The 144,179-nt window shown below is 42.1% G+C and overlaps 5 protein-coding genes across 10 annotated transcripts; 1 reads left to right on the top strand and 4 right to left on the bottom strand.

Annotated features, from left to right (window-relative positions):
• Nucleotides 1–4,210: 4,210 nt before the first annotated feature.
• Nucleotides 4,211–10,518, top strand: arpc4 (actin related protein 2/3 complex, subunit 4). Its single transcript, XM_014167110.2, has 6 exons — nucleotides 4,211–4,387; nucleotides 7,200–7,318; nucleotides 7,389–7,500; nucleotides 9,487–9,582; nucleotides 9,762–9,932; nucleotides 10,012–10,518. Exons 1-6 carry the CDS (start codon nucleotides 4,385–4,387, stop codon nucleotides 10,015–10,017), a joined length of 507 nt encoding a protein of 168 aa, XP_014022585.1. The 5' UTR covers nucleotides 4,211–4,384; the 3' UTR covers nucleotides 10,018–10,518.
• Nucleotides 10,519–16,790: 6,272 nt separating this feature from the next.
• On the bottom strand, nucleotides 16,791–74,669 carry LOC106583201 (6-phosphofructo-2-kinase/fructose-2,6-bisphosphatase 4). 4 transcript variants are annotated; one of them, XM_014167109.2, is made up of 14 exons: nucleotides 74,517–74,669; nucleotides 29,042–29,158; nucleotides 28,849–28,945; nucleotides 28,485–28,551; nucleotides 25,482–25,556; nucleotides 25,291–25,347; nucleotides 24,737–24,858; nucleotides 24,242–24,449; nucleotides 24,005–24,151; nucleotides 23,719–23,823; nucleotides 23,512–23,641; nucleotides 20,090–20,152; nucleotides 18,148–18,212; nucleotides 16,791–18,022 (listed from the first exon to the last, which is right to left on the bottom strand). In XM_014167109.2, the coding sequence occupies exons 1-14, from the start codon at nucleotides 74,557–74,559 to the stop codon at nucleotides 17,963–17,965; spliced, it is 1,356 nt and encodes a 451-aa protein (XP_014022584.1). In that variant the 5' UTR covers nucleotides 74,560–74,669; the 3' UTR covers nucleotides 16,791–17,962. The 4 variants fall into 4 exon arrangements, with proteins under 4 accessions (XP_014022584.1, XP_045561389.1, XP_014022583.1 ...); XM_045705433.1 differs by having other exon boundaries at nucleotides 25,460–25,556; XM_014167108.2 differs by lacking the exon at nucleotides 74,517–74,669 and adding an exon at nucleotides 34,695–34,974.
• Nucleotides 74,670–75,033: 364 nt separating this feature from the next.
• Nucleotides 75,034–92,324, bottom strand: LOC106583152 (wiskott-Aldrich syndrome protein homolog). Of its 3 annotated transcripts, XM_014167008.2 has the most exons (10): nucleotides 92,081–92,324; nucleotides 90,053–90,190; nucleotides 81,268–81,354; nucleotides 77,014–77,101; nucleotides 76,686–76,800; nucleotides 76,509–76,551; nucleotides 76,026–76,179; nucleotides 75,625–75,857; nucleotides 75,420–75,510; nucleotides 75,034–75,297 (listed from the first exon to the last, which is right to left on the bottom strand). In XM_014167008.2, exons 1-10 carry the CDS (start codon nucleotides 92,177–92,179, stop codon nucleotides 75,245–75,247), a joined length of 1,101 nt encoding a protein of 366 aa, XP_014022483.1. In that variant the 5' UTR covers nucleotides 92,180–92,324; the 3' UTR covers nucleotides 75,034–75,244. The 3 variants fall into 3 exon arrangements, with proteins under 3 accessions (XP_014022483.1, XP_014022482.1, XP_014022481.1); XM_014167007.2 differs by having other exon boundaries at nucleotides 75,034–75,510; nucleotides 76,539–76,551; XM_014167006.2 differs by having other exon boundaries at nucleotides 75,034–75,510.
• A 25,807-nt stretch (nucleotides 92,325–118,131) lies between these two features.
• On the bottom strand, nucleotides 118,132–128,743 carry uroc1 (urocanate hydratase 1). The gene is made up of 19 exons (XM_014167107.2): nucleotides 128,450–128,743; nucleotides 123,261–123,391; nucleotides 122,929–123,022; nucleotides 122,741–122,800; nucleotides 122,473–122,601; nucleotides 122,023–122,084; nucleotides 121,865–121,931; nucleotides 121,618–121,761; nucleotides 121,372–121,460; nucleotides 121,186–121,248; nucleotides 120,885–121,064; nucleotides 120,534–120,631; nucleotides 120,204–120,276; nucleotides 119,935–120,124; nucleotides 119,717–119,815; nucleotides 119,282–119,381; nucleotides 118,997–119,078; nucleotides 118,627–118,726; nucleotides 118,132–118,423 (listed from the first exon to the last, which is right to left on the bottom strand). Exons 1-19 carry the CDS (start codon nucleotides 128,573–128,575, stop codon nucleotides 118,283–118,285), a joined length of 2,028 nt encoding a protein of 675 aa, XP_014022582.1. The 5' UTR covers nucleotides 128,576–128,743; the 3' UTR covers nucleotides 118,132–118,282.
• Nucleotides 128,744–135,668: 6,925 nt separating this feature from the next.
• On the bottom strand, nucleotides 135,669–142,337 carry LOC106583199 (protein transport protein Sec61 subunit alpha). Its single transcript, XM_014167106.2, has 12 exons — nucleotides 142,081–142,337; nucleotides 141,166–141,233; nucleotides 140,986–141,051; nucleotides 140,810–140,888; nucleotides 140,432–140,563; nucleotides 140,212–140,321; nucleotides 139,775–139,928; nucleotides 138,608–138,768; nucleotides 138,222–138,419; nucleotides 137,463–137,654; nucleotides 137,223–137,299; nucleotides 135,669–137,049 (listed from the first exon to the last, which is right to left on the bottom strand). Exons 1-12 carry the CDS (start codon nucleotides 142,085–142,087, stop codon nucleotides 136,863–136,865), a joined length of 1,431 nt encoding a protein of 476 aa, XP_014022581.1. The 5' UTR covers nucleotides 142,088–142,337; the 3' UTR covers nucleotides 135,669–136,862.
• Between the last annotated feature and the right edge of the window lie 1,842 nt (nucleotides 142,338–144,179).

The following is a 144,179-nucleotide window of genomic DNA, read 5'->3' on the forward strand; positions in this document are numbered from 1 at the left end:
AACGAACATTTACTGTGGAACTGGGATTCCTGGGAGTGCATTCCGATGAAGATCAAAGGTAAGTGTATATTTATAACGTTTTTTCTGGCTTCTGTTGACTGCACAACACGGCGGGTATCTGTATAGCTTCTTTTGGTGTCTGAGCGCTGTACTCAGATTATTGCAAAGTGTGCTTTTGCCGTGAAGCTTTTTTGAAATCTGACACAGCGGTTGCATTAAGGAGAAGTGTATCTTTAATTCTGTGCATAACACTTGTATATTTTATCAAAGTTTATGATAAGTATTTCTGTAAATTGATGTGGCTCTCTGCAAAGTCACCAGAGGTTTTGGAGGCAAAACATTACTGAACATAACACGCCAATGTAAACTGAGATTTTTGGATATAAATATGAACTTTATCGAACAAAACATACATGTATTGTGTAACATGAAGTCCTATGAGTCCTATCTGATGAAGATCATCAAAGGTTAGTTATTAATTTTAGCTGTATTTCTGGTTTTTGTGACGCCTCTCCTTGCTTGGAAAATGGCTGTGTGGTTTTTCTTGTCTAGGTGCTGTCCTAACATAATCTAATGCTATGCTTTCGCCGTAAAGCCTTTTTGAAATCGGACACTGTGGTTGGATTAATGTGAATCTTACCTTTAAAATGGTGTATAATACTTGTATGTTTGAGGAATTTTAATTATGAGATGTTTGCTGTTTTGAATTTGGTGCCCTGCACTTGCACTGGTTGTTGTCAAATCGATCCCGCTAAAGGGATTTCATCCAACACCATCTCCGGATGAAGCAAATCTACAGAGTCCCATTTGAAAGGAATTCCCAAGGAGTGAAGGATAAATATGAATATGTGCAAGTAAGTAATGTACTAGTATTACACTCTTGAAACATTAGAGACTCATTGATGTTGCCAGTGAACTTTACTACACAGAAATTACAGTATTTACCCTCATTTCAGAGAATCATGGATTTGGATGCAAGTCCCATGCCCCAGGAAATCATATTCATAGATGAGGCTGGATTCAATTTAGCAAAGACGAGGAGGAGACGAAGGAACATCATTGGTCAACGTGTCATCATTGAGGTACCTGGCCAGTGCAGGGAAATGTCACCATATGTGCAGCTATGAGCCACAATAGGGTCCTCCACCGACATGCCACCCTTGGACCATACAACACTGCCCATCTCTTTAACTTCCTGAACACTTTACAAGACAATCTTTTTCAGCCAGAGCAGAGAGGGCCAGGTGATCCTGAGCAGCAAATGTATGTTCTAATTTGGGACAATGTGAGTTTCAATTGGGCTGCTCAGGTCCTCAATGACCATCCCAGGTTTACAATTCTCTATCTCCCACCATATTCCCCATTTCTCAACCCCATTGAGGAGTTGATTTCAGGATGGCGGTGGAAGGTGTATGATCGCAAACCCCATAAACGTATGGCCCTTCTCCAGGTAATGGTGGAAGCCTGTGGTGACATTCCAGCAGAGTCCTGTCAGGGGTGGATGCGTCATTCCAGAAGATATTTCCCTAGCTGTCTGTGATGTTAATGACAATCTGTGACTGGGCTAAAACAACAGACATGACTGATTTTGTTTTTTCAATGGAGTATTTGTTTCTTGAATTATGATTTAGATTTGACAGTCTCTTTATCCATTCCATACAATTGATCTAACATAGAGTACAGTAGTACAAATATAACTATTTTCTTCCTTTGCATATGCAAAATATATTTACTGCATGTTTGCATTTTTACTGTATGTGTGCTTACAGTATGCTGTTTGACATGTATTGGGTCATGTTGAAATGTTAAACATACACTTTTGCATTTCTGTTCCTTTCTTGTTTGAGTACACACAAACAATATACATTATAACAACAAAATCTTAGTCTTTACACTGAAATAAGTTTTGATAGTAGTGTTTTGAATAAGTCACATTAGTGTGATCTTGGTTGTCACTGATTTATTTGATGTGTTTGTGTCTCATTTGTGTGCAGTTTCATTTTGAGTGGTGTGATCTTTTTGGGTGGATAAAATTAATTATGTGAGAAAGGCAGTGGAAACGCCTTTATGCGCAAATATTGATATAACAACCATCATATCCAAGTAAACTTGGAGTCACACCATGATATGGTGTGTGGTACTCCCGCTAGGACTTGGAAAACCATGTAGTTCATTAGGCTAAATATTAAATAATTTATTTTGAACTTCACTGGTTGGTGAAAGCGCACTGGGATCTTGATGAGCCTTTCCAATAAATATCGAGGGTCTTATTCTGGTGACATGAACTGCTTTACCCCGTCTAAGCCAGCCAATACCTCCATGAAAACCGCAAAAGCATTGACTACAAGAAGGCAACCGTAGCCCAGACAAAGGCCAAGAGCTGCCCAAAGAAGGGGCCAGCTGCAAAGAAGCCCTAAGAAGCTGGGTGCCAAGAAGGTGAACGCTGCACCGATGAACAAATAGCCAAAGAAGGCCAGCAAAGCCACCAGCCAAGTCACGAGGATGAAGAAGCCTAGTCGCTATCGCATACATAACTTTATTTGATATTTTTAAACATCTTGTAAACATTTCATTGAAATACATGCATCATCAATGGCTTATTATAGTCTACATGTTTGTTTTCTGTGTGTATACTCTGCAAGGCAGTGATTGGCTCAGTGGCGTATTGTCAGAGGGACCATAACATCAGATTCAGATTGAGAGTGTTTAATAGTCACATGTATAGGGTTGCAGTTGTGATTGCAGGGTACAGTGAACATCTTAGGCTCCGAGCTTCAACATACAGAACTAAGTGAAATAAAATAATGAAATGGTAATAAAAAAACAACAATGTAAATAGAATATCACTATATACATCAGAGCAACTGTAGCTGTGATGAATAAATACATCTCCATTGGGGTGGAGGCAGGTAAAAGACTGTTGAGGGGGCGGGGGGAAATTACCACAGGGGGAGCTGCATGACCATTGACGTTGTTGGGGGCCAAGTGAAATAAAAACAAAAATGATTATAAAAAAATCTACAGTATATACACTACCGGTCAAAAGTTGTAGAACACCTACTCATTCAAGGTTTTTATTTTATTTTTTACTATTTTCTATATTGTAGAATAAAGTGAAGACAAACTATGAAATAACACATATGGAATCATTTAGAAACCCAACAAGTGTAAACAAATAGACATACTCCAATTCGCATTCTGCCCCAACAGATCCACAGATGACGCAATCTCAATAGCACTCCACACTGCCCTTATTAACCGTGGTTGCTATGTGTATGTTTATTTACATTTATTTACATTTATGCACAAAATTAACACCTATGTGAGAATACTGTTCATTGACTACAGCTCAGCGTTCAAGACCATAGTGCCCACAAAGCTCATCACTAAGGTAAGGACCCTGGGACAAAATAACTCACTCTGCAACTGGATCCTGGACTTCCTGACAGGCCGCCCCCAGGTGGTAAGGGCAGGCAACAACACATCTGCGGCGCTGATCCTCAACACGGGGCCCCTCAGTCGTGAGTGCTTAGTCGCCTCCTGTACTTCCTGTTCACCCATGACTGCGTGACCAAGCACACCTCCAACACCATCATTGTGTTTGTTTGCTGATGACACAACAGTGGTTGGCCTGATCAATGATGAGTGTGAAGAGGGTAAGACAATGCATTTTCCCCCTCAGGAGAATGAAAAGAAAAAAATATATCTATGTTTTTTTTATTGCAACAATAATAACGATATTACACATCAGAATAATTGAGGACATCATTAATATGTGACATGGCATTGAGATATTAACAGACATTCAGAGACATCACTTCTAATAATTTTTCAACTTTTTAAGTTTCACAAGTTTGAGGGATTTATAAGACCTATGTACCTCGATCCCCAGTTTATCTTATAAGGAAGAGCTCCCTTTACCTTATAAGGAAGAAATCACCAGCCACACACATTTTGCATTAATACGAATAATGAGACAAAATCACTATCAATCAGTTTAACATTTTCTAGATTCGTGACGTTTCTCATATGAAGAATGAAAAAGCCCCAAAAATTGTCAGAATGTACTTTTACATAAACATTTTGAAACTGTAAAGGATATCATCAACATGTTCTCATCCTTGTAAATTGGGAAATTATGTAACCAAATAATGAAAACCCCCTATTTACCAATATGACACTTTTAAATAAATAAAAATAATGTATTCAATGTTCGTGTCTGCTAGATACAATCCATTACTTGTATAGAAACATCTTTGTCCAACTGATATAGGCTCCCCTATAAAGTCTTGTACATGGTGTGTTCTGGATAGTGCATAGGGTCATGGAAAAGCCATGACAAGTGTACTACTTCCGTCTTCTCCCCCTCAGCGGATATAGAGAAATGGTAAGATAATTTATGTGGTTTACTATGAAATAAAGACATTTCGACATCAGTCATGCGATGAGCAGTATATTGAATATGACATTATTCGTGGTTTACGCGAGGTCTGCGTTAATGCGTATGTTTATCGCTAGATTTGGTTTGGTAGCTAGTAAGCTAGTTAATTAGCATCCCCACCCAAAATGTGAAATCATCTGTTTTTAGCTAGTGATGTAGCTCTAAGGTAAGTTTGGAAGCTAGTCCCAAATACTGTAATCTAAAGTATCCTTTCAAATGTATTCATAAATATAAACATAACTTAGCTAGTTACCCGAAAATGTATCTGTAGTAGTGCATCAGGGAGGTCACATCTGTTCTTGGATGTCACTATCAAGCGTGTACATTTAAAAATGAATACCATGAGTAAATATCCCCATGCCCCATTGAAATATATACCGAACACTAGCTGGTAGAAGAGGGTAACAAGCAAACTATCTCGCAAGTAAGGCAGCCAGCCTAGGTATTTAAGACAGCAAATGTTGTCTCACATTTGCTGTCATTTGTTCTCACCAGCTAGCTGGATCATTCCCACAATGCGGTGCATTTTCTGGCCCCAGGAAATATCCGTTCTAATTTAGTGTAAAATGTGGATTCCAAAAGGCTTTAAATATCCTTTTCCTTTAACACCAAAAAATGGATTCTGAAGGGAACTTTATGCATTTTAAAACGTTGTCAGTGTATGTAGGCGTTTCTGCGATGTCCCCAGGTGTTATTTATCAAGTTCCACGACATATAAACCATAATGTTTAATCTATCTTTTATAGTCCTAGTTAGTCTCTTTATATTAAAGTTTTTTTCATGGTTATTTTATTGACGATTTCCTGTGTCCCTGATCACTTTCCACCCTGTTAGTTTGTAAGTCTCCATCTTAAGAAAACAACCCCTTCCTACAATGACACCACATTCAGGAAGTGTCATTTCTTTATATAAACACAGTTGTATCTATTTGTTCATGTTAGTCTGTCACATACATTTCCACCCTGTTAGGCTAAATGTATTTTTTTTATTTTAATGCTAAAATATGTTTTATAGAGAAGTTAAAATCCTGTTCAAGTTTTCACAATTATGCTAGCTCAATCTTGCTCACGCAGCGCTATGGCTGATTTAGGCTCAACACTTCCACCCTGTTAGGATTATGCACCTAACAAACTGGAAAATGCACCCAAAAATGTTGTAAGTACCTGAGCTTGACTAATTTAGTTTTTCTGAAAGTCAAACATGTCCCTTTTCTGATAGAAAAAAAAAAACGGTGTGTGTGTGTATATATATATATATTTCTCCAAGTTGAGGTGCAAATGGCACCGCATAGTAGGAATGACCCAGCTAACTATGCACTAGCCACTGATCATGACTCTAGGTTCCATTACAGTCCACATAAGTCATCTTCTGTATGGGGGTGTTTTGGTTAGAGCTAGCTTTGTCTGAACTAGCCCAAAGGTTGGCAGATGGCAATATTGATCTGGTATTGAGGGTTTCATCTTACCATCGAAACGCATTGTATGCAGCTGGCAATACACTTGTATCCCCGTGGACTGGTTCGTACCAAAAACATTCTCCATCCAGGCTGTAAAGGCATCAATTTCATCCTTAACTAGATGTATTAATGGGGGGGGGGTTATATTGTTACACAGCTGCTGAAGTGCGTGTTTATGAAAAAGACGAAGACAGCCGACTACCTGTGCTAATTAGCTATCTGCGTCTCCTAACACGTGTGTAAATGGGAGATAGACGCCATAAATGTGATGTCACTGAAAAATACTGTCGACTGCAAATGTTAAAACAGTTTACAGTAAGTGTGTGTTTTGCATTTGTGAAGTTATTTTGATATAAGAATTGATTCATGTTCCAGAGCTAATTTGCCTGTAAACAGAACATATAAGGTCCTTGGACTATATGAAGTAACATTAGGCTCCTTTAGTCCATTGTAGGACTAGCTATGCACCTGCATCTTGCCTGAATTATTTTTGCTTTGCAGTAAGTAGGTCCAGAGTCTAGATTTCCCTTCCTTAAACTCCACACATATAGGGTTGCTATAACATACTTGTCCACTGAAATATTTTCTCGGCCCAAATCGGATGCAGGCTGGATTGAAGTAGCTAGATATTTTCATCCTGAAAATGCATGTAGTGGCAGTGCATTCTACAGCTGTAAGGCCTTAGGCCTGAGCCAATGTGTGCCCACTGTCCTTATCTATTATAGTCATTAGTCAATGTGAAACGGTGGTGCACTTTTAAAGTCACAGTTCACCATACGACTGTAATGGTGCAATTGTTCAGACCATGAAAGGCTTCAGCGTGACTAGGCTGTATTCTAGGGGTTTCAGTATGTACTCATGCGGTCAATATACCTCCTCTTTACATTTGAGGGACGCAGGGCGTATCATATTAATGGTGACTTCACTAATGTTCAGCAGTCAAAGATTTTGTGTATATATTTTTTTTGAATGGGGTTGATAGGCCTTTTCGAACTTTTGCTGACTAATGTGTTGGTGAGTTTCTGTGATAGTGAAATCAGTGTAAAATCTGCACTGCAGCCCAAGCCCAGCCATGAGCCATTGCTATGGAATAAACATTATGCCAGGAATTCTAGCTACAAGCCTAGGTCTGCATGCTTGACCGTACTTTTGCCTTCAGTTCGTAAGGAGGTGTCGGGATAAGGGCCATTTAGCTAGTAGTTTGAGGATAGTAGGGTGGCGTGAGGCGGTATTTGGTCGGCAGGGGTAGAGGCTTCCCTCATCTAACGTTTCTTTCTCCACTCCCTTTCCTCTCTCCCTCAGACAGCGACTCTGCGCCCGTACCTCAACGCTGTGCGTGCCACGCTGCAGGCCGCCCTCTGTCTGGAAAACTTCTCCTCTCAGGTGGTGGAGCGCCACAACAAGCCAGAGGTGGAGGTCCGGTGAGTGTCTTTGTTCGTGTGTGTGTGTGTGAGAGTGTGTTTGACCTTGGTGTATGCTATCCCCCCTCAGGAGCAGCAAAGAGTTGCTGCTGCAGCCAGTCATCATCAGTCGTAATGACAAGGAGAAGGTTCTTATCGAGGGCTCCATCAACTCAGTCCGAGTCAGCATCGCTGTCAAGCAGGTCAGGGATATTATTTATTCCAGTGTGTATAGTCTATAACCTGTCCTTTACAGGTGCAGTTGACGGGCTTGATTTTGGTGACTTTCATACTTTATTTAAACAATAAGGCCCGATGGGGTGTATATGGCCATTATACCACGGCTAAGGGCTGTTCTTACGCAACGCGGAGTGCCTGGATACAGCCCTTAGCTGTGGTATGTAGGCCATATACCACAAACCCCTGAGGTACTTTATTGCTATTATAAAAGGGTTACTAATGTAATTACAACAGTAAACAATACGTTTTGTGTTATACCTGTGGTATATTGTCTGATATACCACAGCTTTAAACCAAACTACCTGCTTTATAATTAAGCAATAAGGCACGAGGGGGTGTGGTACATGGCCAATATACCACGGCTAAGGACTGTTCTTAATCTAAAATCGATTTAAATAAATACAATTCCACAGCAATCTACACACCATACCCCATAATGAAAAGGCAAAAACAGGTTTTTACAATGTTTAGAAATGTATTATAAACAGAAATGCCTTATTTACATAAGTATTCGGACCCTTTGCGATAAGACTTGAAACTGAGCTCTGGTGCATCCTGTTTCCATTGCTCATCCCTGAGATGTTTCTACAACTTGATTGGAGGCCAGCTGTGGTAAATTCAATTGATTGGACATGATTTGGAAAGGCACACACATGTCTACATAAGGTCAACTGTGGGACAGTGCATGTCAGAGCAAAAACCAAGCCATGAGGTTGAAGGAATTGTCCGTTGAGGCCCACTTGGAATTTGCCATAATGCACCTAAAGACTCAGACCATGAGAAACAAGACTCTGGTCTGATGAAACCAAGATTGAACTCTTTAGCCAGAATTCCAAGTGTTACGTCTATAGGAAACCTGCCACCATCCATATGGTGAAGCATGGTGGTGGCAGGATTATGCTGTGGGGATGTTTTTCAGCGGCAGGGACTTGGAGACTAGTCAGGATCGCGGCAAAGATGAACGGAGCAAAGTACAGAGAACCTTAATGAAAACCTGCTCCAGAGCACTCTGGAATTCAGCCTGGGGTAAAGGTTCACCTTCTAACCCTAAGCACACAGCAAGACAACGCAGGAGTGGCTTTGGGACAAGTCTCTGAAAGTCCTTGAGTGGCCCGGACTTGAACCCAATCAAACATCTCAGGAGAGACCTGAAAAATAGCTGTGCAGCAACGCTCCCTATCCAACCTGACAGAGCTTGAGAGGATCTGCAGAGAAGAATGGAAGAAACTCCAAGTACAGGTGTGCCAAGCTTGTAGCGTCACACCCTTGTAGACTCAAGGCTGTAATCACTGCCAATGGTGCTTCAACAAAGTACTGAGTAAAGGGTCTGCATACTTATATAAATGTGATATTTCAGTTTTTGTATTTTATTAGGAAAAATGCCTAAACCTGTTTTTGCTTTGTCATTATGGGGTGTTGTGTGTGTGAGATTGACGGGGGGGATTTAATCAATTGTAGAATGAGGCTGTAACCTAACAAAATGTGGAATAGGTCAAGGGGTCTGAATACTTTCTGAAGGTACGTTGGCCATATACTGCAAACCCCTGAGGTGCCTTATTGCTATTATAAATGGGTTACCAATGTAATTAGGAGTAAAAATACATGTAATGTCATACCCATGGTATACGGTCTGATATACCACGGCTGTCAGCCAATCAGCATTCATGGCTCGACCCACCCAGTTCACAATAATATTTGGAAACGCCTATCTTTTTGTAGTGTCGTTACCCAAACAGAAGTGCAGCTGTACTTTTTTAAAAATGTTTCTCTATTCTTTCTCTCGGTTCTGTGAGGCTGTGTTGGTTTATCAAAGACATGAAATGTACTACTGTGATTTTTTTTTTTTTTTTTTTTTTACAACCTGGTGACAATTGGTGGCTATTAGAGCTGCTGTCATGTGATTGGTGGGTGCGGAGTCTGACTGCTGTGTGATTGGTGTGTCACTGCAGGCGGATGAGATTGAGAAGATCCTTTGCCATAAATTCATGCGCTTCATGATGATGAGAGCTGAGAACTTCTTCATCCTGAGGAGGAAACCGGTGGAGGTGAGAGGCGATGACTGGTGGTACAACCAACATCTCAAACTTATCACATTATCGAATGACTTGGAAGTCTGTTTTCTTAGAACACAAATTGTTGGCTTTTTTTTTTTTTTTCACTCAGACAAAATTCTGTAAGAATTGGGATTTATTACCCCTCCCTTTTCTCCTTCATTTGTCTGCAGGGTTATGACATCAGTTTCCTCATCACCAACTTCCACACGGAGCAGATGTACAAGCACAAGCTGGTGGACTTCGTCATCCACTTCATGGAGGAGATCGACAAGGAGATCAGCGAAATGAAGTTGTCTGTCAATGCCAGGGCCCGTATCGTTGCAGAGGAGTTCCTAAAAAATGTGAGTGTCTTCATATCTGTCAGTCTTCTCACCTAGAAGTTGAAGTTTTATCTGACATCCATGTTTTTGACATGCGCAGTTCTAAGAAAATTCCCAAACATTCCTCACGCTGATCACGACCGTCATCATGGTTTCTGAGGGGTCCGCATCACAGGACGGAGAGGGGGAGGGGCAAACATTGTGACCAGTCATTCGCAATGGAAAAAAGTAAAGATGCATCAGACCAATGGGGTGTTGCCCTACATCATTGAGGTATCCCTGTGCTCAGAAATATTTATGTTTGTACAGAATTAATATTCACAGCCTCATTTAATTTCTGCCTTTTAGAACAAAGCATTAAATCAGGGCGGGTCCTTAAAATAAAATCCTAATCAATATTAATGAGCACAGGGAAATGCATGGAGATTTCTGATAATTGAAACTTATATTTTTTTTTTATATATATAAATATTATATTCACAGAATGTTTTGCTAAGTTTGTTACGACACCTGTTTCTTGTCTTAATACACACAGAGCAGACCCTATCATTGATGGAAATGATTGTGATAATAGTGCTGGCAGTGATGAATAAATCCCTTTATTGTTTGTTTGTATTTTGCTGTGTTATTATACCATAATAGTATATTGCACTGTGTATTGCTTGGACCTGTTTATCTTTATGAAGAGAAATTTGACATTGATTAATGAATGCAAACTATTTACATGCTATAGAAATGTTGGTAAATTTGTGGACAAAATGCCAGCTAGCTTGTTGGGACCTGTCAAATGTAATGTTTGTTTCTACGTAACATGCCATAGTAGATATAGTACAACTGTATGATGCATAAGAATGGCACCTTGTTAGCTACTACATCATAAATATCCTCAACTATCTAGTAGGCTTTGGTTTGAATTCATATCGTTATTTTATATGGCTGTTGGTAGACCATGGCATTTGCAAGGCCAGGATAGGGTGACCCTGGGTATCAAACCCACTATGTAAAATTTATGCACGCATAACTTTAGGTCGCTACTTACTAGCAGTAAATCATTGGACAGTAAGGTAACACTATTTGGATAGTCAATCTGTAGATGCTCTACAGAGTAACATTTTCAACTATCTCTAACCATAATTCTAAACCTAGCCCTGAAGGTAACCTTGGCAAGCAGTTTATCAACAGTGTTGATAGTCCAGATTTTCCATCTGTCATACTATCCAAATAAAGTGTGACTGAAATTAATAATTAGGCTACCAACATTCTCAACAACTGCGTGGCCATGCACGCCTCCAACTCAATCAAGTTTGCAGATGAGAGAACAGTAGTGGGCTTGATCACCAACGACGACGAGACAGCCTACAGGGAGGTGGTGAGAGCACTGAGTGTGGTGTCAGGAAAACGACGTCAACGAAGCAGATGATCGTGGACTTCAGGAAACCGCAGAGGGAGCACCAGTGGAGAAGGTGGAAAGCTTCAGGTTCCTTGGCGTACACATCACAGACAAACTGAAATGGTACACTCACACAGACAGTGTGGCAACAGCGCCTCTTCAACCTTAGGAGGCTGAAGAAATTTGTCTTGTCACCCAAAACCCTGACAAACTTTTACAGATGCGCAATCGAGAGCATCCTGTCGGGCTGTATCACCGCCTGGTACAGCAACTGTACAGCCCTCAACCGCAGGGCTCTCCAGAGGGTGGTGCGGTCTGCACAACACATCACTGGTCTCAAACTACCTGCCCTCCATGACACATACCGCACCCGATGTCACAAAGGCCAAAAGCTCAAGGACATCAACCACCTGAGCCACTGCCTGTTCACCCCGCTAGCATCCAGAAGGTGAGGTCAGTACAGGTGCAACAAAGCTGGAACCGAGAGACAAAAACAGCTTCTATCTCAATGCCATCAGACTGTTAAATCACTAGCACATTAGAGGCTGCTGCCCTATATACAGACTTGGAATCACTGGCCACTTTAATGTTTACATACGTTTCATTACTCATCTCACATGTATATAGTGTATTCTACTGTATCTTAGTCTATGCCGCTCTGACATTGCTCGTCCATATATTCTTAATTCCTTTACTTTATATTTGTCTATTGCTGTGAAATTGTTAGATATTACTGCACTGTTAGAGCTAAAAACACAAGCATCTGCTAAATGTGTATGTGACAGAGAAAATGTGATTTTATTTGAAGTAAGACAGATCCTGCTGCTGTTGCCTGTTTGAGTGTTTAATAGCCTACTGATTCCGGGAGCAACAAGCTTCATGCAACGGCATAATGTCGGATAAAGCAATTTCACAGATTCAGCTGTTTTTAATCTTTGCTATGCTTGTAATTAAGGCTTTACTTTTTTCTCTCGTTAGAACAGACTGTTATTACTCATTTATTTACTGTTGTTTACACTGTTCCAAACAGGCGAAAAATAATATTAATCTAACAGCACCTGTTTGTGACAGACAATATACACGCAGCTCTCACTCCTATACCCTCCTTTTTCTTGATCTCCTTCTTGTAATTATTACAATTATTATTATAATCATTATAATAAGTAATTTCATTATCATTAGTAGACTTTGTACAGTAAGTAGCCTTGTATAACTACCATCGAGCTGTAGGCCTAAAAGCGCATCCTGTTTAGTCTTACCATAACTTACTTAGGCCTATATTTCAACATATACGCTACTGTATAAATCATTCATCCATTTGTTCATGCTATCACACAGAATAAAATACATTCATGCTTTGAAATGCAATTAAGCATTTTAGTTTTGAAATTAAATAACAAAGGGAACTTTGAATAATTAGCCTAAACAATAAATAAACCGCAATTCACGAATGCATGCAACTGTTTTTAGTCTGCTTTAATAAAGGCTTTATATATTCCACGTATTTATTTACTGTTTACACTGTTCTAAATGGTCTGAAAAAATTATATTGCAATCTATCAGCAACTGTTAAGCACACATAATCACACAACGCTTGATCCTATACCCTCCTTTTTATTGATCTCCAGTAGCTCCCACAACTAAGTCAAATGTCTTTCCCTTTCGCCCGTTTCAAGTTTATTTTTCACGTCCTCCGCATCCATTTGCTGTTGACATTACTGTGTCGAGTTTGTTTTAACCAATTTATTGATGTGGTTATGATAGGCTATAGATCAGGCCCAATTAGTCACATCCATGCAATGCTAACATCCTTTTAACACATTGTGACCATTGAGCTCTTTCTTGAGTCATTTGTGTGTCTTATTTATTTAAAAAATGAGCTTAAAGCATCAGACGAGGTCAGTGCATATGTAGTTGATTTAATTCAAACACATAGGGTGTCTGTCTATATATGGAAAAATACATTTAAACATTTCGACCAACCAATTGGTCGAATGAACAGGACGACCAACAGATTTTTCAGCTTGGTGATTAAGAAATGCTGCACCATGACTGAAGCAAGCGTTTGTACATTCACTCTGCCAAAACAGTACACAGTTAGTCACTCACCCTTCTACATAACTTGAGGGCCCGGTTTCAAAAGCATCTTAACTCTAAATTCATCATTAGAACTTAGCCTAACGATGAACTTAGCCTTAAGATGCTTTTGGAAAACCGGCCCAGGTCTTGAAGTTGCCTAGGCTAGGTAGTGCTAGCCAACTTCTTTCACCAATTAGCTTCAGCTGACTGGTGTGTGACCATGACAAAACTGGTTTTACATTGGATAGTCTATCTCTGGGGCTAGTTAGAGACCATCAATAAATTACACAATGTAAATGGGACAATATTTTAATGTTGAACATCGTTTAGTTGTCTCATTAAATGCTTTCAATATTTGTAAACTCCCCTTTTTCAGGACCCTGTCTTTCAAAGATAATTCGTAAAAATCTAAATAATTTCACAGATCGTCATTGTAAAGGGTTTAAACACTGTTTCCCATGCTTGTTCAATTAACCATAAACAATTAATGAACATGCACCTGTGGAACGGTCGTTAAGACACTAACAGCTTACAGACGGTAGGAAATTAAGGTCACAGTTATGAAAACTTAGGACACTAAAGAGGCCTTTCTACTGACTCTGAAAAACACCAAAAGAAAGATGCCCAGCTCATCTGCGTGAACGTGCATTAGGCATGCTGCAATGAGGCATGAGGACTGCAGATGTGGCCATGGCAATAAATTGCAATGTCCGTACTGTGAGACACCTAAGACAGTGCTACAGGGAGACAGGATGGACAGCTGATCATCCTTGCAGTGGCAGAGCACATGTAACAACACCTGCACACGATCGGTACATCCAAACATCACACCTGTGGGCACAAACCCACCGTCGCTGGACCAGACAGGACTGGCAAAAAGTGCTCTTCACTGACGAGTCACGGTTTTGTCTCACCAGGGGTGATGGTCGGATTCGCGTTTATCGTTGAAGGAATGAGCATTACACTGAGGCCTGTACTCTGGAGCAGGATCTATTTGGAGGTGGAGGGTCTGTCATGGTCTGGGGCGGTGTGTCACAGCATCATCGGACTGAGCTTGTTGTCATTGCAGGCAATCTCAACGCTGTGCGTTACAGGGAAGACATCCTCCTCCCTCATGTGGTACCCTTCCTGCAGGCTCATTCTGACATGACCCTCCAGCATGACAATGCCACAAGCCATACTGCTCGTTCTGTGCGTGATTTCCTGCAAGACAGGAATGTCAGTGTTCTGCCATGGCCAGCGAAGAGCCTGCATCTCAATCCCATTGAGCACGTCTGGGACCTGTTGGATCGGAGGGTGAGGGCTAGGGCCATTCCCCCCAGAAATGTCCGGGAACTTGCAGGTGCCTTGATGGAAGAGTGGGGTAACATCTCACAGCAAGAACTGGCAAATCTGGTGCAGTCCATGAGGAGGAGATGCACTGCAGTACTTAATGCAGCTGGTGGCCACACCAGATACTGACTGTTACTTTTGATTTTGACCCCACCTTTGTTCAGGGACATTATTCCATTTATGTTAGTCACATGTCTGTGGAACTTGTTCAGTTTATGTCTCAGTTATTGAATCTTATGTTCATACAAATATTTACACGTTAAGTTTGCTGAAAATAAACGCAGTAGACATTGACAGGACAATTATTTTTTTCCTGAGTTTATATTCATTTCTAAAATGTATAGCTGGTTTGAGGTTAAGTCATTGAAGTTCAGAGCTATTGACCATTTAAATATTGTCCTTGCGCAGACCAACCTTCAAGTGTCTTCACTGACATTTTCAACCTTTCCCTGACCGAGTGTAATACAGTCGAAGTAGGAAGTTTACATACACTTAGGTTGGAGTCATTAAAACTCATTTTCAACCACTCCATACATTTCTTGTTAACAAACTATAGTTTTTGCAAGTCGGTTAGGACACCTACTTTGTGCATGACACAAGTAATTTTTCCAACAATTGTTTACAGACAGATTATTTCACTTATAATTCACTGTATCACAATTCCAGTGGGTCAGAAGTTTACTGTGCCTTTAAACAGCTTGGAAAATTCCAGAAAATTATGTCATGGGTTTAGAAGCTTCTGATAGGCTAATTGACATCATTTGAGTCAACTGGAGGTGTACCTGTGGATGTATTTCAAGGCCTACCTTCAAACTCAGTGCCTCTTTGCTGATTTCTTTTGATTTACCCATGATGTCAAGCAAAGATCCCAGAAAAAAAATGGTATACCTCCACAAGTCTGGTTCATCCTTGGGAGTAATTTCCAAACGCCTGAAGGTACCACGTTCATCTGTACAAGCAATAGTACTTAAGTATAAACACCATGGGACGACGCAGCCGTCATACCGCTCAGGAAGGAGACGCGTCCTGTCGCCTAGAGATGAACGTACTTGGTGCGAAAAGTACAAATCAATCCCTGAACAACAAAGGACCTTGTGAAGATGCTGGAGGAAACAGGTAGAATGTATCTATATCCACAGTAAAATGAGTCCTATATCAACATAACCTGAAAGGCTGCTCAGCAAGGAAGAAGCCACTGCTCCAAAATCGCCATAAAAAAGCCAGACTACGGTTTGCAACTGCACATGGGGACAAAGATCGTACTGATGAAACAAAAATAGAACTGTTTGGCCATAATAGCCATTATGTTCAGAGGAAAAAGGGGGAGGCTTGCAAGCCTTAGAACACCATCCCATTCGTGAAGCATGGGGGTGGCAGCATCGTGTTGTGGGGGTGCTTTGCTGCAGGAGGGACTGGTGCACTTCACAAAATAGATGGCATCAAGAGGAAGGAAAATTATGTGGATATATTGAAGCAACATCAGCCAGGAAGTTAAAGCTAGGTCGCAAATGGGTCTTCCAAATGGACAATGACCCCAAGCATACTTCCAAAGTTTTGGCAAAATGGCTTAAGGACAACAAACCCAAGGTATTGGAGTGGCCATCACAAAGCGCTGACTTCAATCCTATAGACAATTTGTGGGCAGAACTGAAAAAGCGTGTGAGCAAGGAGGCCTACAAACCTGACTCAGTTACACAAGCTCTGTCAGGAGGAATGGGCCAAATTAAATGGCAATGCTACCAAATTCTAATTGAGTACATGTAAACTTCTGACCCACTGAGAATGTGATGAAAGAAATAAAAGCTGAAATAAATCATTCTCTCTACTATTATTATGACATTTCACATTCTTAAAATAAAGTGGTGATCCTAACTGACCTAAGACAGGGCATTTTTACTAGGATTAAATGTCAGGAATTGTGAAAAACTGAGTTTAAATGTATTTGACTAAGGTGTATGTAAACTTCCGACTTCAACTGTACATTGTGTAATTTACTAATGGTCCTTAACTAAGGCAGCAAAATGTGAAGACTACACAAAACAGTTCAATACTTTGAGCAGAAGACTACAGCAAGAGACTTAACTCAAAATATTTATTACATTTGGATGATGTAGATATTTACATTGAAAGAATCATTCTTGACATGTTGACAAACAAGTCAAAATGAACAAACAAGACATGGTGAACATGCTGAAAACGATAAAATCAGTGAGCGATTTAATGACATTACGGACAACTGATTATGGTGGTCATTACATACACAGGCATCATTTCAATTGATTTGTTATGATACCACAGATGCCAACAACTATTCCTGTGCTACTGAACTACAGCAGCATTTTAGATAAAGAATCCTTCACTAGTAGACATTGAACAATAGATCCAAACACATTCTAGATATAGCAGATCACTGATGCAACATGGAAACAAACTTGTCAATCTTTTTAGATTTTAACTAGATGAAGATTCATTTAATTGAAAATGATAGATACGCAAAACTGCCTTTATAGGAACAGCCTGATTTTATACCAGACATAAAAATGACTAGCTACAATTCGTGTCCCCGCTTTAGAGTCTGCATATCACAGCCTCTGAAACTTGTAATGCAAAAGTTAGTTGAATAGGAAATTCAACAAATACATTTTTTAATTATTATTTTTTTAAATGGGGTGGACAAACACTAAAATACTAAGAACAAGAAATATACAATGTCACCATATATGGTTCTTAGACTGTTTGCACAGGCAGCCCAATTCTGATCTTTTGACAAATTATTGTAAAAAAAAAGAGTTGATCTGATTGGTCAAAAGACCAATTAGTAGAAAAAGATCAGAATTGGGCTGCCTGTGACAGACACGATTTCAGAAAAGCTCAGCTCTACAATTTGATGAAAAGCCATATGTCCTGTATTTAAAATAGGTTTCAAATCAGATTGTCCTTATCTTGATCATATACACTCACACACATACAAAACACACTCACATGCACACACTCTCACACATACCCCGATAGTGGGGCGAATCACCATTGAACTGGATTCCAGTTGTCTAGACTTTCATTGCTCAGAAGGAAAGAGAAAGATCAGGTGAACCTGAACGAGGAATATGTCCAATGAAAGATCCGGATGCGTTTTTTTCCAATCCCACTGCAAGGAAAAAATGTAAAGAGGAATTTGGAGTGATTGCTGATTGAGTAGAGGAAGTGGCCATGGTGAGTGATGTCACTCTGTAGTCTTGGGCACTGTCACTAATCACTGGTGGGCGGGGACTGTGAACAGGGCTTCCTCCGGCATCCGTGAAGTGTCTACATTCTGTACAATGAAAAGAGATCAGTCAGCATGAGGACACAGATAAGGTTAGTCCAATTGAACCTGAACCTCTTCTCACTCTGTTTTAGAGTGCAAGCCCAGTGAGGGCACTTGTCTGGGGTACCTACCTCTGGCCTGTCCCTGTGGGTGTTCACAGCTTCCACATTCAAAAAGACAGGCTCTACTTTACAGCCTACAAGGACAGGAAGAGAAGAAAACAAAACAATAGAGACAGAAATAGAAAGGGAAGAGATTGAGGACAAATGTGTTTTTATGTTACTTTGTCCGAAAACTAGTGGGCAGCAGCAGTATACTGTTTAATACATAGACTAAGGCCAGGGATCAATTAGATCAGTGTTACCCCACAGTAACCAACAATTGCAGGTTTAACAGCGCTGGAGATGTCAAATTAGTGAGCAACTGTTCTTGTGTTCTTTACATTTACGTCATTTAGCAGACGCTCTTATCCAGAGCGACTTACAAATGGGTGCATTCACCTTATGATATCCAGTGGAACAACCACTTTACAATAGTACATCTATATCTTTTTGGGGGGGAGGGGGAAGCCACACCCATCCCACCCACGTTAGAAGTTAAGAATGAGAAAATGTAGGCTATATACAGTGCCTTCGAAAAGTATTCAGACCCCTTGAGTTTTTCCACATTTTGTTACAGACTTATTTTAAAACTGATTAAATTGGTTAAGTATTCAGAACTTTTACTCAGTACTTTCTTGAAGCCCCTTTGGCATTGATTACAGCATCAAGTCTTTTTGGGTATGACGCTACAAGCTTGGCACACCTGTATTTGAGGAGTTTCTCCCAATATTCTCTGCAGATCCTCTCAAGTTTTGTCAGGGTGGATGGGGAGCGTTGCTGCACAGCTATTTTCAGGTCTCTTCAGAGATGTTCGATCGGGATCAAGTCGGGGCTCTGGCTGGACCACTCAAGGACATTCAGAGACTTGTCTCGAAGCCACTCCTGTGTTGTCTTGGCTGTGTGCTTAGGGTTGTTGTCCTAATGGAAGGTGAACCTTCACCCCAGTCTGAGGTCCTGAGCGCTCTGAGCAGGTTTTCATCAAGGATCTCTCTGCACTTTGCTCCGTTCATCTTTTTTGTGGGACCTTTTATAGACAGGTGTGTTTCTTTCCAAATCATGTCCAATAAACTGAATCTACCACAGCTGGACTCCAATCAAGTTGTAGAAACATCTCAAGGATGATCAATAGAAACAGGATGCACCTGAGCTCAATTTAGAGTCTCATAGCAAAGGCTCTGAATACTTATGTAAATAAGGTATCCGTTTTTTATTTTCTGTACATTTGCTAAAATGGCTAAAAAACAGTTTCGCTTTGTCATTATGGGGTATTGAGTGTAGATTGATGAGGATTGTTATTTATTTAATCCATTTTAGAATAAGGCTGTAACGTAACAAAATGTGGAAAAAGTCAAGGGGTCTGAACACTTTCTGAAGGCTCTGTAGAAGTAATTACACTCAAATTGAATATCATTAAATAATAAGGATTTACATCAGCCTAATGGAGGAGTAGATAACATCACACATTCCAGTGTTTCAACTTGTAACACGGCTACTTGGGATTTCTACTAATGTGACTACTCATGTGACTACTCATGTGACTACTCATGTGACTACTCATGTGACTACTCATGTGACTACTCATGTGACTACTCATGTGACTACTCATGTGACTACTCATGTGACTACTCATGTGACTACTAATGTGCAGCCAATGGAAATGTTCGCAATAGGTATAATGCCAGGAGCCGTTTGTGGATTTGACAGATCCTACATTGCCTAAACAAAAACAATGACATGCTATGTGATTGCCAGTTACTGCGGGTTAAAGCTGATCTGAATCCTGGCATAACACTACTACGGTACATTTAAACAGTGGTACTGGACTTTACTGAACTGGATTAAAAGTATCCAGGCGATCCGAATCCAAGGGATGAATACATGTAAATATGCATGGAATAAAGCATGTCATTGAAACCCTTATGCTGTGTTACTAATACACTTTTAATGCAGTTATTGATAATAGCGTACTCACCATAAGCCACAGGTGTCAGCTTCAGTACAGTGTGCAAAGGGCACTTCAGGTAAGGCAGCTCCTCTGAAGAACAAAAACAGAACGTAGACGATGCCTAAATAGATTCCATTGAGTTGTATTAGAGCTAATGCAATCCTATATCAATGCTTATCTGATCATGACAGGTGAACAGGACATGCAGAACACTCACTCTGAAAAATGCTCAGTTTGTTTTATAGTATAAATGAAGCTGTAATACTGTGGCGTATTACCTGGCCTGATGACCCCTGGCTGTCCCCAGTCCACCTGGTCACTGGGGCATATTACCTGGCCTGATGACCCCTGGCTGTCCCCAGTCCACCTGGTTACTGGGGCTTATTACCTGGCCTGATGACCCCTGGCTGTCCCCAGTCCACCTGGTCACTGGGGCACATTACCTGGCCTGATGACCCCTGGCTGTCCCCAGTCCACCTGGTCACTGGGGCATATTACCTGGCCTGATGACCCCTGGCTGTCCCCAGTCCACCTGGTCACTGGGGCATATTACCTGGCCTGATGACCCCTGGCTGTCCCCAGTCCACCTGGTCACTGGGGCATATTACCTGGCCTGATGACCCCTGGCTGTCCCCAGTCCACCTGGTTACTGGGGCGTATTACCTGGCCTGATGACCCCTGGCTGTCCCCAGTCCACCTGGTTACTGGGGCATATTACCTGGCCTGATGACCCCTGGCTGTCCCCAGTCCACCTGGTTACTGGGGCATATTACCTGGCCTGATGACCCCTGGCTGTCCCCAGTCCACCTGGTTACTGGGGCTTATTACCTGGCCTGATGACCCCTGGCTGTCCCCAGTCCACCTGGTTACTGGGGCATATTACCTGGCCTGATGACCCCTGGCTGTCCCCAGTCCACCTGGTCACTGGGGCATATTACCTGGCCTGATGACCCCTGGCTGTCCCCAGTCCACCTGGTCACTGGGGCATATTACCTGGCCTGATGACCCCTGGCTGTCCCCAGTCCACCTGGTCACTGGGGCATATTACCTGGCCTGATGACCCCTGGCTGTCCCCAGTGCACCTGGTCACTGGGGCATATTACCTGGCCTGATGACCCCTGGCTGTCCCCAGTCCACCTGGTCACTGGGGCATATTACCTGGCCTGATGACCCCTGGCTGTCCCCAGTCCACCTGGTTACTGGGGCTTATTACCTGGCCTGATGACCCCTGGCTGTCCCCAGTCCACCTGGTTACTGGGGCATATTACCTGGCCTGATGACCCCTGGCTGTCCCCAGTCCACCTGGTCACTGGGGCATATTACCTGGCCTGATGACCCCTGGCTGTCCCCAGTCCACCTGGTCACTGGGGCATATTACCTGGCCTGATGACCCCTGGCTGTCCCCAGTCCACCTGGTCACTGGGGCATATTACCTGGCCTGATGACCCCTGGCTGTCCCCAGTCCACCTGGTCACTGGGGCATATTACCTGGCCTGATGACCCCTGGCTGTCCCCAGTCCACCTGGTTACTGGGGCATATTACCTGGCCTGATGACCCCTGGCTGTCCCCAGTCCACCTGGTTACTGGGGCATATTACCTGGCCTGATGACCCCTGGCTGTCCCCAGTCCACCTGGTCACTGGGGCATATTACCTGGCCTGATGACCCCTGGCTGTCCCCAGTCCACCTGGTCACTGGGGCACATTACCTGGCCTGATGACCCCTGGCTGTCCCCAGTCCACCTAGTCATGCTGCTGCAGCTTCAACTGTTCTGCCTGCGGCTACGCAACCCTGACCTGTTCACCAGACGAGCTACTCGCCGTCTCTCACTCTGGGTGTGTCTCTCTCTCGCTGTGTGTGTGTGTGTGTGTCTGTCTCTCGCTGTGTGTGTGTGTGTGTCTCTCGCTGTGTGTTTGTGTGTCTCTCTCGCTGTGTGTTTGTGTGTCTCTCTCGCTGTGTGTGTGTGTGTCTCTCTCGCTGTGTGTGTGTGTGTGTCTCTCTCGCTGTGTGTGTGTGTGTCTCTCTCGCTGTGTGTTTGTGTGTCTCTCTCGCTGTGTGTTTGTGTGTCTCTCTCGCTGTGTGTTTGTGTGTCTCTCTCGCTGTGTGTGTGTGTGTCTCTCTCTCGCTGTGTGTGTGTGTGTGTCTCTCTCGCTGTGTGTGTGTGTGTGTCTCTCTCGCTGTGTGTGTGTGTGTCTCTCTCGCTGTGTGTGTGTGTCTCTCTCGCTGTGTGTGTGTGTGTGTGTGTGTGTGTGTCTATATGTATGTGTGTGTGTGTGTATATATATATATATCTCTGTGTGTGAATCTGTGTGTGTGTCTCTCTCTCTCTCTGTGCATGTGTGTGTCTCTGTGTGTGTCTCTGTGTGTGTGTGCGTGTATGTCTGTGTTCGTGTGTGTCTCTGTGTGCGTGTGTGTCTGTGTGCGTGTGTCTCTGTGTGCATGTGTGTGTGTCTCTGTGTATCTCTGTGTGTGTGTCTCTGTGTGTTTGTGTGCGTGTCTCTGTGTGTTTGTGTGTCTTTCTGTGTCTCTCTCTGTGTGTGTGTCTCTGTGTGTATCTCTGTGTGTGTGTCTCTCTCTCTCTGTGCATCTGTGTGTGAGTGTGTCTCTCTCTCTGTACGCTCCCCCTCGATCGACCTCGCTCCCCCTCGATCGACCTCGCTCCCCCTCGATCGACCTCGCTCCCCCTCGATCGAAGCGCTCCCCCCTCGACCTCGCTCCCCCCCTCGATCGAAGCGCTCGACCTCGCTCCCCCCCTCGATCGAAGCGCTCGACCTCGCTCCCCCTCGACCGAAGCGCTCTCCCTCGACCTCGCTCCCCCCTCGACCGAAGCGCTCTCCCTCGACCTCGCTCCCCCCTCGACCGAGCGCTCTCCCTCGACCTCGCTCCCCCCTCTCGCTCCCCCCTCGATCAAGCGCTCCCCCTCTCGCTCCCCCCTCGATCGGCGCTCCCCCTCTCGCTCCCCCTCGATTGAAGCGCTCCCCCTCTCGCTCCCCCTCGATCGAAGCGCCCCCCCTCCCCCTCGATCGAAGCGCTCCCCACCCGCTCCCCCTCGATCGAACCTCTCTCGACTATGAAAAGCCAACTGACATTTACTCCTGAGGTACTGACCTGTTGTATGCACTACAACCACTGATTATTATTTGACCATGCTGGTCATCTATGAACATTTGAACATCTTGAAGAACAATCTGGCCTTAATGGCCATGTACTCTTATAATCTCCACCCAGCACAGCCAGAAGAGGTCTGCCCCCCCCCGATCCTGGTTCCTCTCTAGGTTTCTTCCTAGGTTCCTGCCTTTCTAGGGAGTTTTTCCTAGCCACCGTGCTGCTACATGTGCATTGCTTGCTGTTTGGGGTTTTAGGCTTAGTTTCTCTGTAAGCACTCTGTGACATTTGCAAATGTAAAAAGGACTTTATCAATAAAATTGATTTGAAGAGATATTCGCTACCTGCACTCTTATCCAGAAAGTAAGCGAGCAGACAGCGCATGACAGCCTGGTGACAGATGACCAGGACATTCTCCTGCCTTTCCAGCTCCATGATGACTGGCTCCAGACGCTGCACCAGGTCCTCATAGGACTGAGGGAACAAGCAGAGGCCTGTTAACACACACAAAAAGCACGAGAGAGAGAGAATTTGTGCTGTGATGGACTCACCTCTCCTTTAGGATAGCGATAGCGGTATTTGTCCTGGTCTCTCAGTGCAAACTCCTGAGGGAAATGTCCCTGGATCTCCTCATACATCATCTCCTCACACACACCCTGAAAGAGGGAGGGAAAACAAAACAAGCCTGTTTAACAGCAAGTTTAGGAGACATGGTAACCGTCAATCACATTGACTGACGCAGAGCATAATCTTAGATCTATAATCTATTAAAGAATAAATACAAACAAAATATAATACCAATAGCCAAAATAAAAACAAACGTTTGCACACACATACAGCATCTATCTCGTTGAGAGCCTTCCACTGCTCGTAGGGCACAGCCACAGCCTCAGCTGTCTGGATGGTCCTCTTCATCTGGCTGGTCCACACCTTCAGATCCTTAATGTTCTGCTCTTGGATGAACTTCTCCAGACACTTTGCAAACTGACCAACAGGCAGGGAGAGAAATAATGACGTTACATGCAGTATATATTTCTATTACGAATAGATGGACAGACACATACAAACAAACACCTCCTTTCCCCTGCCAGACAGGCCAGAGTCTCCTCCGATGCGTCCCTTGACGTTGTGGTCACTCTCTCCATGGCGACACAGGTAGATGGAGCGTGGTGTGATGTGGATGTTCATCAGGTAGTAGACGATGCGACTCTGGATGTGGTCCTGGACCTGGTTCACCAGGTACCTCCGGCCCACATCCATTATCTTGATGTAGGACAGATCCCTGGGGGGGGTGGTGAGTGACTATCAGTATGAGTGACTAGCAGATTTATTAGCAGTGTGAGGCTGTTAAATGACTGCGGACCTTGTCCATGTGTATTCTATGTGTGTGTGTTCTCACCTGTCCAGTATATTGTCAGAGCGTATTCTGAAACCACTAGTGTGTGTGTACTCACCTGTCCAGTATTTTGTCAGAGCGTATTCTGAAACCACTAGTGTGTGTGTGTGACTCACCTGTCCAGTATTTTGTCAGAGCGTATTCTGAAACCACTAGTGTGTGTGTGTACTCACCTGTCTAGAACCTCATCCAGTGGCTGGTAAGAGTTCTCATAGCACTTGATCCTCTTCATGAAATCCTCAACGACCTCTTCTGTATTACAGTCTATGTAGTCAGGACTACCCAGCTTCACTTGCTGCACAGACAGACAGGAAATCAAAACAGGAAGAGGAAATGAGTCAAGAGAAATAGAGAAAGCACATGCTAGGAGAGCATTTTAGCTAACCTTAACCCTTTTCCTAACGTTAACCCAAGTCTTCTTACCTGCCACGTTAATTATTCTAACCTGCTGCGTAAATTCTTCTAACATGCTATGGAAAAGTAGCTTCCGGTCGTAGCTGTACACCCTCTAGTCAGAACTGAAAAACAGCTATCTCGCTTCATTTCTGAAAGTTAGCCAGGGCATATCAACACAAAGATGGTAGAAATTATTAAATCAGGAGGCCTGTCTTACAGGAATATAAAATATCAAAGCAGAAGTCTTGAATTTCCTGCGCAATCATGTCTGATCTTTTACATAACTAGTGGCCTACATACAATGCTGAAAGATAGCAGAGATATCACACACCACTATGTTCTCCGCAATGACATCAGGGTCTTCACACACAGACTCCACAAAGAACACCTGGGAGGTTGAAAATGAAGATTCAGTATAAAAAAACAATACAGTGAAATATTCTGTACACTATAAGAAAAGTAGTGAATCCCACGAATAGACAATAACTACAGATACTTACGTCTGACTCTGGGGTTCCATACCTTAAAGCCGTTCTGCTCTGCAAACCTGGTGATGGTCCCTCTCCTCTGCCGTGTGGTGTTAGTGGCATCAAACACCTGAGGCAATGAAGGCCAAACTCCAGTCAGTCACAACATCCTCATTACATTCAGGTTAAGAGTCCTGGGAGCACCAAGCAAAACATGAACATCTATATGAGTTGTGGTGCAAACTCAAACAAGTACTGTAGACTGAAGATCAATAGTGGGAAAAGGGTACACATGGTTATTTCTCGCAAAGTAGCCTACATGAACTAAAGGAGGAAGTACCAGTGACTCGCTCAATACGGAAGTGGTCAGATGACGCGGATGCTACACTACAGAACTGTTTTGCTAGCACAGACTGGAATATGTTCCGGGATTCATCCAATGGCATTGAGGAGTATACCACCTCAGTCGCCGGCTTCATCAATAAGTGCATCGATGAATTCTTCCCCACAGTGACCATAAGTACATATCCAAACCAGAAGCCATTGATTACATGGACATCCGCACCGAGCTAAAGGCTAGAACTGCCGCTTTCAAGGAGCGGGACTCTAATCCGGACGCATATAACAAATCCCGCTACGCCCTCAGACGAACCATCAAACAGGCAAAGCGTCAATACAGGAAAAAGATTGATGTCATGGCTTTAGAAGCTTCTGATAGGCTAATGTGGGAGAAAGGTAGACGTGCTGAAGGAAGGAAAAATAGAAATACATTAGCTAGCGAAAGAGGAGACTGGCAGCTGGCCCTGAGTGGAGATAACAGGTGGCCATACATCCCCAAGTAGGAACCACGCAACGGCCAGGCAAGCTGAATGTATGGCCATGACTAAATATATGCCAAGCGTAAGCATGCAATGCATGCATTATTTTCATATCCACATGAGGAGAGTTTAGCCACCATTATGTTAGAGCTAAAAGCAGATGTGGGCGTTATCCTCAGATATGGGCGTTATCCATTGGGTTGAAAGATAATGGTGACAGAACGCATAGGGGGTTTTACTTCATTTACATAAAGGGTGGACCTATGTATTGTATGTGCATAAAAGCAGAGCCGGGGCCTAAGGAAGGCAGTTGTTCCGCGGACCGGCTCGGCTTTACTACTCTGTATTAAAGTCTATATTGAATTGACAAGTTCTTGTAAGAAGTGTTATTCTTAAGACAATTTTCCACAACACTAATTGACTTCATTTGAGTCAATTGGAGGTGTACCTGTGGATGTATTTCAAGGCCTACCTTCAAACTCAGTGCCTCTTCGCGTGACATCATCGGAAAATCAAAAGTAAATCAGCCAAGACCTCAGAAAAAAAATTGCAGACCTCCACAAGTCTGGTTCATCATTGGGAGCAATTTCCAAATGCCTGAAGGTACCACGTTCATCTGTACAAACAACAGTACACAAGTATAGACACCATGGGGCCACGCAGCCGTCATACCGCTCAGGAAGGAGACGCGTTCTGTCTCCTAGAGATAAACGTACTTTGGTGCGAAAAGTGCAAATCAATCCCAGAACAACAGCAAAAGGACCTTGTGAAGATGCTGGAGGAAACAGGTACAAAAGTATCTATATCCACAGTAAAACAAGTCCTATATCGACATAACCTGAAAGGCCGATCAGCAAGAAAAGAAGCCACTGCTCCAAAACCGCCATAAAAAAGACAGACTACGGTTTGCAACTGCACATGGGGACAAATATCGTAGTTTTTGGAGAAATGTCCTCTGGTCTGATGAAACACAAATAGAACTGTTTGGCCATAATGACCATCGTTATGTTTGGAGGAAAAAGGGGGAGGCTTGCAAGCCAAAGAACACCATCCCAACCGTGACGCACGGGGGTGGCAGCATCATGTTGTGGAGGTGCTTTGCTGCAGGAGGGACTGGTACACTTCACAAAATAGATGGCATCATGAGGGAGGAAAATTATGTGGATATATTGAAGCAACATCTCAAGACATCAGTCAGGAAGTTAAAGCTTGGTCGCAAATGGGTCTTCCAAGCATACTGCCAAAGTTGTGGCAAAATGGCTTAAGGATAACAAAGTCAAGATATTGGAGTGGCCATCACAAAGCCCTGACCTCAATCCCATATAATATTTGTGGGCAGAACTGAAAAAGCGTGTGCGAGCAAGGAGGCTTACAAACCTGACTCAGTTACACCAGCTCTGTCAGGAGGAATGGGCCAAAATTCACCCAACTTATCGTGGGAAGCTTGTGGAAGGCTACCCGAAACGTTTGACCCAAGTTAAACAATTTAAAGGCAATTCAACCAAATACTAATTGAGTGTATGTAAACGTCTGACCCACTGGGAATGTGATGAAAGAAATAAAAACTGAAATAAATCACTCTACTATTATTCTAATATTTCACATTCTTAAAATAAAGTGGTGATCCTAACTGACCTAAGACAGGGAATTTTTACTTGGATTAAATGTCAGGAATTGTGAAAAACTGAGTTTAAATGTATTTGGCTAAGGTGTATGTAAACTTCATACCTGTTTCAAGCAGACCACCATAATCCCTGTGCCAGAGGAAGCAAAAGTAACCTGCCTAAATGATTACTAACCCGTAGCACTCACATCGGTAGCCATGAAGTGCTTTGAAAGGCTGGTCATGGCTCACAACACCATCATCCCGGAAACCTTAGACCCACTCCAATTTGCATACCGCCTCAACAGATCCACAATCTCAATCTTTCTTGAACTGCATTGTTGGTTAACGGCTTGTAAGTAAGCATTTCACGGTATTCGGAGCATGTGACAAATAAAATGTGATTTGAATTACATTTACTGTGCACCCTTTCCCCCCATTCATCAACATCCTCATTCACAAACTGATCATGAGCCACACTTAAGTCACTGTGGATCTAACCTGGGTCCAGTCTGTTTATCTAACATTCCACTCCAAGTACTCTGTGTCTTATGTTTATCAGGACAAGGTGTGCCAAGAAGTGAAATGATAGCTAAACAGACCTGTAGCCATACTAGGTGAGATCTACTCTACTCACCGCCACCTGGCCCCCCTCCACACTCAGGTACTGGCGCACATCATTCAGCGCTGTCAGTGCACACTGCCTATGGGTGGACACATACACAACAGAATCAAAAAGATGACCAGAAAGTGACACTGTAGGTAAAGATCTACAAAAATTAACTGAATTCAAACTTCGCTAATATAAAGCAACTGGTCAAAACGTAGATATTCATGTAAATACAACTCTTTGTTCTTTCAACGGTCTCTGCCTATTAAAAAGCCCAATAAAGAGTGCATTCCTTGCAACTTTGGTCTGTAATGAGATAAGTGAATAGAGTGGTGGGTTAGGCCTAACTTGACCCGTTCAGCTCATTCCAAAACCCCTCCTCCAGCCTCACCTCCTGATCTTCAGCCCCTCTTCATTGTCTGGACGGAAAAACTCAAAGGACTTGTAGATCTTCACACACTCTCTCCTGTACTGACCCACGTTGAACTCTAAACAACACAGACATAGTATCAGTCAACCCTATTTCCTGTGTGTGTGAGAGAGACCTCAAAAGAGACAGCTAATGAGAGAGCTTGAGCTGGTACCTTTGGTTGGCACACCAATCCAGTTGAGATAGCGGGTCAGCTTCTTGGAGATGTAGGTCTTACCTCTGGCTGGGAGGCCAACCGTCACAATAAGGGTGGGACAGTTGGTCATACATACTGAGAGAAAGAGAGAGGAGATACAGAAAAATAGGTGGAAAGAAATAGGACGAGAGAAAGTTTATTGAATATTGTACACAGACACAGTGAATGTCAGTGGATGGTACAGTCTGTCATTGAATCAAATGGGACCGTGACCCATTAATGCAAAATGTAATCAACAACTCAGACCATAATTAAAAGGTGTAGACTGGATGGAGAAGTTTTGTTGGATGATTTGAGAAAAGGTGAAGGAGATGCAAACAGATACTTGTATACACTAGGGTGATTTGTTGATGAAACAAAAACACAGCAAAAAAAGAAACGTCCTCTCACTGTAAACTGCGTTTCTCATACCTCCTTGCAGCATGCCTAAGGCATGTTCACGCAGATGAGCAGGGACCCTGGGCATCTTTCTTTGTGTTTTTCGGAGTCAGTAGAAAGGCCTCTTTAGTGTCCTAAGTTTTCATAACTGTGACCTTAATTGCCTACCGTCTGTAAGCTGTTAGTGTCTTAACGACCGTTCCACAGATGCATGTTCATTAATGTTTATGGTTAATTGAACAAGCATGGGAAACAGTGTTTAACCTGTTTGGGATAGGGGGCAGTATTTTCACGGCCAGATAAAAAACGTACCCGATTTAATCTGGTTATTACTCCTGCCCAGAAACTAGAATATGCATATAATTAGTAGATTTGGATAGAAAATACCCTAAAGTTTCTAAAACTGTTTGAATGGTGTCTGTGAGTATAACAGAACTCATATGGCAGGCCAAAACCTGAGAAGATTCTATACGGGAAGTGCCCTGTCTGACTATTTCTTGTCCTTCTTTAGCCTCTTTATCAAAAATACAGGATCTCTGCTGTAACGTGACATTTTCTAAGGCTTTCATTGGCTCTAGCAAGGCGCCAGAACGTGGAATGATAGCTCTGCAGTCTCTGGGCGAAAAACAGCAGGGGTTTTGGAGAGTGGTCCTTCTGAGAACAATGACACTGGCTTGCATGTGACGACTCCATGTTTTCCTTCTCTCTTTGAACGAATATGTCGTCGCCCAGTTGGAATATTATCGCTATTTTACGAGAAAAATCGCATAAAAATTTATTTTAAACAGCGTTTGACATGCTTCGAAATACGGTAATGGAATATTTTGACGGTTTTTGTCACGAAACGCGCCGACGCGTCACCCTTCGGATAGTTACCTGAACGCATGAACAAAACAGAGCTATTTGGATATAACTATGGATTATTTCGAACCAAAACAACATTTGTTGTTGAAGTAGAAGTCCTGGGAGTGCATTCTGACGAAGAACAGCAAAGGTAATCCAATTTTTCTTATAGTAAATCTGAGTTTGGTGAGTGCCAAACTTGGTGGGTGTCAAAATAGCTAGCCGTGATGGCTGGGTTATCTACTCAGAATATTGCAAAATGTGCTTTCACTGAAAAGCTATTTTAAAATCAGACACCGCGATTGCATAAAGGAGTTCTGTATCTATAATTGTTATGTTTTTTGTCAACGTTTATCGTGAGTAATTTAGTAAATTCACCGGACGTTTTCGGTGGGTATGCTAGTTCTGAACAAAACATGCTAATGTAAAAAGCTGTTTTTTGATATAAATATGAACTTGATTGAACAAAACATGCATGTATTGTATAACAATGTCCTAGGAGTGTCATCTGATGAAGATCATCAAAGGTTAGTGCTTCATTTAGCTGTGGTTTTGGTTTTTGTGACATATATGCTTGCTTGAAAAATGAGTGTGTGATTATTTCTGGCTGGGTACTCTCCTGACATAATCTGTTTTGCTTTCACTGTAAAGCCTTTTTGAAATCGGACAATGTGGTTAGATAAAGGAGAGTCTTATCTTTCAAATGGTGTAAAATAGTCATATGTTTGAGAAATTGAAATTATAGCATTTTTAAGGTTTTTCGTATTTCGCGCCAGGCGCTACCATTGGATATTGGCGAGGCGTTCCACATAAGAGGTTAAACCCTTTACAATGAAGATCTGTGAAATTAGATTTTTATGAATTATCTTTGAAAGACAGGGTCCTGAAAAGGGGAGGGTTTTTTTGCTGAGTTTAGCATGATTTTTGGGGATGATTTCCACAAAATTGTATCCATAGAAGGGTCCTTTGGAGGAAATATTCTTGACATATATTTGACATTTGTATCTTAAAGCATAATTGAGAAATAATGAATTGAAGTTGGAACATTTGTGACATTTTGGCCTCCTAAAGCTCAAGTTTATGTCAAATGAAGCTTTACCGCTTGCTCTGTAATATGAGTAGCATTTTCTTACATTAATTCATGAATATTGAAAATATAAAGATTAATGCAAAAAATCTTTAATGATTTGGCATTTTTTTTTTAATATATTTGTTGAACATATACTCTACAGCATTTCAAAGTTCTATAGTGGGTTCTCAGCTACTTTTAGAGTTAAGAGCCAATTTGTAAGCGTTACCAACAGAGTGAATGTGAAAATGGATTCAAAATGGTCACCCTCCGCTGGTGATTTGCAGGATGTGCAATGATGCAAGTTAAAAGGAGAGCAATTGGTTACATTGCCTACTATGCCAATTTATCTGTATGAAGTGGTCCATAACTTTAAAAAGAAGCTTCCTTTAAAAAGCAACTAATCACTTTGAAAACAGTCTGTGAAATAGACATGAGTCAAAATTGACTACAAAGTGTAAAAGGATAATTTTGGTTATAATGTCAGACGAGTCTAAAACTGAGTTTGGAACATCCGTCCGTCACAATGGGTTAATAAAGGTTGGGTTTTGATTTGATAATGTACATTTGCCCACTAACTTGGGGGTGAACAGCTGAGGTAATTGCTCTCTATCCAATAGCATATACAGTGAGACAGACCTGCCCAGCAGCCCGACTTTGTTTACATAAGACAACACATTGAGCATTCTTTTACTTGCGAAATACTGCACCAAACACCTTAGATGTAAAATTGCACAACTAAAACATCCTCTGCAAAAACGTCAAAATTAATTACAGATTTCTTGAGTTATCTTGGATTCATTCTGGGGATTTTGAGGAAGTGAAATAGGCTTCCACATCTACAGTGTCTCATGGGAGACAAACATCGGGATTTGGGCATTTAGCAGCTACCCATAGACTTCCAGTCACTGCGCTAATGCTAGTTAGCATTGACTTGCGAAACTACCTTTAACTTCTTTCATACTGGACACAGAGACATATAAATGGTATCCACAAGTTCATCTGACTATGGGGAAGTAGATAAAGTCTTGGAAGTATCCAAAATCTAGAAGTATCCCTTTAAGATACTAATGTCCCCCCCACCACCACAAATGTCCCCCCCACAACCACAACAAAAGGACCCTCCTATGGATTACATTTTGTGAAAATCCCCAAAAATCATTAGAGATGCTATGTCATGAACATTGCCAAAACCTTAAGGATTGACTTGAAATCAGCCACTTCATAACAGCCATGACCTGGTAGATACCAGAGTCTGGAGAAGCAGGTGGAAAGAAGAACGAATTGGCCAAATGAGGAACGAGGAGAAAGTAGAGCGGAGAGAGGAGCAGTAGGCATGATTAAGCCTTTTGTGTTGTTGACAGAGGGATTCTTGGAGAGAAAAAAATAAAATAAAAATAAAATCGCTCACATATCTAAGAGCAAGTCAAGCAGACAAAGTCTTTGGAAGAGCTTGTGAAGCTGTGACACACACACACACACACACACACACACACACACACACACGTTTCCAGATTTAATTAAAGCTGTAATATGTCACTTTTTGGGCAACCTGACCAAATTCACATAGAAATGTGAGTTTTCGAGCTGTCATTCTCATTGAAAGAAACTCTAAAAAGAGGTAGATATGTTCAGTGTGTGCTATTTCCCATTCCTAAGTTTAGTTTTTGTGTCTTTTACTTAAATTTCTTTACACCAGCTTCAAAAAGCTGAAAATACAATATTTTTGGCTACTGAAAATATATTTCACAGCGGTTTAGATGGTACAATGATTCTCTTGCTTGTTTTGTCACATAAATTGAAATGAGGTGAACTATTAGAATTTTAGCAACCAGGAAATTGCAGAGTGACTTCTGCAAAGAGACTTGATGCTCCTCAGTGTGATCCAGACTGCACACAGGCATACTATCTGGTGATCTCAGAATAACCAAGTTTCAGTGGTCAACTGGTTAGGCTTAAGTGAAACAGTCAACCAAAGTGCAAATAGAGTGACACAGCATAAAACACTGACCAACTGCGCCACTACTAACCTAGTTTGGTAAAAGTAATTATGTGGCCCCCTTCAAAACAGAGGGAGAAGTACTCTACTGTACTATAAAATCTGGCTGCTAACTGGCTATCCCTCCTCCTTAACCATTGTAAGCCCCTCCAGTGGCCCTATTGGCTAGGATTGGGGGGCTGGATTAGTGAAATCACACAAAGCCTGGCATGGTTCTTTGTTCTCCTTTCTCATTACTGTGCCAAATATACAAGCCAAAGGGGGAGAAAACCACCTCTGAAATCTGCAGTGTCTGCACCTGAAAGAGGAAGAGTCTCGAGCTCAGCACAAGGAAGCATCTGGAATAGTTCAGTGGGAGACAGTGTAGTTGTTTAGGGTGAGGACCACTAATCTATAATAAGAACAGGGAACAAATCAACCCTAAAAAACTACAGATCCCAAGCATGGTTGACTGAGCACTTAGCTGACTCAGCGAAAAGTAATCAGAATTGGGGAGCAAGGGAGACGAACCAAGTCTGCAGAGTACTCATCCCCCCCAACACTCAATTTCTCTCTCTTCTGCAAAACTTAAGTTATTTTCTTCATAAAATCCGCTGGGCCAATCACGGTTGGCACAGGAGTGAATCTGTATGTTTTCCCCCAGTATGTGTGTTAGACTTTAGTAGTTGGCTGCCTGTTATTTTGCGGCGCAACAAAACAGCAGTGTATATTGATAGTTTACCAGTCCCTTCTAAATGCTGCTGGGCCATGGACAGGTGGGGGTCCAAACAAACAAATAATTATACACAATCAGGCGCTCCTGTGCTATGTCAGTTCCATCAGTTCAATGCCGCCTTCACTGTGAACATTAGCTCAAATGATGTTTAACAATCCATAGTTAAACAATACAATAACCTTGTTGTATTGTACATGGTTGGGTAGTGCGGTCACCGGCAAATGGGCGCATTGTCATGTTTGTCATCTTCCTAGTCAAATTCAACACCGCGCTTCCTTACCAGTTTGATACCGTAGTAGGCCATGCGTAATTGCATAATGGCATTAATAAACAACGTTGGACAATTGTAACACCAAGAAAAACATCTTAAAAAGCCTCACCATTAGAGGCGAAATCGAAATGCTGCAACGTTGCACCCTTGGAGAAAATGTTGAGCGCACAGAACCTGGTCAGGTTTCGCAACGCCGCAGTGTGTGTATTAAAATATGAATATCTAAGTTCCATGAGGTAACGTTAGGCCAACAAAATATGAACATTTCTTAAAATAATCTGTATCTGCAATACGCCCATTGTGCGCTGTTGGCACAAGCCAGCCAAGGCAACTTACCCCTTCTCTGTGAAATGTGCTTTTCAGGCAGCCCGTTTTTACATGGCATCCATATTTTCTTCAGCGGGTTCTGAGTAAGCTCGCGGGGTGATGTTGCCATCATAACATCTTCGTTGGAAGTCATTTTGGTTGCTGCACCATGCCCCGTTTCTAAGCGACAGAAGTGGTACGTGATGCGGGCTGGTCTGCGCTACAGAGCTGAGAGGGAATGGATGTCATATCGGCTGACGAACATCAAACCTATACTATTACCGTAATGTCACTATGCTGAGCGCATCAAATGGTGTGAACTATTCATACATTCCGGACACCACGGTGTTTAGTGCATGCAGCACTGACTACACCTTTAGATGATCAGATTTCAAGAGTTATCTACATTTATAGCCCGAGTGCCAGTCTGTTTGTGCGATCATGCCAACTCACTGTGACTCATTGTCATGCCAAACATGTTTTTCTTAACAAGGTCAGCAATGGAATAGGCAAGAGCACAAATAGATCTGGGACCAGGCTAGTAGGCTACATTTATGACCATTCAATAAAGGTAAACAAAACGCTGTCATTTATTTTCTCTTTATTAACATTCCTATGAAAATGATCTGCAATTAACAGAGCATCTAAGTGGGTACATGTGTGTGTATTATTTTCTTGTCCAATGCTCACTTGAAAAGGGAATGCCAATGTCAATGTGACTTCCCCGGTTTAGCCTACAGGCCTAGGCTTAAATTATATTCATTAAATCTCAAAAACGAATCTTATTTAGGAAGACTATAAATGCTCCAAATACTGCCAGAGTTTTGCGCAAATATATACAGCACGTTTGTTTTTACATGCTTCTTAATGCTTTGTTCCCTATATAACAATGTAGCTACTGCACGCTACAAAGTAACAGTGAACTGTACCTGTACCGTAATAGAGTAGAACAGAGCACCCAGAAAAGTACAAAAGTAGAAAAGTACGGAAGGGAAAGATAACTCACACGAGTTTTTTTGAAAGACAAGTCTTCTGCTGTTCACATGCAACGCACATGGGACAACACAACACATCATGCATAGCATACTGTAGATTCACTGGTTATTTACAGCATCCGGTCAGCTTTTGATCAACTATGTTTCAATGACAATCAGTGAGTTGGGAAACTCATAATCACCCCAGTTGGCCACAAAGATGGAGGATAAAGTTAATTAAAACACGTTTATTATGCAACTATATAACAGTCGGTCTGTGTTTTGAATTGTAGCAATAGGATAAAACAGCTTTTAAACAGTATTGTTGTTTTATTGGCAAAATCGACATAAAGTTCTACAGAAGGAAGGTTGATGGAATATAGCATCATATTGTATGTAGCTAGTTTCCAAAATTGGGTACTCACTTTCAGAGCAGAGGAATCACAGCGCCCCCTTGTGTCATTTTCTTGCGACAAACTGTACTTTCTAAAAACACTAGGTGGTGCTGTCTACCCTTATTCCCCCAGAGCCACCCAGAAACATTTACTATATGGAAGCGCTTAGCTGCCGAAACCCAATTGGAGATGCAAATGATCAATCAATATCATGTTTGAATTTTCTTTTCCTAAATAGGTATGCATTTTTATGTGACAAAATTCAAACTGAAAGGCAAAAAAAGATATTGCATTATAATTTTCATGATTTAGTATGCTTGTCTGCCAATTAGACAAATACATAGCAAGTGCGTTTGAGATTATTTCCATGGTACTATCCAGTACAACACTGACACGTAAAAAAATTTAAACGCTTAAATGACAAATCATTTTTTCATGTTTGTCATTTCATTTCCTTGTTGTGGTAGCATGAATTGTGACTACCCCAAAATAAAATGAATTCTCAATTGGCAATGCTTTTCTATACTCTGTGTGGTTTAAGACTGTCAAAATTCAAATGCTTCATTTCGCTATTTAGTTTCCTCATTTGCATTATCGTTTTCGACATGTATTGATTGTCAATCAAACACTATGGTCGGGGTTTCGATAACGTGAGGCGTAAGAGGTTGCCTTTGCTTGCTGGCAATAGTCACACTCGCTTTGTGTACCCCTCATTATCTTTATTTGTAAATCATTCTACCTGTGAAGGGATCAACAAGACCTTTCTTTACTTCATCTGGAAAAGTAAGTCTCACAAACAAACAAAAAGTCCGTTCTCTCTAATAAAGGAGGTCTGGACCCAGCTAGCACAGTGGATCTGGGCCGATTCCGGCTGAGTCGTGTCACTCGGCCGACGTCATGTGGCCCGGCCCGAGTCTTAGGTACATATGTGAAAGCTATAAACCAAATCCATCTATAGAAGTAAGAAAATATTCTTGCAGGTTATAAAAAAGATTGACGAAGTATGGTTGGGAATAGCATTGTGTGAATGTGATATGAGAGATGTGTGAATGTGGAAATGAATCTGAAGTTTGGATAGTAACATAGAAATATGTATAATAAAATGATTGAGATTTGAATAATAAGCTTTGACATAACGTTATCTTGGGGGTTCATTCCTTCACTGGCAATCATAGAATATCAAGAGCGAGGTCATTGTCCCGGATTTTTTTTTTTTATATCTATCTTTTTTTAGCTGGGAGTATGTTTGGAGAGCTGCTTCGTAGCTGTGGAGAGTCTTTGAAAACGCACATGGAATGGTTGATGTGAGTACATAAGAATTTCTAACGTTATATATGGATTCTGTGATTATATGGAAATGAGACAAATTGTAAATGTGTATAATCGATTACTAGAGATTTGATGAAGTAATGACGGAAATAAACAAATAATATACTAACTTGCGCACCCAGACGTAGTAGTACGTCAGGTGAGAAAATAATAAATACACATTTTCAGAGTTGGTCCCCTTTATGGATCATTTGATAACAGATAAAGTTAAAGCATTATATGACAGTCTAAATGCTTATGGGATTATTTTCTGTCCAAGTAATACATTTAGAGAAACTGCCTTTAAGGCCTGAAAAATGTATTTTTTGCAGTAAGAGGTGAGTTGCTATATTTATTGAATTGATCCTTTTACAGTTATGGTGAATTAAGATGGAATCTCGATGTAATTTACACCGTCGTACAAAAACAAACTAAGGCTATTTTCTGGGAATTGTGTCGTTATTATGTGCCTGATGTTACGACTAGACAATTGTAAATTGGGTTATTTGCGGGATTTCTTCGTCATTTCAACAGCATTGGGTCTATGGTACTGACTAAAATCTGGGTTTCTGATTGTAATTCAACTATTGGTATGTTTTGCCTGGACAGATACGGCCGCCAGTGTTTGATTAAGACCGAGGTAAAGACAGTTTCAAGTTGGATATTCGCGCTTTCAAACCACTTGAGCCAGACTCCAAATAAGTGTCATTATGTTGGAAGAATTGCATACAGCATTGCACAGGTCTTATTTTCACGATATGGACATTAATTCGATTTCCAAAGCTAATAAACATGTGGAAATGTGAGCAATATTTTGTATTCCTTGTTGAATTAGTTAGGGAGCTTAAACAATGTACAAACTGTTTTTACATTTGATTTTCAACAGCTCATTGGTCATGTGACCTACTTGACTCAAACAAGGTCCAGAATGTCCACTGACTACCCTTCTATATTGCACACCCTTTAGTTTGTCCATTTATCTCACAAGATTTTACATGAATTTTTCCAAATTTAGAATTTCAATAGCTCCTTGGTCATGTGACCTAGTGACTTCAAACAAGGTTCAGAGTGTCCACTGACCTTCATATCGCACACTCTGTTTGTCTACTTTCATATCATGCTATTAGACTTAAATCTGTAAGCTTTGCAGGCCTTCATTTCACATGGGTATTAAAAAATGTTTTTGAAGTTATCAAATGTTCCAGCCTCGGAATAACTATCTTTCACATGGACACTGAAAAGATCCACAAATGGCTGTATGTGGTATGGATCAAGGACAGGAGAGATGTTTGAACAGAGGTGCTTAAAGGAAGGCACACAGGTACGCCTCGAAAAATACTGTTTCATACGCTCTTTTAAAATCACAGTAACAGGCAGTGATTTGTCAGTCAGAGTGAGCTTGATAAGATGAAAGAATCCTTTTCATAGCATCACTTTCATACACTGTACATTAAGACAAATCCTTACATTTACATTACATTTACATTTAAGACATTTAGCAGACGCTCTTATACAGAGCGACTTATATGTTTAGTATTAGAACACAGTTTACATAACCTGATAATGACTTGATATTTGAGTGCATTCACAACAAGCCACCTGCAGGCAACTTAGAAAATACAATAGTGCATTTGAGGGTTTGTTTTTCCTGATGAAAATAGTTATTTGATGCATGGCCTACTATTTCTAACTGGAAAAATAAATTCCTATTTCTTTTGTGAGTAAAATCCTTTTTCCAAAATTGATTTAGGTACATTTTTGTGAAGAGGTATGAGGGTTGTGATATGGGTCATTTAATAGTAAAATCATTTAAGGGATCAATACATTTCTATATTGCTTCCCCAGTATCTGCATGAACCATCAGGCCAAGTGTTTTTGGTTGACCCTGCTGGACAGAAAGAGAAGGAGGAATCGGAACACACTGCATTCAAATTCAGGTCTTAGTTATTCCATTGTACTGGATCTAATACATATTAGCATTTTACATACACTTAATGAATGTAAGAATTTTTTTATGGCATACTGTGAAAAACTCTCTTGGCTGCTGGCTCTGTCACTTTCAGACATGCGCAGAGAAGACTGAAAGGGGAAGGGAAGCTCTTGACTTGAAGCACAGGAGTTCTCTGTAAAGAGAGAGTAATCCAAAAGGCACAGACACACCCCTTGACTTTTAATTGGCACCATTGACCTGTATGTATTCTCTCCTGATTGGCTCTGTGGTGCACAATCTGACTAAAGAGCCAGGGGTATGAGGAGAGACATCCTCCTTTGTATTTATGGGAACAAATATTTCCTAACACTTTGGATCCTATTCTTGGACAGTTAGAAGACACAATGCGTCCATGCAAAAAAAAAACCAAAAAACGAATTACTGTCCATGAGTAACCTCAACCTTGAGGGTCTGTGGGTGTTTGGGCCAATAAAGTGCCAACTCAATTGTACCAGTGACGAGTCTCTCATGCCCCTATGAACGGGGACAAAGGGCAATAGTTTTTAATCTAAACCAGCCCTTTTTTACTGGAGTACACTAACCCCTAATTGGGGCTCTTTTCTTGACACATAGTAGCAGTTTACCAGCTAAGAAGTCAAGAAGATCAAAAAGTAGATTGTTGTAAGGGTGTATTACGTCCTGTGCTGGCCCCATTGTCATATCCATTCTGGATTCTGAGTGGTAAAATCACAGCTGAAAAATGCCTCTATGTATGTGTATACATTTTCCCCCAAGACAGAACTGCCAAAGGGGGTGGAGTTGCAATCTACTGCAGAGACAGCCTGCAGAGTTCTGTCATGCTATCCAGGTCTGTGACCAAACAGTTCGAGCTTCTACTTTTAAAAATCCACCTTTCCAGAAATAAGTCTCTCATTGTTGCCCCTTGTTAAACAGACCCCCCTCAGCCCCCAGCTGCACCCTGGACACCATATGTGAATTAATTGCCCCCCATTTATCTTCAGAGTTTGTACTGTTAGGTGACCTAAACTGGGATATGCTTAACACCCCGGCCGTCCTACAATTTAAGCTAGATGCCCTCAATCTCACCCAAATTATCATGGAACCTACCAGGTACAACCCCAAATCCGTAAACTCGAGCACCCTCATAGATATCATCCTGACCAACCTGTCCTCTAAATATACCTCTGCTGTCTTCAACCAGGATCTCAGTGATCACTGCCTCATTGCCTGCGTCCGTAATGGGTCCGCAGTCAAACGACCACCCCTCATCACAGTCAAACACTCCCTAAAAACACTTCAGCAAGCAGGCCTTTCTAATCGACCTGGCCTGGGTATCCTGGAAAGATATTGACCTCATTCCGTCAGTAGAGGATGCCTGGTTATTCTTTAAAAGTGCTTTCCTCACCATCTTAAATAAGCATTCCCCATTCAAGAAATGTAGAACCAGGAACAGACATAGCCCTTGGTTCACTCCAGACCGGACTGCCCTTGACCAGCACAAAAAACATCCTGTGGCGTACTGCATTAGCATCGAATAGCCCCTGCGATATGCAACTTTTCAAGGAAGTTAGGAACTTATCGGCAGACTCAGTAGCCTTGGTTTCTCAAATGACTGCCTCGCCTGGTTCACCAACTACTCAGTTGAGTGTGTCAAATCGGAGGGCCTGTTGTCCGGACCTCTGGCACAGTCTCTGTGATATTTAATTCAGGTGTGAGGCTGGTGGCCAGAGAGATGGATGAGTGGGGGGTGTTGGTAGCCCCCCTCGAAACACTAACACACTCAGCCCTGGGCCCTTTATCTCTTTCTCACACTCCCTGTGAGATGGGCAGGGTGTACAGTGGCCAGGTTGAGGACTGGGAAATATAGGACAAATAGTAACGGGTGGGCAAGGCTGCTAACAACTGCTGTAGGTATTTCTGTACCGGCTTCCAAACAAGTCAATTAGACTGTATAGTAGGTGTGTTGTCACTAGATTATTGTTATGTTGTTATCAGCCTGCACACAAACACAAAGGGCTGTGCACAGACCTTTCAGGGGGCAGGTGTGCAAAATTAAAAAACTATGGGGGTGCCTCTCTATGGGGGTGCCACAGGGTTCAATTCTCGGGTCGACACTTTTCTCTGTATACATTAACCTCTATGGGCTAGGTGGGACGCTTGCGTACCACCTACTCAACAGCCAGTGTAATCCCATGGCGTGATATTCAAATACCTCAAAAATGCAAAAACTTCAATTTTTCAAACATATGACTATTTTACACCATTTTGAAGACAAGACTCTCGCTAATCTAACCACACTGTCCGATTTCAAAAAGGCTTTACAACGAAAGCAAAACATTTGATTATGTCAGCAGAGTACCCAGCCAGAAATAATCAGACACCCATTTTTCAAGCTAGCATATAATGTCACATAAACCCAAACCACAGCTAAATGCAGCACTAACCTTTGATGATTTCATCAGATGACAACCCTAGGACATTAAGTTATACAATACATGCATGTTTTGTTCAATCAAGTTCATATTTATATCAAAAACCAGCTTTTTACATTAGCATGTGACTAGCATGTGACTAGCATTCCGACCGAACACTGCCGGTGAATTTACTAAATTACTCACGATAAACGTTCACAAAAAAACATAAATTATTTAAAGAATTATAGATACAGAACTCCTCTATGCACTCGATATGTCCGATTTTAAAATAGCTTTTCGGTGAAAGCACATTTTGCAATATTCTAAGTAGATAGCCCGGCATCACAGGGCTAGCTATTTAGACACCCAGGAAGTTTAGCACTCACCAAAGTCAGATTTACTATAAGAAAAATGTTATTACCTTTGCTGTTCTTCGTCAGAATGCACTCCCAGGACTTCTACTTCAATAACAAATGTTGGTTTGGTCCCAAATAATCCATAGTTATATCCAAACAGCGGCGTTTTGTTCGTGCGTTCAAGACACTATCCGAAAGGGTAAATAAGGGTGACGAGCATGGCGCATTTCGTGACAAAAAATGTCTAAATATTCCATTACCGTACTTCGAAGCATGTCAACCGCTGTTTAAAATCAATTTTTATGCAATTTTTCTCGTAAAAAAGCGATAATATTCCGACCGGGAAAGCGTGTATACGTACAAAGAGAGAGAAAATAAAAACATCTCGTGCCCTCGTGCACGAGCCTGAGTCTCAGAGTACTCTGACCAGCCACTATCCAAACGCGATAATGTGTTTCAGCCTGGGGCTGCCTCGATATCATTCAGCTTTTTCCCGGGCTCTGAGAGCCTATGGGAGCCGTAGGAAGTGTCACGTTACAGCAAAGATCCTCAGTCTTCAATAAAAAGAGCCAAGATGAACAACAACTTGTCAGACAGGCCACTTCCTGTTCAGAATCTTCTCAGGTTTTTGCCTGCCTAATGAGTTCTGTTATACTCACAGACACCATTCAAACAGTTTTAGAAACTTTAGGGTGTTTTCTATCCAAAGCCAATAATTATATGCATATTCTAGTTACTGGGCAGGAGTAGTAACCAGATTAAATCGGGTACGTTTTTTATCCGGCCGTGTCAATACTGCCCCCTAGCCCTAACAGGTTAATGATGTCGCTCTTGCGGCTGGTGATTCCCTGATCCACTTCGCAGACGACACCATTCTGTATACTACTAGGCCCTTCTTTGGACACGGTGTAAACTAACCATACAACTCTCCTTCCGTGGCCTCTAACTGCTCTTAAATGCAAGTAAAACTAAACGCATGCTCTTCCACCGATCGCTGCCTGCACCTGCCCACCAACCTAGCATCACTACTCTGGACAGTTCTGACTTAGAATATGTGGACAACTATAAATACCTAGGTGTCTGGTTAGACTGTAAACTCTCCTTCCAGACTCATATTAAGCATCTCCAATCCAAAATTAAATCTAGAATCTGCTTCCTATTTAGCAACAAAGCATCCTTCACTCATGCTGCCAAACATACCCTCGTAAAACTGACTATCCTACCGATCCTTGACTTCAACGATGTAATTTACAAAATAGCCTCCAACACTCTACTCAGCAAATTGGATGCAGTCTATCAGTGCCATCCATTTTGTCACCAAAGCCCCATATACTAGCCACCACTGCGACTTGTATGCTCTCGTTGGCTTACCCTCACTTCATATTCATCGCCAAACCCACTGGCTCCAGGTCATCTACAAGTCCCTGCTAGGTAAAGCCCCACCTTATCTCAGCTCACTGGTCACCATAGCAGCACCCACCCGTAGCACGCGCTCCATCAGGTATATTTCACTAGTCACCCCCAAAGCCAATTCCTCCTTTGGTTGCCTTTCCTTCCAGTTCTCTGCTGCCAATGACTGGAGCGAATTGCAAAAATCACTGAAGCTGGAGACTCATATCTCCCTCACTATTTTAAGCATCAGCTATCAGAGCAGCTTACAGATCATTGCACCTGTACATAGCCCATCTGTAAATAGCCCATCCAACTACCTCATCCCCATATTTTTATTTATATTTTTTTGCTCCTTTGCACCCCAGTATCTCTACTTGCACATTCATCTTCTGCACATCTATCACTCCAGTGTTTATTTGCGAAATTGTAATTATTTCGCCACTACACCCTATTTATTGCCTTTACCTCCCTAATCTTACTTAATTTGCACACACTGTATATAGACTTTTCTATTGTGTTATTGACTTTACGTTTGTTAATTCCATGTGTAACTCTGTGTTGTTTGTGTCACACTGCTTTGCCAGGTCGCAGTTGTAAATGAGAACTTGTTCTTTGTGATATGACTTTCTTTAAGCATGTACTGATGAAACTGTCACTTAATATTTTTTTTTCTTAGTCTACAAACGCTCTACATTTATTCACTCTGTGATAGGGTTGTGTAACGGCCGTCGTCAGAATTAGACCAAGGTGCAGCAGAGGATGTGTTCATCATTAGAATTTTAATAAAAAAAAGAGAACACTTTACAAAAACTAAACAAAAACGACCAGAAACAGTCCTGGCGGGCGGCTCCGGGACAGGCGGGCGGCTCTGGTGGCTCCGGGACAGGCGGGCGGCTCTGGCGGCTCCGGGGCAGGCGGGCGGCTCTGGCGGCTCCGGACAGGCGGGCGGCTCTGGCGGCTACTGACTGGCGGGTGGCTCTGGCGGCTCCTGACTGGCAGGCGGCTCTGGCGGCTCCGGACTGGCGGGCGGCTCTGGCGGCAGAGCCGCCCGCCAGCCCGGTGAGTCCTGTGCCTGCGCCTAGGGCCAGGTCTCTTACATGTCTCCTCAGCCTTGTGAATCCTGGGTCAGTGCCGCCGGAGCCACCAGGGACGCCCGCCAGCCGGGCGCAGCCATCGCCGCCCGCCAGCCGGGCGCAACCAGGGTCGCCCGCCAGCCGGGCGCAACCATCACTGCCCGCCAGCCGGGCGCAACCATCGCCGCCCGCCAGCCGGGCGCAACCAGGGTCGCCCGCCAGCTGGGCACAGCCATCGCCGCCCGCCAGCCAGGCGCAGTCAGGGTCGCCCACCAGACCTTCGGCACGGCCAGGTGCGCCACCTAAGAGGGCGACGCGGAGGGTGGAGCAGAGGCCACGTCCCGCACCTGAGCCGCCGCCGTAAGAAGGCCCACCCGGACCCTCCCCTTCAGAGTCAGATTTTGCGGTCGGAGTCCGCACCTTGGGGGGGGGTACTGTAACGCCCTGGCCATAGAGAGGGGTTTTTGTTCTTTATTTTGGTTAGGCCAGGGTGTTACATTGGGTGGGCGTTCTATGTTCCTTTTTCTATGTTTTTGTATTTCTTTGTTTTGGGCCGTGTGTAGCTCCCAATCAGGCACAGCTGAAGTTCGTTGTTGCTGATTGGGAGTCACACATAAGGAGCATGTTTTTCCTTTGGGTTTTGTGGGTAATTGTTTCTGTTAAGTGTGTTTCCTGATAGGACTGTTTCTGGTCGTTTTTGTTTCGTTTTTTGTAAAGTGTTCTCTTTTTTGAATTAAAATTCTAATGATGAACACATCCTCTGCTGCACCTTGGTCTAATTCTGACGACGGCTGTTACAGGTTGGATCCTATATGCTACTTTTATTGTTGTCCTGTAAATGTTTCAGTGCCTATAATTTAGGCTGTGTGTAGAATGGGGCATAAAGGAAATTACCCCACTACTAAATTACTACTAGATTATAGTGATAAGAACACAGCATACACATTTGGCTTGTGTATTCATTTGCCTATAACTAATCAGTATTCCATTATGTTTACATAAAAAAGAGAGTTCTTCAAAATGAGAAGATCCTGCCATGGAAAAGACGACTGGGTGGACATAAAGTGGAAAGGAGGGGAAATAACTCACACCATGCAGCAGGACACCCTCAGCTGCGGGGTCTTTGTAATGCAGGTTTGATAGTTATATTTTCAATAATGAATGGTTAGCTGTTATGTGACAATTAGGTCAAAAACTCTTCTTTTTTGGTGTAGATGGCCAAGGAAGTTGCACAGAACTTCCCCTCCCAAATTGATATGGAACCTTCAAAAACACATGGATCAACTGCGAAAAGAAATGGCTGAGGATATACTAAAAATGTCTGGTATGTAATGACATTAAATTCAAAGTAAATGTAAATTCTTTATTTTTATGTAGTTGTGTGGGACAGCCATATGTTCAGTTCATGCCTATGATTTCAGAGTTCAACAAAGTCAACAACTGCTTCATGTGTGCCACTGATAAAGAACCTGGATGTGGCCAAAAGACTGACTGGGTTAATAACTTTATTTAACATGTTTATAATCTTTTGACAACAGTGACAGCATGTAAGACAATTTATGATATAACACAATGGATGGCTAATTCGTCATACTGCATTGATATTATTTATAACGTGTTACGCTTTGTTTTGTTTGAATGTTTTGCATGCCAACGGTGGTTCCATGTGCTGTAACTAGGAATGAAGACAAAATTGTTAAACAGAGTAAAGAACACAAACTGGAAGTGCAGTCTTTGTTGTTGAACATGTATGCTATACCCCATCCACACTGAAGAGGCTCTGAAATGTACATCAACCAAGGATAAATAGAAAGTTAACTGTGAAATATTTCATACTTATTTGAAGTTAAGTGTTGTTGACATGTTGGAAAATATTAAAGGTCTACAATTTCTGTTTAATTTGTCAATATTCAATTTTTATTCATTGATTTACTGATTATATTCATTGATTTTCAGTATATGTATTGACCAGCAAACCCATTGCAGCCTACCTCACTAGCTGACTCTCCATCCCTGCTTTGGACAATTAATAGCATGACTCTCGTAATTTGCCCTTTTCCTTTATGGTTGATATTAACGACAAAAGGAGATATTATCTCCTATTGTGTACCGCTGTTAAATACTGTGGGGGGAAAATAAGTACTTAGAACAACCATTTATTATAGATAAATATTAAAGAAAAGGGTAAGTCCCAACACTGGACTGAACCCCCTAATTGTCAAACTAATATTAATGTACAACAATATAGAAGATACATGACTAGAGGTTATGCAATATGGGTGTATATCCACTGCACACTTATTAGGTGTGTAATTGACATGACAAAGGAGCTATTGAAATCTAAAACTATGAAAAATGTACGTTACACCGCGTGATTTTACAGTACACAAACAAGAGTGTGCAATATAGAAGGGTACATGCTGCACCATGTTTGAAGTAAGTAGGTCACATGACCAAGGAGCTGTTGACATTTTAAATTTTTTTAAATTCATGTAAAATCTTGTGAGATAAATGGACTAACTAAAGGGTGTGCAATATAGAAGGGTAATCAGTGGACATACTGAACCTTGTTTGAAGTCATTAAGTCACATGACCAAGGAGCTATTGACATTTAAAATTTAGAAAAACGTGTGTAAAAACGTGAGATGAAAATGGACAAACTAAAGGGTGTGCAATATAGAAGGGTAGTCAGTGGACATTCTGAACCTTGTTTGAGTCCAGTAGGTCATATGACCAATGAGCTATTGAAATAAAAAAATGTAAATTAATAATTTAAAATCGTGCGAGATGTAAATCGACAAAAAATAAATGTGTGCAATGTGTGTCTATGCCATCAGGTTAGCTAGAACCAGTTTTGAACGTTTTAGAGTAATGTTTAAATAGCTATTGAAATTTGAAAAATTTGATTTGTCATTATGTTGACGGTCCTAAAACTGCTGTTGGTGGACGTAAGGAAAACTACAGGCGAATATCCAATCTGAAACTGTCTTTACCTCGGTTTGATTAAGATATAAACTGAACTTTTAACAGCTTGCTTAGTTCAAATTGAAAGACTAATTTATTCAACATAAATAGCGAGGCGATTTCGATGTAATACGTCGTCTGTTGCCTAAATGGTCTGCTGGAATAACATATTGAGAATGGAGTTGTATTTATATAACTGAATCAAAGAAGAGACAGTTACCTAAATCAAATGAATTCTAATAATAGCAAATTGCGATTGCGATAGAGTTTTGCCCACCGGAGTAGTTTTTCTTTTATTTTTATGGATTGACTGATGTATTTTATAAATTTGGCGCATTACATGTTATTTTTAAAGTCTTGGACATTTCATAAGTGTGAAGCAGTGGTTAGTAATACAAATATAGTAATATTGATAAGGAAGATTGACGTAAACTTAATGAGTGTTGACAGTATGTGAATGGTAATATGTTAGTGTTTTTTTTTGTATTGCGCTCTAATGATGCGATATTTTTGTAATTTTAAAAGCTGAGGTTTCAATACAAGGTTAAATGATGAGTAGAGGGTTTGAGCCTTGATTTGTAAAAAAGATAAGCTGCGGTTGAAAGCGAGCAGCGAGGGGGACATTTGAAGTAGAGGTATGAGAAACATACTTTGACGGTTGCTGATTACTGTTGCTTGGTTTTATAGTTTATGTAACACCAGTGAATTTGAGCAGGAAGTTAATGTATTCTAACATTTTATAATCAGATTCCATTACGTGAAACAGTGTCCGGTCATTAAAGTGGATTGCAGGTTGAGTTTGAGTGTATTTTTATTTTTACAGGGACAGTGCACATTAGTCACAGTTGTGTGTGTCTGATTGCAGGGTATTCCAGACATGGGAAGTTCTCACAGAGAAAGCAGATTGACTGAAGGTGCTTTTCCTTAAGGGAACTATACAGTCACCTCTCATGGCAGACCTTGTGGATCTGCTCCCATAGGTTTGGGTTTTCTGTTTAACAAAAGTACTGAGTGGAGGGGGAGCCAGGCCATTTAGGATCTTGAATACAAGACATGCGTCAGTGTATAGCACACGATTTTTCCAACTCAGGAGCTCATGCTTTCTGAGAATGTAACAGTGATGATGGCTATTGGGCTTCCTATCAAGCACTTTGACAGCCTGTTTGCAGACAGACTGAATGGGTTTTAACTTCTTTGGGATAGGGGGCAGTATTTTCACGGCCGGATAAAAAACGTACCCAATTTAATCTGGTTACTACTCCTGCCCAGAAACTAGAATATGCATATAATTAGTAGATTTGGATAGAAACTTTAGAGTTTTCTAAAACTGTTTGCATGGTGTCTGTGAGTATAACAGAACTCATATGGCAGGCCAAAACCTGAGAAGATTCCATACAGGAAGTGCCCTGTCTGACAATTTGTTGTCCTTCTGTTGCATCTCTATCGACATTACAGCATCTGTGCTGTAACGTGACACTTTCTAAGGCTTCCATTGGCTCTCTAAAGCCGCCAGAAAGTGGAATGGGGTGTCTGCTGTCTCTGGGCAAAGTACAGCAGTAGAGTTTGTAAGTGGTCAGCCTGGGTACAGTGAGACTGAGATGCGCATTCACGAGACTTCTCAATTTTTTTCTTTCAGCCTTTGAATGAATACAATGTTGCCCGGTTGTAATATTATCGCTATTTTACGAGGAAAAATTGCATAAAAATTGATTTTAAACAGCGTTTGACATGCTTCTAAGTACGGTAATGGAATATTTTGAATTTTTTTGTCACGACATGCGTCCGCGCGTCACCCTTCGGATAGTGACCTGAACGCACAAACAAAACGGAGGTATTTGGATATAACTATAGATTATTTGGAACCAAAACAACATTTGTTGTTGAAGTAGAAGTCCTGGGAGTGCATTCTGACGAAGAACAGCAAAGGTAATCCAATTTTTCTAATAGTAATTCTGAGTTTAGATGACCCCGAAGTTGGCGGATGTCAAAATAGCTAGCCGTGATGGCCGAGCTATGTACTCAGAATATTGCAAAATGTGCTTTCGCCGAAAAGCTATTTTAAAATCGGACATAGCGATTGCATAAAGGAGTTCTGTATCTATAATTCTTAAAATAATTGTTATGTATTTTGTCAACGTTTATCATGAGTAATTTAGTAAATTCACCGGAAGTTTTCAGTGGGTATGCTAGTTCTGAACATCACATGCTAATGTAAAAAGCTGGTTTTTGATATAAATATGAACTTGATTGAACAAAACATGCATGTATTGTATAACATAATGTCCTAGGAGTGTCATCTGATGAAGATCATCAAAGGTTAGTGCTGCATTTAGCTGTGGATTGGGTTTATGTGGCATATATGCTTGCTTGGAAAATGGCTGTGTGATTATTTGTGTCCATGTACTCTCCTAACATAATCTGTTTTGCTTTCGCTGTAAAGCCTTTTTAAAATTGGACAATGTGGTTAGATTAACGAGAGTCTTATCTTTTAAAATGGTGTAAAATAGTTGATTGAGAAAATTGAATTGTGGTATTTTAGTTGGTTTTGTATTTCCCGCCGTGCGATGCCATTGGCTGTTGGCTAGGGGTTCCGCTAGCGGAACGTCTGTCCTCAACAGGTTAATTAGAGGTCGACCGATTAATCGGAATGGCCGATTAATTAGGGCTGATTTGAAGTGTTCATAACAATCGGAAATCGGTATTTTTGGACCTTTATTTAACTAGGCAAGTCAGTTAAGAACACTTTCTTATTTTCAATGACGGCCTAGGAACGTTGGGTTAACGGCCTTGTTCAGGGGCAGAACGACAGATTTTTCCCTTGTCAGCTCGGGGATTCAATCTTGCAACCTTACGGTTAACTAGTCCAACGCTCTAACCACCTGCTTTACATTGCACTCCACGAGGAGCCTGCCTGTTACGCGAATGGAGTAAGAAGCCAAGGTAAGTTGCTAGCTAGCATTCAACTTATCTTATAAAAACAATCCATCATAATCACTAGTTAACTACACATGGTTGATGATATTACTTGTTTATCTAGCCTGTCCTGCATTGCATATAATCACTTAGGTACACGTTGCTCCAACCATAAACATCAATGCCTTTCTTAAAATCAATACACAAGTATATATTTTTAAACCTGCATATTTAGTTAATATTGCCTGCTAACATGAATTTCTTTTAACTAGGGAAAATGTGTCACTTCTCTTGCAAACAGAGTCAGGGTATATGCAGCAGTTTGGGCCGCCTGGCTCATTGCGAACTGTGAAGACTATTTCTTCCTAACAAAGACAGCCGACTTCGCCAAACGGGGGATGATTTAACAAAAGCGCATTTGCAAAAAAAGCACAATCGTTGCACGACTGTACCTAACCATGAACATCAATGCCTTTTTTTAAATCAATACACAGAAGTATATATTTTTAAACCTGCATATTTAGCTAAAAGAAATCCAGGTTCGCAGGCAATATTAACCAGGTGAAATTGTGTCATTTTGCGTTCATTGCACGCAGAGTCAGGGTATATGCAACAGTTTGGGCCGCCTGGCTCGTTGCGAACTAATTTGCCAGAATTTTACGTAATTATGACATAACATTGAAGGTTGTGCAATGTAACAGCAATATTTAGACTTAGGGATGTCACCGTTAGATAAAATATGGAACGGTTCCGTATTTCACTGAAAGGAAAAATGTTTTGTTTTCGAGATGATAGTTTCCGGATTTGACCTTATTAATGACCAAAGGCTCGTATTTCTGTGTGTTATTATGTTATAATTAAGTCTATGATTTGATAGAGCAGTCTGACTGAGAGGTGGTAGGCAGCAGCAGGCTCATAAGCATTCATTCAAACAACATTTTCGTGCGTTTTGCCAGCAGCTCTTCGCAATTCTTCAAGCATTGCGCTGTTTATGACTTCAAGCCTATCAACTCCCAAGATTAGGCTGATGTAACCGATGTGAAATGGCTAGCTAGTTAGCGGGTGTGCGCTAATAGCGTTTCAAACGTCACTCGCTCTGAGACTTGGAGTAGTTGTTCCCCTTGCTCTGCATGGGTAACACTGCTTTGAGGGTAGCTGTTGTCGATGTGTTCCTGGTTCGAGCCCAGGTAGGAGCGAGGAGAAGGACGGAAGCTATACTGAAAAATCATAATCGGTCAACCTCTAGTTTTAATGTTGTACCGCAAGCTTGGGCACAACTAGTCAAGCAGTATGTTAAGTGAGGGAGTATCATAGATTTGAAGTACAGTTGTTCTACCTCTGTCAAACAATTTTGTGTGTATTGGAAATTAGCTAGTTGAATTTGGTTATTTGAGTTACCTTTTTCACTTGCTTTTTAAAAGAGAGGTTGGAATCAAGTATGATGCCAAGGTACTTAAAATCAGATACCACCTGGAGCTTTTCCCCTGACACATAGACATCTGGCTCAGTGGCATCAGTTGTCCTCTTTGTGAGGAACATGCAGCCAATCTTTTTACATTGAGATGCAAACATAAGTCCCTGAGCCACTTTGTAACCTGGACCATTACAGTAGTGAGTTCTTGTGTAGCTTATTGTTTGCTCTTTGCATGCACATATCACTGTATCATCTGCATACATTTGAACTTCAGACCCAGTACAGACTGAAGACAGATCATTAATATACAGGCTGAACAGTATTGACCCTTGGGGCACGCCCACATCATCGCTAAGAGTGGGCGACAGTTTTGACTATTATGCTGATGAGACAGCACTAACTTTTTGAAGGCTCTAGATTTGTTAAACAAAAGGTTAATATCTTTACTAAATTAATGCAACAGGTTGAAATGATTAGATTACTGGAAAGGGGTTACGAGTTTGTTTATTGTTTATTTTAGGTGTCGATTTCACTTAATGAATCACTGTAGTATCTGAGTGTTTTGAGTAGGATTCTTCCTTCCTGGACTGATGGAAGTCCCCTACAGTATGTATGTTCGGGGAGACGTAGGAGATCGCGTCTCAAACAACTTTCTATTAAATGCCTGGGATCAAATATCACTGATTCCTTACGCTGAGAAAGGTACTACATTTGCGACAGAAAAAAAGTATTACATTTAGAGGGGTAGCAGGAACAATCAAAGGGGAAACAGCTATCACATATGTTGTTAGACATTGGTCTAGTAATGATACCAGGATAATTTGACATGGTTATGGAAAAGAGAGACCAGTCATATAATATGGGAGTGAATTGTTGACTTGGTGGCAAAATACATGTTGCAGTGTCCAAGGGTAGCACATGCTAAATTAAGCGCACATAAACCATTGAGGTAGATTAAAACAAACGATTAATGATTTGAGGGAGTACAGTGGACTTATTATTATCAGGTTTTGTTTTTCTTTGAAACTTTTGGGTTGCTGAAACGGTGTAGTATAGTGAAGGCTACCAAAATATTGTTGGGGTTTTTTTCCGGGAAAATGGGGGTTTCAGGTAGAGGTCAACCGATTAATCGGAATGGCTGATTAATTAGGGCCGATTTGCAAATTTTCATAACAATCGGTAATCTGCATTTTTGGAAACCGATTATGGCCGATTACATTGCACTCAATGAGGAGACTACGTGGCAGGCTGACTACCTGTTATGCAAGTGCAGCAAGGAGCCAAGGTAAGTTTCTAGCTAGCATTAAACTTATCTTAGCAACTTATCTTATAAAAAACAATCTTAACATAATCACAAGTTAACTACACATGGTTGATATATTGCTAGTTTATCCTGCGTTGCATATAACCGATGCGGTGCCTGTTCATTTATCATCGAATCACAGCCTACTTCACCAAACGGGTGATGATTTAACAAGCGCATTGGCGAAAAAAGCATTGCAACAATGTGTACCAAATCATAAACATCAATGCCTTTCTTTAAAATCAATACAAGTAGATATTTTTAAACCTACATATTTAGTTAATATTGCCTGCTAACATGAATTTCTTTTAACTTGGGAAATTGTCACTTCTCTTGCGTTCTGTGCAAGCAGAGTCCGGGTATATGCAGCAGTTTGGGCCGCCTGGCTCGTTGCGAACTGTGTGAAGACCATTTCTTCCTAACAAAGACCGTAATTCATTTTCCAGAATTGTACATAATGACGACATAACATTGAAGGTTGTGCAATGTAACAGCAATATTTAGACTTAGGGATGCCACCCGTTAGATCAAATACGGAACGGTTCAGTATTTCACTGAAAGAATAAACGTTTAGTTTTTTTTCGAAAGGATAGTTTCCGGATTTGGCCATATTAATGACCTAAGGCTTGTATATCTGTGTGTTATTATATTATAATTAAGTCTATGATTTGATATTTGATAGAGATGTTTGACTGTTTTTCATTAAATTTGTCTAATATAGTATGACCGTATGGGTACAATTATTTTTTATTTATGGAGTTCTTAAGGGTAGTGATTTTAATTCGATTTTGTTATTTGCAATTATAGAAAATGTTGACCAGTAGTAGTGTTTTTTTTTTTTTTTACACATTACTCACATGGAGTTGTGTCAAAATGGGGGAGGTAACAGTCCTCTGAGGTTTTGGATTGAAGTTTACATGCCTTGAGTGATATATAGGAGTGTATTGAGTGATATGTGAAGAAGTGTGTTTTTGCGTTGTCTGTTCTGTTTTGATACAAATCTCACCCAGATTAGGTCTGCTAGATTGTTGGGATTTCTCCTGATGGGTCTAACTTCCTGATCCTGTGGCTCTGCGCTGAAGTTGACAGTGTGATGGGGAGTATAAGCCAAATTGAATTATTATATATTTTTTTTAATAGAATGTGTTATTCTCTTTGACACGTTTAGACATTGGTATTAAGTATAATTAGTAAAAGTAATGGATTTCCTGACTCAAAATTGAGCTGAACTGTTGTTCTGATCGGTCCTCGAGGTTATCATGAAAGATAACTCAGTCGGTGTCTTAATGCATGGAAGAGATAATTGGACCGAACAGTGTGTGTACCTCAAAACCCCCTCTAACTGGTTGAAGAGCGACAAAGGCGTTCAATACGGCCTTGTCCGCACCTTCTACCGAGAGTCCTGAGCCAGCAACCGGTGTACAGCAGCCGATCGGAGCGATCAACTGCTTTTTTCTCATGTCTTTTCTCTCAGGAGTGTAACAGGAGTCCACATGGAGTGAGCATGGGGAGAAATCTGTTCCAAACTTCTGTTATGTTGCTGGTATACTGGTTGACGAACGGACAAGACATAATGGGTGGTAAAGGTGATGGCGGCTCAGGTGAGACTTTGAAATTGGGACATTATCATGGGCCATCCACTTTGAACTGTAAAGCTATCTGAAGAAGACAGACGCGTGAGTGCCTGAGGGGGGGGGTTGGGCAACTGCACAAAATTGATTTAGACTTTTGGGGTATCAGGTTGATTGTAGAGGTCTACACTAGGGTGAACTCTGATCCGGAGAGTAAAAATGATCCTAATCTATTTGATCTATAGACATTACCTTGTTAATAGTGGAATCATGATGCTTGTCTTGGGTCATGTTCATTAGGCACCAACAGAATACATTTTATTGAAACCAGGAGTCACTACCTGTATTTGCCCAACAAGATATGTTAATTTTAGTTTCTGGGATGGAAATAGTTATTTCCATCATGCTGATCTATTAGAGTGTGAGAACAATTTTATTTTATTAAATTCCATTGTTGCATTATGCATTAAATATGTGCTTTTCACTGTCTATGAAGATATCGCTTTGAATCTCAAACTGTATGCATCTTCTGTTTTTCTTCATGGGTTCGTGCAGGTGACTGTGTATCATGACCTTCACAGACAAATTGCAAGAATGCTTAGAAAATGTGTTGGTGGTTGAAATGGGAGACATCGCTAATTTTCTTGGAAGCAGGCTGAGCCAGTGCTATAGCAGTTGGTCACGTGCAGGAACCCATGCAATGAGTTATTGCTTTTATGCTTCTTGTTTTATGAAGAATGTATGCATTTTCTACGTGAGTTAATGTTCTTAAATCTTGTAATTTTCTTTTAATTTGAGAGAAATCTCAAATGGGGGATTATGGTGGAAATTACAAGCCTATGTTATAATACTTTTATTGCATCAAATGGTTGTTTAATGCAACAGAATAGAGGGTTCTTATAATTCTCTATTGTGTCTGTGTGAACTGAAAGTGGGCCTTTGAGAGATAACACTGACAGGAGATTTATGTCTTTGGGGATACTGCATTCCAGAGCATGAGTTAATGTTTCTGTTCTATACAGTACCAGGGAGACATGGCTCCAGTATGGAGTTGGGGGGCCAGACACTGGTCTCTACGATGAAAACACAATGAAGCAGATACTGTGAATTATAATTATCTTTCATACAAAACTTGCCCTTGTGACCCATTCCATACATCTGTTGTGTGTTATGTAGACTGAAGGAGGATGGACTTTGCTATAAAATGCTGTGGCTCAAACCAGCGATCACCTCCAGGGGTGGTTACCGACCAGCTCCATTACTGCAGTAATTCAATAATAAAATTTGATTTTGAAGAAATCTTAAAGTCTCTCCTTTTGATTACAATAATTCCACCACAGGTAGCAGAAAGAACAGTCTGACTTGGTTGGCTGGAGTCTTTGACAATTTTTAGGGCCTTCCTCTGACACCGCCTGGTATAGAGGTCAGATGGCAGGGAGCTCAGCCCCAGTGATGTACTGGGCCGTACGCACTACCCTCTGTAGCACCTTGTGGTCAGATCCCAAGCAGTTCCCTTACCAAGCGGTGATGCAGACAGTCAAGATGCTCTCAATTGTGCAGCTGTGGAACCTTTTGAGGATCTGAGGGCATGTCATACCAAATAGTGTCCACCTGCCAAAAAGCGTCCCCCCCCCTGCGTCACAATGTGATTCGAATAGCTATTAGCATCCGTTGCTATATCAACAGTTTGAGCTAATGCGTCAAATTTTGGACCTCATTACAGCCAAATTTACATTATTTTCATCCCTGCTATGTAAACAAAGCATATTTCCATGACAATTTCATTGATTAAGATAAACATTACTTTGAACTACTTTTGGGTACCGTAACATTTCAATAACGTTAAAGTCATGTCTTAAACGGTTCTTAGTTTTAGAAATATCAAAGAAAACGTGTAAACTGCATATTCATTTACCTTTCAGATCCCAAAGTGAGCTCCCATGAAGCTATTAACACTTCATTAATGTGAAAATCAGTTCAAGTCATACACTGGCTCCTCTGACTGGCATATTTTGATTTTGAGCTTCCCTCGTCTTACTAAAGTATGCTATTAGTCCTATTATGATTATTTTTCCCTACCTCCATCACATGGCATAGCTCAGTAATACAGCAGTACACTTGTGGGTGAATATAATGCAGGACAGACAGTTGAATAATGTTGAACTCACGAATACCAAAAAGGGATTTACATAAAATAATTAAATGAACAGTCTGTGGGGAAAAAAAACAAAAAAAAACAGGCAATATTGAAATATTTTTCAAAAAATAAATAAATAAATAAATTGTGGAACAGCTATGTAAGGAACTTGTTGATTTTATTTGATATACCCACATGGCAGTTATAGGCTAACATCAACACAAACAATAAAATACAATTTAGTTGAGAAAACAGAAGTATGAATGACAAGTAAAGTACATATAAGTAAAGTGATTTTTTGTATTCTTTATCTCAATTCTGGTGTGTGGGATAGAGAAGCTGTGGATGCTACAAGTGGTTCTGCTGGTCACTTTCCCTGTAGTGTATCTGTGTATCTCACTGTGCCCAGGACGATGTCATGCACTGGGCCCTAAGCATATTATATCAAACCACATTACATTATCTACAGCTACTGTTAATGTTATGAAAAGTGGGATCTTGGAGGGTGGCTGATCATGGAGGACATCAGATGGATCAAGGTCTGGGGAAGGGATACGGTATGCGTCCCAGAACCCCTAGATCCTGAAGAACAGGAGCAGATTAAAAGGGAAAGAGAGAGAGAGAGGCATAGAAGGATGCAGAAAGAAAAACACACAGGTTACATGTAGATCCAGGCCTGGTTGAATTGTCCCCATATTGCTTACACCTACACAAGTGTATAGGGTGTAAGGGCTAGGTTTTGATTTGGGATTCCTCATATCCTCTTTCTTCACCTCATTTTTAAAAGGGATTGGAGGAAAATGTCTGATGTTCCTCACCTGTAAGGACTAAAGGACTGTATTATTCTTAGGTTGCTGGTTTGGTTTGGGCGTGTTTGCCTCCAGGCATCAGTCAGAAAGCAATGACGGCAAGGCACAGTGAACGGTTAACTTGTAAATTACTTGGAGGAATAACAGTATACAACAGGCAGAGTATGTAGAGCTATGGGTTGATCACTAGGAAGGCTACCGTGTGTACCATTGACACATAACTATGGGTGTGGAAGAGCGAATGTGTGGATTCTCAAGGAGAGAGCAGAATACAAAGTGCCATTAATATCAGGATAACATAAGGTACCAGTCAAAAGTTTGGACACACCTACTCATTCCAGGGTTTTTCCTTTATTTTTCCTATTTTCTACATTGTAGAATAAAAGTGAAGACATCAAAACTATGAAATAACACATATAGAATCATGTAGTAACCAAAAAAGTGTTCATCAAATCAAAATATATTTTATATTTGAGATTCTTCAAAGTAGCCACTCTTTGCCTTGACAGCTTTGCACACTCTTGGCATTCTCTCAACCAGCTTCATGAGGCAGTCACCTGGAATGCATTTCAATTAAAAGGTGTGCCTTGTTAAATTATTTTGTGTAATTTCTTTCATTCTTAATGCGTTTGAGCCAATCAGTTGTGTTGGTAGGGGTGGTATACAGAAGATAGCCCTATTTGGTAAAAGACCAAGTCCATATTATGGCAAGAACAGCTCAAATAGGCAAAGAGAAATGACAGTCCATCATTACTTTAAGACATGAAGGTCAGTCAATCCGGAAAATTTCAAGCACTTTTAAAGTTTCCTCAGGTGCAGTCGCAAAAACCATCAAGCGCTATGATGAAACTGGCTCTCATGAGGACCGCTACAAGAAAGGAAGACCCAGCGTTGCCTCTGCAGCAGAGGATAAGTTCATTAGAGTTACCAGCCCAAATATATGCTTCACAGAGTTCAAGTAACAGACACATCTCAACATAGCTGTTCAGAGGAGACTACGTGAATCAGGCCTTCATGGTCGAATTGCTGCAAGGAAACCCCTACTAAAGGACACCAATAAGAAGAAGAGACTTGCTTTGGCCAAGAAACACAAGCAATGGACATTAGACCGGTGGAAATCTGCCCTTTGGTCTAATGAGTCCAAATTGTCTGAGACGCAGAGTAGGTTAACAGATGACCTCAGCATATTTGTTTCCCACCATGAAGGAGGAGGTGTGATGGTGTGGGGGTGCTTTGCTGGTGACACAGTCTGTGATTTATTTGGAATTCAAGGCTCTCTTAACCAGCATGGCTACCACAGCATTCTGCAGCGATACGCCATCCCATCTGATTTGCGCTTATGAGTAGGTGTGTCCAAACATTTGACTGGTACTGTACATATAAATACAATGACATTATATGACACCACATATAATATAAACTATAAAAGGCATCACTATAACCATGTTACTACATATAAAGGGCTTAAACTAAAGCACCACTAGGTGGCAGTAGTAACACATTAACGACTAGGACATTAAAAATGACTGAATGGATGGAATATGACTAATTCATTTTTACATTTTAGTCATTTAGCAGACGCTCTTATCCAGAGCGACTTACAGTAGTGAATGCATACATTTCATTTATTAATATATACATATATATATATACACACACACACACACACACACACACTACATACATACATATATATATAGATACACACAGGGAATCGAACCCATAACCCTGGCGTTGCACACACCATGCTGGCGTTGCAAACACCATGCTCTACCAACTGAGCCACAGGGAAGGGTAATTCCTTTAACCTCTCTGGGCTAGGCGGGACGAATTCGTCCCACCTACGTAACAGCCAGTTGAATCCTGTGGCGCGATTTTCAAAACCTTTGAAATGCTATTACTTCAATTTCTCAAACATATGACTATTTTACAGCTATTTAAAGACAAGACTCTCGTTAATCTAACCACACTGTCCGATTTCAAAAAGGCTTTACAACGAAAGCAAAACATTAGATTATGTCAGCAGAGTACCAAGCCAGAAATAATCAGACACCCATTTTTCAAGCTAGCATATAATGTCACAAAAACCCAGAAGACAGCTAAATGCAGCACTAACCTTTTATGATCTTCATCAGATGACAACCCTAGGACATTATGTTATACAATACATGCATGTTTTGTTCAATCAAGTTCATATTTATATAAAAAAAACAGCTTTTTACATTAGCATGTGACGTTCAGAACTAGCATACCCCCCGCAAACTTCCGGGGAATTCGCTAACAATTTACTAAATTACTCACGATAAACGTTCACAAAAAGCATAACAATTATTTTAAGAATTATAGATACAGAACTCCTCTATGCACTCGATATGTCCGATTTGAAAATAGAATATTGCAAAATGTGCTTTCACCAAAAAGCTAAGTACATAGCCCAGGCATCACGGGCTAGCTATTTAGACACCCGGCAAGTTTAGCACTCACCAATATCAGCTTTACTATCATAAAAGTTTGATTACCTTTTGTTGTCTTCGTCAGAATGCACTCCCAGGACTGCTACTTCAATAACAAATGTTGGTTTGGTCCAAAATAATCCATCGTTATATCCGAATAGCGGCGTTTTGTTCGTGCGTCCCAGACACTATCTGAAATGGTAAATCAGGGTAGCGCGCATGGCGCAATTCGTGACCAAAAAAGCGATAATATTCCGACCGGGAATGTCCATTTAGCTAAACAGAGGAAAGAAAACACAGCTTTCGGTCGACGCAGGCACGAGCCTGAGTCGCACAGTACTGTAACCAGCCACTACCCAAAACGTGCTACTTTTTTTCAGCCAGAGCCTGCAAAGCCACGATTCCGCTTTTTGCCGCCTTCTGAGAACCTATGGCAGCCGTAGGAAGTGTCACGGGACAGCTAAGATCCTCACTCTTCAATAAACAGAGACAAGAAGAACGACACCTTGTCAGACAGGCCACTTCCTGTAAAGGAATCTCTCAGGTTTTTGCCTGCCATATGAGTTCTGTTATACTCACAGACACCATTCAAACAGTTTTAGAAACTTTAGGGTGTTTTCTATCCATATGTAATAAGTATATGCATATTCTAGTTACTGGGTAGGAGTGGTAACCAGATTAAATCGGGTACGTTTTTTATCCGGCGGTGTAAATACTGCCCCCTAGCCCTAACAGGTTTTAAGGACCCCGGAAAGGGTGGGACCTAATTCAATTTCCAACGTAACATGCTCCGGCGCCATCTTCAGGTTGACCAACTAATAATTACTAACTATCTTAACAGGCCAAGTACACTGAAAAGGCACAGTTACGTGCTATAATACTCAAAATGGTATGCATATAATACACAGTGTAAAAGCTCCCTTCTAACCGAAATGCACGTTTCAAACACACTGCAGTAATAACCAAACAAAACCATGTGCACTTGTTTACTAAAGGAATGATGCGTCACACCTAGAATGAGAACAGCTCGAGAGAGGCAACCTTTCGTACAAATCCACCATGTGACTTATTTACCGACCTATGTCTGTCCCTGTTTTGCTTCTCTTATACCATGTCGGAGGGTATATCCATGGTCTGTGGACAGTTCTGGTCAGTGGACGGTTCTGAAAATAAATGCATTGTTTGCATCACCGAGCGGTGTCCTGGAAAGAATTAAATCCAATTATTAGATACTAATACTCCCCTTAAAAACCTCTTAGGGCGCATGAACCACTAGCGGGACACCTACGACAACATCCGGTGAAATTGCATAGCGCGAAATTCAAAATACAAAAATCGTAATATTAAACACTCATGAAAATACAAGTGTCTTACATCATTTTAAAAGCTTAACTTCTTGTTAATCCAACTGCGTTGTCAGATTTCAAAAAGGCTTTACGGTGAAAGAATACCATGCGATTTATCTGAGGACAGCGCCCCACATCAAAATACTTTTTCAACCAGCACAGGCGTCACAAAAATCACAAATAGCGATTAAATAAAATCACTTACCCTTGAAGATCTTCCTCTGTTTGAAATCCCAAGGGGCCCAGCTACAGAATGAATAGTCGTTTTGTTTGATAATGTCTTTCTTTACATCCAAAAAAGTCAGTTTAGTTGGCGCCAATGATCTCAATAATCCACTCATTCAACATGCATACAAACAAATCCAAAAATGTACCAGGAAAGTACGTCCAAACAAGTCAAACGATGTTTCTAATTAATCCTCAGATACTCTAATATCTAAATAAACTATAATATTTAAGACGGAGAATAGTATGTTCAATAGGGAAGATAAATAACGAAGAGCGCGCACCTCATTCAAGACTACTTTTCTAATGAGAGACACTTTGGGAAAAACTACAACTATTTGTTCATTTAAAAAAAACTGCCTGAAACCCTGTCTAAAGACTTGACATCTAGTTGAAGCCATAGGAACTGCAATCTGGGTCCTATCTATTTGTATATCCCATAGACTAGCATTGAAATGGCCTGTGACCTCAAAGAAAAATTCTGGATGGGTTTTCGCCTGCCATATCAGTTCTGTTATACTCAGACATTATTTTAACAGTTTTAGAAACTTTAGAGTGTTTTCTATCCAATGCTACCAATTATATGCATATTCTAGCTTCTGTGCCTGAGTAACAGGCAGTTTACTTCGGGCACGTCAGTCATCCGAACTTCCAAACACTGCCCTGTATGCGGAAGAAGTTAAAATCAAAACGAAACATGGATGTCAATGTTTGCGCCCCACGCTCCATTCTACTTCCTGTCTGCGGCAGCTTGTAAATAAGTTGCACGACAGGTTATACTAGAAGCTGGGCTAAATAATATTCAAGATATAGCACAATGAATTGTACGTTTAGTTAAGGACTTAATCTGATTTGTTCAGTGCTATCTGACTGACAGTTTTTATATCAAGTTTTAGATAGAAAATAAAGAAAGGATACCTGTCGGAGAAGTGTTCGTTTTTTGAGGAGTGGTACGACTGGCAGTCGAAGTTGGAGAGAAAGCAGCCAGTGGTCAGACATAGGAGGGAGGAGGGGTTGGGTTCGAGTCAAGTGGGCAGGTTGTTGGACAATCGGACGTCACTAGACGCAGGATTTCATCTGGAGGAAGAGGAGAGAACCAGTAACAGGATGAGGAAAAGGTAGAGGCAGAATCAGGAGGTAGAAAGATTCAAAAACAGAAGGGAGAGATGATAGGTTTTACATCGTCCAGATATTATTCATTAGTGCAGATTAAGAAGACGGGGAGAGTGTCATTTGGACTATTGAGATGTTCCCCGTTTGTTTGTCACTCACCGTTTACTGATTGACATGATTGAAGTTTCACTCGCTGCAGTGATAGTAGGGATTCCAGAGGAATGGCGCTTTAAAAAAACAAGGGCAACATACTGCTTGTAATTGAGACATTATGCCATTTTTTTTTAAATATAAAATGTGCAATGTAAACACGTAAAATATCTGGTTCTCTTGCCTCCTGATGTTATTTTTGAAAGCTCGGCTCGCATTTATGTTGTTGCTGGGAGGAAGTTGTTTGACAGAGGCCCATGGCCTCCTGGTATGGAACAAGAAAAACAAAGGATAAACTACCTATCATGAATGTAGTAATTCAGCAAGAAATCAATTAATTTACACACATACATTGATGTACAGTTATTGCTAAAATAACCTCACTGCAACAGGGTTTCCTATTATCTACTTATAGATCAGTCTGAAACCAGCCTCTCGAATGGTAGACCCAGGTACAATCTGATCACTCATGATGACCAGAAGATTAATTAATGCAGTTCACCTTTTTCCTCACATTTTACAGATGATATAGCACTTTTCATATGCTACTCTGTATAAGAGAGAGCTATTTAAATCAACTGAATTACAAAGACAAATAATAAAATACAAAGCTTAGCTAGCTAACTAAATAAAGAGATTTGGAAAAGCGGTCTTACCTCACAGTAGTGTTTGCATCCATCATTTGCAGTATCCATGCTTGCTTGCAGCATGCTCATGCTAGCTAAATCAAGTTTTGCATGCAAGTAAACATCCATGACCATGCATGGATCATGTTTTGTACTTTATCCAATAATAATCTGAGATTTAAAGCTAAAAAATATCGTAAATAGTATAAATAACCTATAACAATGATCGCATTTTACCCTGAATTTTGACTGCATGCGCCTCAGAACATAACAACCAGCATAGCAACGAATGCTATCCATTTTTTTTTCTTTCATTACGTAGACTGGGCAGATTTTGGCATGTTCTAGCAACATCCGTAGCAATGGACACTAATAGGACAGCTAGAACAATGAGACTGATATTTCACTGGATGTATAAATGTAAAGCATCCGCTTGGCATTTCCACTCACTACCAAATATGGCAGTGAGAGGAAGCCAAGTGGCCAGCAGTGGGAGAAGATGGAACAATATGGATTTTGGACAACATTCTGCAAATTTTCTCATCGATTAAACATTTAATCTCAATACTGTCCCAAAACTACAATCTGTTACGAACAGAGTGGACTACATTTTGTAGACCTTACCCTTTGCCCAAAATGTTTAATAATGGCATTGTTTAGAAGGAGTGCAAAAGCAAATTTAGTTATTACACACATGCACTTCAGAGTAGGCATTCCGTAACAGAAATATGCAAATGTTTGCTAGAACGCGCCAATAGGATCTCGCTAGCTTGTGCTTGGCTCTGCCCACCTTCTTGCTTGTTCTGCCCACTATGACTAATTTGTTCCCGTTTGAAAACGACGGGCTATAGTCCATATTGATTTTTTATATATATAAAAAAACTGCTAATAGCTTCTCAAATCCCATTGTGTGTGTGTGTGTGGGGGGGGACTTTTTGGCTGTGGGACACTATTTAGCATGACAGCCTCCTGAAGGGGGGGAGGCGTTGTACCTGCATGACTGTGTTGCTGTGTGTGGACCATGTTATTCCTTAGTGATGTAGAGACTGAGGAACTTGAAGCTCTTGACCCTCTCACCTACAGCCCTGTCAATGTGGATGGGGGCGTGCTCGGCCCTCCGTTTCCTGTAGTCCACAATCAGCTCGGTTGTCTGCCCCTTAATAAAAGTAATGTCTATATGGTGGTGACCTGGTCAACCTATGACGACCACACACACAAGGAAAATCGTAGGCTATGCTAAACTGAGGAGTGCACAACTGACCCTCTCCACCCCTTGTCTATATTAGGGTGACAGTGACAGCATGGTCAAGGATGTCCCAATCCCAGACTAGTCAATAGGTCAGCAGGACTAATCTCAATAGCCAATAGGTAGACACCTGCTGTACACACTTACTGGTAGGCCTAATCCTCTTACTGACACACACAAGTCCCTGGACTTGAGGTAGTTACTTACAGACAATTCCTGGCCCTGTTGCATGTTAATGATGCTTCCAAATGAAAAACATAGAATTATGTAATTTCCTTTTTTCTCTGGGGTGAGAGAGCATCCATGGTTTCTGGAGGATGAGAAAATATGATAGAGTTAATGCTTGCCTGACGACATTGTCTGAAACTGCCATTCTAGAAGTCGTTGTGCTGACGTAAAAACGAGGGTCATTGTACGAAACAAATTCATCAGCGATTGGATTTTCTCAAACCAAGCAGAGTATCAAAGTTGATAACGTCATCATATTGGCCGGGTCTGGTCCAACCCATCAGTTTCTGGGACCAATTAGAATGTGTTTGCATTCTAGAAGACATCAGGATGGGAAGTAAATCCACTCACCGTGGAGAAGAAATGCTAGTGCGGGGCGCCAGGTAGACTAGTGGTTTGAGCATTGGACTTGTAACCAAAAGGTTGCAAGATCGAATCCCTGAGCTGACAAGGTAAAAATCTGTCGTTCTGCCCCTGAACAAGGCAGTTAAACCCACTGTTCCTAGGCCATCATTGAAAATAAGAATTTGTTCTTAACTGACTTGCCTAGTTAAATAAATAAAAATAGTGGGCGTGGCGTTTGGCCGGAGCAATGTGGATGGGTAGTCAGGCTAGATTAATGCTGTCTTCGGGTAGACAAAAAAAGGAATCATAAATTCAGCACTGGATTGAACTGGCATCATTTGTCTGTCTTTCCCATTTCCTCTGCACCTCTCACTTTCTCTTACTCACCCTTACTCCGTCTCGCTACCTCCTGGCTCTGATGACGTACAGACTCAGTTCTGTCAGTGGACAAGCCTGCCCTCACTCATCCAAAGACAGACAGACCTGCTTTTGGCAAACGTGTCATCATCACCTCCCGAGAGAGAGAGAGAGAGAGGATTCTCCATTAGCGCTATAAATAGATCTAATAGAACTGAGTAATATGTTGCATCCCATGTAATTCAGAGTAGGGGATAGAACAGAAGCTATTTAAATGGCTCTTCATTATTTTACTTTAACAAGTCCCAGGCATCTTAGAGGAGGATGCCTGGTTTAATAATCCACTGTGTGTGTTCGTTTGTGTGTGGTTTTGTGTGAATGCGTGCTTGTACATGTCTCTGTGAATGTGTGCATTATATGGCGGAAGAGTCTAATTCATGCAACTCTTTTGTATGTGTGGATGAGTCTAATTCATGCAGCTGTAATGTGTGTGTGTGTGTGTGTGTGTGTGTTCAGAGAGCAAGAGGGATGTACACAAACAACGTGTGTGGTTAAAATTGGCAAAAAACACATTTCTTTCCACAGGGCCGTGGGGTGAGACAGGGATGCTGCTTAACCAGTCTGGGCTAGGGGGCAGTATTTTCACGGCCGGATGAAAAACGTACCCAATTTAAACAGGTTACTACTCTGGCCCAGAAACTAGAATATGCATATTATTAGTGGATTTGGATAGAAAACACTCTGAAGTTTCTAAAACTGTTTGAATGGTGTCTGTGAGTATAACAGAACTCATATGGCAGGCAAAAACCTGAGAAAAATCCAAGCAGGAAGTGAAATGTCTGAGAATTATAGTTCTTCTTTTGATTCTCTATCGAAGCGCCAGTGTCTGTGGGGTGACGTTGCACTTCCTAAGGCTTCCATTGGCTGTCTAAAGCCTTCAGAAAGTGGTTTGAGCATTTTCCTGTCACTGGGCAGCTAATAGGAGCTCAGTTACTGAGTGGTCTGCCTGGCAACAAAGGGATTGGATATGCTCGGTCCCGCGAGCGCGCCCCTCCTTTTTCTTCTTGAATGAATATGCTATTGTCCGGTTGGAATATTATCGCAATTTTACGTTAAAAATACCATAAAGATTGATTTTAAACAGCGTTTGACATGCTTCTAAGTGCGGTAATGGAACATTTTGACTTTGTCTCTCGTTCCGCACTCACGCGTTACCCTTTGGATAGTGCTCTGAACGCACGAACAAAACGGAGGTATTTGGACATAAATATGGATTATTTGGAACAAAAACAACATTTCTTGTGGAAGTAGCAGTCCTGGGAGTGCATTCTGACGAAGATCAGCAAAGGTAATACAATATTTGTAATACTAATTCTGAGTTTAGGTTGCCCCGAACTTGGCGGGTGTCTGAATAGCTCACCGTGATGGCTGAGCTATGTACTCAGAATATTGAAAAATGTGCTTTCTTCGTAAAGCTATTTTAAAAATCTGACACAGCGGTTGCATAAAGGAGTAGTCCATCTATAATTCTTAAAATAATTGTTATGTATTTTGTCAACGTTTATGATGAGTATTTTTGTAAATTGATGTGCACATTCACCGGACGTTTTGGTGGGAATACATTTTCTGAATATCACGCGCCAATGTAAAATGCTGTTTTCGTATATAAAATCGGAACTTTATCGAACAAAACATACATGTATTGTGTAACATAATGTCCTAGGAGTGTCATCTGATGAAAATCGTCAAAGGTTAGTGCTTCATTTCGCTGTGTTTTGGGTTTTATTGACACATGTCCTTGCTTGGAAAATGGCTGTGTGATTATTTTTGTCTATGTACTCTCCTAACATAATCAAATGTTTTGCTTTCGCTGTAAAGCCTTTTTGAAATCGGACAATGTGGTTAGATTAATGAGAAGTGTATCTTTAAAATGATGTCAAATAGTCGTATCTTTGAGAAAGCTGAATTATGACATTTTGTTGTTTTTGAATTTTCCAGCCTGATATTTCACTGGCTGTGTCCCACCTAGCCCATAGAAGTTAAGCACCTACCTACCTACCTACCTACCTACAAACCAACAAATTGGCGAGGGCACTAGAACCGTCTACAGCACCCGTCCTCACCCTACTAGAATCTGAAGTCAAATGTCTACTGTTTTCTGGTGATTCTGTTCCCAACCAAGGAGGGCCTACAGCAGAACGTAGATCTTCTGCACAGATTCTGTCAGACCTGGGCCCTGACAGTAAATTATCAAAATCCAGAAAAGAGACGTTAAATTCTACAACCACCTAAAAGGAAGCGATTCCCAAACCTTCCATAACAAAGTCATCACCTACAGGGAGATGAAACTGGAGAAGAGTGCCTTAAGAAAGCTGGTCATGGGGCTCTGTTCACAAACAGAAACATGCCCCAGGACAGCAACACAATTAGCCACAACCAAATCATGAGAAAACAAAAAGATAATTACTTGACACATTGGAAGGAATTAACAAAACAGAGCAAACTAGAATGCTATTTGGCCCTAAACAGAGAGCACAGTGGCAGAATACCTGACCACTGTGAGTGACCCAAACTTAAGGAAGGTTTTGAGTATGTACAGACTCAGTGAACATAGCCCCTGCCATAGCCTTTCTTCTCTTGAGAGCCAGGTCTGCCTGCCATAGCCTTTCTTCTCTTGAGAGCCAGGTCTGCCTATGTGCACACTGCCCTCAAAATGAGGTGGAAACTGTGCAGCATTTCCTAACTTCCTGCCAAATGTATGACCATATTAGAGACACATATTTCCCTCAGATTACACAGACCCACAAAGAATTCAAAAATAAATTCAATTTTGATAAACTCCCATTTCTATTGGGTGAAATACCAGTGTGCAATCACAGCAGCAAGATTTGTGACCTGTTGCCACAAGAAAAGTGCAACCAGTGAAGAACAAAACATTGTAAATACAACCCATATTTGTTTATTTTCCCTTTTTTACATTAACTACTTGCACATCGTTACAACACTGTATATAGACATATGACATTTGAAAAACTTGTGTGAGTGTAATGTTTACTTTTTATTGTTTATTTCACTTCCTTTGGCAATGTAAACATATGTTTCCCATGGCCAATAAAGCCCCTGGAATTGAATTGAGAGAGAGAGAGATTGAGAGAAAGAGATGCATGCTTATAGATGGTTTTCTTGCTAAACAACCAACCCAACATGTGCGCAACAATGGGGAAAAACAGACAGGGTTGGCGTAGGATTGTTGACAACATGTAAACTACGCTATATTTAGTCTCCAATGTTTATTGAAAACAAAAATAAATCTGCACAATGAGCACTGCTTGTCTCTCAAATACATAATTACAGTTGTTGGTTAGCTACCTAGTGAATTTTGGCCATATTAGCATAAACTTGACATCAGTCAAAAAACCTCAAAACAGCCACCTATGATTTCCCACATGGCAGCTTCTTGTCATTGTTGCTAGCTATCTGGCCATCCAGAATCACAACAACACATGGACGCAGAATTCTGCCCCATTGAAGCGTGTGCATCGATTTTGTGACATTGTCAGCTAACCCGTCTATAGGCAAGTAAGGCATGAGTTATTAACACAACACATCAGAGTTGCCAAACCAGCCGGATCAAAGGTAGTTCTGGAATAACCATTAGACCTTCTTAAAGGTGTAATGTAGGAGAGCCATGTCACATGCAGGAACCAGGAAGCAATACTCATCATTTTAGAAACAAGTTAAAAAAAAGAATGTGTGATGATCAAGGAAACTAGCTGTGTATTTATTATGCACAGTGGTCTGCATCAACACAGACACCATGTCCCAATGTAAAGTACTGGCTACAGTCCAAGCTTTTAGAGATGATCCAGCCACCCCACAGACAGAACAGACTCTGCTTTTAAAGTCAAGCTCTTTCTGGTCCTTGTGAAATAGCAATGACTTATTACTCTGTCACAATCACCACTCACCTCATCAACTCTCCTCCAGCTAAAATGGGATGAGGTGATGGGCTGGCAGTGCAATGACAATTTATGGAGGGTCATGCTAGCATTAATCAGTCTTCATTTGACTGCAATGGTTGGTTCTACTCTGTAGTAGGACCACAAGTTTTTCCTTGGCCCTAACAATAGAACACAGACAGTGGCGTAGGAAGCACACCGCGAACCGGGGGGACCCCCAAGCTTTATGGGCCCCCCCAGATAGCATATGAACACATCATAAGCCATAGCAAAATGTTCAGAATTATAGGAAATTTGCTTTAAAACTGCGACATTTTCTTTCAACCTCATGGCAAAATGTGTATAGCATGAGATTAGCTATTAAAAAAGCACATTTTTAATCTGCCCCATGGCAAAATCTGTTTAATTGCAGGAAATTTGCTTTAAAAACAGCAACATTTTCTCTCAACCCCATGGCAAAAAACATTTTTTTTTACAATTCCTAAAACAAACAAATATCTTTTTGGGGGGGCTTGCTCGGATCTTGCCTGCTGGCATTGCAAAACTGTGCTACGCCAATGAACACAGCTCTGCATTGCAAGCCTGAACACAAACCAAAAACACACCCATACAACCAATTTCATCAGCCTCTCTCTGACCTAACTAATATTGATTAATGGAATGGTCAAAATAATTACCTCATGGTCCCGCTTTCATTAGACTAGTATCAATGAGAAAATGAAATAGGCCCATTTCATCAACGATAAAGGCTTAAGGACATGATATTTTTGCATGTTAGTAATAAAATACATTCAATGCATGCTACTCTTCCTCTTTGTTCATTATGCAATGTACACTATGCTATTTAGGAAGCCAAGGCATTCTTATCTGGATGGGGATAAAAAGGCTGAGCCCTATGACCTACACACACACACACAAACACGGATTCATGAACATGAATGAACACACACAGACAAATCCCTCCCTGGAGCCTTTAATGGGATTCTGAGTGTGGGTTGAACTTTCACACAGATAGAGAGGCAGAGAATGAGGATAAGGGAGAAAAAAGTAAGGAAGAAAGTGAAAGTGAGAGGAGAAAAAAAAGGATAGAAAGGGAGATTACAAGCATTTATAGACCTAGAGGCTCTGTTGTTGGCAGAGCAGCAGCCCAGAGAGATGAATATGCCCTGTGGCATATGTCACAGTGAACACATTACTGGCCTGATCCTACCAATTCAGTCCTCTCCTTACCACAGCACAGACCTCCAAAACACCGCCTTCTGTATATAACTAACATAGAAACAGGTGGACCCCTAAATCTTTTAACATACACACTGACATTACCCCCTCATCCCAGAGTGTTCTTGAGGTTAACAGCCTCTCTGTCACTCTGACCTCAGTAGCTAGCCTATTGAGTGTCTGAGACAGGGACGGAAATTAAGCTAGCGCACTAGCCCGAGGCTGGTTAGCACTTTTCAGACAGGGCTAGTAGAAAATGTGCCAAACTAGCCCGAGATGCAGGTGAAATTTTGTCTTTTCGATTATTGCATAGCAGATTTTGGACCAGGGCAAGTAATGTTGGTATACTAGCCCGGCTGGACAGAGCCCAAAATCCTTAAATTCCATCACTGGTCTAAAACATTATTCAGATAACTCTTTGGCTCTACATCTGAGACGGTGCAAATATTATGGTGGCCCACAATGTCTAAAAACGATGTCAATGTTTAAATGACTAATAGGGAATTGGCAAATGTTGCAACTAGGCTACCTCCCTCTGTGTGGTCCGATTGATGCTTGCAGTCACTAATCAGATTTTTATTGCGTCAGGTCTTCTCTGTAGCGTTTTGTGATCCCATGCACCACTGTCAAATAAGAATAAAATTAGACTCAGTGGATCGACATGGGCCATAAGTAGAGCCAGGAGTTTTTTCTGCCCATATGACCTGGAGTTTTCCCTGGGGGGCGCAGGATGTTTTGGAACATTCAGATATGTAATGTAGAACAAACATGCCTCTCCAACATATTCATGGCATTTCTATCTGCAACGCTCGACAACGTTTGGCAACTGAACGTGGACCATGTCAGGTGACATGATCAGGTCACGTGGTCCAGCCTGACTTGGATCAATTCTGAAGAAAAGTAGCAACTGTCATCTAAATTGTAAAAGCTTTTAAAACAATTCTAATAAATGCAACAGTTGGACAATAGGAAAAAAAAAAAAGATACACCCCCAAAAAATAACTTCATTTTTTTTTTCTTAGAATGCACTCATACATACATTTTCTTATTGTATCAAGTATTGAAAAAATATTTTGTGCAAAAAAAAGGATAATATGAGCCTCATTTGCATAAATACAGCATGTGTGTTTGCATAGAATATATGAATGTAAAGGGGTGGAATAGGGCTGCAACCACCAAGCACATGCTCTGTCTAATGTACCTGCGCTGTCTAGACTGCCTCATTAATTACTGTTGGTGTTACATTCTCTTGCAGAATTCAACAAGTGTCAATAGCAGGATAGCCTCGGATTAAAAATCAACACGCTTTGCTCTAGATTTGAGCTCCCGAGTGGCGCAACGGTCTTAGGCACTGCATCTCAGTGCTAGAGGCATCACTACAGACCCTGGTTCGATTCCAGGCTGTATCACAACCGAGCATGATTGGGAGTCCCATAGGGCGGCGCACAATTGGCCCAGCGTCGTCCAAGTTTGGCTGGGGTAGGCTGTCATTGTAAATAAGAATTTGTTCTTAACTGACTTCCCTAGTTAAATAAAGGTGAAAAAAATAAATAATAATAATTACGCCTATCTAAACATACTTTACAATGTTTGTGAGATAACATAATATCACTATAATCCAAGTGTTCATATTCAAAGTTGCCTGCATTTCAACTATATTAAATTATTACTTTTTTCAATTCCACAAAAAATCTTATCTTTCTATTGATGTAATTATCGAGATTGTGCTTTAAATCCCAGAAGAAGCTTTAGAGTTCTTATAGATTCAATAAAAATACTATTCCATTGAGCTCATTTCATCCATTGCGGAGTGTGTTTGACAGGTCATTACAAACATTTCCGCGGTCATAACATTAACAGGGAAAAACGACAGGCACAAGCAAGAGTATGAAAAAGTCGCCTGAGTAAAATGGAAGCAATCAATCCAGCGAGATTTAAGTGCCAAGTGGATTTTGCACCCCTCAAACACAGGAAATAGATGGCTGAGAAAGAGGGTGGTGATGATGTTACTGCTGCTGATGTCATCATTGGAAGCCTTCAGGCTCCATATCCCAGAACAGGTGTCTTGCATAATAGTACAATGTCGTAATGACTGAGTCATGGGATAACACATCAGATGTTAAAATATGGATATACATGTTATACTGTGTAGCCTGACAACAGAAGAAAATATACCTATTCAACTGCAAACATTGTAATGTTTGTTTTTCCATTGGCGGACACTCAGTGAAAAAGCACTGTTGCACTAGTACCCCAGCCTATGTGGCCAGTCTGAATTTGTAATATAGGCTATATTCAGTGTAAAGTTCATGATGCACCCTTATATGGGACAAGGCATTGATTGTTCATAAAGAAATCAGCCAAATCTTCTGCTGGCATAGTTTGACACTCCCACATATGCAAGAAACAGACCTAGCACTCTCGTAACAGGAAACAGTGTCAGTAAATTTAACTGAAGGTGTAGCTGTATATGCTGGTAGCCTAGCGGTTAGAGAGTTGGGCCAGTAACTGAAAGGTCGCTGGTTTGAATACCTGAGCCGCCAAGGTAAATTATCTGTTGATGTGCCCTTGAGCAAGACACTTAACCCTAATTTGCTCCAGGGGCACCATACTACTATGTCTGACCCTGCAAAACAAAACATTTCACGGCGCCTATTCATATGTATGTGACAAAACATTTTTTCCACTTATTTTTTTGTGTTAACAGAGAAAGATCCGTTTGTCATGCCACAGACAGACTTGAGTTCACCAAGTCTTTTAGAATCCCATAGAACAGCAGATATGTGCAGCACTGAAATGATTGCATCTGACATACAGGAGAACCATGGTTTACAGTGACGCATGGTTCAATCAATATAATAACAATCACAGCATTCTATGACAATGATTGGGATTTAAAATACAAGCAACCACATGTAAATCCAATTTTAAACAATTTAACAAGACGTTTCCAAGGGCAACCCCCCTACATAAATATTACATTGTCAACAGGCAGCTTGTTTATAGCTGACCACTACTATGGTAAACATGCCCCACTTCTCCAGTCCTGCAAATGAGATGCCCAAACGAAGCTTCAGTCCCGTTCAGGGCAATGACTGAGCGACAACAATCCGTGATAGGCTATTTATGGCTCAAATAAGAAATGTACTACATTTACTAACAAATAACACCTAACATACCATTATCATTGAACAACATAAATTCATTTTTATCAAATAGCCTATCAGTTGGCATCGTCACTATTCTGCTGATAAAAATGCAACATGTAGGCTACCCTAAAGATGTATAATGGACAATTAACGTTCCACTAGCTAAACCACATTGCGATGCTAGCAGAGGCAACAACAGGCTTTGTGAACGCTAAATTAGTATATTAATGACAAATATTCTCCCCTTGCTTTCTAAAAATAATTGTCTACATCGCTTTATAATGATTTAAGCAGGCAATAAGGCTCTGTTGTTGGAAAACTAGTCTACAGACGAGCTTGTTTACTTCCTCCGCTAGTTAGCAAACGCAACGTAATAGGGCTGCTGCACACATCGTTGAAACTCCCTCATCGCATCCAGCATGAAATGACAAGGTGCTAAGACTCCACCGGCATTGTACCCTACCTGCCATGTCTCGCGTGGCTCGTGGACGGCATGAAACTCTCATTGTCCAGGTTTGAAGGGGAGCAGTTGCTTGTTGCCAGCGTGGTTTCGTTTAATGTGAGTCTCTCCGCGGCGTTCAATGACACTGAACGTAGAGGGTGGAGAGGATTTCAGAGCGCGCAAACGCAGCAGCAGATGCGCTACAACCGTTGCGTTTTAAGCACAGGCACGGAGATAGGGTTTGTGAGCCACTAGGTTGTGTTTTACTCTACCATAAATGAATTATCTTTTAAAATACAAATGTCCCTGTTTGTTTAACTAAGCCTATGTGGCAATGAGATCAGGGGTCCCAATAAGAGTTGAGTGGCGATGAGATCAGCAAGATTGAGATAATTCATAAACTCATATCTCTCTCTTTCACTCACACACACACACACACACACACACACACACACACACACACACACACACACACACACACACACACACACACACACACACACACACACACAAAATTCAAGGGAAGTTTTAGTCAGAGTTCAATGGAGGATTTTACAGATTTTATTTTAGAAAGGGCTTGATTGAGCATTGTATTCTTCACTAAAACAAATTTTTCAATTACGCATCATTATTTAACAGTGAATTAATTCAAAGTGAAAGACAAAAGTGAAAACTTCAAAAAACAACATGCTTGTGAAACCACATGCTTGTGAAAGCAGGGGGGTATTTCTCCTCTCAACCTGTTATCTCTACAGCCACTGCCCGCTGTAAGAATCCATCTCTGACTGGCTTGTGGTGTCATCTGCGGAGGAGAAGACAGACATGATGAGCTGCAGAACAGGCCTGACTTGAGATGACCCCAGGGTAAGCCGACATCACAGACTGTGATGAGATGAGATGGAGAGAGAGATACAATAGGTCCACCTTTATGATGCTGGAGGTATTGGCGTTTCTGGAATATCTCCCTCAGTGTACTCAGGACCAGGTCAGACTCTACAGCAGAGGGTGAGCCCACCTATGATACGTGCACACACACACACACACACACACCATTGTATCAACCTCATATCGCCATACATTGGACATAGTCTACGACTTTGATTGGCATGCCCCAGTCATGTTCTCTCACCGGTCTGAAGCTCATGGTCTTTCTGATCCTCTCAGCGTGTGCCCCTGCAGGAGGAGGGGGGGCGGGCATAGAAGGAGGTTGGGGGACCCAGGGGGGGAGAGGGCTCTTGGAGACATCTCGAGAGCTGACACTCCGTGTGAGGGGGGACGGGAGAGGAGGCAGAGGCCCCTTCCTCAGGGCCAGGGAGGTGGAGGTCCCTGTAGATCTGTTGGGTAAGGTCTTAGAGGCTGGACCTGTGAGAGACACCAAAACAATTCTGTCCTGTGTTCTTCAGTCCTGGCCCTGGAGACACACAGGGTGGGTGCACAGGCTTTTGTTCTAGCTTAGCACTAACACACCTGATTCAACTAATAATCAAGGCAATGCAAAAGAAGATCCCTCTTAGCCAGCAGGGGGCCTACCTCTGTTGTTCATGTCCCTGCTGTCAGCCATCACGCCCCCCAGACTGTAGATGAGGCTGCAGATGACTTTAGACGTGTGTCTGTCCTTCATATCCTTCTCGTTTTGCCTCTCCATCCTGACCAGCTTCCTCAGAGCAGGGTCCAGCTCTCTAGTCTGCACACAGGTGAGGATGATGATGCATGTGACATTACAATAGCATTGATGACTGTGATATAACAGATATAAATGTGCAATTAGAATTTTATGAATTATTCTATGATGATCATAATACGCTGTCGGATCAAAACCTTGTATTAAAAGCAATTACTCTCATCAATGTACTCTGTACATATCATGACTCTAGGACCAATAAAATGTATTCAAAATACCTTCTGAATTTCATTATTGTTAATTGGAGATAAGAGGTTTTCATCCGACAGCTACATAATAATGGTTATGTTGTGGATGTGTTAAAACAACAGTGGTGTCAGTGTTGTGCTCACACTGAGGCCTTGCTCTGGGTCCACTCTCACCTGGGACTCCTGTCTGTGGAGAACAGAGAAGATTAAATCAGCCATTTGTCTTTTACTCCATTCTAATGCAGCATCATAAAATATCTCTAATAGTGAATTGTCTGAGTCTGTCTGAGCTCCAGTGTGCAGATGTACTATATTTCTCACTCTGACTCATATGGAGATGGAGTGCTGATCTCAGATCGGCTCTGTTCCTGTTCACAGATACAGCCTGAGGAGGAATCCACACTGTCAGTATGGTTCATCTGCCCACTAGCTCTGTCTGAGAGAGGGGGAGAGAGAGAAAGATGTGGGGTTCAGCAAAAGAGAGCAAAATATAAAATGTTATGGGAGAAATAGAGTGAAAGAAGGAGACAGAGAGATGGGGGAAGAGGAGACAAGGAAGAGTAAGAAAGAAGAGGACTGGCTTGCCTGAAGCTGAGAGAGCTTATTATAATGTAAATGTAATCTGACGTGTGTGTGTTTCTCTCCAAACCTGGGGCTTGTTGGATCTGTCTCTCCACAGCTGCACAGAACCTCTCTGCCTCTGCCTCATCTGCAAAGTTCAGGCCCGCCTGGCAGTCCTAAACAAACACACACAGTCAGTGTGGGAGGTCATCAAGGACCAGAACAATAACCTTTTCAGAGCTATGCTATAAGCCAAAGCCTTTTATGAGCCAGTGCTATTATGAACATGTTACAGAACATAATAATGTAATTGAGCAGCAGCAGCTGAAAAATGAGCTCCTACAAATATTGAAATTTACATGGTTTTTAGAGTGAAGTACATCGGAAAAAAGCAAAAGAAAACTGCAAGACTGAAGAGGAGAAAAAACAAGCAACAAACAAAGAAGATAGGCTTTTGAAAAATAACTATTTTTCATAAAATTGTAGTTATCTTAGCTAGCTGAATTGTTTACCAGTTGCTAAGCAGTTGCTAGGGACTCTTTTGGAAGAAGCTAGCTAGCTAACGAAGAACAACAAAGAATATCTAGTTAACAGAAGAAAAGAAAGAGAAAATCAGGACAGAAGAAAAAGGATATCAAAGTGAAACAGTTCTCTAAAGACACAAGAGACAATAATACAAGAAACAACACTTCTGTAGCTTGTCAACTATGTGTCTGTCTATCCCTGTTCTCTCCCCTCTGCACAGGCCATACAAACGCTTCACACCGCGTGGCCGCTGCCACTCTAACCTGGTGGTCCCAGCGCGCATGACCCACGTGGAGTTCCAGGTCTCCGGCAGCCTCTGGAACTGCCGGTCTGCAGCCAACAAGGCTGAGTTCATCTCAGCCTATGCTACCCTCCAGTCCCTAGACTTCCTGGCGCTGACGGAAACATGGATTACCACAGATAACACTGCTACTCCTACTGCTCTCTCTTCGTCTGCCCACGTGTTCTCACATACCCCTAGAGCATCGAGCCAGCGGGGTGGTGGCACTGGAATCCTCATCTCTCCCAAGTGGACATTCTCTCTTTCTCCCCTGACCCATCTGTCTATCTCCTCATTTGAATTCCATGCTGTCACAGTTACCAGCCCTTTCAAGCTTAACATCCTTATCATTTATCGCCCTCCAGGTTCCCTTGGAGAGTTCATCAATGAGCTTGACGCCTTGATAAGTTCCTTTCCTGAAGATGGCTCACCTCTCACAGTTCTGGGTGACTTTAACCTCCCCACGTCTACCTTTGACTCATTCCTCTCTGCCTCCTTCTTTCCACTCCTCTCCTCTTTTGACCTCACCCTCTCACCTTCCCCCCCTACTCACAAGGCAGGCAATACGCTTGACCTCATCTTTACAAGATGCTGTTCTTCCACTAATCTCATTGCAACTCCCCTCCAAATCTCCGACCACTACCTTGTATCCTTTTCCCTCTTGCTCTCATCCAACACTTCTCACTCTGCCCCTACTCGGATGGTATTGCGCCGTCCCAACCTTCGCTCTCTCTCTCCCGCTACTCTCTCCTCTTCCATCCTATCATCTCTTCCCTCTGCTCAAACCTTCTCCAACCTATCTCCTGATTCTGCCTCCTCAACCCTCCTCTCCTCCCTTTCTGCATCCTTTGATTTTCTCTGTCCCCTATCCTCCAGGCCGGCTCGGTCTTCCCCTCCTGCTCCGTGGCTCGACGACTCACAGAACAGGGCTCCGGGCAGCCGAGCGGAAATGGAGGAAAACTCGCCTCCCTGCGGACCTGGCATCCTTTCACTCCCTCCTCTCTACATTCTCCTCTTCTGTCTCTGCTGCTAAAGCCACTTTCTATCACTCTAAATTCCAAGCATCTGCCTCTAACCCTAGGAAGCTCTTTGCTACCTTCTCCTCCCTCCTGAATCCTCCTCCCCCCCCTCCCTCTCTGCGGATGACTTCGTCAACCATTTTGAAAAGAAGGTTGACGATATCCGATCCTCGTTTGCTAAGTCAAACGACACCGCTGGTCCTGCTCACACTGCCCTACCCTGTGCTTTGACCTCTTTCTCCCCTCTCTCTCCAGATGAAATCTCGCGTCTTGTGACGGCCGGCCGCCCAACAACCTGCCCACTTGACCCTATCCCCTCCTCTCTTCTCCAGACCATTTCCGGAGACCTTCTCCCCTACCTCACCTCGCTCATCAACTCATCCTTGACCGCTGGCTACGTCCCTTCCATCTTCAAGAGAGCGAGAGTTGCACCCCTTCTGAAAAAACCTACACTCGATCCCTCCGATGTCAACAACTACAGACCAGTATCCCTTCTTTCTTTTCTCTCCAAAACTCTTGAACGTGCTGTCCTTGGCCAGCTCTCCTGCTATCTCTCTCAGAATGACCTTCTTGATCCTAATCAGTCAGGTTTCAAGACTGGGCATTCAACTGAGACTGCTCTTCTCTGTGTCACGGAGGCTCTCCGCACTGCTAAAGCTAACTCTCTCTCCTCTGCTCTCATCCTTCTAGACCTATCTGCTGCCTTTGATACTGTGAACCATCAGATCCTCCTCTCCACCCTCTCCGAGTTGGGCATCTCCGGCGCGGCCCACGCTTGGATTGCGTCCTACCTGACAGGTCGCTCCTACCAGGTGGCGTGGCGAGAATCTGTCTCCGCACCATGCGCTCTCACCACTGGTGTCCCCCAGGGCTCTGTTCTAGGCCCTCTCCTATTCTCGCTATACACCAAGTCACTTGGCTCTGTCATATCCTCACATGGTCTCTCCTATCATTGCTATGCAGACGACACACAATTAATCTTCTCCTTTCCCCCTTCTGATAACCAGGCGGCGAATCGCATCTCTGCATGTCTGTCAGACATATCAGTGTGGATGACGGATCACCACCTCAAGCTGAACCTCGGCAAGACGGAGCTGCTCTTCCTCCCGGGGAAGGACTGCCCGTTCCATGATCTCGCCATCACGGTTGACAACTCCCTTGTGTCCTCCTCCCAGAGTGCTAAGAACCTTGGCGTGATCCTGGACAACACCCTGCCGTTCTCCACTAACATCAAGGCGGTGACCCGATCCTGTAGGTTCATGCTCTACAACATTCGCAGAGTACGACCCTGCCTCACACAGGAAGCGGCGCAGGTCCTAATCCAGGCACTTGTTATCTCCCGTCTGGATTACTGCAACTCGCTGTTGGCTGGGCTCCCTGCCTGTGCCATTAAACCCCTACAACTCATCCAGAACGCCGCAGCCCGTCTGGTGTTCAACCTTCCCAAGTTCTCTCACGTCACCCCGCTCCTCCGCTCTCTCCACTGGCTTCCAGTTGAAGCTCGCATCCGCTACAAGACCATGGTGATTGCCTACGGAGCTGTGAAGGGAATGGCACCTCCATACCTTCAGGCTCTGATCAGGCCCTACACCCAAACAAGGGCACTGCGTTCATCCACCTCTGGCCTGCTGGCCCCCCTACCTCTGAGGAAGCACAGTTCCCGCTCAGCCCAGTCAAAACTGTTCGCTGCTCTGGCACCCCAATGGTGGAACAAGCTCCCTCACGACGCCAGGACAGCGGAGTCAATCACCACCTTCCGGAGACACCTGAAACCCCACCTCTTTAAGGAATACCTAGGATAGGATAAAGTAATCCTTCTAACCCCCCCCTTAAAAGATTTAGATGCACTATTGTAAAGTGGTTGTTCCACTGGATATCATAAGGTGAATGCACCAATTTGTAAGTCGCTCTGGATAAGAGCGTCTGCTAAATGACTTAAATGTAAAAATGTAAATGTAGAACCAACCAACCAATGAACTCACATAACCCTGTAGGCCTAACCCTAACCCTAGCTCCACACCCTGGCTCAACCCTAACCCTAGCATTAACCTAACCCCAACCCTAGCATAACCTTAACCCTAGTCTCAACCCTAACCCTATCACTAATTTAATATCCACTCACCGGCTCAACCCTAGTCTCAGCCCTAATCCTAGCTTCATGTTCACACCAGGCTCAACCCTAACCCTAAACATTAACCTAACCCCAAACCTAGCATAACCCTAACCCTCAACCCTAACCCTATCACTAGCTTAATATCCACATACCGGCTCAACCCTAGCTTCATGTCGACCCCAGGCTCAACCCTAACCCTAAACATTACCCTAACCCTGTTTCAACTCTAATCTTCAGCCACCACAACCCTAACCCATTTAATAGCAGAATGGTTAATATGCCCTTAAAAGCTGTTCCATGAGCAGTTTTGTTGCTTTGGTCATCAGGGTTGAAACATAATTATAGAGTTCTGTTTGATAAGAGGATAACAACTCTTTAGATGTGATTTCTGGGCATGTCACTTACATTTGCAGGGAAGGTGTGGAAGTAGGGGTGCGGTGCAGAGTATCTAAAAGGAACATACAGCTCCTGTTCCCACAGCAACTTAGATCTCTGGTAGGGAGAAAGAGAGTAGATTAGATAATTAAGTGTACATAAAGTTGATTGGAGGCACACAAGACACACTCCCCACCTCTCATCATGAGCCGCCGGGCTGTTACCAAGAACCACATACCGGATTTTTAACAGGGTCGTTAGCAAATGAGTTTTCATAGTATTTTCTGTGGCTACCTAGCTCAAATTCTAGATGTCGGATTAAAACGAGACTATAGCATCTATAAAGTGACCATTAGACTTACATTTTTTTGTATTGACTAAATTTGTAGGTGCAAAAGTTTTTATTAAATTGATAATTTATCTCACAAATACATTTCCGTCCATTAAGAAACAACAATGTGCTAACTTTTTGTAGCATTACTGACAATGCTAACAGATTTTTTAGCCAAAGCTCAAAGTTTTAACACCGTGTCGGTTGCTTGGCAACAACACAGCTGCTTGCATCGGCTGCCAGTCATAATAATTATATATGCAAACACATCTAGGCTACTGTAGATAGCTAGCTATATGGTGGTATTCAAGCTGAGGTTAATCAATAAATATAAGCAGATATTTTAACTAGCTACGTAGCTATCTTGCTAACGTTACCTAGCTAGCTTGTACAAAGTACAGCAGCTAGCCACTGTAGCTAGCTAACACCAGTTAGCTGAAAGCTAGCTAAACGAACAGGCAAATAAAGGAAGTGTCACAGATTTCTTCGTCGCTAGATGATATAGCGAAATCATCGTCGGAGAATGTGGACCAATACGCAGAGGAGTTAGTGCTCATCAATTAAACGAATGTGAACACGGAGGAAAAACAAGAAAACGAAATAAGACTAGTGACAGTTTTACAGGCATAAATAACGCAGTGCAAAATACAACTACCCACAAAACACAAAGACAAACACACCCTATTATATAGGACTCCCAATCAAAGGCAACTCAACACACCTGCCTTCAATTGGGAGTCCAACCCCAATTAACTATACATAGAAAAACAAACCTAGAACCTATACCAACAACTAACACCCCACTACACCACACACAAAACCCCAAAATACAAAACAAATATACCTCTGCCACGTCCTGACCAAAATATAATACAAATAATACCTAAATATTGGTCAGGACGTGACAGGAAGCTTGCCAATTAATGTGGTTTTATTTTGATTAGCTAGGTAGCTATACCAGTCAGATCAGAACATTGGCATGGTCACTAACCAACAAGTGAGGAAAGCTACTTAGCTATATTTTTTTTCAAGTAAGGTTTTCAAATAAGGGTGAAGTTATATCATGTGCAAACTGCTTAGCTAGACACTTGTGTGTAATTGGAGAACAAACAAATATGCACAAATAAGCTAGCAAACATCCTTGGCTGCTATGATAACGCATGACTGTAACGTTAGCTAACATGTATAGCCAGTTCATGCGCCACAAGATCATACTTTCTTACACTCAACATAGCTAGGTAAGGTTAGTTACGTTCAGTTTAAAACCACCAAACTTTGAGAAACTGCCTCGCTAATAACATTAATTTGCATTGCACAGACCAAGCTACAGTAAGAATCTTAAGGATCGTACCCTTTTTTTCAATTTTCGCTTAAAATGACATACCCAAATCTAACTGCCTGTAGCTCAGGACCTGAAGCAAGGATATGCATATTCTTGATACAATTTGAAAGGAAACACTTTGAAGTTTGTGGAAATGTGAATTAATGTAGGAGAATATAACACAAAGAAAAATCATTCATTTTCTGTTATTATTTTTTTCAGAATCTTTGAAATGCAAGAGAAAGGCAATACTTTCAGAATGGAGTCTAGGTGCATTTAGATTTTTGCCACCAGATGGCAGCAGTGTGTGTGCAACGTTTCAGACTGATCCAGTGAAGAATTACATTACTGCACAATATTTTGTATCTAGTCTGCCAAGAGATTGCCCAAATGTGCCGAATTGGTCAATTGATACATTTTCAAGTGCATAACTATAGAGAACATATGGAACCTGCTATGGAACCCTGACCTGTTCACCGGACGTGCTTGTTGCACCCTCGACAACTACTATGATTATTATTATTTGACCATGCTGGTCATTTATGAACATTTTAACATTTTAACATTTTGACCATGTTCTGTTATAATATCCACCCTGCACAGCCAGAAGAGGACTGGCCACCCCTCATAGCCTGGTTCCTCTCTAGGTTTCTTCCTAGGTTTTTGGCCTTTCTAGGGAGTTTTTCCTAGGGAGTTTTTCCTAGCCACCGTGCTTCTTTCACATGCTTTGCTTGCTGTTTGGGGTTTTAGGCTGGGTTTCTGTACAGCACTTTGAGAATATCAGCTGATGTACGAAGGGCTATATAAAAATAAATTTGATTTGATATAAAAATGCTATGGTAATAAAAAATGTAAGTTTACACACTCCCAGGAATGTCATACATGATGGATAATTAGCTTATACACTAACTTTCACACATCTAGATGGCCGGGCAGGGTGCAGAAATACCGCATGGCCATCTAGATGTGTGTCTTAGTCTAGTCTTCTTCTTCTCTGTTGAGTTTCAGAGGGTCTTACCATTTCGTAACATTCAGCTCATGCTGTCGGTCACGCTGGTCTGTATTTAAATTGCAACCATTTCAACGTGTAGCCACCACTTTCTGTTCTGTTAGTTTTAAACCATTTTACATGCCAGTAGCAACCCGGCAATGTACTGGTCTCAATGGTTGATTATTCAGGGTACAGCTACAATCACTTTACACACCGGCAGCAACCCGGCATGTTTTGGTCTAATAGTTTTAAACCATTTTACACACCAGTAGCAACCTGGCAATGTACTGGTCTAATGTACATTTTGTTAGCAGTCCTTTTATGCACTCTGTAAAAAAGAGGCGATCCATCCTGTTGGCATAATGTCTGTGCTCATGTCGGCATGGTTACTGACTGGGTAATACTTTCTATGACAACAATTATCTCATTTAGAAGGCTAAAAACATCTTGCGGTCTTTTCACAAATAGTTTCATATTTAATCATATACGTTTTACAACATTTAGATGTAAACCTAATCCCTTGAATGCGTACACCTCCAGAGATGCAGTTATTTAGTTATACCATCCTTAATGATATCATTAAACAACAACTGATTTGACATGATTATTGTTTGGAGCCCCAATTTCCCAAATTATTTATGTTAGAAATATTGTTTCAACGTCCAATCTTTTGATGTTAAATTATTTCAAAGTCTCTCTCTGTTGTAACACTCAGACATTCCAGTCTCAATCCTGTAAAGGCAAGAGAGAGAGAACGTTTACGACCGGTCATTAAGTCACACAACCGGCCCAACTTCCCTCCCTGGTGGGAGAGAGAGGGGGGGCTCTCTTTGATCCTCACCCATGAGGGAAAGTCATAACAGGGGATACCTAGTCAGTTGTACAACTGAACACATTCAACCTAATGTGTCTCCTGCATTTAACCCAAACCCTCTGAATCAGAGAAGTGCGGGGGGCTGCCTTAATCGACATTAGCATCATTGGCACCCGGTTGTCGTTGGGGATTAACTACCTTGCTCAAGGGCAGAACGACAGATTTTTTTCACCTTGCCGACTCGGGGATTCAAACCAGCAACCTTTTGGTTACTGGCCCAACGCTCTTAACTGCTAGGCTACCTGGGTGACATGTCTGGTGGGTATGCAGTGGCATGTCTGGTGGGTATGCAGCTTCCAGGAATTGTGGACAAATCCTTGCGACATGGGGCTGTGCATTATCATGCTGGAACATGAGGTGATGGCGGCGGATGAATGGCACGACAATGGGCCTCAGGATCTCATCGGGGTATCTCTGTGCATTCAAATTACCATCGATAAAATGCAATTGTGTTCGTTGTCCATAGCTTATGCCTGCCCATACCATAACCCCACCGCCACCACGGGGCACTCTGTTCACTACGTTGATATCAGCAAACCGCTTGCCCATATGACACCGTACACTCTGTCTGCCATCTGCCCGGTAAAGTTGAAACCGGGATTCACCTGTGAAGAGCACACTTCTCCAGCGTGCCAGTGGCCATCGAAGGTGAGCATTTCCTCACTGAAGTAGGTTACGATGCCGAACTGCAGTCAGGTCAAGACCCTGGTGAGGACGATGAGCACGCAGATAAGATTCCCTAAGACAGTTTCTGACAGTTTGTGCAGAAATTCTTTGGTTGTGCAAACCCACAGTTTCATCAGCAGTCCGGGTGGCTGGTCTCAGACGATCCCTCAGGTGAAGAAGCCGGATGTGGTGGTCCTGGGCTGGCGTGGTTACACGTGGTCTGCAGTTGTGAGGCCGGTTGGACGTACTATCAAATTCTCTAAAACATTGTTGGAGGCAGCTTATGCTAGGGAAATTAACATTACATTCTCTGGCAACAGCACTGGTGGACATTCCTGCAGTCAGCATGCCAATTGCACACTCCCTCAAAACTTGAGACATCTGTGGCATTGTGTTGTGTGACAAAACTGCACATTTTAGAGTGGCCTTTTATTGTCCCTAGCACAAGGTGCACCGGTGTAAAAAAACATGGAAATGAAAAACATAAATATTTTAAGTGAGAAGTAGGCATTTTTCTGAAACCCCAAAATAAAGGACATTCACATGAGCACAACAATGTCTATTCCACCCATGCTCTACCAAGGTTTTCCAGCACACAGCTTTGACCTATTACAGTAGCTACAGTACCAGTCAAAAGTTTGGACACACCTACGCATTCAAGGGATTTCTTTATTTGTAAATGTTTTTACATTGTTAAATAATAGTGAAGACATCACAACTATGAAATAACACATATGGAATCATGTACTAACCAAAAAAGTGTTAAACAAATCAAAATATATTTTATATTTGAGATTCTTCAAAGTAGCCACCCTTTGCCTTGATGACAGCTTTGCACACTCTTGGCATTTTCTCAACCACCTTCACCTGGAATGCTTTTTCAACAGTCTTGAAGGAGTTCCCACATATGCTGAGCACTTGTTAGCTGTTTTTCCTTCACTCTGTGGTCCAACTCATCCCACACCATCTCAATTGGGTTGAGGTCAGGTGATTGTGGAGGCCAGGTCATCTGACGCAGCACTCCATGACTCTCCTTCTTGGTCAAATAGCCCTTACACAGCCTGGAGGTGTGTTGGGTCATTGTCCTGTTGAAAAACAAATGATAGCCCCTCTAAGCGCAAACCAGATGGGATGGTGTATTGCTGTAGAATGCTGTGGTAGCCATGCTGGTTAAGTGTGCCTTAAATTCTAAATAAATCACAGACAGTGTCACCAGCAAAGCAACCTCACACCATTACACCTCCTCCTCCATGCTTCATGGTGAGAACCACACATGCAGAGATCATCCGTTCACCTACTCTGGGTCTCACAAAGACACGGCGGTTGGAACCAAAAATCTTAAATTTGGACTCATCAGACCAAAGGACATTTTCACCGGTCTATTGTCCATTGTTCGTGTTTCTTGGCCCAAGCAAGTCTCTTCTTCTTATTGGTGTTCTTTAGTAATGGTTTCTTTGCAGCAATTCGACCTTGAAGGCCTGATTCACACAGTCTCCTCTGAACAGTTGATGTTGAGATGTGTCTGTTACTTGAACTGTGTGAAGCATTTATTTGGGCTGAAATGTCTGAGGCTGGTAACTCTAATGAACTTATCCTCTGCAGCAGAGGTAACTCTAGGTCTTCTATTCTTGTTGCGGTCCTCATGAGAGACAGTTTCATCATAGCACTTGATGGTTTTTGCGACTGCACTTGAAACTTTAAAAGTTATTGACATTTTCTGTATTGACTGACCTTCATGTCTTAAAGTAATGATGGACTGTCGTTTCTTTGTTTATTTGAGCTGTTCTAGCCATAATATAGATTTGGTCTTTTACCAAATAGGGCTATCTTCTCAGGAATCAGCTAACCTGGAGTCGAATCAATGAGACGCGATTGGAGATTTTGGTTAGAGCTGCCCTGCCCCATAAAAACCACTTGCAAAACGTGAGTTTGCTATTCACAAGAAGGATTGCCTGATGTGAACCAAGCCTCGAACAAATGAGATCTCAGAAGACCTAAGATTAAGAATTGTTGCCTTGGATAATGCTGGAAATGGTTACAAATGTATCTCTAAAAGAAAGTCCACATTAAGATACATTGTCTATAAATGGAGAAACTTCAGCACTGTTGCTACTCTCCCTAGGAGTGGCCGTCCTGCAAAGAGGACTGCAAAAGCACAGCGCAGAATGCTCAATGAGGTTAAGAAGAATCCTAGAGTGTCAGCTAAAGACTTACAGAAATCTCTGGAAGATGCTAACATCTCTGTTGACGAGTCTACATTACGTAAAACACTAAACAAGAATGGCGTTCATGGGATGACACCATGGATGAAGCCACTGCTGTTCAAAAAAAAACATTGCTGCACGTCTGAAGTTCGCAAAAGAGCAACTGGATGTTCCACAGCGCTTCTGGCAAAATATTCTGTGGACAGATTAAACTAAAGTTGAGTTGTTTGGAAGGAACACACAACACTATGTGTGGAAAAAAAGGCACAGCACACCAACATCAAAACATCATCACAGGTGGAGGGAGCATCATGGTTTGGGGCTGCTTTGCTGCCTCAGGGTCTGGACATCTTGCTATCATCGACGGATAAATTAATTCCCAAGTTTATCAAGACATTTTGCAGGAGAATGTAAGGCTATCTGTCGCCAATTGAAGCTCAACAGAAGTTAGATGATGCAACAGGACAACAACCCAGAAGACAAGTAAATCAACAACAGAATGGCTTGAACAGAAGAAAATATTCCTTCTGGAGTGGCCCAGTCAGTCCTGACCTCAACCCGATTGAGATGCTGTGGCATGACCTCAAGAGAGCGGTTCACACCAGACATCCCAAGAATATTGTGGAACTGAAACAGTTTTGTAAAGAGGAATGGTTCAAAATTCCTCCTGACCGTTATGCAGGTCTGATCCGCAACTACAGAAAACGTTTGGTTGAGGTTATTGCTGTCAAAGAAGGGTCAACTTGTTATTAAATCCAAGGGTTCACATACTTCCAACCTGCACTGTGAATGTTTACACAGTGTCTTCAATAAAGACATGAACAATTATAATTGTTTATGTGTTATCAGTTCAAGCAGACTGTGTTTGTCTATTGTTGTGACTTAGATGAAGATCAGATCAAATTTTATGACCAATTTATGCAGAAATCCAGGTAATTCTAAAGGGTTCACATACTTTTTCTTCACACTGTATATATCATGTTGCTGTAATTATTTTTTAGATATAGGCCTATTGTAAATCTGTATTATTGTTGCGTCCCCATCATTATTGCAAAAAGAAATACAAGTACAAACATAACTTTAAGCTACATATTATTTTGACAGAGGTAATGAACTGTCCATTCATCAACACAGAAATGTATAAAACAGGACCATGTTTGAAACACCAGTGGTTCTGAGCTTAAGTCAATATTACACAGTCAAGCTAACAGTTACAGAAATCAGGAATGCAAAAAGGCTCTATCTACATGAGCTACTGTGTCCAACACACCACCACCTGTTATGTTGTGTGCCTACTGACCAAAAAAGCATGTTATTATGATTATGTATTGCTAAAATAAAGGTTTAAGGAAATACAGGCATGCACCACATTACTACAAGCCAAAACAGCCCAAGCCTAATGCCTTGTAAGTATAAAAGCAAAGCTCGCTTTCATTTCATAAAAATTATCTTTAAAAGGTAGCGCAATGGGATAATGTCATACTGGTGTGTGAAGAATCCAAAACTTTACCTTGTACGCGGTACAAATCCCATTATTGTGGAAGCACGTCCTCTAAGAGTATGAATTTGACTTTTTAAGAAGGTTTGAATTCTAAGCAACCTGCATACACATAGTTTGAAGTACATTACCAACATAGCTACTGTAGTAGGTCAAAGCTGTGTACTGGAAAACCTTGGTAGAGCATGGGTGGAGTAGGAATTGTGGTGCTCATGTGAGTTTCCTTTATTTTTCGGCTTCAGACCAATTCCTACTTCTCATTTAAAACTTTGTTTTTGTTTTTAAATAAAATGCAGTTAATTGTCATCAGTAATATACAAAACAAAAACACATGGACACACCCTTTAACACAAAGCCTATTGTTTTTTAAGGAACCTGTGCGCTCACGGTGACTGGTAAAGACATGAAAAAAAACTGTCATAGCCAAAAAACACATGCATACAGACACACACACACACACACACACACACACACACACACACACACACACACACACACACACACACACACACACACACACACACACACACACACACACACACACACACACACACACACACACACACACACACACGGAGAGAGATAAAGAGATTCCAATGAGGCCTGCTCTATGGAAACTGAATAAACAGGTCAACCTGGTATCTTGCCAGAGGTCAGAAGCACTTCCTGCTTTTAGTTTTAAACCAGAGACACAATGAAAACAGCCATGACAACTTAACTGCCATAAAAATAATAACAAATAAAATTAAATATGATATTTATGCACACTATATGGTCTCATACTATTCTGATTGCTGATTAAAAAAAAATGTAAATAGTATAAGTATTGAGAGAGAGAGAGAGAGAGAGAGAGAGAGAGGTAACTCCTCTGAAGGTCTGAGTGTCTGGTGAAGCAGGTGTTATGACTCGTTTGGTGGTGGTTCCTCTGACCTTGACGCAGTACACACGCAGGAAGTAGGAGTGTTGTGAGCGGTCTTCGACCAGACACACTACCCCACTGCCCTCATGCCTCCACACCGGACGCCCAGGGAAGGACACATACACCTGGGCTACTGCTGAGACCACTGACTGAAACGGACACACACACACATATACACACTCACAATTTGTAACAGGTTACAGATTAGGTTCACTATTTAACACACTAGCTCTCACAGTCTCACGACACAATTCAACGGTTAAGTTCAGGCATTAACTCCGAAATCTTAAGGTTAGGCATTAACTCCAAATGGTTGAGGTAAGGGTTAAGGTTTGGGATAGGCTTAAATGAAAAAAATCGCAAACAAATTGTCTATCGCTGGATTAGAATTTACAACCTTTGGAATCAGATGCTTATCCAAAAAATACTTGAAGGTAACAGTGCTCACTGTTGCCCCTAGTGGCCGGTTTCTATGTCATCTAATACTGACTTGTATCAAGGGTGACCTTGATAGTCTAATACTGACTTGTATCAAGGGTGACCTTGATAGTCTAATACTGACTTGTATCAAGGGTGACCTTGATAGTCTAATACTGACTTGTATCAAGGGTGACCTTGATAGTCCAATACTGACTTGTATCAAGGGTGACCTGGATGTACAATCTATATGATTGTACATTTTAAACTTGTTACTTACTATTAGGTTGTGGTATTCAAAATAGACGGCATTTGTATCAACCACAACCAAATTATCCCCTCTGCCCTCACACACAGCCCTTTCACCTGCAGGGCTTCACATGTGATTCACTATGACTGATAACACTGGAAAGTACCTCAGGACTTTCAAAGATCATCACCATCACTGACTGGATACTATATTTTATTGTTTGTTACTTATTTCATCTAATATTCTGTCTGCAAAGTTTTTAAAACCAAGAATACAATCGCCTACGTATTTATTTGGACAATGAAGCTAAAACTTTTAATTTGTCTCTATACTACATCATTTTCGATTTGAGATTAAATGTTTTCTGAAGTGACAGTTCAGAATGCCATGTTTTTATTTGAGGGTATTTGAATAAATATCTTTTTTAACATTGAGAAATTAATGCACTTTATGTACTGTTCCTTCAGAAAGTATTCCACCACTTTGTTATGTTACAAAGTGGGATTAAATTGGTCAGAATTCTACACAAAATACACTAATGCCAAAGTGGATGATGAGTGAGAAAGTTACAGATGCACAAAGATCATGCCCCAAATGCATGCTAACCTCTCACCAGTACCAATAACGGGGGTTAGCATTTTTTGGGGGGTATCATATTTATGACTCTAACTTCTTCACTCATCATTATTCATGATGCATGATTATATGTAATCATGTTAGCATCCACAATAATGTACAAGTGTTCAAAAACATCTTCTATTCTTATTTACAATAAAAGTGATTCCAAAATCACACAATACATTATTAACCATTCATTTATATTGGGCACAACATAATACGAAACACAACCAAAACAAACTGCAAATGCATCCAACAAGTTTGTAGAGTCACAAGCCTTATGTAGTCATTGCGTGCTAGGAATATGGGACCAAACAATAAATGTTTGACTGACTTTAATACACTATATGTGAATTTGTCCAATTATGACACGTTTAAATGGGGGGACTAGATACAAGTGCTTTCATTTCTAAACGATAAAACATATGTAAGAAAATATTCTCAAATAAAAGGTGACATTCGGTACTGTTGCTTCATATAAATAATTTCATCTCAAATCCAAAATTCTGGAGTCTAGTGCCAAATTAAACATTTTAGCTTCACTGTCCAAATAAATACTTAGTGGAGTATACATGTGGCAACAGTAGGGTTGGGTGGAGAACAACAGGGAAATGAGTGAGTCCTCACTGGCCATCAAGAGCTCAGATACATGAGAGAATGAGGATAAATACGGAGGGATAACCAGCAACAGAAAGTGTGAACAAAGAGAGAAAGAAGGAAGAATGTTACAGATGCCTCTAGGGGTTAAACTGACCTTACACTCGGCTCCCAGGAGAGTGAAGAGCAAAGCGTTCTCACGGACCGTCAAGAGGTTGCTGAAAACTGGACATCCACATCCCCCATTGCACGCCATCCCTCACTCCTTCTCTCTTTATTCTATCTCTCTCTCTTTTTATCAGCAATTCACTGAGAATTTCTGTCTATGTACCACACACTGCAGTCTCAGTCAGAGATCCAAGCTGTCCAAGTACATTTACAGTGCACAAAATGTGATTACGCTTACCGTCCAGTACATTCACTTAGTACATCTTCATGCAAATGTCTGTATGGGTATGCATGGTGTTTGAGGGACTGATGCGTATGTCAGATAAAAATATACAGGCATAGTACTGTTTTTCTCTGACACACACATCAGTCACTTAAACAGCCATGCATACAGATACACACATTTGCATGAGGAAGTACTGAGTGAAGGTGCTGTACTCCATGTGAGACCACATCTTCATACATGATGCATGATGACCCAAACTTTCTTAATAACAAACATTTATTTCATTAAAATAGTACCACTAAATTACATTTTTTTATTTAACCAGGCAAGTCAGTTAAGAACAAATTCTTATTTACAATGACGGCCTACACCGGCCAAACCCGGACAATGCTGGGCCAATTGTGCGCCGCCCTATGGAACTCCCAATCACAGCCAGTTGTGATACAGCCTGGATTCGAACCAAGGTGTCTGTAGTGACACCTCTAGCACTGAGATGCAGGGCCTTAGACCGCTGCGCCACCTGGGAGCCCACAAAACAAAAGCAATGATATTATTGATCAGCCTGTGGTCGGTCGGTCTGACTGAGCTGGAATCTCATATGTGCTGGTGACAGAACAAGTAAAGGAAAAAGAGAGAGATAAAAGCTTCCAATCTCACATCATTCTGATTACTGCCAACAGAGAACAAACTGCTGCCATCTCAATCTTGAAGGGGTCCAATTAAAAACACATGTTGACCAACAACAAATGAAAGAGGCTAGAATTTTCCTGACCACAAGATCTGACCAGGTCCAGAAAAAACTTGTGATCAGGAAAAACTCCTGGCCCTGGTGATGATTGGTCCAAATCATGGCCTTAACTCTTGAGCTCACAGTAATGAGCCTTAACTCTTGAGCTCACAGTACTTTTGCACTGTTTTGCTATGGCTGTATTCATCAATCTGGCAAGAGGGCAATATTTATTTTACAATAACGCTATGGCCTTTGGCTTGCAACTGGAATTGTTTATTTACAGTGCCTTCAGAAAGTATTCATACCCCTTGACTGTGTTACAGTCTGAATTCAAAATGTATTATTTTTGTCACCCATCTACACACAATACTCCATAATGACAAAGTGAAAATTAGATTTGACAAATTTTTGCTAATTTATTGAAAATGAAATAAATAAATGTCTAATTTACATAAGTATTCACACCCCTGAGTCAATAGTTTGTAGAAGCACCTTAGGTAGCAATTACAGCTGTGAGTCTTTCTGGGTAAGTCTTTAAGAACACCGGGATTGTGCAACATTTCCATATGATTATTTTCTAATTTCTTCAAGCTCTTTCAAATTGGTTATTGATCATTGCTAGACAACCATTTTCAGGTCTTCCCATAGATTTTCAAGTAAATTTAAGTCAAAACTGTAACTCGGCCACTAAGGAACATTCAATGTCTTCTTGGTAAGCAACTCCAGTGCATATTTGGCCTTCTGTTTTACGTTATTGTCCTGCTGAAAGGTGAATTAATCTCCCAGTGTCTGGTGGAAAGCAGACTGAACCAGGATTTCCTCTGGGATATTGCAAGTGCTTCGCTAAATTACGTTTTCTTTTTATCCTGAAAAACTCCCCAGTCCTTAATGATTACAAGCATACCTATAACATGATGCAGACAGCACTATACTATACTAATATGGAGAGTGGTACTCAGTAATTATACTGGACTTGCCCCAAACACAACACTTTGTATACAGGACAAAAAGTGAATTGCTTTGCCAAATGTTTTGCAGTATTACTTTAGTACCTTGTTGCAAACTTAATGCATGTTTTGGAATATTTTTTCTGTACAGGATTCCTTATTTTTACTCTGTCAATTAGGTTAGTATTGTGCAGTAACTACAATGTTGTTGATCCATCCTCAGTTTTCTCCTATCACAGCCATTAAACTCTGTAATTGTTTTAAAGTCACCATTTGCCTCATGGTGAAATTCCTCTCCGTCAACTGAGTTAGGAAGGATGCTTGTATCTTTGTAGTGACTGGGTGTATTGATACATCACCCAAAGTGTAATTAATAATTTCACCATGCTCAAAGGGATATTCAATGTCTGCTCTTAACAAACAAAACAATCACATCTACCAATAGGTGCCCCCTTCTTTGCGCGGCATTGGAAAACAAGATTAATTTTTTGTGGTTGAACCTGTGTTTGAAATTCAATGCTCGACTGAGGGACCTTACAGATAATTGTATGTGTGGCGTACAGAGATGAGGTAGTCATTAAAAAATAATGTTAAACACTATTATTGCACACAGAGGGAGTCCATGCAACTTATTATATGACTTGTTAAGCACATTTTTACTCGTGAATTATTTTAGGCTTGCCATAACAAAGGGGTTGAATACATATCAAATCAAATCAAATGCATTTATATAGCCCTTCCTACATCAGCCGATATCCCAAAGTGCTATACAGAAACCCAGCCTAAAACACCAAACAGCAAGCAATGCAGGTGCAGAAGCACGGTGGCTAGGAAAAACTCCCTAGAAAGGCCAAAACCTAGGAAGAAACCTAGAGAGGAACCAGGCTATGAGGGGTGGCCAGTCCTCTTCTAGCTGTGCCGGGTGGAGATTATAACAGAACATGGCCAAGACGTTCAAATGTTCATAAATGACCAGCATGGTCAAATAATAGGTCATTTACCACCTTCACAAGTGCAGTCTCAGTGCTATGATGGGGTCTAAAACCAGACTGAAGTGTTTCGTATACATTGTTTGTCTTCAGGAAGGCAGTGAGTTGCTGCGCAACAGATTTTTCTAAAATGTTTGACTCAAGACATTTCAAATTTATTTTCTAAAAACATGATTCCACTTTGACGTTATGGGGTATTGTGTATAGGCCAGTGAGAAATAAATTGAAATGTAATACATTTTAAGTTCACTCTGTAACACAACAAGGGGTGTGAATACGTTCTGAAGGCACTGTATGTCTGAGAAAAAAAACTTTTCAAGCCATATGATCTAGTACACAGTAAAAGTATAATAAAACATAGAAATACGATGATATGATAGTGAATCCATGACATGTGAATTAATAAGCCTTATTATACTTTATAATATGTCCATACGGGCCGGCTCTACTGGATGGCAAAGCCAGGCATGAACCTGTGCCCCCCAGTTTTCCCATAAACATAACAAATGGTATATGAATTACCATGCCCGGTTTCACCAATGTAGCGCCGCTGAGCCTGCCAGTAGCGCAGACCGGGACATAGGCTATATGCCGGTGTGCGCTCATCATCTGAGGAGGGTAGAGGGAGAGAGGGAGGATGTAATAATATTATATTTAGTAGTTAAAATAAAAAATGCATTCTGATTGGGGACCTCTAGCCATGCAATGTCATGAGGTACTGCCTTCATTACCTTGTTTAGGAAGCTCATTGAATCCCAGGGCGGTGTCAAATGTACCGGGTTTTTTTCTCACAGAGAGGGAAAAGGGTTGTCACATTTGCAGACAGCTACAGCTAGCTTTTGTTAAGTTTTGGAAGTGGCGTACTGAATAATTATAGCTAGTTGGCTAAGGTTTGATCACCATGGATATCCAAAAATGGCGGGGCACTGCCAAGAGCAAAAAAACTGAGGACCAGCATGTTGCAACCGATGCCGAACTCACCGAGCAGCCTGCTAGCCCGACCAACTAGGTTGAGGAGCCTAGCAGCAAATGCAATACCCGCTCATCCCCCACGCCACCTGCTTACCAACAAGACTGAGAAAAGACATGGCCTAGCACCAGCAGCATGAGTGTAACATCACAACAAGCACCTGCACCTCCGTTACCCCAGCAACTAGCACCTGACGACCTACAGTTGGCGATGAGGAGCCAGGACAGGTTTGTCTTACTCGGGCTGCATTTTCAGTGTGAGAAAGTGGGCTTTTTGTAGTGCCTGGTTCAAGGTCTGCATTTGGTTGTGGTACACACTATGTCGTCTGAGGAGGCAATAGAGGACATTTTCATTTTCATTTTCCCTGTACAATTTCTTTAGGAAACCCATGGTGGCTACACAGTACAATGGGGGAAAACAGAAAATACTTCTTGATCAGAGATGGACTGGCAACCTCACCATGGTGTCAGTCATTTTGAAATCAAGTGACAATATCACAGAGATGTTCAGTCAAATTGAATCTACTCACGCATATGGCATCGATGTGACACTTGAGGCCACAGACTTATTGAAAGCAGTGACAGAGCCGAGCTTTAAGTTCATTGCTAATATGACTCACAAAATCCTGGGGCTCCTCGACCCACCTAACAAGTTACTGCAGTCTGAAGCAACTGATCTGCACACCGGTGTAAAACTTGTTTGCTGTACGTACGGGTGCATTGAAAAACTGTGATGTGATGCTGGATTCAAAAAGCTTTGGGAGGCATGCCAGGAGGGCATGAGCACACCAGCTCCAAGCAAACGACGGAGACTCATGAGTAAAACCCTGCAAGAGTATTTCGTTGAAAGCACAGTGGGTCAGCATGATGATGGAGCCAAGAGGGAGTGTAAAGGACAGTTTTTTAGCACTTTGGATGCTGTGCTGGGGGAAATGTCATCACGATTTAGGAAAGGATATAGTCAACTGGTGGAAGCTCTGTGTGCCATGGATCCAAAGAGCCCAGACTTTTTGGATGTGAACAAGGTCAAGCCATTGTTGTATCTAACCAAAACTGAACCAGTGGAAGATGAGTTTATTGTGGCTCGCACATTCTTGAAAAGTGAAATTGCAACCATAGCCAACAACAACAAATGGACCCCACTCAGTGTTCTTCAAAGATACGGTGGGCCTTTGTCAGCAATGCTGTTGGCACTGAAACATGGATTACCATTAGGGGCATTTACAGCAATGTGCGAAAATTCCTTCTCCACCCTGAAGAATGTATTCAGTGAACACAATCTGACCATGTTACATCAGCTTTGCGTTATTTTATGGGTATAGGGACAATAACCAATGTAGCCTATTGGTTGTGCTCTGAGGTGAGGCCTAGTGTGTTGCTCCTATTGTCCTGGATGTCCACTTCGGTGGTACTGAAATTGGCAGCACATCCTTTCATCGCACTGATTGGCAGTAGCCTTCTGTCCATGGTCCTGAATCATGGTTATGGTGTGTGTTGTTTTAATGAGTGCATCATGGGCTACCAGTCTCCATGGAGCTTCTCTTCAACATCACGTGCTTTCTTGTGTGCAAAATGACAGTTGTGTATGTGGCTGCATTTCAGATAGGCCTACATTTTGTGTGTCACAGTAGTTAGTATAGGACCATTTAGTTTGCTTTTCTGAAACTCTCCCACAGAAAATATTGCGCGCCTGGAGAAGTGGGGGCTTGGCTTACTGTAGGTTACGCTCATAGTGTAGTGTCACAAATTAGACAGAAACGTAGCCTATACGGTGCCGATTTTAGCATGTACATCTTGGTGGGGCAAACAAAAAAAGGATGTTTTATGCATGCCAGGAAAGCCACAACACAACACTAAACAATACATTAATTGCACTGTAATGGTGACAAACGGTGCCCACAAACTGTTAGGGCCTGCATAAAGCTGTACCAACAGCAGAGCTTTCTTTTCAGCAACATGGAGTGAATCCTTACCACCGCTACACCTGGCTTTCAGCGGTGCCTTGTCTGGTAGCAAAACAGTTAAAACAGCCTCATTTACTGCTTTTTAAAAACCATAGCTGATATGGCTGACTTGCTTAAACAAATGTGGTTACTACTGACTCCTTGTGGATTTGTGTATGTGGATAAGAACCACATTCTCCTTCAATTATAACGAACGCCAAAATGAGTTTTGACCTATACACAAACATTATTACATTCATGTTCCGAAATTCATGTTTATTCTTATATCATTAACACTTTGCACTAAGTATAAGCAAGTGCAAACAAATGAGCCGCGACGAGTTAGGCCTATTCGTTCAACACTTTCAAAATGGACACAAACAGAAATTCAGATAAATGTTAATTCAGATAAATTCAGCAAGATGTTGAGGCCTTAACTTTACTCTTCTTTAAGTCACCACAGAGAGAGAGAGAGAGAGAGAGAGAGAGATTTGATTAGCCTACCATTTGAAGTATTTTATTAGGCCTATGTGGTCTAAAAAGGAAGGAAAATACAATCATGAGGATCCACTTTTATATACAACATACCGACGCACAGAAAACAACCCTTGCAATATTAACTTGCCCAACAACATTATAGAGTATCTCCTCCTCGTCAAGAAAAGCCTATGAGCTAATTATAATACACAAAGAAAGCAAAACAATGAAATCATTCCAACATTGCCTAAAATGATGAATAAGATACTAATGAGATAGACCTATATAAGCAATAGGTCTATAACAATTGAGATGTACAAACTATGGCATAAGGGAACGATGAGTGGATAAGAGGCAATCAGTAACTTCCATTAAGACATTAATGAGCGAGCAAAGATGGACATAGTCAATATAACTATTTGTTCAGCACTTCTGAAAAGTATAGCGACAGAATTCAGAACATGGGCCGTTCTTACAGTATTCTCCCTATACACCAAGCCAGAACCATAGGATAAATAAAGGGGGCATATAAGCAGACAATGAAAGCTCTTACAATATTCGATGATGACATTTTCTTTAAACAAGCTATAGGCTATCTGTGCACTACCAAGTCAGAAGAGTAGGCTAAGTTCTGAGGGGGAAAGGGACAACATTTTTAGGGTGAGGCACATGGGCTACTAACAGATTACTACACAACATGCACACAGTATTACTTTCTTAGCTACAGTATACATATCTCCCTGGCATATTACGGTGCATTCAGAAAGTATTCAGACCTCTTGAATTTTCCACATTTTGTTTCGTTATAGCATTATTCTAAAATTGATTAAATTGTTGTTATCCCTCATCAATCTACACACAATACCCCATAATTGTCACGGCTGTTCGAAGGAGCGGACCAAGATGCAGCGTTTTCGTAGTTCCACATATTTATTTAAACGTGAAACTTAATGCAATACATAAATAACTTGAAAATACAAAACAACAAACCGTGACGCAGAGAGGACAGCACACTACTCAAAAGATAATAACCCACAAAACAACAATGAGAAAAACCCCTACCCCATATGATCTCTAATCAGAGGCAATGAGGATCAGCTGCCTCCAATTAGAGATCAACCCTAAACAATCCCAACATAGAAATAGAAAACTAGAATTTAAACATAGAACTAGAAAACATAGATCAGCCCAAAAACACCCCCTGTCAAGCCCTGCCCTACACTACTATAGAAAATTACATCTTACTAGGGTCAGGACGTGACAATAATGACAAAGCAAAAAGAGGTTTTTAGAAATGTTTGCAAATGTATAAAAACTTAAAAGCGGAAATATCACAAGTATTCAGACCCTTTACTCAGTACTTTATTGAAGCGCCTTTGGCAGTGGTTACAGCCTCGAGTCTTCTTGGGTATGACGCCACAATCTTGGCACACCTGCATTTGGGGAGTTTCTCCCATTCTTCTCTGCAGATCCTCTCAAGCTCTGTCAGGTTGGATGGGAAGCGTCGCTGCACAGCTATTTTCAGGTTTCTCCAGAGATGTTCGATGGGGTTCAAGTCCGGGCCCTGGATGGGCGACTCAAGGACATTCAGAGACTTGTCCCGGAGCCACTCCCGCGTTGTCTTGGCTGTGTGCTTAGGATCATTGTCCTGTTGGAAGGTGAACCTTTGCCCCAGTCTGAGGTCCTGAGTGCTCTGGAACAGGTTTTCATCAAGGATCTCTCTGTACTTTGATCCATTCATCTTTCCCTTGATCCTGACTAGTCTCCCAGTCCCTGCCGCTGAAAAACATCCCCACAGCATGACGCTCCCACCACCATGCTTCAATATAGGGATGGTGCCAGATTTCCTCCAGACGTGACGGTTGGCATTCAAATCAAATCAAACTTTATTTGTCACATGCGCTGAATACAACAAGTGTAGACCTTACTGTGTAATGCTTACTTACAAGCCCTTAACCAACAGTGAAGTTCAAGAAAGGCCAAAATAATTCAATCTTGGTTTCATCAGACCAGAGAATCTTGTTTCTCATGGTCTGTGAGTATTTAGGTGCCTTTTGGCAAACTCCAAGCAGGCTGTCATGTGCCTTTTACTAAGGAGTGGCTTCCATCTGGCCACTCTGCCATAAAGGCCTGATTGGTGGAGTGCTGCAGAGATGTTTGTCCTTCTGGAAGGTTCTCCCATCTCCACAGAGGAACTCTGGAGCTATGTCAGAGTGACCATTGGGTTCTTGGTCACCTCCCTGACCAAGGCCCTTCTCCCCCGATTGCTCAGTTTGGCCAGGCGGACAGCTCTAGGAAGAGTGTTGGTGGTTCCAAACTTGTTCCATTTAAGAATGATAGAGGTCCCTGTGTTCTTGGGGACCTTCAATGCTGCAGAAATGTTTTGGTAACCATCCCCAGATCTTTGCCCTGACACAATCCTGTCTCGGAGCTCTACAGACAATTCCTTTGACCTCATGGCTTGGTTTTTGCGTTGACATGCACTGTCAAATGTGGGACCTTATATAGACAGGTGTGTGTCTTTCCAAATCATGTCCAATCATTTGAATTTACCACAGGTGGACTCCAATCAAGTTGTGATCTCAAGGATGATCAATGGCATTAGGATGCACCTGAGCTAATTTTCGAGTTTCATAGCAAAGGGTCTGAATACTTATGTAAATAAGGTATATATATATTTTTTTTAAGTTTTAGGTGGTGCGGTCCTTTGTGTGGCCAAATTTTGTCATCAAACTTTGTCATCAAAGTCTGGCATTCTGTGGCTTTATGGTCCTTTCAAGACAACTGGGAACTCTGAAAAAACATGGTCAAATCATGACATCAGCGATCTTCAGGTCAGAGCTCTAGAAAGAGGCCCGAGTTCCCGAATTCTGAGTTGGATGACTGTTCAAAGTTATTTTCCTTGTCGGAGCTCATATTTTTCAGAGTTCCAAGTTGTCTTGAACTCACGGAAGTCTGAGATTTCCCAGTTCCGAATGCGACAGATGTCATGCTGGATTGACACCATGGCAAATATATTCAACCTTTTCTGGCCCGTGTTGTTGCGTGTGTTTATCCTTTTAAGCTGGGAAAAGAGACCCTTTCAGACAGGTGTTTTAAATCCTTAAACCCAGACTCGGACTACACACCCTCTCCACTGAGTTGCAGGCAGGGGAAGCAAAATAGTGATTGCTTTGCAACGCTTGCAGTTAGCCACTAATTCCTTCCAAACAACTCATTGTTAAATTTGCGATTTCCAACTTGTTGTGTAATGTTTATGTCTAATGGCCGATGAGCACTGATACTTTATATTTATAATTCCTCTTTATGTGACTAGGATTGAAAAGGATTTGCCAGTAAATTATCGATGTGATTCATGAGGATGACTACTTGTCTAGCTTGCTAGCTAAGATTTTTAAAGTATGATGTTGACATGTTCAGTCCAATCAAAGCTACGGTAGAGACTGTATAATGTGATTTGACGTAATTTTATCTGTGGCCAATGACCTTGAGCCTTCTTGGATGGGCACTTCTAATGTAAATCTATCGCAGAACCCAAGGGGGCTTGAACTGCCTAGCTCTCCCTGTAGATTCTGCAGTGACGTAGTGTCCCCATAAGTGGCAGAACACTGAGACAATCACGGCACAACTAGAGAAGATTACCAACACCTATGCTCTGTATTTTCCGCTGGCTGCCCCTTTCTTACTCAAGAAAGCAAGAAAGAGACCATGTTTGTATGAGGCTTTATTCACTCAATACATTTGTTTATACAGTATTTGCAAACTGATATGTGACAGAATGAATGCCAAAATAACATGCAAAACGAGTTCTGCCCCACCTGCCCTGAATGATGGGTCGCCACTGAGCCTATAGTTCTAATTATTGAAGTTTAAGCTGATCACCCTGTAAGAATCTTTAATAGCCTAGTAGTGCTCATCCTCTCGATCTGATCTGTGCATCTTGGTAGGAGCAAATTATGTGTAGCACACTTTTATGTAGCAGTGGGGCGCATATCTTATATATGTATAAAACAACGATTGTTGATGTGTACTGCTACATTTCAGATACATTTTGTATATTTGAACAGAAGTAGGACCAATCTATCTTGTTTTATTAGGGCTCTAAAGTAATACTAGTTGTGCCCCTCATGGATTTAAAATGCCCCCTCAGGCATTTCATCCTAGAGCCGTGCCTGTGTCCATATATAGTTACAATTCGTTTTAGAAACATCTACCCAAAATATTGAATCTTCTTTATTACTATAACACACATATCATGACATTAGTGATAGTCAAAATGTGTTACATTTGGGCACGTCTAAATAAAATGTTGGCTATTTAAACAGCGTGCATCCTCCGTATCGACAAGAGAAGGGCTGCGAAGAGAGCTATTTTTCTTCTGCATCTGACGTAAAAAAATTTTGGGGGGCATCCACACAAAATGACTTCTTTACTTATTTTAGGTTTAAGGAAGTCTGGGTCTCATTCTTTTATCGCAGTTATATTTAGATCTGTGTGCTCGAGACGATTGAAGCCCATGAGCAGGTATTTTCGAAGCACCGCTCATTTGAGAATTCTGTTCGGTGACGTCATTTCAGAGGGCGTTATTTAAGTGATAATGCCCTCAAAGCAACACTACCCATGTTTTTTACATGAAGGATATAATATGTTACTATTGCAATGATAACAAGACCATTGAAATGTGATTATTTTTTATTTTTGTTGCCAAATACTTTATACACAAACAAAAATTCCAAAATTCTATACCAAAATTACACATATTTTTGATTGAATTTAACTATCTTATTAAAACATTAACCCTAGTGAATAACAACAAGAATATCATTTTCCTGAATCATAAGATTTTTTCAGAGTGATTACAATTGCACTAGAATTGTTTATTTTTTTATTATTTCATTGAGATTTTTTTTGTATGTTTTAGTATTTTCTTGTTAATACCTGCGTTCTGTTTTGTATGATGTAACAATGTAAATTGTCGATCTGTATTATGATAAAAAAATGTTACAAATAATGCCCTCGAAGCCGGTGTTTGGAGGATGCAGCATGAGTGCTGTTAGGCACGAAGCGAAGTCAAGGGCTGGCATACCGTGTCAATATGTCCTCCAAACACTGGCTTCGAGGTTATTAACACTTTTATAGAACGAGTTACCAACATATTCAAACATATAGTCCCGAAACAAATCTTGGGTTGCTACCCAAGCAGGCTGTTCGTTCTATTGGTTCGGTTGCCAGAGACTCGAGCCAATCGTTAAGTCTTTTTTTTCTGTATCTATGGACGTGACCCAGTCGTTTGTTCTAAATGTTCCATAGCCATTACCTTTCTCTCAGTCCCTGCCGCTGAAAAGCATCCCCACAGCATGATGCTGCCACCACCATGCCCTAGGCGTGCTGTCATGTTCCTTTTTCTCAGGAGTTGCTTCCATCTGGCTACTCTCCCATAAATCACAGACTGGTGAAGTGCTCTAGAGACTGATGTCCTTCTGGCAGGTTCTCCCATCTCAGTCAAGGGCTTCTGTAGTTCTGTCAGAGTGGTCATTTGGTTCTTGATCACCTCCTTTACCAAGGTCCTTCTTGCCTGGTTACTCAGTTTGGTCAGACAGCTGGCTCTAGGCAGAGTCTGGGTAGTTCCATACTTTTTCAATTTGCCAGTGATGGAGACCAGAAACATTCAACACTCTAGAAATGTTTTATACCCTTCCGCAGATATATGCCTCATCACAATCTCGGAGATCTACGGACAGTTCCACGGACTTCATAATATCGTTTCCACTCTGACATGCAGTGTCAACTGCGGGACCTTAATAGACAGGTGTGTTTCTTTCTAAATCATGTCCAAACAATTGAATTAGCCACAGGTGGACTCCAATCAAGTTGTAGTGAAATCTCAAGGGTGATCAAAGGAAATTGAATGCACCAGAGCTCAATTTGGAGTGTCATAGAAAAGATGTGTGAATACTTATGTCAATTAGATATTTCTGTATTTCATTTTCAAAATATTTGCCACATTTTCCTAAAAACATGTTTTCACTTTGTCATTATGGGGTACTGTGTGTAGATGGGTGAGAAAAAAAAATATTTAATCCAGTTTGAATTCAGGCAGCAACACAACAACATTAATTACATTTGTAATAAGTCAAGGGGTATGATCATTTTCTACAGGCACTGTAGATAGTTGCAATATTGGTCTTACAAATCTACTGTTTAACCCCATCTAGTGGCTTCTTATTGTTAGTGTTAGATTAAACTGGGCCATTGATATGCAGTGTTTTTTCATAGCACAGAGTGTCAGTGTTTGACAGCTCTCTAAACTCATCTTGATATCGTCCCACAGTTTTCTGTCCTCTGTCAGAACACGGGATGTGGGCAGAGGAGTCGGAGGAACCACCATCGACTGCTTTAATGTCAACAACCCCCCCCACACACATACACACATACACACACACAGTGTGAATGACTCTCATATTATCAACCGCACTCAGACAGTGTTCTCAGACATGCAGTAAGTAGCACCCTCACATTGATCCAGGGGTGGTTCATGAACTGCCTGATGGTCATCCTCTCGTTTGGGTCTGTCTTCAGCAGCTGGTTGATCAGCTGTTTGGCTACAGAGGGTATGGTCATAGGTCAACAAGCATATCAAATTAAACATAAAACATTTCATGTTCAGAACCTTTGATTTTGCATTGCTTGGGGTTTCACACATCTTTCATCCCTGAGTCATTCATGCAAAATCTAAGTTTTCCATAAAATACATTTAGTTTAGTCACCAATACATCAGATATTGATAGACTCACCATTTAGTCATTTTAACTACCATTTAATCCAATAGCAAAAAATGTTATATATACATTTCAAAACTGTTCTTTTTGAAGTGCTGAATAGAAAGAATAGTAGATGGTAAATATAATTTTTCATACATCATTTGATAATACTGTAACTTGACAAGCACAATTATTTTTATAATGTGTATCCAATTACAGTTTGTGGGCATTTTGAGAGTATGTCATTCTTACAGTTTCATTATCCTTATAGAGTACAAAGTAGGACAAATCATAAGAATTTGATTTGTAGGACAAATCATAAGAAATAGGTGTATTTTAAAGCAGTTGGCTATTGTAAAAAAAAAGGAGCACCGAGTTGCATGCCATTCCTGCCCCATGCAACATTGAAAAATATCACCTTTTCTACGTGACTTGTTAACTGATACAGTATCGCCTCTCCTGTCTCTCTGCTTGAAATCTATCGGCTTACAGTGTATAACAGAAATTCAGATAATGAGTGGAATATATTGTTATATATTATTATTTCTTTTTTTATTTAACCTTTATTTAACTAGGCAAGTCAGTTAAGAACAAATTCTTATTTACAATGACGGCCTACCCCGGCCAAACCCTAACCTGGACTACACTGGGCCAATTGTGCGCCGCCCGATGGGACTCCCAATCACGGCCGGTTGTGATACAGCCTGGAATCAAACCAGGGTCTGTAGTGATGCCTCTAGCACTGAGATGCATTGCCTCAGACCGCTGCACCACTCGGGAGCCTAGTACAGCCCAGGCATTTCAGCAGTGCATTGTACACTACAGTATAATTCCAAATGGTGGCACATACCGAGCCGGATTAAGAAATCATAGGTCCCATAGGTATTTGTTGTACTCAGTCAATTGAAAATGTGCTTAGAATATTGAAACATGAGCCATTTGATGATCTGTTTAGATTTTTTGGTTTAGATTCTGTTTAGATTTTTGTGCGTATAATTTTTTATATGTACCACATACTTAAAATTGCACCAAAGGGATTGAAAAAAATGTTATTTGCTTTGCAGGAGGATTCCCTGCAGAACTTTTAGAATGAATGCTGCATTTTATGAGTGCATTCAAAATGTACCGGTAATAACAACCTTGCAAAGGGATTGGATGTGAGGTTGGGAGGGATCCCATATCCCCAGACACCACAGTCAGAGAAACTAGCCTCTCCTCTGTCTATGACAGGAACTAGTGCACTGTGGGACAGGAAGGAGAGGGCAGGTTGAGATTAAACTGTTTATAGAGGAGGAACCTAATACTCAGCCTAAACATTGTTCATAACACAAACACCGACAGAACAGAACATAAGCATGTATTCACATGTGCCAGTATAACTGATCCTCCTCCTCATCACATTTCATCAACCTATCTTTGGTGTACCTGGAAAAAAATAATGTGTAACTATTTTGGAGATTGAGACTGTTCCAATGAAAACAGGCTCATGGGGTTTCAGTTGTTGTTTAAGAATATTCCTGGTCGCTGGTGGACATGCTAACTAACTGACTTTGCAGGTTTTGAATTTACACAACTTGACAACGTAGAACTGTTTCCAAATTGCTCACTATTTCAGTGGTTGACCTTCAAAGAACGGAAGTAAAGACTCAACATTTAATCAGACCACAGAACCCCGTGTCCAGAAGGATAGATAGAGCGTAGAGTGCATGCCAAGGCAGAACTTGACAGGGATGGACAGTTTTGGTCGCATTATATGCAGGCTTTTGTTCCAGCCCAGTACAAACACACCAGGTTTAACTAATAGTAATGTGAACTAAATGCCTTCATGAGTTGAATCAGGTATGTCAGAGCATGGCTGAAACAAAAGTCTGCACACTGTGGTCCCTGTTGCCCATCCCTGATTTAGGACCTCACCAGAGTAAATCCTCCTAGATGGAACATAGAATCAGTCCAGACAGAGCATGGCATTGTCCATACAAAATGACATTGAACACAGGCATTAACAAAAAACCCTCTGCATAAGACCCAGTCCCAGACAGCACATCCCTGTCTCTCCCCAGATTAATCCACTATCTGTATGTGCAGGAGTAATCTAGTTAGTTTAAAGGGCAGCACTGTTTTGCCGCCTGTGGCTCCTCTCCAAACCGGTTCACAGAGAGACAGTTAAATCTGCCCTGATCTATTGGTGTTATCAGTGCTTAAGTGGACCTCTTTAAAAGAGAAACAGGCAACTTCGTCTTGTTTGTTGTTGGTCTTGTTTGTTGGAGGAAGTAGGGGAGACTCAGGTGACAGTAACTTCCCTGCTCGAATGTCAACTTCTGCACATCAGACACTGTATACTGCAAGCATGTGCACTGATGCCCACATATGTACTGTAAATTATTGGGATGTGACTGGCAATCATATGTTTTTAGCAATATATCCAAGGTGGGCGTATGTCCTTCATACAACTCCAACGCAAATCAGACAAAGGACGTGATTCCATTGGTACTAGCAAACCAATAAGGAAGATGCAAGAGACTGAGGAGGAGAGGAGGAGGAGACAGTCTGAGATGGAAGAATAGTGAATAATTGATTACTATTCTCCCCCACCGCAAATACATTATCATGTTTCCTGTCATTTACAGCAGTGGGTAAGAAAAGAAAGCAAGACCTAAAATACATGGTTCCACTTGGGTGGGTCTCTCTCTCCAGTCGTCCCCTGGAGCTGAGGGTCGGATTGGTTCACCGACTGCTTCTCCTTCTCATTACCATTATGTTGCATGATGTGTCTCTTTCTGTTCAAGTCCCCCTCTGTGCTCTCCAGGGGAACAGAGAGAGAGTGCGAGAAGAGGCAGTGGTGTCCTGGGGATATGTCACTTTTCCCCTCCCTGTCCAATGTCCGGCCGCTGGGTCACTGAACCCCTCCCTCTCTCTGAGACTCAGTTATATATTTTAACTAATCCCCAATTGTTTTCTTTCTTTCGAGGATGTCATGCCGTGTGTGTAGGTGGCAGGGAAGTCAGGCGCAGGAGAATCAAACTTGGTATAAATGGAGATGTTTAATAACGTAAAACAAAACCTCCAAAACCAAAGTACATAATAAAATAAACGTGGGTACACGAACCCGTCACGCACCAATATAATATCATGAGCATAACAATCTCTGACAAGGACATGAGGGGAAACAGAGGGTTAAATATACAACATGTAATGAATGGGATTGGAACCAGGTGTGTAGGAAGACAAGACAAAACCAATGGAAAATGAAAAATGGATCAATGATGGCTAGAAGACCGGTGACGTCAACCGCCGAGCACCACCCGAACAAGGAGAGGCATCGACTTCGGCAGAAGTTGTGACAGAGGAATAGCTACTATATAATAATATTGGCACTGTCATGACTGTCCTGATCAGGTCAGGTTACAGGAGACCACAATCCTACAGGGTCTCTCTCAACCCCCAACAGAGGAGGAGAGATCTAGGGGTCTGAAGATGTGGGGGGTTTTATGACCCCTCACGCCCATGATAGTCTTAGGCCACAGAGAAATCCCTTTGTCCTCACTATGGAGAACTGGCCTCAGAACATTAAACATGCAATAAAGGGACTTTGGAACAATGGATCCATCAGCCACAATGGTGGTCATGACGAGAGATGGAATATGAAAATGTATGTCATTTTTGTTTTTTTATTAAAGGTTAACAGATGACGTTATTATGAAAACATTGTACCTTTAAGAGTTTTCCCAGTATATGCCTGATGTTTATACATTGTACGTTGTGTGGAAAATATCAAAATCAAAGAGAATGTTTTGGTAAAGATGAAATGTGAAGTTAGTGTCTAAAATTGGATTTGAGTAAAATCTAGGCCTTGTCCCTTAACTTGGTACGCCCAGAGAACTGCCCTAAAGGCGGTTACGCCCACTTCTGACCCGAGGGAATAAAACATGTGACTGAAGAATAAACTGTAGACTAAAAGAGACCCCAAGCTGCAGCAAAGGTCTAAATGGTCAACAAACCCCAAAACGCAACACAAAGTTTGAAGACAAAGAAATCTTTTTCAATCCAAGCTACGGATGAGTAGTTGTGTCTAAGCGGGTGAATTCAAGCCGAACCACCTAGCCTCCACTCTTCATCGAATCGTGGTATCTACGCTATTTCATTCATGCGCTGTGAGCTCTGAGCTACAGAGCTGTCTGTCCTCAGACAACACCACAGAGAAAAGGGAAGAAATCAGACCACCAAGCCAAGAAGGACACTGACATCGTGAGGACAATCAGAGAGTTGCGTCGGAGCAGTGCGCCCTTGAGAAGCCTAAACGAGCCACGCGGGACGCCCCTCTGAGATCTCCAACACGTAATTACATCATTATATTCTGACCCATAAGAGTGGCAGTTCAGGGCAAGGCTAGGTTTAAATAAGCATAGCTGACAAATGAACCCAAATGTATATTTCTCTCGTGTACTTTCTTTGTTTCTCTCTCTTTTAAATCCTCATTTTGGGTAACACGCGCCATAGTGTGTTGGCCTGTTATACTAAGTCCTAATCAATAGCCTAGACTGTGTTTTGTATATGTGTATTTTTATCATCATTTTAGCTTGCTAGTAAATAAATAATCAACTAAGATTGGTGTGGTAAACTCCTTGGTGTAGCCCGGGTTCGTGCAGATTCCCGGATTATGCGACGTTCAGACATGAGACTAGAGGTTGACTAATTTAGCGACTGTTGTAAAATCGATATTCTGATATTCTTTGAGTTAATTTGGGAAATAGAAACTCAATAAAACACATTTTCCCATGGTGGCCCAGGTTAACTTCTTTGGGATAGGGGGCAGTATTTTCACGGCCGGATAAAAAACATACCCGATTTAATCTGGTTACTACTCCTGCCCAGAAACTAGAATATGCATATAATTAGTAGATTTGGATGGAAAACACTCTAAAGTTTCTAAAACTGTTTGAATGGTGTCTGTGAGTATAACATAACTCATATGGCAGGCCAAAACCTGAGAAGATTCCATGCAGGAAGTGCCCTGTCTGACAATTTGTTGTCCTTCTGTTGCATCTCTATCAAAATTACAGCATCTGTGCTGTAACGTGACACTTTCTAAGGCTTCCATTGGCTCTCTAAAGCCGCCAGAAAGTGGAATGGGGTGTCTGCTGTCTTTGGGCAAAGTATAGGAGCAGAGTTTATAAGTGGTCAGCCTGGGGACAGTGACACTGGAGATGCGCGTTCACGAGACTTCTCCATTTTTTTCTTTCAGTCTTTGAATGAATACAACGTTGCCCGGTTGGAATATAATCACTATTTTACGAGAAAAATAGCATAAAATTGTATTGTATTAAGCATTTTGAACATCACTATGAAGGACATTCTAATTTGTGGTATAGTTTACTTTTGATTATGTAAAATATGATGTTGTATCTCAATAAATGGAACACAGGTCATTGTACCCCGGCAAATTAATTTGTACCGAATGTCCAGTTTGGTTGATCAAAATGCCAAGAACATTTCCTGCAAAACCATAGGCCAAATAAAACCAGGATAACAGTCCTTATTCTCTCTGTTATTCTCCTCTCCTGTACCCTCGTCTGGGTCTACACTAAAGTCCCCTACGTCAGCGCAGCACGGCTCAAATTCATTCACACTGTGTTTATCTTAAAGGAGCCACCACGCGTAAAGAAGGCACTGCCAGTTTATAGCAGAGAGGAAGAGGCGAAGTGAGAGTTTTCACTCTCGCCAAAATCTGTCCGAAATAAACCCAATGCGTTACAATGGGCTTATTTTGGATGTAAACTTGTGGCCTGTCTTCCCGCCTTTGGGACAACTACTCCCATTGTTAGGCCGGATACATTAGTATCTCGTCTTTATATACAGATCTCTGTTCATATCAACTCGTCAGTCATTACGAACCAATCACTAACATCCAATTCTTATCCTTACACTTGAAACAAAAAGTTGAAAAGGACAAAAATGCTAGTCAGTCAGTGGTAGTCTTTACTGGTGATTTATAGTGTGATTACTGGTGATTTAAAGTGATATTGCTGGTACTTTAAAGTGTGATTACTGGTGCTTTAAAGTGTGATACAAAATAATACAAAATAATAGCCCAGTAACCATATTCCATATTCCAACATCAAAAAAGTATTTGAACTACCCTTTGCAATTACAATATTATATCTGGTGCTTTAAAGTGATACTACTAGTGCTTTAGAGTGATATTACTGGTGCTTTAAAGTGATGTTACTGTTGCTTTAAAGTGATATTACTGGTGCTTTAAAGTGATATTACTGTTGCTTTAAAGTGATATTACTGGTGCTTTAAAGTGATATTACTAGTGCTTTAAGGTGTGATTACTGTTGCTTTAAAGTGTGATTACTGTTGCTTTAAAGTTCTATTACTAGTGCATTAAAGTGCAATCAAGGTGCTTTAAGGTGTGATTACTGTTGCTTTAAAGTGCTATTACTAGTGCTTTAAAGTGCAATCAAGGCGCTTTAAGGTGTGATTACTGTTGCTTTAAAGTGTGATTACTGTTGCTTTAAAGTGATATTACTGGTACTTTAAAGTGTTTTCACTGATGCTTTAAAGTGTGATTACTGGTGCTTTAAAGTGTGATTACTGGTGTTTTAAAGTGCTGTTACTGGTGCTTTAAAGTGATGTTACTGGTGCTTTAAAGTGCAATCAAGGTGCTTTAAGGTGTAATTACTGTTGCTTTAAAGTGATATTACTCAGTAATGAAGGGTACTTGTGTGACATGAGGTTATGTGATTAGAACAGAAAAGGTGTCAACATCATCTGGAATTGTTTGTGTGTATAGGCAAAGGAGTATGTGTGTGTGCTTTACCTAATGCCTGCCTCAAGGTGTTTTCTTGTGTGTTTGTGTACTGTGGGTGTGAGTATATTTTATGTACGTGTGTGTGTGTGTTTTCCTATGGCTCTCACCTCTCTCCAGTGTGGCCTGGTTGACTGTGACCCGCTTTGTGTGACACTGGTCCAGTGAGTCCAGGTACTCCCCCAGACACTGTTTCCTGAACCTGTCCACCACTCTGGCCATGTCTCCTCCCAGAGAGGACGGGTGGGAGTGCGCGTCCTGGGTGGGGTTCCCAATACACACCGTCTGCACGATGGCCAGCACCTCCTTATCCTGCATGCCCTAGTGCCCGACAAGGTTAGAGGTCTGAGGTTAGGTCATGATAGGGCCAATGGAAAGAGAGAGTGGCCTTAAGAGCCTTGATGCTCTGTAGTGACAACTGTCTCAGGACAGGAGTTATCCTGCCTGTAGGATTTGACTGTAAGGGTCCTGCCCTCACCTTGATTCTGTTGTGGCGCTGCTGCTGCTCCTCCAGAGACAGAGGAGTCTCCAGACACATCTCAGGGCTGGGGAGGGACAGGAGTTTGGCACCTTGCCTCCCCAAGCCCTGCTTGAAATCACGGCTCCATATTGGCCTCGGCACTGAGAGGAGGGGAGGGAGGGGAGAGGAGAGTGGAGGATAGGACAGTAGAGGAGAGGAGGGGGGAGTAGACAATGGGAGGTCTTTCTAGCACTGCATTTGTAGCCATTCAATCACATCATACAACCTAACACAATGCTACACAATGCTGTTTGGGTGATGAGCTGAGAAGATCATGTCTCCATCTTTACTAACCTGGGGGGCTCAGGGCCCACTGCTCCCTTCCCCTCACTCTCTCTATGTCCGCTACCCCCCTTCTCCAGCTCCAGGGGTATTAGCTCTCCGCTCTCTGGCAGGCTCCTGTGACCTCAGCTGGCCCTCTCCTCCCTCTCCCTCACCTGGCTCCAGGCCTTGATGCCCTCTGCCAAATCCTTCACTGTCACTTTGCCCCCCTCCATTCTGCTTGGACTGGACATCAGGTCATCCAGACGCTCTGACACTACAGGGATGCCCTGCTGATGGGGTTGCATCGATGTTAATAAACACACACATAGGCCTACAATCAGGCAGATAATGATTGCCATGTTATTTTTGATAAGATCACTACCTTCTCAAACACAGCTTGAGGGTCATTCTGACTGATGCATCCCTTGCCATGTTTGTCAAGCGTTTTGGCCACTTCAGAGGGTCGGAGATTGTGAGTGCAGGGGTACCTGTTTACCTTGCACTGTGTGGACCGGACTGCTCACACACAAGGCACATTAGTCCGTTGAGAAGGACCGGTCAGCCCGGCAAGTGTTCTGGCCTGGAGAAGAGACAAAGAAAGGTGACTAAGACAATTAATATAATGGGCTCTAAGAGCCATGGTAGCACTACTCATTGATGATTTACCTCATAAGCCTTAGAGGGTGTCAAAGTAAAACGCAGGACAAGTGAGGGAGTTCTCTGAATCTTTTTCTTTCTCTCCTCAACCAACGTCTCCAGGTCGGTCACCGTCGGCTTGTTCACTTAAACAAATCTCATAGACTATCGAACTCTTGACAATGGACCTCCTTTGGTTAACCCAGTCTTGGTGTTTGGCGTCATTAAAATCAAAAGGCATCTCTGTCGTTGTAGCACCACTGTCTCTGTCCCCTGCTCCTGATGCCATGGCCACCACTGTCTCTGTCCCCTGCTCCTGATGCCATGGCCACCACTGTCTCTGTCCCCTGCTCCTGATGCCATGGCCACCACTGTCTCTGTCCCCTGCTCCTGATGCCATGGCCACCACTGTCTCTGTCCCCTGCTCCTGATGCCATGGCCACCACTGTCTCTGTCCCCTGCTCCTGATGCCATGGCCGCCACTGTCTCTGTCCCCTGCTCCTGATGCCATGGCCACCACTGTCTCTGTCCCCTGCTCCTGATGCCATGGCCACCACTGTCTCTGTCCCCTGCTCCTAATGCCATGGCCACCACTGTCTCTGTCCCCTGCTCCTGATGCCATGGCCACCACTGACCCATGTTGACTTTTTGTCGGCACTTGGCTTGCAGGCTTAAGCATGCACACGGGTCGTTTGGGCACCCGTGGCGCGATGAAAACCCTGTCCCTTGTTTTAGTGGGACCGAACACTCTGCTTGCTATTTTGAAGAAATATGTCTGCACTAAATCTCTCTTTTTAATCCACGCCAGTTGTTCATCTATCTCCAAATCATACATTTTTATTTTTTATGCTCTTATAGATCTTGTAAAATGAAATGGTTTTAGATGTATATTTACTTTGTCGCCGATACCTAAAGCTTATTAAAGAGCAGTGATACTATCAAGAGCAGTGTGCAGGTTTCTTCTTTTTTTCATTCAAATGGAGAAATACAGACAGCAGTTTTGGTTTCAGCATTTTGGTGACTTCTCAAGGCTGTCAACTGTTAGGGAGCGCAGCGGGTTCCACTCGTGCATGTTTATGCATGGTAACCATGGAACCTTTTGTTGCATTGCTCAGTGGCCACTCCATGAGTGCAGGTTGTCACCAGTGAGCAGTGGTCAAGTAGAGTCAGCCTGGTCTCACAGACTAGACATAACATAGTAAATGTAAACCTGGGATACTCAAATTATTGGTATGATATGTAAGTTTGCTATGGTTACATAAGACATATGGTTACTTAAGAAAAAACAAAAGCAGGATGGTTGGTCAGAGTGGTTGGGTGGGCGTATAGTGCGAACGTCTAGCAACCCACAGGTTGCAAGTTAGAATCTTATCACAGACAACTTTAGCATTTTAGCTAATTAGCAACTTTTCCAGTATTTAATACTTTTTAGCTACTTTGCAACTACTTAGGAGGATAGCTAACCCTAACCTTAACCCTTTTAGCTAACCCTTCCCCGAACCTCAACCTTTTAACCTAACTCCAAAACTTAATCCTAACCTTAACCCTAACCCCTAGCCTAGCTTACGTTAGCCAGCTAGCTAAAGTTAGCCACCTAGCAAGAATTTGTAACATATCATACGTTTTTCAAATTGTAACATATAGTATGTTTAAAAAATGTGTGACATATTTTACGTTTTGCTAATTCGTAACATATAATACGAATTGTGATTCGTATAAACACAAAATGGGTGATGGAAATCCACATATTTATACATACCAATCGAAATGTAACATACCATAAGGTACACACCTGTTTATATAATTTCCCACAGTTGACAGTGCATGTCAGAGCAAAAACCAAGTCATGAGGTGAAAGGAATTGTCCGAAGAGCTCCAAGACAGGATTGTGTCAAGGCACAGATCTGGGGAAGGGTACAAAAATGTCTGCATCATTGAAGGTCCCCAAGAACACATTGACCTCCATCATTCTTAAATGGAAGAAGTTTGGAACCAGCAACTCTTCCTAGAGCTGGCCGACTACCAAACTGAGCAATCGGGGGAGGAGGGCCTTGGTCAATGAGGTGACCAAGAACCCGATGGTCACTCTGACAGAGCTCCAGAGTTCCTCTGTGCAGATAGGAGAACCTTCCAGAAGGACAACAATCTCTGCAGCACTCCACCAATCAGGCCTTTATGGTAGAGTGGCCTGACAGAAGCCCCTCCTCAGTAAAAAGCACATGACAGCCCGCTTGGAGTTTGCCAAAAGGCACCTAAAGGACTCTCAGACCATGAGAAACAAGATTCTCTGGTCTGATGAAACCAAGATTGAACTATTTGGCCTGAATCCCAAGCGTGACATCGGAAAGAAACCTGACACCATCCCTACTGTGAAGCATGGTGGTGGCAGCATCATGCTGTGGGGATGTTTTTCAGCAGCAGGGACTGGGAGACTAGTCAGGATCGAGGGAAAGATGAACGGAGCAAAGTACAGAGAGATCCTTGATGAAAATCTGCTCCAGAGCGCTCAGGACCTCAGACTGGGGTGAAGGTTCACCTTCCAACAGGACAACGACCCTAAGTACACAGCCAAGACAACGCAGGTGTGGCTTCGGGACAAGTCTCTCAATGTCCTTGAGTGGCCCAGCCAGAGATTTGAACCCGATCGAACATCTCTGGAGAGACCTGAAAATTGCTGTGCAGCGATGCTCCCCATGCAACCTGACAGAGCTTGAGAGGATATGCAGAGAAGAATGGGAGAAACTCCCCAAATACAGGTGTGCAAGCTTGTAGCATCATACCCAAGAAGACTCAAGGCTTTAATCGCTGCCAAAGTTGATTCAACAAAGTACTGAGTAAAGGGTCTGAATACTTACGTAAATGTGATATTTCCGTTTTTTATTTATAATACATTTGCAAACAATTCAAAAAAATGGTTTGCTTTGCCATTATGGGGTATTGTGTGTAGATTGATGAGAAAAACAAAGCAATTTAGTCCATTTTAGAATAAAGCTGTAATGTAACAAAATGTGGAAAAAGTCAAGGGGTCTGAATAACTTTCCTTATGCACTGTACATCAAAGAACACCATGTTAACTCATTGTTTTCAATTGATGATTGGCAATAAGACTTGTATATATACAGTTGAAGTCGGAAGTTTACATAAACCTTAGCCAAATACATTTAAACTCAGTTTTCCATCATTCCTGACATTTAATCCATGTAAAAATTCCCTGTCTTAGGTCAGTTAGAATCACCACTTTATTTTAAGAATGTGAAATGTCAGAATAATATTAGAGAGAATTATATATTTCAGCTTACATTTCTTTTATCACATTCCCAGTGGGTCAGAAGTTTACATACACTCAATTAGTATTTGGTAGCATTGCCTTTAAATTGTTTAACTTGGGTCAAACATTTCGGGTAGCCTTCCACAAGCTTCTCACAATAAGTTGGGTGAATTTTGGCCCACTCCTCCTGACAGAGCTGGTGTAACTGAGTCAGGTTTGTAGGCCTCCTTGCTCACACACGCTTTTTCAGGTCTGCCCACAAATTTTCTATAGGATTGAGGTCAGGGCTTTGTGATGGCCACTCCAATACCTTGACTTTGTTGTCCTTAAGCCATTTTGCCACAACTTTGGAAGTATGCTTGGGGTCATTGTCCATTTGGAAGACCCATTTGCGACCAAGCTTTAACTTCCTGACTGATGTCTTGAGATGTTGCTTCAATATATCCACATAATTTTCCATCCTCATGATGCCATCTAATTTCTGAAGTGCACCAGTCCCTCCTGCAGCAAAGAACCCCCACAACATGATGCTGCCACCCCCGTGCTTCTCGGTTGGGATGCTGTTCTTCGGCTTGCAAGCCTCCCCCTTTTTCCTCCAAACATAACGATGGTCATTATGGCCAAACAGTTCTATTTTTGTTTCATCAGACCAGAGGACATTTCTCCAAAACATACAATCTTTGTCCCCATGTGCAGTTGCAAACCGTAGTCTGGCTTTTTTATGGAGGTTTTGGAGCAGTGGCTTCTTCCTTGCTGAGTGGCCTTCAAGTTATGTCGATATAGGACTCGTTTTACTGTGGATATAGATACTTTTGTACCTGTTTCCTCCAGCATCTTCACAAGTTCCTTTGCTGTTGTTCTGGGATTGATTTGCATTTTTTGGACCAAAGTACGTTCATCTCTAGGAGACAGAACGTGTCTCCTTCCTGAGCAGTATGACGGCTGCGTGGTCCCATGGTGTTTATACTTGCGTGCTATTGTTTGTACAGATGAACGTGATACCTTCAGGCATTTGGAAAATGCTCCCAAGTATGAACCAGACTTGTGGAGGTCTACAATTTCTTTTCTGAGGTCTTGGCTGATTTCTTTTGATTTTCCCATGATGTCAAGCAAAGAGACACTGAGTTTGAAGGTAGGCCTTGAAATACATCCACAGGTACACTGCCAATTGACTCAAATTATGTCAATTAGCCTATGAGAAGCTTCTAAAGCCATGACATAATTTTCTGGAATTTTCCAAGCTGTTTAAAGGCACAGTCAACTTAGTGTATGTAAACTTCTGACCCACTGGTATTGTGATACAGTGAATTATAAGTGAAATATTCTGTCTGTAAACAATTGTTGAAAAGTTACTTGTGTCATGCACAAAGTAGATGTCCTAACTGACTTGCCAAAACTATAGTTTGTTAACAACAAATTTGTGGAGTGGTTGAAAAACAAGTTTTAAGGACTCCAACCTAAGTGTATGTAAACTTCCGACTTCAACTGTATGACATACATGATCAAGTGATCATCTTGGTTCTGCTCTTAATTCAGGACAATCTGGTATTGTGAATGGTGGTGTGGATTGACACAATGAATATTCTGTGTGTGTCCTTGATCATGCTACTCCTTGTGACTAGCTAGCTGTGTTGTGAGCAGTGTGCTGATCTAGCCCTGCAGGGCCCTGTCTAACACATTTTCGTCCTGCACAGGGTAGGGCATAGTGACTCGAAGCTGCCTCTGCTCCTCCATGGTACGCTGGATGGTCTCATAGGCGTTGGAGTTCCCCGACCAGCACCGACGAGCCACCTGCAGGGATAAGGTGCCAGGGAGTTTTATGTCACTCGAGTATAAAACATGAATCCTTTATTAATAGGATCTGTGACACAATGGGATTTATATTACATGCAGCCTTTCAACCTATTCTGTCATAATAATTCTAAGAACAGTATTTGTGAATAGATATCCAAGACAGCTTCCCCCTTCAGTCCCCATCATCACCCCTCTCTCACCCCATTTGAGACGTCCCAGTTGAGCATCAGACTGGCTCTCTTCGCTGCCTCCTCCGTCCCGTCCAGGAGCAGACCAAACCCTCCGTTCATCACCTCACCCCTGGAGAGAGACAGGAGACAGACAACGCAGTCTGACTGAGCGGAGGAGGGGACATGACTGGGGCTCTAAACTGTGATTAGGTAACTTCAGGGGGAAACAAAAACGTTGAAAGATTGTCCATCCATGAGAAAGACCCCAACATTTTGGTTGTCACAGGCACAATGTTTCCTAGTTAGTAATTGTCTTATAGGTTTTGGTCTCATAGATTTTTGTGTGCTATCCTATCCTTCTTTCTTCCTTCCTATCCCCAGTTTGAAACTCAGATCTTACCAGCCGACCCCTCCACCGTTGTGCAGGGACACCCAGGTGGCTCCTCTGAATGCATCGCCTACGAAGTTCTGGACCGCCATGTCTGACAGGGGGCAAGACAGGCACACAGTCACACAGTCACACAGTCACAGTCACACAGTCACACAGGCACACAGTCACACTTACACATACCCGGGTTCAGTCAAAGTGGATGATTTCTAGCCATCTAGATTAACACACTGACTAATATAATGATGATCATGACAAAATAATGTCTGTCTAAATGATGAGTGTACTCTAGTGTACCTGCACAGAAGGCAGAGCCGTCGTACACATTGGAGGTCTCTCTGAAGGGACTGTCTGTTCCACTGACGTCATGGTGGTCTCTACTGATGACCACAGGAGCCTGGACAGAAAACACACACAGTGTCACTGTGTCTGTTTGCATACTGCTAGCTCACTGCTGGTCTCCAGGACCTGGAGGAGAAGGTAGGCTAAGTGGTGAGCACACACACACACACACACACACACACACACACACACACACACACACACACACACACACACACACACACACACACACACACACACACACACACACACACACACACACACACACACACACACACACACTCTATCACCATAGATTTACCTACCCACTGACTGGACACCAACCAAAACATATAATTTTATATGAACATATAAACAACCATAACATAGAGATGGGTAAGTAAGACTTACCGAAACTCTCCTATCAGCAATAGCTTGATTGATGGCCAAGGCAATACACACACGGCCTTTCTGGTCTGAGTAGAGGATTCTGGCTTGGGAGCCCACCACCTACACACAGAGAACATTCAGAAATGGCATTGGCGGTTGTATAATACATTTCTTATTTATCTAGTATCAGGATGTTAATGATTAACATCGTGTCTTATATGTGTCCTATTAATTAATACCAGGCTGTGTTTTCCGGCCTCACGGATCCAGCGGATGTTGTCGTTGTACTGCTGTCGCACACGCTCAGTCACATTGGCGCTGATCTCCTCCAGGACAGTGGCGGCGATGTCATCAGTCAGTGTCAGGTCACGGGGGTCACCGGAGGTGCAGACCCAGCGGAATGGTCCGAAGCCCAGGGAGAAGATGTCACTGCAGAGTGGTCAAGGGTTAGGGCCAAGAGTTTGACCTGATCATGTGACCTGACCAGAAAACTCACCCTGTCACTCACCCCATGATGTGTTGGACGTAGGATGGGTAGCGGAACTCTGTCGCTCCACCTCCCTCCTTCTCTACCTCCGCTCCTGAATAAAGAGAGATGAACACAAACCTAGATGTTATCAAACTGAAGAGGACTGTGGACGTCACTAGACATGCTGTGTTCAGTCTATTCTTCAGCATGTGTATCGGGACCTTAAAGTTACCCCTTAGCATTAACCACAGATCTTGGATCACATTACCTTACTCCCAATGCTAATATTAACCATTAGGGGGGTGATATAATATCCGACCCTGTGTCAGTGAATCAGTATGGTGGTGGTGGTTTAACTGTAGGACTCACCTGCTCTCTGGGCCTCCAGGAGGAAGGCGTTGCCATAGTCCCAGAAGAACATCCCTGCCTCAGACAGCTTGTTGATGGCAGCTACCTGTCTACAAAGGCTGGGGGAGAGGACGGGAAGACCACCACAGGTTAGAGAACAACCCCCTCAACCTTAACCACAAACAGATCAGGGGTCTCCAACTCAATCATGGTCATTCTTGATGAATAGTTGATTTGCTGAATCAGTTGTGTGAGTTGTGACTGGGATGGAACTATAGTTGGCACACCCAGTAGCTCTGCAGGACCAGAGTTGGAGGAGACCCCTGAATTAGACCAACTGCCTTCAAAAAAGGTACAGCATCAAAGTCTAACCTCTCATGGACCATGGTTTTGAAGCGTGCTGGGTCTGTGGCCATGAGCTGGTTGGCCTGGTGGAGGCTGAGCTGAGCTGGGTAGTACCCTCCACTGAAGGGGTTGTGGAGGGAGGTCTGGTCTGAGCCCAGGTCCACCAGCAGCTCTCCTGTCCTCTCATACTCCGTCAACAGACGCTCCCTGGCAGAGAAGGAAACAAGGGATCCCAAAGGTATTTACACTAATAGTGACTGAGGTGTAGATGCCCAATACAGACATGGTATTACTTAAGTCCAGCCCTTGGTTGACATCCCATACTTACCATAAGTCCACAATGTTGCCATGGTAACCCAAGCTGAGGGGAGTCTTGGATCTCTTGGCTTCTCTGTAGAATACAAAATCAGAGGGACGATCTGATAAATCACATAACGTAAACACACAGGTGCTAAAGTCATGACGTGTGCCCCGTGTATGTGTGTGTGTGTGTGTGGTCTTTATCTGCAATTACCTAATGCGTTGGATGCAGTGTTCTATGTCACTGGTGACCTCCATTAACCAGCCTTGCTCATGTCTCTTCCTCAGGGGCACCTCATCTACCTAAACAGGATCCATGCAAAACACAATCACATATCACTTTAAAACACACCCCAAAGCTCTCCATCACACAAAAACGAAACAGACATCGCTACCATCACATAGGTAGATTAACAGCAGGGAGGGTGTTATTGGCCAATAACAAAGTAAACACACTGACCTCGGCAATGACCCCCACACAGCCAGCGATGACAGCAGCCTTGGCCTGTGCCCCGCTCATGCCCCCCAGCCCCGATGTCACCAACACCCGGCCCCTCAGGTCATCAGACCCCAGATACCTCCGCCCTGCATTCAACACTGTCAGCTAAAGAAGGAGGGAGAGAGAGAGACGGGAAGGAGAGGAAAGACAACGTCAATGTGAGTTTCAAAGGGGATAGTGCCCTCTACTGTTGACTGTGAGCACTTACCATGGTGCCATGGACAATCCCCTGAGGCCCAATGTAGCAGTAGCTACCAGCAGTCATCTGACCATACCTAGGAAAACAAACAAAAAACACATCTTTGGGGGGTTAAAAAAAACTATGAATGGGTAAATAAAACTAACTGGGTTATATTTGTTACTTACATTGATACACCCAAAGCAAACATCTTCTCATACTGCTCTCTGGAGGAGTAGTTTGGAATGACCTGAGAGGGAGCGAGAGAGAGGATGGGAGGATGATGGCAGAGGGAAGGAGGGAGATCAAACTGGGAAAAACCTAAATGGTAACGCCAAATCAGTATCTAACTGAAATGCTGTAGAGCACAGTCTTAGAAAATAAGGTGCTATCTAGAATCTAAAAGGGTTCTTCGGCTGTCCCCATAAGAGAACCCTTTGAAGAACTATTTTTGGTTCTAGATATAACCATTTTGGTTCCAGCTAGAACCCTTTGTGGTTCTATGTAGAATCCTTTCCACAGAGGGTTTTACCTGGAACCAAAAAGGGTTCTACTATGGGGACAGCTGAAGAACCCTTTTGGAACCCTTTTTTCCAAGAGTATAGTGAGGAGAGGCGGAGGGAGGGATGTGTGGTTACCATGCCGTTGGTAATGATAGCACGGGGGGAGGAGGGCAGGCTGGGGAACAGCCCCGCTGGATGACCACTGTACATGACCAGAGTCTGCTCCTCTGTCATCTCACTCAGGTAGTACATCACCAGGCGGAACTACACACAAACACACATACGCAAAGATATAGAGCGATTCATTCAATTCTGTCTCCACACGGTACAAATAAAATTACACACACATTACCATACACAGATATCTACATAATGCCATCATAATTGCATGTTCTGTGCTTACCTGGGCCCAGTTACTGAACACCTGTCCATTTCCCCCATAGGTAACCAGCTCCTGGGGAAACTGGAGAGCAGAGCATGGGAAGATGATAAAGCAGCCATAGATAGCGTGACTTAGGTGGATTAATACATTGTTTTAGTTAAATAAAATAAAGTGAGCTGTTGTGTACAGTATGTGAGAGTGGTGGTTACCTGGGCAACTGCATGGTCCAGGTTGTTCATGATCATGAGCATGATGGAGGCAGCTTGGCGTGTACGACAGGGGTACTGATCTATAGGGTAGGCCCTGAGGACACACGCATGCCCGTGCAGTACACACACACACACACACACACACACACACACACACACACACACACACACACACACACACACACACACACACACACACACACACACACACACACACACACACACACGGACTGATCAGGGTGTGGTAGACCATATCATGGCATCAACAGATAAAGAGGAATACTACAGATGGGGAGATGAGAGGTGGTGTTAGGTGATTATATTGTACGCACCTCATATGTATGAGGGGGCAGAAGCGGTACATGTAGATGTGTCCATACTGCCTGAGCTCCTGGGCAAATTCAGCAGCCAGGATGTTGTGGTGGGAGGGGGGAAAGTAGCGCAGGACATTCCTCAGGGCCAGCTAGAGAGGGGGAGTTGATGAGGGGGTGAAATAGGAGTTCAGAATGGGGTGGCCCTCTTCTTCTTTTGCATCCTTTTCCCCCCTAACTTTCTGGTCCTTTGTGTTTCACTCCCCCTCTCTATCCATGAAAGCACTCACTCTTATCTCTCTTAATCATTGACAGTGCCCTTTGCTCCCAGTCCTGGCAAACATTAGCGAAGCTGATAGAAGGTTCTGAGGGGATGAACCAACACTGTCTCCTACCCTTAAGCCAAAACATTCCACTGTGCTGAGTGTGTGAACTGTGTTTTATTGATCCCAATAGATTGAATAAAATAATTCACATGCACTGTGCATTGTTGGTTACTGTGTCCTCAAGTTTCTCCAACAGCATGTGGATACAGCATTCCACAAGCTTGAATCTCAACCCCTTCAGCTTTAAAGATTCACTCTCAACAAGTAATAAAACAGTGGGTATGATTTGACACATTAACTGCCAATTCCTATCTTTATTACATTCACAATCACTCTACCTCTGCCTGGATCAGGTAAGACAAGCGAATGCCTTTTTATAGTGACAAAATGCAAACTACAACAAAGATGTGGGGATATACACTGAGTATACAAAACATTAAGAACACCTGCTCTTTCCATGACATAGACTGACCAGGTGAATCCAGGTGAAAGCTATGATCCCTTATTGATGTCACTTGTTAATAAATCCACTTCAATCAGTGTAGATGAAGGGGAGGTGAAAGGTTAAAGAAGATAAAGATTTTTAAGCCTTGAGACAATTGAGACATGGATTGTAAGATGGCGCCGATAGAGATGGCAGCTTCGCTTCAAGTCCTTAGGAAACTCTGCAGTATTTTGTTTTTGTATGTATTATTTATTACATTGTTAGCCCAGAAAACATTAACTGTTATTACATACAGCTGGGAAGAACTATTGTATATCAGAGAGATGTCAACTTACCAGCACAAATACCACTACTGTCACGACTTCCACCGAAGGTGGCTCCTCTCCCTGTTCGGGCGGCGCTCGGCGGTCATCGTCGCCGGTCTACTAGCTGCCACTGATCCTTTTTTCTTTTTCGTTTGGTCATGTCTGTTTTGATTGTTCACCTGTGTCTTGTTTAGGTTGTTTAGTTTGGGTATTTATTCTCGCTCTACCCACTTTGTTTCGTGTGGGTTTGTTTGCGTTTTCCCTGTCTGTGGTTTTGGGTGGCGTTTATTGTTGTTCATTTTTCCTATCAGGTGTTTTTCCCGAGACTTTGTTCTAGAGGATTTTTGTGGACTGCATTTTTGTCTGTGCCTGTAGAGTTTTGATGAACTGTAATAAATACGCTTTCTCCATATTTACTCCTCTCCTGCGCATGACTTCTACACCCACCTCTCGTAGAGAGTTCTGACAACTACGACCAGGAATACGACTTTCCCAAAGCAGAACCTTTGTCTGCACCTCCTAGGGCATTTGAACTGATTCCAGAGGCCGACCCAAAACAATGCCATCGGAGGAGAGGGTGCTGAAGCGGTCTTCTAGTGAATCTTCGGATGTGCGCACACCAACACACCGCCCACCCATTGCTCTCTAACATACAGTTAGGGCAAGAGTTGCTTTTCAAAGCGATATCCGGGATTGTAACATACTCTGTTTCACGGAGACATGGCTAGCTGGGAACATGCTGTCGGAGTCCGTACAACCAACGGGATTTTCAGTGCATTGCGCTGACAGGAACAAACATCTCTCTGGTAAGAAGAAGGGCGGGAGTGTTTCATGATATAATCATTACTACATACAAGCACTCAAGTCCTTTTGTTCACCTGACCTATAATTCCTCACAATCAAATGCCGACCGTATTATCTCCCAAGGGAACTCTCCTCGGTTATCGTCACAGCCGTGTATATACCCCCGCAAGGGGATACCAAGACGGCCATCAAGGAACTTCACTGGACTTTAGGCAAACTGGAAACCATATATCCTGAGGCTGCATTTATTGTAGCTGGGGATTTTAACAAGGCTAATCTGAGATCAAGGCTACCTAAATTATATCAGCATATCGATTGCAGTACAGGAGCGAGTAACACACTTGACCACTGCTACTCTAACTTCCGCGATGCATACAAGGCCCTCTCCCGCCCTCCTTTTGGCAAATCTGACCATGACTCCATCTTGTTGCTCCCCTCCTATAGGCATAAACTAAAACAGGAAGCGCCCGTGCTTAGGTCTATCCAACACTGGTCTGACCAATCAGAATCCACGCTTCAAGATTGCTTCGATCACGTGGACTGGGATATGTTCCAGGTAGCCTAAGACAATAACATTGACGTATACGCTGACTCGGTGAGCGAGTTTATAAGGAAATGTATAGGAGATGTTATACCCACTGTGACTATTAAAACCTTCCCTAACCAGAAACCGTGGATTGATGGCAGCATTCGCACAAAACTGAAAGCACATACCACCACATTTAATCATGCCAAGGCAACAGAAAACATGGGAGAATACAAACAGTGTAGTTATTCCCTCCGTAAGGCAATCAAACAAGCAAAGCGTCAGTATAAAGACAAAGTGGAGTCACAATTCAACAGCTCAAACACGAGACGTATGTGGCAGGGTCTACAGACAATCACGGATTAAAAAAAGATAACCAGCCTCATCGCGGACATTGACGTCTTGCTCCCAGACAAATTAAACAACTTCTTTGCACCAACATGGCCCGCTAACTAAGACTGTGGGTTCTCCTTCTCCATGGCCGACGGAGTAAAACATTTAAATGTGTTCACCCTCGCAAGGCTGCCGGCCCAGACGGCATCCCTAGCCATGTCCTAAGAGCATGCGCAGACCAGCTGGCTGGTGTGTTTACGGACATATTCAATTAATCCCTATCCCAGTCTGCTGTCCACACATGCTTCAAGATGGCCACCATTGTTCCTGTTCCCAAGAAAGCTAAGGTAACTGAAGTAAATGACTATCGCCACGTAGCACTCACTTCTGTCATCATGAGAGACTAGTCAAGGATCATATCACCTCCACCCTACCTGTCACCCTAGACCCACTCCAATTTGCTTACCGCCCCAATAGGTCCACATACGATGCAATCGCCATAACACTGCATACTGCCCTATCTGGAAAAGAGGAATACCTATGTAAGAATGCTGTTCATTGACTACAGCTCAGCATTCAACACCATAGTACCCTTCAAACTCATCATTAAGCTTGAGACCCTGGGTCTCGACCCTGCCCTGTGCAACTGGGTCCTGGACTTCCTGACGGGCTGCCCCCAGGTGGTGAGGATAGGAAACAAAATCTCCACTCCGCTGATCCTCAACACTGGGGCCCCATACGGGTGCGTTCTCAGCCCCCTCCTGTACCCCCTGTTCACCCACGACTGTGTGGCCATGCACACTTCCAACTCAATCATCAAGTTTGCAGACGACACTACAGTGATAGGCTTGATTACCAACAACGACGAGACATCCTACAGGGAGGAGGTGAGGGCCCTCGGAGTGTGGTGTCAGGAAAATAACCTCACACTCAATGTCAGCTAAACAACAGAGATGATCGTGGACTTCAGGAAATAGCAAAGGGAGCACCCCCCTATCCCCATCGACGGACAGCAGTGGAGAAGGTGGAAAGTTACTCTGTGTACATATCACCGACAAACTGAAATGGTCCAAGCACACAGACAGTGTGTTAAAGAACATCAACATCAAGGGACTGAAAAAATGTGGCTTGTCACTAAAAACCCTCACTAACTTTTACAGGTGCCCAATTGAGAGCATCCTGTCAGGCTGTATCACCACCTGGTACAGCAACTGCACCGCCCACAACCGTAGGGCTCTCCAGAGGGTGGTGCAGTCTGCACAACGGATCACTGGGGGCAAACTACCTGCCCTCCAGGACACCTACAACCCCAGATGTCACAGGAAGGCAAAAAATATCATCAAGGACAATAACCACTCAAGCCACTGCCTGTTCACCCCACTTCCATCCAGAAGGCGAGGTCAGTACAGGTGATCAACGTTGGGACAGAGAGATTGAAAAACAGCTTCTATCTCAAGGCCATCAGATTGTTAAACAGCCACCACTAGCACAGAGAGTCGGCTGCCTACCTACAGACTTGATATCATTGGCCACTTTAATAAATGGAACACTAGTCACTTTAATAATGCCACTTTAAGGGTGTTTACATATCTGGCATTACTCATCTCATATGTATATAATGTATACTGAATCCTTCACTATCTATTCTTTACTATCTATTGCATCTTAGCCGCTCTGTCACTGCTCATCCATATATTTTATATTTATATATCCTCATCCCATTCCTTCATTAGATTGTGTGTATTATGTTTTGTTGTGGAATGTGTTAGATGTTAGGTTTTGTTGTGGAATTGTTAGATATTACCTGTTAGATACTGCTGCACCATCGGATCTAGAAGCATAAGCATTTTGATACACTCGCAATAACATCTGCTAACCATATGTATGTGACCAATAAAATTTGATTTGATTTAATTGTGATTGTGTGCCATTCAGAGGGTCAATGGGCAAGACAAAATATTTACGTGCCTTTGAACTGGGTATGGTAGTAGGTGCCAGACACACTGGTTTGTGTCAAGAACTGCAATGCTGCTAGGTTTTTTCACATTCAACAGTTTCCCTTGTGTATCAAGAATGGTCCACCACCCAAAGGATCTACCCAACTTGACACAACTGTGGGAAGCATTGGAGTCAAAATGGGCCAGCATCCCTGTGGAATGCTTTCGACACCTTATAGAGTCCATGCCCCGACAAGTTGAGGCTGTTCTGAGGGCAAAAGGGGGGCGGGTTTGGTATACTCAGTGTAGATGTATAATCATCTTGTGAAGATATGCATCTTTGGTCTAGTTTACTACTAACATACCACATTAAAAGCATTATGGTTTCACTCATAGAAAAACAGAGAGGCCTTAAAAGCAAAAGTACTTATCAGTATTGCAATACTCAATCTGCAGATAAATCCCTGAGTATGACGTCAATGCTCGTTGACACGTTCTGCATTCAGAGATGTGACAATATGTCTGTGGACTCACCCTCTCCTCCTCTGGAGTGAGGTTGGGCGTCCTGACGGGTGCATGTGGCACACTGGGGTCCCGGCCCCGATTGGATGGCATGGGGTCCAGAGGCAGGCCGCTACACAACTCCTTCAGGTTTGACATCCTGTCCACTGTGTCCTGTCACACTATGGGGGATTTAAGCAGGATCAGAGGAGCGACAAACCCAGAGAGACACACAATGTCTGGGAACGCAGGAAAAATGGGCACGCAGCTCTGTAGCTCACTGCTGACCACTGTTTATCAGAGTAAAGGGTCTGTAGTCTGTGGGACAGCTACCGGTATAAGATTGAGATAAGGGTCACCCTCCTCTCGCCACTTCCATTGGCTATCTGGCCTCTTTCCCCTCCTCACCCCACCAATAGCAGGGCAGAGCCAGAGAAGGGTGTGTGGTAATAATTTATTTTCTAGTGAACATGATGTGGCACACGCTTCAGTCGACAAACACTGGGGATGTATCCCAAAAGGCACCCTATCCCTAAGTAGTGCATTACTTTTGACTAGAGCCAGCCTTATGGGCCTTATTCAAAAGTAGTGCACTACTTAAGGAATAGGGTTCCATTTAGGACACAAACTGGCACTGACCTCTGACCTCTCAGCTAAAACATGTAACTCAGTTACACAAAATAAAAACACTCACATGCGCTTCTCAGAACCTTTGGCCAGGCCCATGTTACCCCCACTCAAACACACCTTAATAAGGAAAATACAATGGAACCACCTATAATAATAACTAAGTATTAACCACAAAAAATAGGTTGCTTGAGAATTAATAAGGGTAGGAAGCAATTATGTCCAGGATGCAATCAACTTAAAAACATTTTCTTCTTCATTTCACCCCCCAAGAAATGTCATGGTTACCTGTCTTCATCATTTAGCATGCACATGCTCAGAACTGACAAGGTTCCTTTCTGTAGAAGTAGTCAGTTTACAGCCACACACTGCTGATCCAGAACTCAAGGCCAGTTGAATGGAGTTCAAATATAGATTGTGTTGTAATCCTTAAGAGTCCACCCGTGAGTCAATCTAAGTAACATAATAAAGAAATCCCCATCAAAATCCGTCAGTTTAAGCTAGAGATATCATGTTTTTTGCATGGTCTGCGTCTCAATCCACCGCATCAGCATATGTCAGCCTTCCGCATCTGCAGTGGATGGTGGCCGAGCTACAGCAGTGTTTGTCAGACCGTGAGACATCCCGAAAGTCTGTCTTCTCACGAAAACGTACAAATCAACTTGCAAGATTGCCAGCCAACTAGCCTCCTAACGTTAGCCCTACTAGCTTGCTAATGTTAGCCCTACCAGACTGCTAACATTACGTTATCACTGAATGAGTCAGCCAGTTGCTATCAACACTTAGTTTGCAGCTACATTAAAATAAACCAACGTTTTTGGAAAAACATAACGCCATCTAACCAGTTATCGAAGAATGTTAGCTTTATGCAGTTATCTTAGCCAGCAAGCTAGCCAGCAAGCTAACATTGGCTATTTAGCCACCTAGCTATTAGCTTAACCAGCCTAGCCAACCACCATGGTTATGGTTGTCAAGCTAGAGCCCAACTACTGGAGACCAGCTAGAACCCAATTAATGATACACAACTAAAACATAAACAAAGAGAGAGCAGAGACTTACAGATTGATGGCTGGGGCCCATCCATGCAGTGCAGGCTGAGTTAGCAACCAAAGCGAGGGGGAGGCGGTGCTTCAACGGGCCGATAGAGAGTCAGGGGAATCCTGAAAAAAATATCCAAAATAGATAGATTCCAGATGTCAGTCAGCTAGTGCTCTAGCACTAAGCCAAGGTGGAAAAAGTTACAAAACTCCCGAAGCCTACTTCACAGAGAACATGACGAAAAGTTTACAAAACTAAAAGAACAGACGAGGTACTAGACAAAGAGAAGCAGGTATGAATTTATCTTTCATTTTGAGCCCATGTCAAGAAGGCACCAGAGCCTACCGTGCTAAAGGGTTCCCACTAGATAACACAGCACAATGTCTGTGAAGAGCATGAGGTGTGGCTAACATTAGTCAGCTTGAGCTAGCTACAGAGATAGCACCGAGTAGATCCTACATATGATGTTGAGAAATAGTACATTGTGGATAGTTTAGAAGATATCCGGAAATAAGTTAATAAATAGGTAATAACCCCAAAACATAACGATGTTTGTACTTATAGGTAACCAGATCATGACTACAACTAAGTCTTTGACCACACTGTGTTGTTACATTTGGTATTTTGTGTTTTATTAGTATCCCCATTAGCTATTGTGATGGCAGCAGCTACTCTTCCTGGGATCCACACAAAACATGAAATAATACAGAACATTAAGAGACAAGAATAGCTCAAGGACAGAACTACATACATTTAAAACATAGCATTATATAGATATTATATTCTCCCCTACATAGCCTACATATCAGTACATACACACAAAATACCTAGGTCAAATAGGGGAGAGGCGTTGTGCGGTGAGGTGTTGCGTTATCTGTTTTGTTTTTTTTTAAAACAGGTTTGCTGTTCACTTGAGCAATCTGAGATGGAGTTCCATGCAATCATGGCTCTATATAATACACTACGTTTTCTTGAATTTGTTCTGGATTTGGGGACTGTGAAAAGACACCTGGTGGCATGTCTGGTGGGGTAAGTGTGGGTGTCAGTGCAGTGTGTAAATTGACTATGCAATCTATTTGGAATTTTCAACACATGAATGTTTCTTATAAAAACAAGAAGTGATGCAGTCAGTTGCTCCTCTACTTTTAGCCAAGAGAGACTGGCATGCATAGTATTGATATTAGCCCTCTGATTACAGTGAAGAGAAAGATGAGCCACTCTGTTCTGGGCCAGCTGTAATTTTTCTAGGTCTTTCTTTGCAGCACCTGACCATATGACTGGGCAATAATCAAGATAAGATAAAACTAGACCCTGCTTGACTTGATTTGTGGAGTGTGGTGTCAAAAAAACAGAGCATCTTTTTATGACGGACAGACCTCTGCCCATCTTCACAACCATTGAATCAATATGCACAAATTGGGGTATTGTTGTATGGTGGTATTGAACCTTTTGTGTTGTGGATATGTGGTGGTGTAGGGATGTTATGTGATGTACTGTTTTATCTTTAGCTCATTCATTACAAACATAGTTCAACTGATTTATCTTTTGTTTTATATGTAAAGTGGGTGCTTTGGTGTGTTTGGACCCCAGGAAGAGGAGCTGCTGCCCTGTTTTGACCGTGACAGTTTACAATCCAAGGCGACACCAAGTAATTTAGTCTCGCTCAACAGCCACATTATTCATTACCAGATTCAGCTGAGGTCTAGAACTTAGGGAATGATTTGTACCAAATGCAATGTTCTTAGTTTTAGAGATATTTAGGACTAGTTTATTACTAACCACCCATTCTAAAACTGACTACAACTCTCTGTTTAGTGTTGCAGTGATAGCTGTGGTTGCTGACACGTATAGGGATGAATCATTAGCATACATAGATACACAGGCTTTGTTTAATGCCAGTGGCAGGTCATTGGTAAAAATGAGTAGAAGGCCAAGAGAGCTGCCATGCGGCATGTTTATCATTAGAGAAGCATCCATTAAAGAAAACCTTCTGTGTTCTATTAGATAGATAGCTCTAAATCCACGATTTGACAGAGGTTGAAAAGCCATAACACAAGTTTTTTCAAAATCAGGTCATGATCAATAATATAAAGGCTGCACTGAAATCTAACAGTACAGCGCCCATAACCTTCTTTTTTATTTGAACCAATAATCCGTAATTTGTGTCGATGCAGTACATGTTGAGTTCCCCTCTCTATAAGCATGCTGAAAGTCTGTTGTTAATTTGTTTACAGAGAAGTAGCATTTATCTGGTCAAACACTATTTTTTACAAAGTTTGCTAAGAGTTGGTAAGTTGATTGGTCGGTTGTTAAAACCAGTAAAGGGTGTTTTACCATTCTTGGATAGTGGAAGAACTTTGGCTTCCCTCCAGGTCTCAGGACAAACATTTTTCTCCAGACTCAAATAAAATAAATAAAAAATAGAAATATACTCCGCTACCATCCTCAGTAGCGTTCCATCTAAGTTGTCAATACCAGGTGGTTTCTCATTATTGATGGACAACAATACTTTTTCTACATTACACACACTAACTATATATACTATTTCATGTAAGTAGATTAGGTAGACAATATAGGGTATGTTTTTACAGTGATTGTATATTTATAGATAGGCTGAGTGATTTTATTGGAGCTGGATTTGGTGGATGCGTAGTTGGTCAAGAACAATATTCTAGCATGGTGGTGTAAATGGTGTTTCATAAAGAAAGTATGCATATTTTTGCCATGAAATAAAGTTGAGGAAATCGAAGCCTTTGCAGCATGAATGGAGAATGTTTTAGGTTTCCAACCGGTCCACAAGGGATAAGACTGTTTTGCCGGCTGCATACAAGTCATTTGGACGGTAAGATGAACTCAATATCGTCATCTGCTGCGCTTTGGGCTATACGTAAAGTAAACGTTAGGCTACCTTCCTCCTTGACCAGGACATTTCTTCGATGTGGTATCTATCTCTGCTGTTCTAGGTGTCAATGTGGTCCCGAGTTTCCTGGAGATAAGTTTCACAACTAGGTAGCTAACACACAAGGTTTGTGAGTAACTTAATTGGGGAGAACTGGCTCGTGGTAATGGCTGGAGGGGATCAGTGGAATGGTATCAAATACATTAAACACATGGTGAATTGCCATTCCATTTGCTCCGTTCCAGCCATTATTATGAGCCATCCTACCCTCAGCAGCCGCCACTGGTTTCTAGCTCCTTCATATTGTTCTGACTAGAGGGAGTACAGCTACGACCTGAAGTGACTTTTTCATAGCAGGTTAGGATCATTTTTACAGCAGGTTAGGAGACTTAGGTTAAGGTTAAGAAAAGGGTTACAGTACACTGTTTTTGTATTGGTGCATCTGATGACGTCAGCACAGAGTTTCTCAACCCAGAGGCGCAAGATCGCGAGACTTCCGGGAACCCAAGCAGACCAGGCCGGGGTTTGAGAATTCAATGAGAAGTCAATTTTTCCTTAGTTGTTCATTTTCTCGAAATCTAAAGGCACAACCTAGATTCGAGCCAATGTCTTATGTAGTTGAACATGTTATTACTCCAACCTCGTGAAAGTGACAAACTGGCACGTTTTATTTCTGTAAAAAAACAACTTTACATAAAATGATTTGACGGCATGCACATGCACAGTTCGGCGCAAGACGACGTTACTAACATCCTCTCGCGCCGGTGTGTTTCTGCGCATGAGCTCAGCTAGCCAATGTCACCATGACATCGTCTACAAGGGTGATCGGGATGTCTATTGGAGAAGCAGTTTCTACCTATCTTGTACTGTCACAGATAGAACAATAAACCAAAATACGAAGCATCTGGTTGGCGTTTCCACTCAATACCAAATATGGTGATGAGAGGAAGCCCAGTTGCCGGCAGTGGAAGAAGATGGAACAAGATGGATTTTGGCTGACATTCTGCTCCTTTTCTCATCGATTAAACTTTTGATCTCAATACATTTCTGTTTCCAAAACTAGAATCTGTTACTAACAGAGTGGACTACGTTTTGTAGACTTTACCCTTTGCCAAAGTTTAAAAAAACGGAGTTATTTAGGAGTGCAAGGGCGAATTGAATTAGTACACATGCGCACTTCATTGAGTAGGCGTTCCCTAACGGAAATATGCAAATATATGCTAGAATGAGCCAAAAGCATCTTGTTAGCTCGTGCTTGGCTCTGCCTGCTCTTGTCTGCCCGCCTTGCTTGCTCCGCTATGATTAATTTGCTTCCATTGGAAACGACAGGCTGTGGTCTATCTTGGCTTAGTAATACAAATCTTAGACGGCAGGACATAAGAACGAAGGACCCCTTTTATCTGCCTCTCTTAGTTCCTGATGTAATTCGTAGTGAACTGTCACACTGATAGAGAAGGGGGTAGCTGCATCTCAATATGGCGACCAGAGTATCAAATCACATTTTATTTGGTCACATATACATATTTAGCAATGTTATTGCTGTATTGTAATTCACAACAATCCACGCAAATCTAATAGTAAAATAATGGAATTAAGAAATGTCTAAATATTGGGACGGACAATGTCGGAGTGCCATTGACTAAAATACAGTATATACATATGAAATTTTAGGGCTCCTGAGTGGCGCAACAGTCTAAGGCACTGCATCTCAGTGCAATAGGTGTCACTACAGTCCCTGGTTTTATTCTAGGCTGTATCACATCCAGCCATGATTGGGAGTCCCATAGGGCGGTGCACAATTGGCCCAGCGTCGTCTGGGTTTGGCCGGGGTAGGCCGTCATTGTAAATAACAATTTGTTCTTAACTGCCGTGCCTAGTTAAAAAAAAGGTAAAAATGAAATGAGTAAAACACTATGTAAACATTATTAAAGTGACTAGTGATTCCATGTCTATGTACATAGGGCAGCAGCCTTTAAAGGTGCAGGGTTGAATAACCGGTTGGAAGCCGGCTAGTGATGGCTATTGTCATGACTTGCCCTTTTAGGCGAGGATCATAGGCCAGATCCCCCCTTCTCTCGCTCTCTCTCTCACCAGTTTTATGACGGTCATAAATACCTAAAGGAAAACTCTCTCCCACTCTTTCAGAAATGGAAGTTAAATCCCTTTGTTACGAGAGAGAGACGTTGCAGTACGGTAAGATCAAAAGGTTGAATAATTAAACAATATTTCTGTAATCCAAACAGTTGGATACTTGGGTACTTAAAGAACAATCATGTCGAATTCTTTACTAATTTGTGATGTAACTAAGGACAGTAGAACAACATAACTGCATCTCTGAGTGTGTATATTTCCCAGTGATCAGATTCACATCTAGATGTTGTGGACTTATATTAGATTAAATTATTTGTCAGAAGATGTAATGTTAGCCTTCTAAATGAGATAATTATTTTTCATATGAAGTCTTAACCGGTCAGTGACCACACCCACGTGAGCACAGACATTACGACGAAAGGAGGGAATGCCCCTTTTTCCCCTCGAGTGCTTATTAAATAGGACTTGTGACAAAATGTACATTAGGCCAGCGAGGCCGACAACGTGAGCTGAAAGGTACAGAATGGCTAGAAACTCAAACATGCAACAGAGAACAAGAAAATCTCTACAGTCTTCACACAAAGAAAATACTAAAACTTTCCCCAAAATGAGTTTTTATTGACAAAAATTGTTTTTCTGCCCAGAATACATTTGTTCAGAACAACATTCTTACATATAAAAAAAGAAAGTTATTTTACACTGTAGATGAATTCAATGCATAGTATATATATATACAGAAAACCAAAATTCACGGTGTGAAAGTGTTTAATACTGTCATGCTCAAAGCAGACAATAAAAATAAAAATAAATCTTTCCTCACCCAACAAAATGGGCAAAAAGGTATGAATGTGGCATATAAGTACGATTACATCTCCCTAAACGTACACCACCTCCCTTCAGCCCAGTTTCAACAGAGAGGACCTATGAGTGGTTCACTTGATAACTCTTCCAATGCACACTTTCATAAAAAGTAAACACTTGACAAAGCTGCACCACATTCTAAGAGCCCTACGCTCCACTTTCTGATCCTACAGTATTATTGGAGCGCGGCTTTAAACAGTCACATGTCTGGCGGACAAACATGGTTATATTCTGAGATTCTTGACCAAACCTTCCCTTGCTACTCAATCAGAGAAATGAGTGGCCATCAGGTCAAAATCTGATGGCCACTCAAAAGAACATACCAAAGAGCCCAGTTGTGAAGGTACACTCTACATTCACGCCTATATCCTCCAGGTAATTGAGGCGATGGAATTTAAGCAGAAAACCAAAGCATTCCTATGTATACTGTGTTGGGTGGATGAAGTCAGTCCAGTAAGAGGGACTTCTCATCCCAGTGCAGTATACATGCTTGTATACTACAGAGCCGTTGTCACAGTCTGAAAAGGGACAACACCTCCACCCCCTCATAAACGCTTGTGGATCAGACCATTTTAATAGATATGAAACACTTCAGATGACCCTGAGGAGGCTAACCAGTCTCAGGCAAACTGGTACAGAGCGGTTGATCGGAGTGTTGTGAATGTCAGGATGTAGTCAGTCCTACCACTTCACTACACACACACCATTCTGTTTGGGCTGAACCTCCTGTAGGCCATGTCAGGGGACATGCCAGAAAGCATCCGGAAAATGACACAGGAGAGAACAGATTCATTGTGCAGATAAAAAAAATCTAAATGGAGATAAAAGAATGTGAATAATAAGAGTTTGGTAGGACTTGGTCTGATCTGGGGCATGTCCATGTGCATTAAGAGGGTTGCTTCGTCACAGGTGTTGCAGCCAGGTGTCTGACTAGAAGAGCAGTGCTCCCATGCTGCCCACTTCACTCTGCTCCTTGACAAAGATCTCAAAGTACTGGTAGATGATGGTGACGGCCAGCAGGATACCGGTGCCTGAGCCAATAGCACCCAGGAAGTCCGCCATGACAGATAGACCGCCGATACAGAGACCACCAAAGGCCGCCGCTGTGGGGATGTACCTGGAAAGCACAGAGGCAAGATTCCAGCTTGATACAGAAGGCAAACTCAAGTAGTAGCGCACCAATCATTACCTGAAGAAAGCATGTTTGGAAAAGTGTAATATTAAACCCTGTTAAATTAAGACATGGATTGTTGTGGCTAAAAGGTTATAGTTTTGACTAAGATAGTTTACCTGTTGAGTTCATGAACCATGGAGGTCTCTCTGTGTCCCCTCATCACCATCTGCTGCTCCTTTAGCTGCTTAGCCACCTGCGAAAGCAAACACACACTCATGGATTACATTACATAACACATGTACAGGTCCTCTACACCCAGACAGCCCTAGACATTTTAGGAGATTCCTACATCAAAATTATGAATTTATGATGACATAGTCTAAGAAATGTACAGCACATGTGGTAGAAGGACTTACATCTTTGGCAGAAGAGCCAGACACCTCGATCCAGGTCTTGGAGAAGAAGGCACAGGAGCCCAGCATGAAGCAGATGTAGATGGCAGCGTGGATGGGGTCGTCTAGGACCGAGCCAAACGACTCCGGGGGAGAGAAGTAGTAACAGAGCCCACCCACTGGGTAGGCACGAGCTGGACCGCCTGACGATGTGTCCTACAAACACACAAGTCTGGTCAGCTTATACATTCTGTGTTGCTGGATATGTTCAAATCTAATCAGATTTGATTGGTTGTGTACACATATTTTGCAGATGTTATCACAGGTGTATTAGCTCCAACAGTGCAGTAATACCTAACAATACATGCAAATCCCCAAAATAAAAATAAGGAATTAAGAAATATTAGAATGAGCAACGTCAGAGTCCGGAATATAAATATATAGTGTAATGTATAAGATGGTGTGTATTGACATTATGGACAGTATATAGATAGAAAGGTGTGTACAACAGGTAGTTATATATGATGAGTCTTGACTATAAAATACAGTGTATACACACATGAAGTGGGTAAAACAGTATTTAAACATTATTAAAGTGACCAGTGTTTAATGACTATGTACATAGAGCAGCAGTCTAAGGTGCAGGGATGAATACCGGCTGGTAGCGGGCTAGTAACAGTGACTTAAGTTCAGGGTACTGTGTGGATGTTAATGTGACAAACCCTGAGTTTAGAGTTGAGACATGGTAGTTCAGGGAAATGGTTTAAAATGGTGTGTACTTACAGACCAGGTGCCCAGCAGGTTAACCAGGAAGTTGCCACTGAAGCGAGTGGAGAGCATCTGAGAGATGACGTACAGGTTGGACACAAGGGCAGACTGGAGGATGATGGGAATGTTGGAGGTGTAGAAGAGCTTGATGGGATAAGTGTTGTACTGGCCACGGTAACGGGCAGACTTGATGGGCAGGTCCACCCTGAAGCCCTGTAGAGAGACGGGAGGAAGAGAGACATGGTAAGAGAGGGTAGAACATACCCATATCATAAATATTTAATGTCTAAATGGTCATTAATAAAACGTTTAAAAAAAATTATGCAATGTGTTGTTTTCTGACAATAACAAATGTGTTCAACTCCTTTAACAGGTTTTAAGAAAGAAAGACAGTTACTGACCTGGAAGTATATGACTACACCAAAGACGAAAACGGTGGCGAGGAGGTTCAAAAGATTTGGCAGGTTCTGGCGGTAGAAGGCCTCTCTCAGGGCACGCACTTTGTCTGTTCGCGTGGCCAGCAGGTGGAAGAGGGCAATGATGGCTCCCTCAAACTCTGTACCTAAACACAAGAGACTAAAACATCAGCCTCACATCTAGAGTCCACCTAAACTAACCTGACCCTTGGGGTTCTTCTCAAGTCCAAGTCGATCTATAGGAGCCATAGTTGTGTGGGGGCTGTGCTTTGGCAAAGTGGGTGGGGTTATATCCTGCCTGTTTGGCCCTGTCCGGGGGTATCATCGGATGGGGCCACAGTGTCTTCTGATCCCTCCTGTCTCAGCCTCCAGTATTTATGCTGCAGTAGTTTATGTGTCGGGGGGCTAGGGTCAGTCTGTTACATCTGGAGTATTTCTCTTGTCTTATCCGGTGTCCTGTGTGAATTTAAATATGCTCTCTCTAATTCTCTCTTTCTGTCTTTCTCTCGGAGGACCTGAGCCCTAGGACCATGCCTCAGGACTACCTGGTATGATGACTCCTTGCTGTCCCCAGTCCACCTGGCCGTGCTGCTGCTCCAGTTTCAACTGTTCTGCCTGCGGCTATGGAACCCTGACCTGTTCACCGGACGTGCTTGTTGCACCCTCGACAACTACTATGATTATTATTATTATTTGACCATGCTGGTCATTTATGAACATTTTAACATCTTGACCATGTTCTGTTATAATATCCACCCTGCACAGCCAGAAGAGGACTGGCCACCCCTCATAGCCTGGTTCCTCTCTAGGTTTCTTCCTAGGTTTTTGGCCTTTCTAGGGAGTTTTTCCTAGGGAGTTTTTCCTAGCCACCGTGCTTCTTTCACATGCACTGCTTGCTGTTTGGGGTTTTAGGCTGGGTTTCTGTACAGCACTTTGAGATATCAGCTGATGTACGAAGGGCTATATAAATAAATTTGATTTGATAGTTGGTCTTATGTGAAATTACCACTTGCCAGGTATTATCTCTGATAGTGGAAATTAGTGAGTCTGTCCTAAATGTACACCCAGACAGGGCACATCATTTTCAATGCCTCAGTTTAGCCCGTGAGACCGGCTGTCCTTCTCCCACAGCCGTCTGCTCTGGTGTCTTACCTCTGCCAGTGTTGACAGTAGTGGGGCTGAAGGCCTTCCAGACAATTGTCTCACAGATGTTGGTGGCAATGAACAGGGAGATACCAGAGCCCAGACCATAGCCCTTCTGCAGCAGCTCATCCAGCAGCAGCACGATTAGACCTGCCACAAACAGCTGGAGGGGGAGACAGGTGAGTTAGAGACCGAGACAAACCACTCACACTGGAGGCCTGTTTGACTTCCTTTAAATAGACCTTTTCTTCATACATTCATTGAAGTAATCGGAGAAGGTTGGATTGGTTAAAAAGTAGGATGTGAACCTCGCTTTAAAATTATCCAATCACTTACAGATTCATAGTGATAACCTCTGAAAAGGTAGCAAGAAAGGAGTATTGGACCAAGGCCTGAATCTGAGGGGGGGATAAGAATATGACAGAGGGGTGGAGTGGAGGGCTCACCTGGATGATGATGAGCAGACAGATCCCAGCGCCCATATCGGAGGGGTCTCCGTACATTCCAGTCATCACATACACGATGGCCTGACCAATGGTGATGATCATACCAAACACTGTAGGAGATAGCAATGGGTTAGAAATGATATGGCCTCATTCACAGTAATGCTTAAACTTGACAGAATTAGGTCAAACTAAGAACAAGAAGTGGGGATTGTGGTCTTACATTTCTGTGCGCCGTTAAAGAGGGCCCTGTCTTTGGGGGTGTCTCCCACCTCAATGATCTTAGCCCCGGCCAGGAGCTGCATGATTAGGCCGGAGGTGACTATGGGAGAGATACCCAGCTCCATCAGGGTACCTGGATGGACAGGAGAGACCCAGGGGACGTTAACGGGAGAGCAGAGCCATAGAGTTGTTCAGCCATTCAATCAGAAAAGATACCAATTACACACTCAAGTCATTCATCATTCACTCAAGACTATCAATTCACACACTCAGTTACTAATTGACTCATTCATTGCCATGTCCGTTGATTGATGTATCAATTCACAGAGAGATTAATTTATTCACTTGTTGTTTCTACATTGCAAAAGTGACAACCCACCTCTGTTGGAGGCCAGAATGACTCTCATCCAGTAGAAGGGATCTGCAGAGTCTGAGGACATGATGCCAAAAAGGGGAATCTGGAGGATAGGTGACAGACATTCAGGCGTGAGTTTTTATTCTACTCAATTAAAATGCTAGAAAAGAGAGTGTGTGAACAATACAGCAGATATTTACCTGGCAGCACACAAGGAAAATGAAGAGAGTGATGGCTGTCCATAGTACCTTCTCTCTGAACTGGATCTGTTGAACACAGCAATTACAGTGAGACATGGAAGCAACAATGACAGCAGGCACAACAGAGGTTTATACAGTTGAAAGTAAAACATACTTTTCTTCATAAAGTAAATACTGTACCTTTCTTTCAGGTTTCTGGATTTCAGGTAATACCGCGCAGAACGGCTTTATTACCTCCAGGAATTTGACTGAAAACAGACAAAAGGAGGGATGTTATTCAATAGACTCGCCATAATAAACATAAATCAAGACCAGTGAATGACCTAACAATTTATAGGGGGACGTGGCATAGCGGTACATACATAGGGGATTGGATCTTCGCCTATAAACTAAGCGAATTCACAATGAAAACAGATCTTTCTATACACAATTGTTAATCCAATTTAAAACATTTAACATACCAGCAAATGTGTTTCAGTAAACATGTACTGCTTATGATACAAGATATTTAAACCCGTGTCAAACACCGGCTGTTTGCTATGCGTCGTCATCACTAATCTGGATGTGTTGGTCTGCATCCAATATAGCTAACATTAGCTATACTAGCTAGATAACATTACATGTTAACTAGTATGCCGTAGAAATCATGCTCCGAGATATCAATTACCATGTAACATTGGTTGATATATAGTTATCAATGTAACGTTAGCTGACTGGACATAATAAAAAGTAGTTCACATCTGTACAGCTAACGTTAGCAAACTAGATAGTTAACGTTAGTTAGCAAGTGACACTGATAGCCAGCTAACGCGTTAGCTAACTAGCTAGCTCTTTTAAACTTCCGTTTCTTGACAACTGACAAAACTAGCCATTTTCATGCAGACATTGCTGTTGAAGACAGGAGTTAAAAATATGCTTGAAACAAAGACCACTTGTCATCCAGCTAGCTAACAGTTAGCTCTAGCTACAATGAAAATGGCCTTAGATCCAATCATTGAAAAATGACATAGCCTGCATCGGATTCATCAAAAGTTCCCCGATTATATGAAATCGTCCTTTACTTTAGCTAGCTACTTTAGTCTGGGGGATACTCACTGCCCATGATGATTTCTCAAGCGTTACGATCTTTGAGTGTGTGATCCTTATGTGTCAATAGGTCTCTCCAGCTTTCGGTCTGACTACCGGCGAAACGCTCTACAGCTGAGAAAGAAAGCGCTTTAGAGACACGTCAACACTACACAAGCAAAGATAGAACAATGAAACAGATATTTCACTGGATGTATAAATGTGAAGCATCCGGTTGGCGTTTCCACTCACTACCAAATATGGTAGCGAGAGGAAGCCTACTGGCGCGCAGTGGGAGAAGAGGGGATGAGGTTGATTTTGGCCGACATTCTGCACATTTTCTCATCGATTAAACATTTGATCTTAATGCAGTTTTCTGTTCCCAAAATCGGTTATGAACAGGGCGGGCTACGTTTTCTAGACCTTACCCCTTGCAAAAATAGAAATCGCGCTGTTTAGGAGTGCAAAGGCTAATGTAGTTATTGCACACGCGCATTTCACAGAGTAGGCGTTCCCTGACGGGAAATATGCCGCTATATACTAGAACGCGCTAATGCACGCTTGGCTCTGCCCCATCCTTGCTTGTTCTGCCCACTATGACGAATTTCTTCCCATTGGAAACGACAAGCTGTGGTCTATCTTGGTTTAGTTATAAAAAATATTTGACACAAGCGCTCCAATAGAGACGGAAGAGGAAGCGAGACACACACTCGTTTTTTTCCCTGGTTCAATGAACTAAATAATACCAGACCCAGCTACTATGGCATTGGTGTCACACCCAGTTAAGTAGACCGGAACTAACCTTTTTTTCAATGGTTAACGGCATCCAATAAATGTTTCATTACCGCCACGTACTAGACTGGAGTATAACTCCCTTATACCTTGCTTAAAAAAAAATAATAATACAAAATTACGAAATAAATCAACGAATATCCTAACATCTAACCTTACACTCATTAAACACCCACCACCATACTCCACTATTTAAATCTATCAAGTCCTACCTCAGGCCTACAGCCTGAAAGGATGGGACACCATCACCCAACACACTCTGTAACCCTTCTGACGTCAAGTCTCGTACACCTAAATACTTCTCTGCAGCTGCCACCACAACCTCAATTTTCTGCGACTTACCTTCAGTACAGTTGATAACCATTGCTATAAATGCAACAACAAAAAAATCCAATCTTACTGAAACATATCACTTATTGGCCTATTCCTCTGTACTTGTACAAATCTACTACTCATACCACTCCTCTCAGGATACCTCCACCTTGACCCATCTTCCTCTACTTTCTTCACTGCCTCAGAACACGACAACTCTAACCCTGGAAACCTCAACCTGCTTCTCTCACACTGGACATTTCTGATCCCCAGCTACATGGGCACCACTACAATAAACACATACAGCTTCTTTCCCCAATGCTACACATTCCTTTGTCTCATGCCCTTCACACTTCTCACACGTAGGAACCTCCCTCCTACACACAGCTGCCACATGCCCATAAGCTAGACACCTGTAACAATGTAATGTATTCGGCAAAAAACTCAAAATAACAGACAACGACTTTTCTGTTTCACCATTCACGCCACCCTGTCTGCATCGCACCAAACAACGAGCATCACAAATACCCGGAATTTTCCCCTTCAGTTGGTCAACTTTCACATTCACCGCTACCCCAGTAATCACTGCTTTCAATGGGGCCCTTTTCTTGAGATCAAAACAATTTACATCACTTGTCCCCATTCGCTTGACGTGGAGTGCCTACTCCCTCTGACCAGCAGAAACACAATTATCACAAGACCACTTCTGGTTACCCTCACTGATTCCACAGTACCCAACTCTGTTTTCACCCACCCTTAAACCACACATGGATCAGCCAAAAGACAACTGTCCACTTTTTCCAAAAATGTCACTCCATCACAAAATCATCTTTAACAGATTCATAATTTCTCCTGTATTCGATCCAACATACAGCTCACTCTGCTTACATTTTCCACCATTATTCTTAATCAAATCAAAGTTTATTTGTCACGTGCGCTGAATACAACAGGTGTAGACCTTACAGTGAAATGCTTACTTACAAGCCCTAACCGACAGTGCAATTTAAGGAAAAAAATAGGTATTA

This window comes from Salmo salar, chromosome ssa22, assembly GCF_905237065.1.
Source record: "Salmo salar chromosome ssa22, Ssal_v3.1, whole genome shotgun sequence".
Classification (NCBI taxonomy): Eukaryota; Metazoa; Chordata; class Actinopteri; order Salmoniformes; family Salmonidae; genus Salmo; species Salmo salar.

Excerpts from the sequence above, each read along its gene's own strand:
- arpc4 (XM_014167110.2), top strand. Across the intron at positions 7,319-7,388 it reads AAGCCAGAGGTGGAGGTCCG|GAGCAGCAAAGAGTTGCTGC; the intron begins GTGAGTGTCTTT and ends ATCCCCCCTCAG. Across the intron at positions 9,583-9,761 it reads TGAGGAGGAAACCGGTGGAG|GGTTATGACATCAGTTTCCT; the intron begins GTGAGAGGCGAT and ends ATTTGTCTGCAG.
- LOC106583201 (XM_014167108.2), bottom strand. The coding sequence starts at position 34,818 with ATGACTTCCAACGAAGATGTTATGATGGCAACATCACCCCGCGAGCTT. Across the intron at positions 24,450-24,736 it reads CTGGATGAGGTTCTAGACAG|GGATCTGTCCTACATCAAGA; the intron begins GTGAGTACACAC and ends CACCCCCCCCAG. Across the intron at positions 23,642-23,718 it reads ATCGCTATCCTAAAGGAGAG|TCCTATGAGGACCTGGTGCA; the intron begins GTGAGTCCATCA and ends TTGTTCCCTCAG.
- LOC106583152 (XM_014167006.2), bottom strand. The coding sequence starts at position 92,179 with ATGGCGTGCAATGGGGGATGTGGATGTCCAGTTTTCAGCAACCTCTTG. Across the intron at positions 81,355-90,052 it reads TGCGTGTGTACTGCGTCAAG|AGATCTAAGTTGCTGTGGGA; the intron begins GTCAGAGGAACC and ends TCTCCCTACCAG. Across the intron at positions 76,552-76,685 it reads CCATCTCCATATGAGTCAGA|ACAGGAGTCCCAGGTGAGAG; the intron begins GTGAGAAATATA and ends TGTTCTCCACAG.
- uroc1 (XM_014167107.2), bottom strand. The coding sequence starts at position 128,575 with ATGTCAAACCTGAAGGAGTTGTGTAGCGGCCTGCCTCTGGACCCCATG. Across the intron at positions 121,461-121,617 it reads GTGTGGGGGTCATTGCCGAG|GTAGATGAGGTGCCCCTGAG; the intron begins GTCAGTGTGTTT and ends GATCCTGTTTAG. Across the intron at positions 121,065-121,185 it reads GGCAACATTGTGGACTTATG|GGAGCGTCTGTTGACGGAGT; the intron begins GTAAGTATGGGA and ends CTTCTCTGCCAG.
- LOC106583199 (XM_014167106.2), bottom strand. Across the intron at positions 141,052-141,165 it reads TCCAGAAACCTGAAAGAAAG|ATCCAGTTCAGAGAGAAGGT; the intron begins GTACAGTATTTA and ends TGTGTTCAACAG. Across the intron at positions 138,420-138,607 it reads GTGTAGTCATATACTTCCAG|GGCTTCAGGGTGGACCTGCC; the intron begins GTCAGTAACTGT and ends GTCTCTCTACAG.